The sequence below is a fragment of the Diceros bicornis genome, chromosome 29 (assembly GCF_020826845.1).
Source record: "Diceros bicornis minor isolate mBicDic1 chromosome 29, mDicBic1.mat.cur, whole genome shotgun sequence".
NCBI classification, from domain to species: domain Eukaryota; kingdom Metazoa; phylum Chordata; class Mammalia; order Perissodactyla; family Rhinocerotidae; genus Diceros; species Diceros bicornis.
In genome coordinates this window covers 1,686,146-1,830,324 of record NC_080768.1, presented here as the reverse complement: position 1 = coordinate 1,830,324, position 144,179 = coordinate 1,686,146, and the positions used below count along the sequence as shown (strand labels likewise).

Sequence of the window (144,179 nt, the reverse complement as noted above, 5' to 3'; positions counted from 1 at the left end):
CGCTTGCGCCACCGGGCTGGCCCCGCTTTAGGGATATTTTTAAATTGTTACAATTTTTGTTTTGTTTTTCTCATACCTCCTTGATGTGAGAAAAAATAAAACTCTATATTTTAAGCATAGGTAAGCTTTGTTCTCTGTTACTTGTAGGCACATATATTCCTGACTAATAAGAATTTGGTCACAAGAAGAGGTGTCCCACAAGAAACAGACCCTAAAATGTGGAATTGGCTGCAAGGAAGGGGCCGGGCAGCTGGCAGGGAGGACACAAACATTCACACCCCCGACTTTCTGGAAGGGGAGCGGTGCCTCAGGTTCCAGCTCCTCGTGACTCCTTATCTGTGATGCCAGCAGGGAATCATGGCATGAACCTACTGTACAGGCATGTCAGCTATCGTTTTTAATTCTAATAAAATTAACTTACATTCTCAAGTCAGGGCCAGAGCTCTGTTAGAGTCTCCCATTGCATTTGCTCTCAGACCTCCAGGATTTACAGAGCATCCTCACACATACGACTGCACGTGAGCCTCATCACAGCTCTGTGAGCTGCTGTCAGTTACTCACAGCACCTTCTGGAAAGGTGGGGAGAAGAACTGTCTCCCCGAGGTGGCTCTGTTAGTGAGCAGCAAGATCAGAGTCTGAACCGCGTGCTGTGACGCCCCAGTCCTCTCGTATCAGCATCGTCACAGCCTCCTCAAGCGATAGTGCGGGGAAGGATCCTCCTCACACTACTCACAGCACATCAGTATACCCCCTCACTGATCGCAGCATCCGTGTAACATGGTGGGTGCACAGGAATCCCCGGGTGTTTTTATAACATAAAAATAAATGTACCCATGAGGATGGCCGCTATGAAAAGAACAGCAGACAACAAGTGCTGGCGAGGATGTGGGGAAATGGGAACCCTTGTGCACTGCTGGTGGGAATGTAAAATGTAAAATGCAGCCACTGTGGAAAACAGTATGGAGGTTGCTCAAAAATTAAAAATAGAACTACCAATTAGTCCAGCAGTCCCACTTCTGGGTATATATCCAAAAGAATTGAAATCGGGGTCTCAAAGAGATATTTGCACACCTATGTTCGCTACAGTATTATTCACAATAGTCTAGATATGGAAACAACCCAAATGTCCATCAAAGGATAAATGGATAAAGAAAATGTGGTATATACATACAATGGAATATTACGCTGGTTTAAAAAAGGAAATCTTGTCATTTGCAACAACATGAATGAACCTGGAGAATATAACGCTGAGTGAAATAAGCCAGTCACAAAAAGACAAATACTGTATGATTCCACTCATTTGAAGCATCTAAAGTAGTCAAAATCATGGAAAAAGAAAGTAGAAAGGTGGCTGCCAAGGGCTGGGGGAAGGGAGAGGGGGAATCACAGTTTAATGGGACCACAGAGTTTCCGTTTTGCAAGATGAATAAGTTCCAGAGATCTGTTGCACAATAACGTGAATATACTTAATGCTACTGAACTGTACATTTAAAAATGGTTAACATGATAATTTTCATGTTATGTATTTTTTACCACAATAAAAATAAAATGTAGTACTGAGACTCAAAACACAGCCTCAATTATAAATTATACTAGTTTTCAATTTAGAGACATTTTATAGACACAAATAAATAAACGTGTTATAAAGCTAAGACAATTATATATGTTAAATAAAGAAATATAGTGAATCAACAAATGTGACCATGATCCAGTATTTCCTGGTATTCTCCATCCAAATCCAAGAGCTGTCAGATTTAGAAAAACCACACCACATCAAACTACAGCAATTTCTCAGTAAATTTTAAGGTCTGTGGCCATAGTAATGTGCTGGGCCTCTCTGGGCTGTTTTAATTTGGTACTAATTAAATTAAATGGTCTTTTATGTATCTTTCAATTGTTTTTACTTTTTACTTCTCCGTCAGTGAGTATTTCAGGTTGGCAAAATCATGAAAAAAAATACATATTGTTAAAAAAAAAATGGGGTCTTTATTTAGGTTAAGCCCAGAATAACAGGGCAATAATGCATCACCCCAGGGAGACATATGGAATCTGATTATAAGGTGAACGAACATGCCCTCAGACTAAATTGCTTACCTTCTAGAAGTTACTTATCATAACTCAGCCAAGGCACGAGGGTGACACTTTGTGAGTAACCTTTTCTAGTGTGACAAATGACATCTGCTGATGTAGGTTTGGTTGTCACCAACCTACAGACAGTGGTTGAAATGAGATAGTCAAAAAGGTGGCCCCAGGCCAACCCACAAAGCCAGGGGTGGACGGCACAGTGTCTCCAGGCTCTGCTCTGTGCTCAGCTCCCATTCAGGGATCTCGCAGGGTACTGCCCAGAGGTGTCCTGTTGAGGACACCCACCCCCAGCAGTCCCCTGGGCCACACTGCACACTCGTGCTCCTGCCCTCTTCACTGTCCTTCGTTCACTTCTGGTCACCTCATCGTCAGCTCCCTGGGCCCCAGGAGCCAGTTCCTGCATTTTAAGTCATGCCAGTGTGATGGGCATGCTCAGCGATATGCTCGCTGTCCCTGCAGAAGAGGATGGCACCTAGACCAGGTGTGTCTACAGTAAGAGGTAACAGGTAGATTCAGGAGTGCCCCGGGGTGGACACGGAGACTCCCCAGGGACTCTAAGAAAATGGGTACCTGGGACTGGGGCATTAAGGTATCTTCCCTTTCCTCCAGGCTCTCACCACATCCCTAGGAAAAACAGTGTGAAGAAAAAGAACTGATATTTATTGAAGCAGTCATTGCTGCTCACATCACCGAACAGAACACCAAGACTCAGAGAAATGAGGTGCCCCAGCCTGGCACGTGTCCACGTGGATTCCAGCCTCCTCCACTCTCCGGTGCCCCGGCTCGCTCCACTCCGCCGCCCTGCTCACCTGCCTAGATCAGAACACCTGCTTTCCAGCCCCTGCGCCACCTCTGTGGCATGTCTGGAAAATTAAAGGGTTGCATTAAGTGATCTCTGGGTTCCTTATGAATCTGGGGTGTTCTGAGTCCTCAGAGATACTGCTCAAAAGTCACTCTGCCATACCTGAAAAGCATGAGGAAAAACACGAAGAATAATCAGTGAAATTCCCTTTTACTCCAGAGAATTCAAGGATCTTACCTCTGCCAGGTGGGTCTGAGCCTGCAGTGAATGGCCGTACCACAAGCTGGAAGATCAAGATCAAAAACGCTCACCGTTAGCTGTTGTACATTATATGGCAGCCCTTTTGGAGCTCACCATTGGGTGTTGTGTGTTTCTGATTGTAACGACCTCTACATAGAGTAGAATTCCACAGTGAAGCTTCTTTTCCACGACTCTTCCTGCCTTCTCTGGTCTTTTTAACAGTAACAAGATATTAGACTGCGTCTACACATACGCACATAACTCAAGCTTTAATTGGAGTGAGACTAAGTATTCCCACTTAGATTGTGAAATAATGTACTATGCGTGCTGCCCTTTCTTAAAATGAAAGACTTGCAGATCGTCGTAATGGCATTTTAATCATTTCATTCTGTTTTTTAATTCAGCCTATTAATTTGCAGAGACCTCCCATCAGCATTTAAAGTCTTGGAGGTAAACATAAACAGGCTCTTCCATTATTCATTCATTCTGAACCAGAGCACGGGGAAGACGGAAGTGGACGTATGTGCATTTCACATGGAAACGCCCATCGTTTAGACCAGGGATCACCAAACAAGCAGCTTGACAAAGAGACTAATTTTTATGTATTATTATTTGTCCGCAAAAGGCAAGAGGAGGTCCAGGGGAGTGTTTCACCTTATTCACTCACCGTGCACTCTCTGGCACCCCAGGAGAGAGCTTGTGTGTCTGCTGTTTGTTTAGACTTTGCAGAAATGATGAGTCAAGTGCTGAGAAAGGCACAAGCAAAGCAAAAAATGGCCTATGAGGCACCACATCAACCCAACGGTTACTTCTGGAGGCTCTGCACCATCCCGCTGCTTTCGTGGCGAGTAGGGACAGCGTTCTGCCTGGGTGACTTCCCGGGAGGGGACGAAGGACACCACGTGGGAGAGTGACAGAACTGAAATGTCTCTCCTGCTGTCTTAGCCCTGACAATGTGGATTTCTTTAGCTGTAAAGTGCTGATTCTTCCTCACTGAGTTTTGTGAGTATGAAGAACTGAATGTCTGTGGATTTGCAGGGACAGTTCCCAGAATAACTAAAAAGAGGGGTGGGAAGGGAGTGAAGGAGGGAGGGAAATACACCTACCACTCTCCCTTCCTTCCTTCCGTGGCCTGCGGTAGAAGAGGACTCTGAGCCGGGATGTGGGGCTGTGAGCAGGGCTCAGTGGGGGATTGACTTGCCTCCTCCCCTCAGGAAGAGTCCTTGTGGGTGCCCTCCTAAATACCGGTCCAAGGGGAGATCGGAGCTCTGGTATTTCCTAGCCTAGAACAATGACTTGCACCATGCCACGTAGCAGCTATTTATCAGTTCCCAACTGCGTTTTAGAAAACAACATCCGTAATCCACATGGAGCCAAAAAATAATCTAGCATTTCCTTGTGTCTGGAGTTTGATGAAGAACACTTACTACTCATATACTATACTACTTACTACTATACTATACCACTCTGACAGGATTAGTATAGTCACCATGTTCTGAACGTATAAAATATTTTTTACAGAAATTCCCCTTTGGCTGAAGGGAAATAATTTAAATTCAAGATGAAAGTGAGTAAATAAATACTATTGGCAGTGGGGATGGGGGAGGGTGACCCTTATCAGTGAAATAAATAGACAAAATGTCTCCTTGAGACTGTAAGACTGAGCAAGGTTAAACGCAGACAAGACCATCTGTTTCACAGATCAGCTTGATAAATGAAATAAGAAAAGGTTAACTATAATGTGATCAAAAGTGCTGAATCTCCCCTAAGAGAATGTTAATTGCACAGAGCACACTACAATAAGATAATTACTTACAACCTTGGTGATTTTTGTATCTGTTGATGTGTCAACATGGATAGCCATTGCCAGTTTTTGTAAATAGAATATTTACTCTTATACAATAAAAGTAACAAGAAACCAATGACTAGATAAGGTCCTAAGTGGGTAGATTTGGCCAACATACTACATATATCCCACTTCATCCTTAAGGACAGAGTTCCCACAGCACCTGCTACTGCTACAGGAAAGAGCATCCCCAAAATCCAGCTGCCCTTATTTCCCATGTTGAATCCCAGCAGTCACCCTTCCTTTTCACTTCTAGAGCATATGTCTTCTGTTCTCCATCATCCCCAGAAGTTGAGAAGACCTCAGACCCTATTCCAGAAGGTAACATCATTGTTGTCATCATCATCAACCCCATCACCTTCATCATCATCATCATCCTCATCCGCATCCTCCTCATAATCATCATTGTTATCATCATTTTCATCATCAACATTGTCATCCTCCTTCTCATCATTGTCATCATCCTCATCCTCCTCATCATTATCATCATCATCCTCATCATCCCCACTGTCATCATCATCATCATTGTTATCATCATCATCCTCGTCATCATCATCATCATCATCATCCCCGTTATCATCACCACCATCATCATTATCATCATCAACCTCATCCTCTTCCTCATCATTATTATTATTATTGTCATCATCCTCATCCCCATCACTCTCATCATCATCCTCCTTCTTATCATCTCATCAAATCTTATGACAACACTATCATAAGCACTAGATGTTCATTTCCTTACTGACCCTTTCAACAACCCTGTGTGACAGGTACTATTGTCATCCCTGTTTTGCAGATAAGGAAAGAAACTGAAGTTAGAGAGGTGCTAAGATCCTCCAGCTTGTAACACGGAGGCCTAGGGTTCTTCATGTTCATAAAAACACAAAACCATATTCACTGTATATTTTCATTCATTTTCAATGAACAAAGGATCAACAACATAAGCAGTTCACAAAAGAGGACCTACATACAGAGAGAAAAATACTTGGAAATACTCTATCTCCATGGTAATTAAATGATTTTCCATGAAAAGGAATGAAAACAGTTTACACTTTTGCTACCACCTGGGATAGTTCTTTTGCAAATGAACTTTAGCTAGTAATTAAGTAAATTTTTCAATTGAAATAAGTGAAAATTAACAGACAATCCCTGTTACTTTGTCAATATCAAAAGTGTTCATAGCAAAAAATTTTAAAAGCTGCCTGAAAGAAATTTTCAATTACAGAAGAAAGGCCGTGTAAATTATGGTACATTGAGTAACCTGGTTAATTCTGGTATCTGCCTAGTGTTATATCTGTGGAAAGACGGAAAAGCACACATGCAATGTTATGCTGTGAAAAAATAGTGTTAATCATGGCATACGCACATGTCGCAGTTCCTGCAAAAATACAGATGACTGTAAATTAGGGACTCAACAAGAAAATGAATGGTGACGTAATTGGTGACTAAGCAGTGGAATCAGGGGTAATTCTTTTGTCATAGTAAAATTGTGATTTATTTTTAAATCACTATTATTTCAAAATTCTCGAGAATCCTGTTGCCAATAGCTGGTTGCCCTTTTATAGTCATTTTTATCAATTTGCTAAATGCCTTCTTTTAATCCCAATTCTGACTCTAGAACAGGGATCTGCCGCCTTTCTGAAGTGGATGCCAGTGTTCTGAGCTTTCTTCCTTTGATGTTTTCAAGCAAAGAAGTGTACACCAGAGGGCCAAAATCCCCCCGCCACACACACCACAACCTGGCTCAAAAATACCTTGAACACACCTTGAGAAAAGGAGCTTCAGGTTGCAAATTTTTTTCTTGGTGGAATTTAAGTACTTCTTGAGCACTTTGATCTTTAAAACTTTGCTGGCTGGCCAGATTGTTACTATCTAATTGTTATCAGCTATGCTAAATAAAAGGGAGTTTTCACTTGACTGTTTGGTGCCCAGAGGAACTTTCAGAGGTGGGGCTGGGCTATGTGGCAGGCAGGGAATTCAAGAGGAGTAAAGCCACAATGGCCCAAAAGAATGAACTCTCACTTAACCAAGATAACCACACATCCTAATATCTTTCTTCCTGTTTGTTTGTTTACTGAGGTCACATTGGTTTATAACATTGTATAAATTTCAGGTGTACATCATTATATTTAGACTTCTGTATACACTACATCGTGTTCACCACCAAATGTCCAGTTTCCCTGCTTATAATAGAAATGTGGCTTTACCAGTCTGTGACTGTTTATAGGACAGGGCAGCTAGCCACCTGCCATGGTAGCTTTGCCAATTGACATCAAGAGTCCCTGCTCACTTTAACCCCAATGACACTATAAACACCCTTGAAGCAAGACCCTGCTTCCTCAGAGCAGACTTCCCGAGGTGGCCCTGACCTCTTTATGTGTTTAGGTATTTCTTGGTTTCACTTGTCACTGTCATGTTCCAACACTCAGGAATGGCTGCATGAGAAACCAGGTGGTCACTCCCTGAATCCCGCTGAGGTGCAAGCGTATCTGCCTGGCATGATGGCTTCCGTTGTCCGCATAGGGCCCGCCCTCCTGGTGGGCAGGTACCCGCCCACCACTTCTTGAGGGGCAGGATCCTGTCTTATCTAATTTCCTATCCTTCATTCCTATTCATAGGAGATACTCAATAAAGGATTTTTAGTAAATTATTCTCTTTTTATTCATCACAAAACAATCTGTTGTTTAACAAGTTACGAATCAATTGAACAGATAGATTACTTCGATTATATTCTAGTCATCTTCTGACACCCATCATGGTCTCCTGGTGTAGACACTGGCTACAGCGTGCCATCTCATGGACAGCACAATTATAAGTGGCCTCTCAGGCCACCTCACCCTTGCTCATGCTGCATCTCATTCATAATGCTGATTTTTTCACTGCCTTCACTTCATAAGGTAAACTTGTCCCCAGATTTCAGTGTGGTCGTCTCATAAAAAATCATGGACTTACCTCTTCTCTCTGCTCTAAAAGTGCCCTCTCCTCCAGGTACATGCTCAGGCTCTGGAACCACTCCTGCCCAGGGTGGGGTGGGAAGCCAGGGGTCCCTACTCAAGGAATCTTCTTGCTTGGTTGTACTCCTGTGGACTCAGGCATATTAAATGTGTCATAGCTTTGTTCTTAGGTCCCCCACATACCATGAGTCCCACCATTTTTGCCTACACTTGAGCTCCTTCCATGAACACCTCCAGGGCCCTGAGAAGTTCTTGTGATTTCTCTCTCATCTCCCACCTGGAAATTCTGGGCCTGGGGTCCTGACTTCTCCTGGCCAATTTGTCTGTTATGGTCCACCTACCCTCACGCATCTCCCAGTAGCCTGCTCCCAGATTGCCAACCCAGAAACCCTGTTAGACATCTCTCATGTCAAATGCTTCCTGGAATCCCCCCTGACATATGCAGCCATCGTTTCTGGTTTACTTAATTTCACCTGCCTGATTTAACATGATTCCATCCTCAGCAGATGGATCTGTTCCCTGCAGTAGGTGGATGAAACCTAAATCCGAGCTCTTTTCACTTGGCCCCAAGCTCACAGGCAATTAATTCCTTCATGCCTGGCGAGATCACAAACCACACTACAGATGTATTTCGGGAAATCAATTTTGCATGGTTCAGCATATCCTCTCATAAAATTTGCAAGGTCAGAGCAGGCTTAGAAACAGAGATCCATGTATCATATCACTAAATATTTTAAAGTTAAAATCAAGCCAACTAGCGGTGAAGCAGAATGTTTTCAAAGGCCCATCCTTCACAAATATAGTTTCATAATATACAAGGAGTCTCGTTATACCTGGGAACTGTCCATATTCTTGGAGCTGTGCCCCTGAATGTGGGGGCATGCTACAAGCAGAGCTGGGCCCTGGCCTCACCCAACACCTTGGCCTTCTGACCGCTGGGTCCTCCCACACTGCAAGTGGCATCTCATAGACGTGTGTCAATACCTGCACACCTAAGCTCTATCCACCTGTCCATCCCTGCAAACAGGTGCCTCTTGGGTGCACATTGATGAAGAGCTGTGCCCCTCAACCAAGGGCCTGGGGAAGAAGCCCAAGAATCCCTGGAACCAAGGTCAACCATCAGGGAATCTGGGGTCCTGGTGAGCACATCCCCTTGGCTTTATGGTGAGGTGTAGCTTGGAAGGGTCAGAGCAGGGGTCAGGATATCTCCTGTCTGGATCCAAGGTCAGAACTGCTCTCAGAGACCCAGAGTTTGCTAGCAAGAGAGGTGCCAGGACCACTGTGGGTACCTTCTTTCTCCATCCTCCTGAAAAGAGGAGTGGCAGGCACCCTGGACCACCGACCAATTCTCTCTAAGGGTGAATCACCTCTGGGTCACCGAGCAGTAACTTCCATTCAAAGGATGGTCAAACTAACCAATGGACCCAAGAAAGAAAGCCAAGTGTAATCATACCCTTTGTGTTGGAGGGCGAAAAAGAAAGAAGAGAGGACCACTGGGCAAGGAGGGGAAAGAATGATGGTTGTGGGTCAGTCCTCATTCAGCCCCTTGGTCCTGTGGCCCCAGGGGAGGCATCTGAGCATGAAACAGGAGGAGCCACCCAATACACTGGAACCACAGGGACCCAGGGGGAAGCGTCTTTGCCAAGCTGGCCATGAGGAGTGGTCTCCTCCCTCCCTGGCAGCTCACAAGAGCCCTAGCTCAGGGAGACGCGGTTTTGCTGGAGGTCCAACAGTGGTTCTCAGATCATAAACTTCTCTGTGCACACCGAGGAACAGAGATTTGTGAATACACCTCATCCCAGGTCTCTCCTCACCTGATGTTGAGGTCAGAATGGCTTCCTTGAGTGGCATGAGTTTGTAGGAATCTTGAACAGTCCAGGGGGTGGGAGAAGCCTCGAGGAGGATATCCCGGGATGGTGGCCTAGAGAAGATACTCGTAGTGTGTAGTTTACACCTAGTTGTAAAATGTGCAGAGAAGTAGCCATTAGTGCAGAGAGATACACATTTTTCATTCTTTGGATATGATCCTAACCAAAGGCCTCAAATTATTCTCAAAGTCAGATAAATTATAACTGACCTTGAGAATGTAGTTGCTGTGTGTAGATTTTGCTGAGCTGTGCACTTTCTTTGAGAGTTTGGTTGGGTTTTTTTTTTTCCTTCTCTTTTCTTTCTTTTTTTTTTTTTAATACTCCAGCTTTCCCAAGTAGGGTAGGAAGTCCTTCCACTTGGCACATCAGGAGCATCACTAACCGTGCTGCATGGGTGAGAATCCTCCCGGTGCCACTGCTGGGACCAGCCTGTCACCTTGCACTGTAACATGCGTGTTTGCACAGAAGTCCCCAGCACCACTGTGGACGACTTACTCAGACCCAGCACCAGTCTTCCTGAAATACCTGAAAAGATGCTATACAGGCAGCTAGAAGAAATGAACACATGATTATAAACAGCTAAAGGGAACTGCTGGCACCAACAGCACATCAAGTGAGCCGAGAAAAACGGCACCTTTCCCTCTTATTTCATGTTTCTGTTGCCGACAATTCATTCAGTACATATTTTAGACATTTACAATATGTTTCAAAGGAGGTACAGTCCAGTGGTTTTATTGTTTTTTAATTTCATTAAACATAAACTACACTTGCTAAGATCAAAGCTGCTTTCCCTTTTGTTACCTTCCCCAACACATCAAAGCACTCAGCATCCGCAGAACCTCTTCAGTATTTTCTTAAGACTTGCTCAAATTTTCGTATTGTTTTTGGATGCTACTGAGCTCAGACATAAATTTATTTCCATATTTAATCATCATGTGTGTTCTCACCATGGCATCATTCTGCGTGTTACATTTTATTTATTTATTTTTTTGCTGTGGAAGATTTGCCCTGAGCTAACATCCATGCCAATCTTCCTCTATTTTTTAGTATGTGGGCCGCCACCACAGCACGGCGGCTAACAGAGCAGTGTAGGTCCACGCCCAGGATCCAAACCCAGGCTGCCAATGTAGAGCATGCCTAACTTAACCACTAGGCCACTGGGGCTGGCCCTGTGTGCTACTTTTTTTAATCTTAGTATTTCTTCTTTATTTTCTCTTTGACCTAAAGTCCCCTTACTTACCTCATTGTACCACACACATTTTTGTAAACTGTCTCTACACAGTTTTGAAACAAGGAATGGGATAGATTAACTGGCCTGCTGGTTGTATGATAGATAATGATAGATAGATAGATAGATAGATAGATAGATAGATAGATAGATAGAGTAATTTAAGATGTTATTGATCATCTACATCTATATGGAAGAAAATAAATGAGATTCTTAACATTGATGACCTGGTTTGAGGGTTGAGGTAGAGAGCACAGAGAGGAAACTGGAATAAAAATGAGCAAGAAATTATTTTCATTTTACTCTTTTCCAGTATTTTTGTTTTCCAATGACCACTTATTACTTTCAATATCTTAAAAATGCAAAACAATAGAAATATGGATACTCCATAAAAATAAATGCTACATAAATGAAATATTAGAAATGTAAATAAGGTAAATATAGGGTTGACGTGTAACATGTTCTTAAATTTTACATATAAAATACCATGAAAGCAGTACCAATTTACCTTCCCACCAACAGTGCACATCCTCGCAAACACTTGTTCTCTCTTGTCTTCTTGATAATAGACATCCTAAGAGGTGTGAGGTGATTGTGATTTTGATTTGCATTTCCCTGATGATTAGTGACGTTGAGCACCTTTTCATGCACCTGTTGGCCATCTGTATGTCTATTCTGGTCCTTTGCCCATTTATTAATTGGGTTATTTGGTTTTTTGCTATTGAGTTGTAAGAGTTCCTTATGTATTTTGGATATAACCCTTTATCATATATACGGTTTGCAGATCTTTTCTCCCATTCGGTAGGTCACCTTTTCATTCTGTTGCTGATTTCCTTGCTGAGCAGAAGCTTTGTAGTTTGATGCAGTCCCACTCATCGATTTTTGCTTTTGTGGCCTTTGCCTTTGGTGTCAAATCCAAAAAAATCATTGCTAAGACTGATGCCAAGGAGATTTTCCACTATATTTTCTTCTAGGAGTTTTACGGGTTCAGATCTTACATTTAAGTCTTTAATCTATTTTGAGGTGATTTTTGTGTATCGTGTAAAATAGGTGTCCAGCTTTATTCTTTTACATGTGGCTGTCCAGTTTTCCCAACACCGTTTATTGAAAAGACTATTCATTCCTCATGGTGTATTCTTGGCACTTTCGTTGAAAATTAGTTGACTATGTATGTGTGGGTTTATTTCCGGGCTCTCTATTCCATTCCATTGATCTGTGTGTCGTTTTTATGCCAACACCATACTGTTTTGATGACTATAGCTTGGTCATACAGCTTGAAATCAGGAAGTGGGATGCTTCCAGCTTTGCTCTTCCTGCTCAAGATTGCTTTAGTGCAGCCACTATGGAAAACAGTAGGGAGATTCCTCAAAAAATTAAAAATAAAACTACCATATGATCCAGCAATCCCACTTCTGGGAATATATTCAAAGGAAATAAAATCATTATCTCAAAGAGATATCTGCACCCCCATGCTCACTGCAGCATTAATCACCATAGTCAAGACATGGAAACAACCTAAGTGTCTATCGAAGGATGAATGGACAAAGAAGTTGTGGTATATATTCCACAGCAGTAGAAAATTATTCAGCCACAAAAACAGAAGGAAACCCTGCCATTTGCAGCAATATGGATGAATCTGGAGGGCATTATGCCAGGTGAAATAAGCCAGACAGAGGAAGACACATATTGTATGATCTCACCTCTATGTGGAATCTAAAAAAAGTTAAACTCACAGAATAGAGAGTAGAATGGTGGTTGCCTAGGGGTTGGGGAGGGAGTAGATGGGGAGATTTCTGCTAGCAATTTCAAGAATCTCCACACTGTTTTCCATAGTGGCTGCACCAACTTACGTTTCCACCAACGATGTACAAGCATTCCCTTTTCTCCCCATCCTCACCAATTCTTATTGATAACCTAATTTCTAATCCATTATCTGGTACCTCAAAAGACACCTTCATTATATACTCATTTTATGTTTGGAAGACAGAAACACAAATGGGTTATCTGGGATTGGAGGCAGAGCAGAACGAGACCTATGATGGGTTTTAACCCACTCTCCACAAAAGAATTTAAAGATATGTATTTTCCATTAAATTTTTGGCAGAATATTACTAGCATAATAATTAACTGTTTTATTAAGTTATTTTATTTTTGTTTGCTTAGAAGATATTATTTATGGTAAATTAAAAATAGTCCATGAGATTTTTAAAATAAAATATAGTAATCATTTAGAAATAGATATGTTTATGTATTTGGTGGGCACTTTGATTTATTTTTAAATAACAAAAAATAATGAAATCTATAGGAAAAATTTGATCCACACAAAACAAACCATTGAATCTAAAAATGGTACACACTTACACACATACATACACTTCTCATTTCCTTCTTATTTTCTCCTAATTTATCCACTTTCACATACTTTGACAAAAACTTCACGGGTAAATTTTGATTTTAAATAGTATTTAATTTAATAATATTAAATATTATTTTTAAAAAAATTTTTACAGCAGCTAAACAATCTGTCAAAATAATATTTTATTTAAGGAACAGGACTTATACTGGGTTGCAAAGAACAACCTAGGAGAAAAAGGCATGTGATTTTTAAAAGACATTTATCCTGAATTTCAGGGGCCAAATGCAGAGTCCTAACCCGCTAGAGTGTTAGATAAGTTTGGCTCTAACAAATGACTCCTGGCCGTAGCAGTATTTATAGACCATTGAGTTACATAAGACAGACAAATATAAATTTCATTAGGAAAGAATGCTGACTGGTGCATTCCATCAGTGGGAATTAGGCAGGACACCTGGCGTGTGCGAGGATCATTTGCTCCGTGTTGCATAAGTTCCTGCTAAAATTGTCAACCACGCCCTTCACCTCTCTTGTCGCTGGCAGAAAGTTGGCACAGATTGTCCAGGATACAGCAGTCTCTTCATTACCCTTCATAGCCCAGGACTGTGGCTGCTCTAAAAATAAAGTTATATTGCCTCAAACACTCAAAGACAACACTAGAAAACAGGAACAATCTCTCAAAATGGCCAATGTTTTCAAAAAGACAGAAATCACATTCCTTTTTTTTTCTTTTTTGAGGAAGATCAGCCCTGAGCTAACATCCATGCCAATCCTCCTCTTTTTGCTGAGGAAGACTGGCCCTAAGCTAACATCTATTGCCAATCCTCCTCCTTTTTTTCCCCCAAGCCCCAGTAGATAGTTGTATGTCATAGTTGCACATCCTTCTAGTTGCTGTATGTGGGACGCAGCATTGGGAAAGCCAGGCAAGCAGTGCATCGGTGTGCACCCAGGATCTGAACCCCAGGCTGCCAGTAGCGGAGCGCGCACTCTCAGCTGCTAAGCCATGGGGCCGGCCCCACATTCCTTTCTAAAAGGATCAATGTCTGCTCTTAGTACACCCATTTCTGCCTATGGAAAATTGAATTAAGAAGATGTCAGTTCATAGTAAGTCTCAATTTCTTAGGCATGTGTGTAGTAGAGCTCAGTGAGAGGAAGTCAAATCAAGTATCCCTTAAAACTGAAGTTGAAAAAGTGTGAAAATTCACAGGTGGTGAGGGCCATGTGATTCAAAGACTGAGGCGAGTAGTCTTCAGTTACAAGACCTCATCAGCCACGTCTCTGCTCTGTTTACTGGGCAAGTTATTTTTCATTCTCATAATAACGCTGCAAAGACTTACCATCTTGATTTTACAAATGAAGAGACTGAGCCAGAAAGAACAGAAATGGTTTACTTCAAGACCCTAGCACCTTGATGAGCAAAGAATTGTTTACAGCTTAGATCGTTTTTACTATCAGTACATAACGTGGTGAAAACAAGGAAGGGTTTAACATTTCATGCTGAACTCTCAACTTTTGGAACTTGAAACAGAAAACGGCAGATGAGAGCAGCAATCAGCCATCCCAGATGACTTTCCCTCAACCAGTCAAGAAGATGTCTGCAATGTGAAGACAGATGAAAGTGTTTTAGAAGGTTCTAGAAACAGTCCACTCTAACTGGACACAAATGGATACTTCATATCAAGTAGAACAGTTGAGGATAGCCACCTCTTTACAACATCACTTATAACCATTTTCCTATCATCTCACCAAAAATGAGATACAGGAGATGTTCCAGTAACCATTAGAGATGGTAAGGAAGCTATTCACGCTCTGATTTGGGAAAAAACCCAGAGAATTATATGGTCAGGTGGACCTTCCAAAGGGCATCAGCACGTTTGCTGAACGAGGTGTGCTGCCAACTTTGACAACAAATGAACCGAGTTCTCATTGTCATTGTGCCTACGAAAAGCCCAACTTGTATGATGTGGAGACAAATTTACCCCTTTAATAAATGTAACTGCCTTTCCCATGTTATTTTGAATGCAGATGATATAAAATCTACTAACTCTCTTTTGCTTATGCTACTTTATGTAGAGCTACATTATATTCAAGTCAATCACTTTTAAATGTATTTTTAGTTATGGAGGAAACGTTTTAGCTGATTTTAAGTTTCTAGTTTTCTTTTTTTCTAGCATCACTTCCTTTACCCATCAACCTTATGAAAGCTACACAGGGTCAAAAAACTATATAAATTCCATTCCTCTAAAAGTTTGCCAGATAAATATGATATCAAATTACTTTACCATAAAAAGTAAGTAAATAAAAGCATTTGCTGAATATTCAATGACAAAATTCTCTTTTTCCCCCATCCTTCCACCCTCTGGTGCATGCATCCCCACCCCCACCTGACAAACTTCTCATCCTTCATGGACCACATCTAGCGTGAGCGCCTTGTCAGCCCCGGAGTCACCACCTCCTCATCTGTGCTCCTGGGGTGCTGATTCTGCACCTCGCTTTGCTCACGTCCTACTTACCGCTTCCTTGGTTGTTTGCATACCTGCCTCACCTGCTAGGTAGAGAGGCTTCGTTGTCGTGAATAAATGATAAAGAACCTCAAACTGCAACAAGGTGACCATAGATAAGGTTGAATGAGGCAAAGAACTGATGCTCTAAATGCTGTAATTCGGAGTCAGACAGTGGGTTAACCTGTGACTGGAGGAGGAAGGAATAAGGGGTATGAAAGCCTGGAGGCTAGATCCCTGAGGAGGTGAGTGAGCTCACTGGCCTCGGGAGGCCAGCCAGAGCTAGTGGCAACCCTGACCTTCCCTTTTCCTCTGCCCCTGGGCCACCAGGAGGAAAGGGCAATGGGAGAGGAATGGGGAAACCCAGCTTCCAGGGAGCTCGGCAAACTTCTAATTCCTGCAATTTACAGACGGCAAATGAATCTGTGGGCTCAGGAGAGCACCTTTCCCTGGACTGCTGGAGGCTGGTGGTAGACGCTGCATGCAACGTGTTCTAGAACTGGCACTGTACGCACGCCTTGGGGGAAACTGAGTGCGTGCACTCAGAGAAACTAGGACCTTTTGGGGTGGCAGCCAGTTTGGGCACAAGCTCCCGCAGGACCTCGAAGCTGCTGTGTTTGTGGATATAATGCACTAGACCTCCCTCTGCTTGTACCGACGTTCAAATGGCCATGGCTGGTGAACATTCTAACATCTGTGAGCAGCTCCTACTTTACGGCTTAAGAATTTGTTTTTCTTCCTGAAAAGATGTTCTCCTGTTTGTACCTGCCTACCCAAATCAGCCTTTGCTAATTGGGTCTCCACAGATTTAATGTTAAAGAAATAGGATAAATCAGCTTCTTAGAAAGAATATTATAAACATGAGAGAGATCATTATAAGGCATCAATTGTTACCTGATTAGGTTAATTGTTCCTAATGGTGTGGCACAGTGTGTTAATTTAACACGCAACCTGGAGGTGTTCTGCCAGGTGGGGTGCGAAGTAACTGGGAAAGATTCCACAAGTCCCTTATAACTGGGAACAAAAACCTGGAAGACGTTTTCTTATCCCAGCGGATCTCTTAGGAATAGTGGTTTTGTCAGGATGTAATAGACGCCAAATGCTTGTGGCAAACACACGCGTTAGATGTTCAAAAGAAGAGGTGATGCATCAGTGAGGAGAGAGCTTGCTCTGGGTCGGGAAGAGGCGGATGGCTTCCTGACAGGGCAGGATCCTGACGAGGCAGCCGCGGCAATCTCTCAGAATGCCAAGAAATGCTGTCCTGCGTCTTCCCAGCTTGACCACAGTGCCCAGGGGCCAAGCTACCACATACTCACAGTTCCTCCATGGGCGTAATCACTCAGCAAATGAAGCGTTTTTTATTTACCCACGGTTCTCAATGTGAAATGGTTATTAGATCGAAATCTCACAGACTTACAAAGTCAGGTGACCAGTTCCAAGGAATTGCAAATTAAGTTGTCGTCGTAGGTGTGTAAATCCTACTGTAGCATTGACAAAGCTCCTCCATGAGTATTATTCTTATTTGAGATTCCAACGTGTTGTTAGGGAGATGAACAAGCTTGCTGAGACTTAAACATCTGTGCCATGATAGTGAGGTTTTCCTGTCTCCGAATAGAAACGGTGGTGTTGAATGTCTTCTTCCATCCTTTCTATCTCCTGAGCAGCAATAGGAACAGCAACGTCTTTGTCCTGCATTGACAACCCGGCTTACAGCCTGTTGTGTACGTAAATCACAGAAATTGAGTCTCGGTCCATCCTTGTCTTGGGAAGCTTCATTTTACTTCGATTATCCATGTTACCGTCGTCCCACATACCGGACATAGAACGCAACCACCAGGGAACTACGCAGTGGTCCCTCCCGCGGCTGACGAGACCAGGGTCCCCAACTCACAGCTGACATTGCTGTTAACAGGGGACTGAAGATTCCAGAGGCCAAAACCTCTGCCTTCTGTCCTTGCCTTTGCATCGGACAGCACCCAGCAACAAAAACATACAATGTTGCAGATGTTCACTTACACCACTCTCACAGAAACACTCTGGGGCACTTTCTTGTTCTGATGTGAAAAAAGCCGTTTCGAAACAGTTTCCTTATCTTATCCTTTTTCTCAATGACTAACGCCTCCGCTGATGATAACAAGAAAATCAGTAGGTTCCCAGGTTATCTCATTTAGTGAAAAACAATGTCTAAACAATGGGAAATACACAGGTTATGGTGTTTGGTTGAAGTAATTAATAAAAATACCTGTACAGCTGTATTTCTCAATCAGTGGAATTGGGAGAGTCTGAGCAGCTCGTGTGTGTGTGTGTGTGTGTGTGTGTGTACTTGTGTTTTCTTGTTTTGTTTTTGTTTTTTGCTTTCTTTCTGGTAAGACGGGCAATTCAACCACAGCAAAGGTTTATCAGCGACTCCCTAACCCCTCCGTCTCAGCAGTAGATTCTTTAGTTCAAGAAAAGGTGAGACTCATCTGCTCATTTTGTCCCTGATGGATGAGAAAATCTTAAGGCTTTACCTTCAGCCTAATTATAACAGGGAAGAGCATCAGCTGAAGTGTCTCTTTCCCGGGCAAAAACAGCAAAGAAAGACATGTTCCCTAACCCTTAGGCCTAACGTGTTCCCAGGTTAGTAACAGCTGCCCTACGGAGCATCCCCTCACTACAGTAGAAAGAGGGAAATGCTGTTTATTGTTTCTCTGCTAAAAACATATTTTATTCACATTAGTTTAGACAATCCATTCAAAATCAACTGAGATGTCTGCAATAATCCACTTCCGTGACACAGAGGTAGGCACTTATTACTCGGAGGGTAGACTGTGTCCGTGGAAAATGGAACCCATGAGAGCCCGGGCACATGTGCACCAGGCCTGCTCAAGGCGTGACGCTTTTCCAGAAAGAAGTAACTGGAGAGTGACGTCAGCATCATGGCGGAGTGAGCTTTCCCGTGAATTCTTCCCCCACAAAATACAACAAAAGTAACAGCCACAGACAAACAACGGAATCCCAGACAGTCAAAAGCTGGAGCGGAGGGATCCACACTGCCGCACATCTGAGAGCGGAACGTGCTGGGCCCCCGGAGGAAGTGGGGAGAGGTAAGGAGAACTCCGCTCCCTCCCCATCAGATCAGCGATCCGGTCCGCGCGGCTCCCAGAGAGGGGGGAGGGGCGGCCCTCGGCGGGAAACTGCAGCTCTTCGGGCGCTCTCAACCAGTGGGAAACTCCCGCACAGAGGGCTCAGAGGAGCCACAGGGCTACCATCAACATCTGAGCAACCCAGAGAGCGGATAAAGAGGGGCAAACGAGAAGCCTCCCACGTCAGGGACCCAGAGGGCAAAAGAGAGAGCTCCCCCCTCCCCACAACCCGGAGTCTGCAGCTCGACCAGATCTAGCGGTCCGAGGCAGACCTGAATAAATTGGACTGGACCCGTGGATCGCAGTGGGGAAAAGAAACAAAACAAAACAAAACAAAACTGCGGATCGCAGCAGAAAAACTGGGGCAGAGCGCAGGGGGCTTAGACTACACAGCCCTTCACCACCACACAGTGGCGGCAGGTGGAAAGTGCAACCAGAGACTTCCAGGATGAGGAAAACCAAAACCAACACAGGAACCACAATGCAAAAATATATGAAATCACCAGACCAGAAACAAAATGACAAGCAACCAGAAATCAACCCCGAAGACACAGAAATCCATAAACTAAACGACAGAGATTTCAAAATAGCTATCATAAAAACACTCAACGAAATACGAGACAACACAGACAAACAATTCAATGAGATTAGGAGTTTCTTCACAAAAGAGATTGAAATCATAAAGAAAAACCTATCAGGGCTGATGGAGATGAAGAACACAATGGAGGAGATAAAGGAGAATCTGGAATCTTTAAAGAACAGAGCTGACAATATGGAGGAAAGAATTAGTACTTTAGAGGATAGGAATACAGATATACTCCAGATGGAAGAAGAGAGAGAACTAAGACTAAAAAGAAATGAAGAAAGACTCCGAGAAATATCGGACTCTATTAGAAAATGTAACATAAGAATTATAGGTATTCCTGAGGGAGAGGAGAGGGAAAGAGGAACAGAGAGCCTATTCAAGGAAATAATAGCTGAAAATTTCCCAAATCTGGGGAAGGAGCAGGAAATACCAGTAAGCGAAGCCAACAGGACTCCTATATATATTAACAGACAAAGGCCTTCACCACGACACCTAGTGGTAAGGCTAGCCAGGGTCAACGACAAAGAAACAATATTAAGGGCAGCTAGACAAAAACAAAAAATAACGTACAAAGGAACTCCCATCAGGCTCTCAGCGGATTTCTCAACAGAAACTTTTCAGGCTAGAAGAGACTGGAATGATATATTCAAAATACTAAAAGACAAAAACTTTCAGCCAAGAATACTCTATCCAGCAAAAATATCCTTCAAATATGATGGAGAAATAGTAACTCTCCCAGATAAACAAAAGCTAAGGGAGTTCATGGCCACGAGACCGCCACTACAAGAAATACTCAAGAAGGCCCTCAGGCCCGAAAACAAGAAGAGAAAGGGAACACAAAGCTTGGAGTAAGGAGAAAAGTAGGCGGACAAAATCAGAGAAATAGTAGATCTTTACCGGAATAGGTTAGCAACCACTTAAATACTAAACTCAAAGATCAAAGGAAGAAATTCACCAAAAATAAATTTAACCTCATCACTGTAAACACACAGCCACAACACAAGATAGAATAAGGTATAACAAGAGCAACTTAGAAGGGGAAGAGGAAAGTGACTGAATTGACTTAGTATAAGGAAATAGGAGGCTATCAGATAATGGACTATCTCATACAGAAGATTTTTTGCCCAAACCTCAAGGTAACCACTAAACAAATAATCAAATTAAAACCACATATGATAAACAAAGAGAAAACTAGAAGAATCATAAGACAGAACAACCAAACTGAATTGGCAGTCCAAAACAAATGGGACAAGAAACAAAGGAAATGCAAAAGAACCAGAAAATAAGTGACAAAGCAGCAACATTCAACCCTCATATTTCAATAATTACCCTAAATGTAAATGGATTGAACTCTCCAATCAAAAGATACAGAGTGGCAGAATGGATTAAAAAGCAAGACCCAACAATATGCTGCCTTCAGGAAACACATCTTAGCACTAAAGACAAGCACAGGCTCAGAGTGAAAGGATGGAAGACAATACTCCAAGCTAATGGCAAACAAAAGAAAGCAGGTGTTGCCATACTCATATCAGACAAAGTAGACTTCAAGATAAAACAGGTTAAGAAAGACAAAGAAGGGAAATATATAATGATAAAAGGGACACTCCATCAAGAAGACATATCACTTATAAATATATATGCACCCAACATAGGAGCACCAATGTACATAAAACAACTATTAACAAACCTAAAAGGAGAAATCAACAACAACACAATAATAGTAGGGGATCTTAACACCCCACTTACAGCAATGGATAGATCATCCAGACAAAAAGTTAATAAAGAAATATTAGACTTAAATGAAAAACTGGACGAGATGGACCTAGTAGACATATACAGAGCACTCCACCCAAAAACAGCTGACTACACATTCTTCTCAAGCGCGCATGGAACATTCTCTAGGATAGACCATATGTTGGGAAACAAAGCAAGCCTCAATAAATTTAAGAGGATTGAAATCATAACAAGCATCTTTTCAGACCATAAGGCTATGAAACTGGAAATGAACCAGGAAAAAAAAACTGGGAAAGTGACAAAAATGTGGAGATTAAACAACATGCTACTGAACAACCAATGGATCATTGATGAAATTAAAGGAGAAATCAAAAACTATCTGGAAACAAACGAAAATGATAACATGCCATATCAAACCATATGGGATGCAGCAAAAGCGGTCCTGAGAGGGAAACTCATAGCGATACAAGCCCACCTTAACAAACAAGAAAAAGCCCTAATAGGCAACCTTAAATTACACCTAACAGAACTAGAAAAAGAAGAACAAACAAAGCCCAAAGCCAGCAGAAGGAGAGAAATAATAAAAATCAGAGCAGAAATAAATGATATTGAGACCAAAAAAACAGTAGAAAGGATTAATGAAACAAAGAGTTGGTTCTTCGAGAAGATAAACAAAATAGACAAACCCTTAGCCAGGCTAACTAAGAAAAAAAGAGAAAAGGCTCAAGTAAATAAAATTAGAAATGAAAGAGGAGAAATTACAACGGATACCATGGAAATACAGAGGATTATAAGAGAATACTATGAGAAATTATATGCCAACAAATCGGACAATCTAGAAGAAATGGATAAATTCTTAGACTTATACAACCTCCCAAAATTGAACCAAGAAGAAATGGAGAATCTGAATAGACCAATCACAAGTAAAGAGATTGAAATAGTAATCAAAAACCTCCCAAAAAATAAAAGTCCAGGACCAGATGGCTTCTCCAGTGAATTTTACCAAACATTCAAAGAAGATTTAATACCCATCCTCCTCAAACTATTCCAAAAAATAGAGGAAGATGGAACACTTCCTGAATCATTCTACGAGGCCAACATCACCCTGATACCGAAACCAGACAAAGACAATACAAAGAAAGAAAATTACAGGCCAATATCGCTGATGAACATTGATGCAAAAATCCTCAACAAAATATTGGCAAACCGAATACAACAATATATTAAAAAGATCATACACCATGATCAAGTGGGATTTATACCAGAGACGCAGGGATGGTTCAACATCCGCAAATCAATCAACGTGATACATCACATCAACAAAACAAAGAATAAAAACCACATGATCATCTCAATAGACGCAGAGAAGGCATTTGACAAGATACAACATCCATTTATGATAAAAACTCTCAATAAATTGGGAATAGAAGGAAAGTACCTCAACATAATAAAGGCCATATATGACAAACCCACAGCTAACATCATACTCAACGGGGAAAGACTGAAAGCCATTCCTCTGAGAACAGGAACGAGGCATGGCTGCCCACTCTCACCACTCCTGTTCAACATAGTACTGGAGGTTTTGGCCAGAGCAATTAGGCAAGAAAAAGGAATAAAAGGAATCCAAATAGGTAACGAAGAAGTGAAACTCTCACTATTTGCAGATGACATGATTGTATATATAGAAAACCCTAAAGAATCTGTTGGAAAACTGTTAGAAACAATCAACAACTACAGCAAAGTTGCAGGGTACAAAATCAATCTACAAAAATCAGTTGCATTTCTATATGCTAATAATGAACTAACAGAAAGAGAGCTCAAAAAGATAATACCATTTACAATTGCATCAAAAAGAATAAAATACCTAGGAATAAATCTTACCAAGGAGGTGAAGGACCTATACAATGAGAACTACAAGACATTATTGAGGGAAATCAACGATGACATAAAGAAATGGAAAGATATCCCATGCACGTGGATTGGAAGAATAAACATAGTTAAAATGTCTATATTACCTAAAGCAATCTACAGATTCAATGCAATCCCAATCAGAATCCCAATGACATTCTTCACAGAAATAGAAAAAAGAATACTAAAATTTATATGGGGCAACAAAAGACCCCGAATAGCTAAAGAAATCCTAAAGAAAAAGAACAAAGCAGGAGGCATCACAATTCCTGACTTCAAAACATACTACAAAGCAATAGTAATCAAAACAGCATGGTACTGGTACAAAAACAGACACACAGATCAATGGAACAGAATTGAAAGCCCAGAAATAAAACCACACATATACGGACAGCTAATTTTCGACAAAGGTGCTAAGGACATGCAATGGAGAAAGGAAAGTCTCTTCAATAAATGGTGTTGGGAAAACTGGACATCCACATGCAAAAGAATGAAAGTGGACCATGTGCTATCGCCATACACAAAAATTAACTCAAAATGGATCAAAGACCTGAAGGTGAGACCTGAAACTATAAAACTCATAGAAGAAAATATAGGCAACACACTATTTGACATTGGGTTTAAAGGAATCTTTTCAGATGACATGCCTACCCAGACTAGGGAAACTAAAGAAAAAATAAACAAGTGGGACTTTATCAGACTAAAGAGCTTTTATAAGACAAATGAAATCAGAATCAAGATGAACAAACAACCAACCAGCTGGGAGAGAATATTTGCAAAACATACATCTGACAAGGGGTTGATCTCCATAATATATAAAGAACTCACACAATTGAACAACAAAAAAACAAACAACCCGATCAAAAAATGGGCAGAGGAAATGAACAGACACTTCTCCAAGGAAGATATACAGATGGCCAATAGGCACATGAAAAGATGCTCAACATCACTAATCATCAGGGAAATGCAAATCAAAACAACACTAAGATACCACCTCACGCCCGTTAGAATGGCTATAATCACCAAGACAAAAAACAACAAATGTTGGAGAGGATGTGGAGAAACAGGAACCCTCATACACAGCTGGTGGGAATGCAAATTGGTGCAGCCTCTATGGAAAACGGTATGGAGATTCCTCAAAGAATTAAAAATAGAGATGCCCTATGATCCAGCCATCCCACTACTGGGAATCTATCCAACGCACCTGAAATCAACAATCCAAAGAGGCTTATGCACCCCTATGTTCATTGCAGCATTATTCACCATAGCCAAGAAGTGGAAGCAACCTAAGTGTCCCTCGACTGACGATTGGATTAAGAAAATGTGGTATATATATACAATGGAATACTACTCAGCCATAAAAAAAGACAAAATCGTCCCATTTGCAACAACATGGATGGGCCTGGAGCGTATTATGTTAAGTGAAATAAGCCAGAAAGAGAAAGACAAACACTGTATGATCTCACTCATATGTGGAATATAAACAAACACATGGACAGAGAAAACTGGACTGTGGTTACCCGGGAAGTGGGGGTGGGGGGTGGGGGATGGGCACAAGGGGTGAAGGGAGTCATATATGGGGTGAAGGACAAACAAAAATGTACAACCCAAAATCTCACAATGTTAGAAACCATTAAAATATCAATAAAAATGTAAAAAAAAAAAAAAAAAAAAAAATACAAAAAAAAAAAAAAAAAAAAAAAAAAAAAAAAGAAGTAACTGGAAAAGTGTTCCATCCACTCCCGGTTTCTCAAAAGCAGAAGGGGAAAGCGGAGCTCGCGTCATGGAGTCATGAACCCTGACCCGAGCAGGTGACACAAGTCTTCCAAGACCAGCCTCTCGGTGGCCCAGCCCCTCCCAGGCCAGGTGATTCAGGGTCCCTGAACGGAATCGTCAGGTGGATGGGCCAGCCCTTCCAGAAACATGTTCACTGGGCTTTCACTCCGTCGACGGAGGCCTTGCACTTGGCTCTATGCTTTTCCCTTCCATTCTTCCGCCTCTGTGGCCTGCTGTCATAAGGAGCAAGTTCAGCCACAGCACAGACTTCTTGGAAGCATTAACTAAAGACCTTGAGTCTGAAATAAGAGCACAGACAAGTCTAAATATTTAGGTTTTAAAGGCTCAGATCTTTCAGCAACTCGTGACTGGTTTCTTCCCATGTAGTGATTTTTCTATCAGGATGGTGAGTACAAGGCAGTGTTTACCAGATGCAGTGAGTTCAGTGTTTCACAAAGGCTGTCCCACAGATCCTCATGCTGGAGTGGTGACAGGAGCCCCCACCTACAATTAGGAACCTAGGGCCAAAGCAGCGGGTAAGCGCCCTCATCTAGCTAAGAAGCGGGGTCCAGACCAAAGCTGAGTCTTTTAACACCGACATCTGTGCTCATCCGCTGAGAACTGTTGATTTCTCAGAGGTTCCGCTTCCTTGATTTACAGTATTGGTTTGTGTTTTGTACCCAACTCAGATCCTCTTTGCCAAGGTAAGAGGGGACTTTCACTGGAAATAAACAGAAGCTGAACTGAGCACCAGGGAGCATCAGGCTAATGGAACTAGTGACCACCGTCTGCCCCTCCAGGCCCAGGAACACTGTTAGGACAGTAGGGACCTGCAGGGGCTGCTTGCTGACCAAATGACCATGTATTTATAGAAACCTGTTCAGGGAATCCATTTCAGTGTTGAATGTCTGTAGTAGAAATAGTTGAGGAAGAATATCAAAGATTTTCTGTCTTCTAAGCCTCCAGAGTAAATAATGAACCCACAAATTAAAAATGCCTATGGGAACATTTGAGTCTGAATTGAGGGCAAATAACGTGTTGCTTGAGCAGCAGAGACATAACAGTACTCAGTTCAGGGAACAGCAAAATTAATTAATCCCCAGAGGACCACGCCCTCCAGCTCTCCCACGAAGGTACAATTTAGCTCAAACTTGCCATTTTCAATTGCTTGGCAGTATCACTGAGACACATTAAGATACAGTTTCCATCGGTTACACCAAATATCATACAAGCACTTTTCTTAGTATTTCGAGAGGGTTTAAGTCATCACATCTTGTGACACCACGTTAGCACGTCTACCCAGAGAAGCTTTGGACCAGCGGACATAGTTCCTTTGTGGGATTATCATTTCATTGTTATTTCCTGTCTTCACAAACTATAAGACTTAATCCAATTTAAAATATATGTATTCATTCCAACAAGAGGTCCTATTTAACCATTATTATAAAAAAAATTATGTAAAAATAAGGAAATTGAGATAAAGGGAAAAGAGGATTGAAGAAAAGCATATGATCTCAGGGGAAAAGTTCATAGTCAATGTATCCATCTTAAAGATCATTTGTACTTCACTAGCATTGGGTGGAAACGCCAAGGCTGAGGTTCTACCACCTAATTTTTTTTCTTTCTCCAGGTACAATTGACAAAATTGTATAATTTAAAGGCATTCAACTTGATGATGTGATATACATACACATTGTGAAATAATCACCACATTCAAGCTAATTAACATATCCATCACCTCACATAGTTACCAATTTCTTTCTTTCTTAAGGTTTAAATGGCTATTTATTCATAAAGAAATCAATGTCTATGTCACCATATTGGTATGATGGAAACTTTAACTGCAATTCTGGAAAGAAATCTCATTTTCTTGACTAGGTTAAGAGACTACATCATTGTAAAAACGCTGCTGGTTGGCTTAAACACAGAAATAGAAAAGAAGTTCTCAGAAAACAAATTATGGTTAGTGTTGTGTAGAAGGACGTAAAAGTGAAGCCTCGGGAAAAATAGATCAAAAAATGGAATAAGCCGCATATCTGGAAAGAACGTTGTCTGCCACATCGCCAGCTGTGAGCAGGACAGGGTTGCTTCTGTGACCCGGGGCGTGAACGGCATGGGTAAGGGGCATGGACAGAAATGGATTTGGATTCTAAAACTGTGGAAGCGCGCTGGGTGCCTTTTAACTGGGGATCTTTTCCGGCGGGAAATCCAGCCACATTAGGCAGATGCCGTTGCAGGGAAGTGAGACTCGGTAAAAGCAAGTATGTGAGGGGCAGAAAGAGTGGGCTGAGGGGGCATCCTCTGTGGGGCCGACATCCTCTCCCAGTAGCTCATATCCTGCCAACCTGAGAGAACCACAGAGGCTCAATCAGGTCCTTGACAGCCTCTCTGGAACTGAGTTAAGGAGAACGTGGGTTGATACACAGCGTCCAGGAAAGAGAACACAACCAGCATGAAGATGGATAAGAACGTGCACTTCTTTTGAGGGATAAGGAACCCATTAACACGGGAAATAAAATATGGGATCAGCACTACCCCATCAGATTAAATAAATGTCATATAAAATCTGAGCAAAAGGTGGTTCAAGGAAGAAGTGATGGTACAAATTTGCTTCAACTTCTTAGAAGAATCGAAACCTGCTCCACGGACAAGGCATGATCTGAGCTGGGCCCTTGATGGACAGACGGAGGTAGAAGTAGAGAAGAGGAACATTTTGAGTAATAGAACAGCTCGAGCAAGTTCCAGGAGAGGAAAGGATCAGGGGTGACCTGACAAAAAGAAGACTATCTTTGCCAGAACAGAGCATGTAGGCAGAGAAGTGAGGAGGGGAACTCTGAGGGCTACATCGGGCTCTGCTGGACCAGTGTGTGTAGAATGAAATGATGGATTATATTAAATTATAAATCAGGCTTGAGGAAGTGACATTTAAATCAGTAGGTGACAGGGAGCCATGTAAAGTTTTCTGACCGGGGCTTTCTTCATTGATGCTTTGCTTTGGGGACATTAACGGGGCAGCAGGAGGTGTCAGGTGAGGGAGGTCTGAGGATGAGAAGCCCAGGGAGGAAGCTGTAGAGACAATCTCGGAGAGAGGTCGTAAGGGCTTGAACTAAAACAGAAGTAAAAAGACGTGAGAAGAGGCTACAGATTGTATATAATGAGATATCAATGTTGCTTCGCATTATCCCCCTCTTAGAGATGCCAGCCCTCCATTCGAGAATATATCACAGCTTCAAGAAGAGAGGGCCCTCTCAAGGATGGTTTCATCAATACAGAAGTCAAATATAAGAGGGAGACTAACAAGTAAAACCATTTAGTTAAATAGCATGAAGTTTGATAAATTAAAAAATAATCTCTGCGCAGAAATTGCCACTCATCTTTAAGTGTCTTAGACATGTATCGGTGTTGAAGAAAGCATGGAGCAGAAATTACTGCTAGAGATCATGCTTACAGCCTAGAAAATAACCTAAAATTAATTGGACTGCCACAAACCCCGTATCCCCATATTACAGAATCCGTGGGTATGAGCACAGATGTCCACTGCCTTACCTTTTAAGCCCACTATTTAATTAAAAATACAACTTTACATATCTCTTTTATAAAAACAATCCCTGAGGCTTCTCATTTGAGAAATATGGCAGACAAAGGTAATGTAGAAAAATTCCTCCTGGAAACACCTAGCAATGCTGTTACTACAGTGTTTTTATACGTAAAGGATTATGAAGTCCCTGGTGGCAGGAGTGGGGAGCCTGGGAGGGGCAGAGCTGTAAATGTCGGCTGGGCCCGGCTCCCCGGGCCTGGGAAGACTGCTGAGATGCACTGACGGCTGAACACGGGATCTTAGGGCACAAAGGCACAGGATCAAATCTGTAGGTCAGCACTACACACCTATGAGAACGGCCAAAATCCAGGACACTGCCCACACTGCATGCTGGCGAGGGTGCGGAGCAGCAGGAGCTCTCATTCACTGCTGGTGCGAATGTAGAATGGTGCAGCCACTTTGGAAGAGAGTTTGGTGGTTTCTTGAAAAACTAAACATCCTCTTATACAATCCAGCAATCACGCTCCTTGGTATTTACTAAAAGGAGCTGAACGCTTACGTCCACACAAAAACCTGAACACAGATATTTATAGCAGCTTTATTCATAATTGCCACAATTTAGAAGCAACCCAGATGTCCTTCAGTAAGTGGATGGATAAATAAACTGTGGTCCACCCAGACAATGGAATATTATTCAGTGATGAAAAGGAATGAGCTGTCAATCCATGAAAAGACATGAAGGAAACTTAAATGCATATGACTAAGTGAAAGAAGCCAATCTGAAAAGGCCACATACTGTGTGATTCCAACTATATGACATTCTGGGGAAGGGAATACTACAGTGACAGCAAAAAGATCAGTGGTTGCTGGGAGCTGGTGGGAGGAGGGATAATAGGTGGAGCACAGAGGATTTTTAGGGCAATGAAACTACTCTGTGTGATACCGTAATGGTGGATACATGTCATTGTACATTTGTCCAAACCCATAGAATGTACAACACCCAGAGTGAACCTAATGTAAACTATGGACTCTGGGTGATGATGACGTGTCAGAGTAGGTTCAGCAATTGTGACAAATGCACCATCTGGTGGGCGGTGTTGATAGTGGGGGAGGCTGTGCATGTGTAGGGATAGGGTATATGGGAGAGTTCTGTGCCTTCCTCTCAATTTTGCTATAAATCTAAAACTTCTCCAAAAAAACAAATTCTTTTAAAAAAAGAAAAAGCTGTAGGTCTCTAGAAAGAAGGAACTTTAACTGAGCCCCCTGCTGAAGCTGCCAGCCCAGAAAGGCTGCAGACTTGGTGACAGGGGCTGGAAGCAGCCACCGTGCTGGCCCAGGAGGTCAGCCAGGCTCCACGTGGGAAAAGAACATTCCTGAAAGTTACAGTATGGTGGGTGGAAATTTGTAGTTTTAAATGCTTGTATTAAGAAGGAAGACAGATTGAGAATTAATGAAGTGGGCATCTTCAGGAAAGTAGGGAAGAAGCAGCACAGAGGAAGGAGAAGGAAAGCAATTATAAAAAGAAGAGCAGAATTCATGACCTAGAAAACAGAGAAATCAGAGAAGGTAACCACAACAAATGCTGGTTCTTAAAAAAGTGAGTCAATAAGAAAATCAAGAAATATTTGGTAATATAATTGAAAAACAGGTGGCCCAAAATATTAACAAACATGGGAATTTAACTACAGGGAGAATATAGAATTTCTAAAGCACAATACAATACTATGGAAATTCAATTGTAGTGAGTTTGACAAACCTGTACAAGATGAACATTTTTAAAATAAAACAAAATTGTCTCAAAATAAATAAAAAGACTGAATACTCCTAAAGACTTTTATAAAAGCAAATCACAAAAGAACAGAAGCTCTAATGACATCGCAAGTCATTTCTACCAAACTTTCAGGGAAGATATAATCCATGGTTGATACTGAAACCAGAGACAGTAGCAGAACTTTAATCACAGGACTATAAATGCAAACCTTCCCGATAAATATTTGCAAATAATCCAGCAGTGTTTATTAATAAATACATCATGACCGAGAAATCCTTATTTCAAGATCCAAGAACGGCTTAAGGTTAGAATGTCCGTGAATAGAATTCAATGCACTAACTGACTAAAAGAGGAAATAAGATGAGGATTGTAGTAGACGCAGATAAAATATCAATGCACTAACTGACTAAAAGAGGAAATAAGATGAGGATTGTAGTAGATGCAGATAAAATATTGACAAAATTCAACAACCGCTTGTGATCTTTAAACACACACAAACAGCTCTTAGCAAGTAGGAGTGGAAAGGAACTTCATTAACCTGACAGGCGGTATCTATCAGACATATACCAAGAGCATCATTGTAGCAGAATATTAGAAACATGGATCCAGTGGGCTTGCTGCTGTTCCTTCCCCTCTCTACCATTGTACTTGAGGTTTTACCCTGCAAATGCATCAAGAAAAATAAAACTTGCAAGAATCATGAAGAAAGAAAGGAAATTGCTGTTATTTGCAGGCAATACAGTTTCCAACACACAAAATCAAAGGAAATCTACAGACAAATTTTTAGAACAACAGAGTGAAGCAATTATAATGACATGCCATTTTGTAGCCATCAGATACATCGTATCATATCAAATGTTTACAAGAATATGGAGCAACAGAAACTCCATGTACTGCTGATCACAGGATGAGTTTAATAACGATTTCAGAGAGCAATTTGACAATAGCTAGTAAAGTTGACGGTGCATAAGCCGTATGACCCAGCAATTCCACTTTTACTGTATATACCCTAGAAAACTCTCATAAATAGGCACAAAGATACATTATTAAAGATATTCATTTAACATAATTCACAATATCAAAAATTAGAAACAACCTAATTATTTCTCAGTAGGAAAATGTAGAACTATATAAATAAAGAATAAGAAGAAGCCAGAGAATTTTATACACCAGCTTTTTGACTGCAGTTAATTCTGGAGTGGAAGAGGGAAAAGGATGAGTCGTAAGCTTGACTACATCCAGCATTTAAGAGTGTGTGTGCACGTGCCTGTGCCTGACACACAATCTTCTGAAGTGTCCTAGGTGTTTTAAATTTCTAATTATAAAACTATAAATCTAAAGTAGATCAGCTCACAGTAAACATGAAAGGAAAGAAAAGAGGGAGGAAGAGAGAGCGAGAGGGAGGGAAGAAAAACAGAGAGGAGACCATCCCATCCAGAAATAATCGGAATTATCCTTTAAAATTTACACAGAGTACAATTGTTCTTGATTTGATTATGCAGAGACAGACACAAGCTCAACTTGGTTGATAAACTACAATGTATACAAGGAGGTTTCTTTTAAAGTGTACAAGGGCTGAATTATAAGACCTGGTTAACCAGATGTTTTCTCAACCATCTCTGGTAACGCTAAGTGGACTAATAAGGAAGTATTTCACGGAGGCCCTTATGCGGTTTGCTTCAATTTATTTATACCTGACATAATATCCATGGAGAACCTGCCATGTGCCAGGCCTGATCCTCAGAGCGGGAGGGGCAGCAGTAACACAGGGGTTCTGACCCCATGGAGTTGCGATTCATAGGTAGTAAGAGTTTCCATGTTCATTGCTGGCAAGTTCACAAAGAGTGCTTTAAGTTTACTGGGTACTGCGTAACAGATGTGGTGACTGCAAATATTTCTCCTGTGATCTTGTTCACGTTCATTATTTTGCACAGTAAATCCTTTGCTCATAGATAACTCCAAATAAAAATTATCTTGGTGCCAAACTAGGTTATCTCACATTTCAAACTAAAGGGATCCAAAAAAGTAAGAGTCTACCAGCTTTGTTATATCAGTCAATGAAGTGAATTCTTGCTGGGAAAAAGCTCAATGTTCGCTCCGTTTTATTGCTTTGTGCAAATGTCTACAGAGCAGCTATTATATGCGCTAAGCAGTAGAGGAGCATAACGCTTGGTGGTCTCAGATGCTTACTGAGTGAGTGATGGAATGCACAAATGAATGAATGATTTAATGACTGCTTGGATAGAGGCAGGACATACTATTTTTTCAAAAGATGGTAAGGCAGGTAGCAACGGTGTAGGGGTGGGAAATATTTAAAAGGATCCTTTTACTCAGGTAGCTTATTTGACAGGTAAATAGGAGCACTTGTTTTTTCTTTTTCTTTTCTTAATCTTTAGAAGGGAAAGCATGGAAATATATGCTTGTGTGTTTTCTTCCATTGGGCAAAAGAACTGGGGGCATCTAAAAATCAAAGTCACTCTATACCAGTAGATGGCAGCCTTGAGGGGGCTTGAAGGTGCCCCGCCCACCCACTGGAGGAGACTCCCCCCCCACAAGGCCCAGATCACCAGCTGTAGTAAGCACCATGGCCCCACCCACCTGCGGGAGCAGGTCCTGCCCAACCACTAGAGAAGGCCCCACTCACCTGCTGAAGCAGCCTCCGCCCACTTGTAGGAACAGGCCCCACCTACTGCTAGAGGTGAGCCCACCCACTGGTGGAGCAGGCCCCAGGGCCCCTCTGTCCCTAAGGCCCCTTCAGAGCAGCTCCCACCACCAGGACACAGTGCCTTTCCCAGCTACAAGGCCCACAGTGGGCCTCAGCTCGCCTCTGCTCATCCAGAGCTTTGAGCTGTCTGGTGCCAGAACCCTGAGCAGACAGTCTTATTTCTCTCCTGGATCCTAAACCCCACGTGTGCATGTCCTAGCCCCTTTTGCTGTTCCCACCGTCCTGACACCAACTGGCGCTTAATCAACAGGTGCTTAGGAAGCACTCTGCCTAATTAATAAACACGGCCACTGACCCTCAGGCCACTCCATCCTTTCTGAGCCTGCCTTCTGCAGGTTACAGTGAGTTCAAATGGGAGAGGCTTCTTAGTTTTTCACCTGGTGGAGCTCGAGCTCAGCCAGCCTTTACCATTATGGTGACCCGTACCTTTAAATGTTCCTAATAGTTCGATTAGGATATGGGAAGAAAGACAGAGGATGGACAGTGCTGACCACTGCTACAACCTGGGTGTCAGAGCTGGATGTGGAGCGTAGGCTCACTGAACCGAGAGGAAAGCTCTGCTGGGGTGAGGATTCCACACTGTCTTCAACAGACACTGGGGAGTGGGTGCAGAAGGCCGGGTGGTGCAGGTGTATTTACTCCCTGCCCACCTCTGGATACCTCCAAGCATCTAAAGGTTAGCAGCTGAGATCTTGAACTGACTCCCCACCAAATGAGAGACAGAAATTCTGTCATCCCAAAATCTGAGATCTGAGAAGTACTTAAGGAGACCTGTGAACCACGTGATCCTAACCAAAAATGAAAAACTCCAAGAACTTATTGAAAAGGAATCTTACTGGAAAGTCCCACATATAAGACAGAAGCGGAACCTCATTGACGGTTGGGTGTGGGGTCGGAGAGGGATGAGGGGTGGGGATGAAGCTGGTGACATCCCTTTGGCTTGTGAGTGGAGCTCAGTTGGAGAACTGCTGATCCTCCTTTTACAGTTAGGGAAACTGAGGCACAGAGGGAGAAACAGGGTTCGTCCAGGGTTGGGCAGTAGTTTCCAACAGAGCCAGGACTAAAGCTGGATTCTCTGTTCCTCCTCCTGCACTCTGTGTTAATCACTTGCTTACAGCTAATGTTACATGAAAGAAATGATGTTTGTTACTGGAGAAGCACTAACATCTTTAATAAAATAAACGCAGATAAATTAACGTGGATGATGAGTGGCAGTTGAAGTAGAATCAGACATGACGAGGAGCAGCTGAAGGGCAAATGGGATGTTTCCTTTGGTGTCATAAAGCTGAATTTGGGATTATTTTCATTTTAATTTTTAATATACTCCTTTCACAGACTCCTTTAATATGCGCCCTTTATATCCACCCTTTGTTTAAAAAATATCATCATAATTCTACAGGTAAAATGATGTTTAAATGGATTTTAATCCATTTATAAGTCAGTGAAAAATGAAACCATTATATGTAATCTTTCATTCCATTCATTATTTAACTATACCTCAATTAAAATACAAGAATAGATTCACAAAGTGAACCGTGTTTGTTCACTATAAAAGAAAGGAGTTCCTACTGCCTCCCAGCTGTGTCCTCTCCCAAATATCCATGATGAGGTCTTCTAAAAAGCTGAGGAGCAGAAAAACCATGGAGAAAACACTCAAGGACAAGCAAGGACGCCTAGGTGAGCACAGCCCCCTGAGGATCCAGAACCTCCTCCAATTCAGATCCTGCATCACCATCCGAGAGCTTTGCAGCATCATATGCTTAATGTGAAAAATTCCAATGCCGTAATTTACTGTGTTGAAAAATGAATGAGCCTGCTGCGTTTGACATGCCTCTTTGAAACATGGAATATTTAAAATTCATGCCCTAAACTTAATGTATAGATAGATCACGTATTTTTACAACTCTGCTGATGTAATAAGGGCCTTGTAATATCTCACCAGCTATGTTTTATTCCTTCTAATGTGTATCATGTGAAGATTAAGAGGCTATATTATTGTCTTCAAAATGACCTGCTATTTCCTGGAAACAGTAATTTGCTGGACCTGTCCTTGTCACCGGGGTAAGTAGAACGCCTTTAATAATCTTCCATTCACTAAGTGATGTGTTGGTATCAGGAAGACGGATCTGGTTTGGCCGCACAGGCACAAGTTCGGTCTCTGTTCTCTGAGTGCCATCTAGAGGCCTCACGAGGCCCTGAAACACGAAGAGGCCAGCTTGGAGGACTTTTCTCCATGTTCATTTAGTTTAGTCCTAAGAATTTTTTTTTTAAGGCTGAGAATTCATACCTCTAAGGGTGCGATTATCTTATAACTTCACTCCAAGCGGGAACGGAAGGAAACTCAGCTGGGAGGGGAGCATGCAGGGAAAAGGGTCCAGCCTGGGTCCGGGGCCAATTGTGCACTGAAAACACAGAAAACCATTTACAGCTCTCTAATATCCGCCAGCATTCATTTGAGCTTAAAATTCAAAGCCCCCGAGAAGCTGGTGTTGGGAAGCCTTCAATACTGAGCTCTTTTCCTAACAAACAAGGTGCACATCAAAGGTGACACAAGGGAAGCAAACGCTAAAAAAGAAACGCCCGGGGCAGCCCAGCCTTTCAGCCCCACGTTCTCAGAAAAACGTTCAGAGCCTCCGGCGTGACCTGCACCATCCTGTCCACCTGCCCACACATCAGCGGCCGCGCCGTGGGCTCCGAGCTGCGGCCAGAGAGGCAAAGGGGGCATGTGCATCCTTGTGGCCTGGCTGAAACCGACTGAAGAGATTATAGAGCGCCAGCCCAGGTATTTCAAGTTGAATCACCTCATGTGTATTTGTGGGATGTGCACAGCAAAACCAGATAAATATAAAACTGGCGTGGGTAACCGCTCTACATGGAAGTGATGTTATCTGTAGTTTTGTTTGAACATACCTGATGGAGAGGATGCTTTGACTGGTCTTATTATTTTAACTTTTTCCACTAATGCATGGAAAATTAGTTCTACTGCTAGGGGAGAAAACCACAGTGTTGAAAGAAATGAGGTACAATCCCACCTTTCCGATAGCCTTATTTTTAAAAGTGAACCTTTAGAGAGTAAGTTAAAGATAGGAAGGAAAAGATCCATCAGTAGCTCTGCAGCTACACAGGAGTGATGTGTGAAGGATGGGAAAAGAGACTGGCTCCTGGAAGATAAACTGTGAAGAGCCTAAAATTTAAAAGAAATTGCAGAAAAGATGGCTGAGAAAAAGCAACAAAGTATGGATAAGGAAAAAGAGAAAAATAACCTGGGTTAAAAATATTAATGCTAGTCACAATGGTTATTATTATAGCAAGCATTTATGTAGCACTTGCTGTCTACCCGGCTCTATTCTAGGCACGTACCTATACTCATTATAGGACCACTAATCTCACAAGTTTTAGCATGGAGCCTTGGGGGACAAGTCCTATTATTATCCCAGTTTTACAGCTGAGGACTGAGACACCCAGAGAGTCCGTGGTTGTCCCCTGCTCCCGGTGCATAAATGACAGAGCCAGCCTTTGAACCTCACAGCCCCGCTGCATCCCTGCCTTGGTGCCCAGGGCCTGGGAGACTAAATCGGACAAGGTATATCATGGGGGTGGGGTGACGGGGAAAAGGAGGGAGAAAGGGGAGAGAGAGAAGAAGAGGGATCCTTACTTGGAAGGATTGGAAGAATAAACTAACCAACGTTCAAAACCAGCCTGCGTGCACCTTGGGGGACATGGGGGCAGGTTGGTCACTGTGACTGGGCTGTGTTGGCCACTTGGTGCTTACTGAAGTTACACACTGGCCCTCCCACAGAGACTAGGTCCGTGATGGTTACACTTCAGAGGGGTGGCTCCCGGTCTTGAGAAAGACAGTCTTGGGTGATAAAACTGGCAAGAGGCTGCAAGATGGTTAGATCCATCTCAAGGGAGGTCAGGGCTAGAATCAAGAAGAGGCCTGTCTAACATTGAATCAGGCTGAGGGCAATGGTAAGGCCATCTTGGTCAGAGTCTAGAAATTTCCAAACGGCTTAAAGAGAAGGTGTTTTGGAACTGGTGGGACATCAGCTGACCTCTGCAGATAGAATCTGTCCAGGTGTGTGAGAACAAAAGTGGCCGGCGTTCTGTCTTGGTGTTGCCTGATCGTTCACTCAGGACTCACTTCCCCAACCTGTGAAAGGAAAGGTGAGCCAATGACAGGTCCTGCAAAGCCATGCCTTCCTTTCCATCCCCTTCATCATCTCCATCCTGCTTCCTCTCCATTCCCCTTCCTCTCCATTCCCCTTCATCTCCATCACCCTTCATCTCCATCACCCTTCATCTCCATCACCCTTCATCTCCATCACCTTCATCTGCATTCCCCTTCATCATCTCTACTCCCCTTCATCTCCATTCCCCTTAATCACCTGCATTCCCCTTCATCATCTCTATTCCCCTTCCCCTCCATTCCCCTTCATCTCCATCACCCTTCATCTCCATTCCCCTTCATCTCTATCACCCTTCATCTCCATTCTGCTTCATCCTCTCCATTCCCCTTCATCATCTCCATTCCCCTGCCTTACATTCCCTTTCATCATCTCCATTCCCCTTTATCCTATTTCCCTTCATCATCTCCATCACCCTTCATCTCCATTCCCCTTCATCCTCTCCATTCCCCTTCATCTCCTTTCCCCTTCCCCTCCATTCCTCTTGAGAAAAGGACAGGAGAACCACATAGGTCTGAGCAGTCACGGATGGCCCTACTCATGTGAGAACTGAGAATACAGTAACACCCACCTGCCTCTCAGCTGGGGTTGAGAGAACGGAAGGAAAACAGTCCCTTCTCACATTGTAAATGCACCACTTCAAGGGGTTTACAAAACCATCTTCATAGAAACGCTAACCTTTCTCAGGCACTACCCTGGAACCCGGAATGTAAGAGAAGACTCTCCAGGAAGCAGTGAGGAAGCTGTGGCACTGGGGTGTAGACTTTCCCCCCACTGATGGACACACAAACATCCCTTCAGTTAGTTCAAAAATAGTTTGAATCAATTTTTTTAAAAAACACTTTTATAACAAATTCTACCCACTCACTAATGAAACTCTCAGTCCTTTTTGTCACAAATCTGCATCTGTTCATTTAATGCCATCATTATTGTGAGCGCACTTTTTAAGAAATTTAATTTCTAAATCTATTTATGGTTTTTAATTTTCTAAGTCATTAACGTTCCAATGTGGATTCCCGCTGCACACTCCTGGGTTAAAACCTTTCATAGGAAAAAAAAATACATGTTTTACTGAAAGCAGCTCATTCGTCACCCACTGAACGAGGCAGACCATTAAATCTAACCTCTATCAACGGCATCTGTCCACACACTGGGCCATGGAGTAGATATCCAGAATGGGCCTCCTTTTCCCAAAACAGAATTCAGGAGTGATGCAGTATAAGGAATAGGTTGCATTTTAATGTTTGTCCTTCTGAAAGTAGTGGGTTCTTTTGTAAAGGACAGAAGTTCCCGTTCATTTATCTGCAGAGCATCTCGGTGTTCAGGGTTCAGGTGACATAAGGTGAGGTGTGCTGAATACTGCACAAATTAGTGGTCCCTCCCCAGTCCTGGGCATTTTGCCCTGAAGAAAGTTCTACTATGATCAATATGCCCTCTGATTGGGGGATAAAAGGGGGCTCCCAGAAAAGAATCTCCAGCCCCTTTTCTAATCTCACAAATTTCATTCTGGCCAGGCATGAGAGCAGAGAGGTGGAAATGAAGGAGGTGGTTTCAAAATTATTTCTTAAAAATAGGATATGGGCAGTCTTAATTTTTTACTTTTAGAAGATGCAAAATCTTTATTTCTCACGAGTTAAACACGTTAATGCATTCCCCCCCCCCGTTTTATTGGGATATAATTGACATTTGAAAGAGTGTGAGTTTAAGGTGTACAACATGATGATTTGATACATGTATATGCTGCAAAATGATTACCACAATAATGTCAGTTAACACATCCATCTCCTCATATAATTACTACTGTGTGTATGTGTACGTGTGTGTGTTGAGAACATTTAAGATCCACTCTTAGCAACCGTCAAGTATACAATCCAGTATTGTTAACTATAGTCACTATATTGTATATGAGATCCCCACAACTTACTCATCTTACTAGCTAGAAGTTTATACCCTTTGACCAACATCTCCCCATTTCCCAGACCCCTGAACCCCTGGCAACAACCATTCTACTCTCTGTGTCTATGAGTTTGGCTTTTTTTTAGGTTCCACATATAAGTGAGATCATACAGTATTCGTATTTCTCTGACATTTCACTTAGCATAATGCTTTCAAGGTCCATCCATGTTGTTGCAAATGGCAAGATTTCCTTCTTTCTCATGGCTGAATAATTTTTCATTGTGTATATATACCACATCTTCTTTATCCATTCATCCATGGAGAGACACTTAGTTTGTTTCCGTATCTTGACTATTGTGAATAATGCTGCAGTGAACATGGGGTGCAGATATCTCTTCAAGATAGCGATTTCATTTCCTTCAGATACATACCCAGAAGCATTAACACATTCTTTGAGTGATAAGCAGGCTAGCAAGAATACTTAAGCTGCAAAATAATGTTTAGGTCTGCTATACCCTTATTAGCTCTTGTCTCAGTTTTGGAAGCTGATGACTCATATTATTATTAGTTTGATGAAGCATAATTTTTATGAATACTGAGTCACATTTCAATTATTTACATTCCCACATGCTCAACCTATTTCCCTCTCACGCTCAGAGTCTCAGAGGAAGCCTCCTTCCGTGGTTGATTTATATTAATTTGTGTCTAACTATTCTCACGAGATGGCCATAGAAACTGTTGAACAGATAGACATTTTTCACAGATGGTTGATTTATTTAAAAAGCCCCACTTCCGCCTCTAACCACCACATTTCATAATCATATGAATCCAAAATTCACCCTTTGTCTAACTGAGCTGTCAGAATATGTATCACACTCCCTCATAAAAGGCATCATTTCCTCCATTTTTGTAGATAAAAGCAAACAAGGCTTAAAGAGTCCAAGTGACTTGACCGTAGTAAGAAAGCTGGCCAGTCACTGAACTGGGATTCAGTGCAGGACTCTTGGACACCACACACGGTGTTTTTACAGGGAGTTGTCATTAGCCAAGGCCCACGGTTGTGAAACAGAAGGAAGACTGTATCTTCCCACATACAGTCTGTGGAAGACTGTATCTCAGTCATGAGCTGTTCATACTGCAACAAGGAGCAAAAATGAGAGCACATAGGAACCCTGACATCAGCATTATCAGGGGACAGAGGTCACTGCGAACTTTAGATTACTAGGAAAGTACACACCCAACTCCAGTCTGCGGCTGCTGAGAGTGGGAGAGAGGAGGCTGAAGAGAGTGTGAAGGAGGAGGAGAGGTGGGAGGCAGAGGTGACGCACAGACAAGATCACACCAGAGCGTGAAATCCCACGCTAAGCACCAAATCCTGAACAAGGCATTTAAGCTGAATTTGGACTATTTGAGCATAAGAATGAATAAGGACGGTAAAATGCTACAATCCATTGAATAACATAGGAATCCATAAACCCAGTCTGATGACGATGGATAAATATATATCCTCATATAAATATCAACACAGATGAAAGAAAGGAATGAATGAATGATGGAGAGAGGAAGAGCAGAATACTGAATGAGAAATGCAGAGGGGGTGCTACTGTGAGGAACATTGTCCTTTGAACCATCAGAGTAAAGCTTCACTCAGACAAGAATTATCAATGGATGCTACACCAAGGTGGGAAGGTGATGAGAAGCAGGATATTTCCATGATCTGAAAGTGTCTCTGCACAGAAAGCATATGAGCTGCAAGGGGACACGTAGTTGTCACACAGTGTTGAATGGAGAAACCTGACATCCGTCTTCTGCCCTCGGACATCAGAGCTCCTGGTTCTCAGGCTTTTCAACTTGTATGGAGACTTATACCATCAGCTCTCCCCCAACCCCCAATTCTCAGGTCTTTGGATCCAGGCTGAATTTTACCACCAGCATTCTTGAGTCTCAAGTTTGCAGACAGCAGATGGGGGAACTTTTTGGCCTCCATAACTGTATGACAAATTCCTATAATAAATCTCCTCTTACACCTATCATCTCTCTCTCTCTCTCTCTCTCTCTCTCTCTCTCTCTCTCTCTCTCTCTACCTATCCATCTATCTATCTGTCATCTATCTACCCGTCTATATCCTATTGGTTCTGTTTCTCTAGAGAACTCTGACTAACACAAGCAGTAACACAACCAGGGATGCATTGCTTGAATTTAATCATGAGGAAACATTGCAAACCTGGATTGGGAAATACTCTACAAAGTAACTGACCTGTGTTCTTCAAAATTCACAATGTAATTAAAGACAAAGAACGAGCAAAGAACTGTCCCAGATTTGAGAAAAGTCAAGAGATGGACAAGTAAATGCAACACATGGTCCCAGCCTGGATCCTGGACTCGGGGGAGCCCCTCCAGAGGATGTTACTGGATGACTGGCAGGGTCAGGAGACAGAGTGTAGATGAAAGTGTTGTATCATAGGTCAGTTTCCTTTATTGGGTAACTACTATGGCAGTTTGAGAGAATATCTTACTCTTGGGAAACTTAAACCAAAGGGTTAATGGGCACAGAGTGATGTGTACAATGTATGAAATGGACTCTCAGGTGGTGCTGAAGTTAAATAGATTTTTTTTTTTTCACAAAATCAGTACCTCAGCCAACTGCTTTGTACCTCTCAAAGCATTTTCGCTTCCATCATCTGCATCACCCTCACAGCTCTGACGTGAACAGGCCTGCACATAGAGGAAGTAAGGCTCACAGAGACCCAGCAGCTTCCCCCAGCTGAGCAGTGAGCCCTGACCACCTCCCGCCTCCCGACCCTAAGTCAGCGCTTTCCCGCCAACACAGGGACGGATCCTAAAGAGTGGTGAAGGGTAGGCAGCACTTCCTCAGAGAGCAGAAGCCCAGGGTTCTCTAGACAGTTAACAGATGACCTAGACATCTTTCCCAGGTACTTAGTTCTTCACAGCCTGCCTTCCAGGGAGTAACTGATAATCATATTGGCATTACCTATGTCGTGAGATATTTGTAAAAATACAGCAGGGCGAAGGTGTGCAATATGTGATAAAAAAAAAAATTAAATGACCAGCGTCCAGACCTTGGTTTCGAAATCCCATTCTCCAATAAGAGGATCCAGGGGTCCTTGGAGAAACGGCTGAGTCTAGGGCTGGGGCAGGAAAAATGCAGGACGAGCCTGGAGTGTCTGGTAGTGCTGGAGGTAAGGAAGTGCTTGAAAAGCAAGTGTGGAAGGACCAGGAGCCAAGCCGAAAGAGCGCCCAGGGGCCAAAGCAGGAACCATCTGGGCAACAAAGTAAAGAGCAGAGTGTTGGATTATAACCCAAAGTTATAACCAGGATGCAACTAGAAGGGTACTGCCCCCTGCAGTCTGCCTCCCAAAAGCCCGTAGCCCCAGTCTAATCAAGGTCTTGAAAAGCAAGGGAAGACAGAGACTGTCACAGACCAGAGGGGACTGGACAGAAGGGACAACTAATGCAACGTGGTGTCCCAAGGGGATCCTGGGACAGAGAGGGCACCAAGGGCAAAACCAGTGGATTCCCAATGCTATCTGGAGTTAATAGCTAACGTACCAATGTCAGTTCCTTTGTTTTGACAAAGGTGCCATGGAAATATGAGATGTTAATAATTGAAAATTGCATGGGAGGTACATGGGGACCTCTGTACTATCTGTGCAACTTTTCTGTAAATCCAAAACTATTCAGAAATAAAAAGCATATTTAAAAAGTATTATAAGTCAAAAAAGAGATCAGTGGTTGTCAGGGTTGTGGGGAGAGAGAGATGAATAGATGGAGCACAGAGGATTTTAGGGCCCTGAAACTACTCTGTGTGATACTGTAATGGTAGATACATGTCATTACACATTTGTCCAAACCCACAGAACGTAGAACACCCAGAGTGAGCCCTAATGGAAACTATGGACTCTGGGTGATGATGACGTGTAGGTGTAGGTTCATCAATTGTAACAAATGTACCATCTGGTGGACATGTTGATAATGGGGGAGGCTGTGCACGAGTGGGGACAGGTGGTCCGTGGGAAATCTCCATACCGTCCTCTGAATTTTGCCATGAACCTAAAATTGCTCTAAAAAATAAAGTCTACTAAAAAAGAATTATATGGCTTTAAGAAATTCACAACCAGTTCATTCTTTCCCACAAACTGCAATTACTAAACAAAAATGACTATTTAAACTAGAAAATGAGTGAGTTCTGTTTAACTAAATAAAGGTCAAATATAGAAAAATCTGTCTGTGCCTTCCCTTGCCAAGGATGTTTTTGGAAATACTCTCCACTACGCAATAATAACAAACTCAGCTAAAGCTTACCTGCACCACAGAGGAGGGAAAAATAATTTTAAAATTCTTGCTGATGCTCACTTTACCTGCCATGGAAACCTGCTCAGCTGGCTGGTGTTATTAGGGACATACTTAAATTTCATGAGTTTTGTTATTACCTCAGGAAAACATAACACAATTATCATAGAGTTTGGATTGGCCTTAATGACACAGAGAGATAAAATATTCTGAATTACCAAAGCTTTTTCTGTTATATAACAATATGTTTCCTATAAACCTAAAATATTGAGATGGCATTTTTGTGCCAGAGGAATTTCAGCCTCTTTCCAAAAAAGGAAGAAAAGTTCAAAGAAAGGATACATTCACCCTATACTCTTTTTTTAACTTCACCGAGAGACTTTCTGCAGTCAGCCAAGGTTTAACTTTTCCTCCATGGCTACTACAGTGATCATCTCAAATGAGAGTTTTCTTTCTTTTGAAATCCCTTTCTAATTAATTAGCACACTAAAAAAGAACATAGCCATTTACGCATTTTGTTTTCCTCTGCTGAGATTTTTAGATTCACGATAGGATAACCACTTGGCATTTCTAAGCCTGCACAAGACGGACACTTTCTTTGGAATTAGGACCTTGTGGGTTCCTCTCCTGGCCGGGTCGGTCGCCTGTCACCCAGCACTCACACATCAGGCTGTTGGAGGGAGCTCCACAGTGACTGTGATTTACCGGCCCTGGCTCTGGGTTGTGGGCCCATTGTTTGCACGCTACTAGCTGTGAAATTGCACAATCATCCATAATTAAACAAGCCAGGAGAGTAAGCAGATGTGGGTAGGTACAATTCGGGATAGGAGAGCCACAGCAAGTTGCCTTTTCAAGTTTTATTAGTCTGAAGCAAGAGAAAACTGAGTGTAACCAGCTAACACACGCTTAAAAGGCTCTACCACCAGGATTTCAGAGCTGCCGGATCTTGCCAGCACCAAAGACTACAGCCCCCAGTGTGGACAGCGGCTTGGCACAGAACCGCCACTGCCCATAGCAACGAAAACGTGAGCTGTCATCTCCCAACCCCTCCTCTGTCAAGTATCTGCAGACGAAGTTGTATAGCCTTGTGGGAAACATCAGCCCTTCCCCTGAGATGGACGTACACTAATAATAACAGATTGCCCAAATTAAAAGCACAATGCACAACCAACAATCTGGCCACACGTGACATCACTCAGACCGTCGTCACTCCTCTGGAACGAGCACACAGCATTCCTATGACTTTCAAGCATCTTTTCCAACTCCAGCGGCTACTCCCTTTATTCGGAGGTGGACGCTGGTATGAGCTTTGGCTTGGCCTGCTGGGGCGGCAACACGTCTGGGATCTTTTCCCCGTGTTTGTACACGCTGATGGTCAAGTCGATCTTCTCGCCTCCATACTTGTTCTTGACGTTCATGCTGTACTTGCCCGAATCCTCAGAGGTCACGCCCTTGATGGTCAGGCTGACGTACTTGGCCTGCTCCACCTTGACGGAGAAGTGGTCGCTGAGCTCGATGTCCTTGTCATTCTTGAACCACACCACTTCAGGGTCAGGGTTTCCAAACACCGTGCAGGTCAGATTCAAGGTCTTCAGGGGGGAAGGGCGGGCAGAGACAGAGAGTTAGAAACAGAAAAGTCAGATCACCTCAGAGTGGGATCGGCCCTCCCTCACGCTCAGCTGTATTTATCTGTCCTTCCCATCATTCATTTAGTCAACCTGCTCTTTATATATGTAAGCACCATGCTAGACACCAGGGATCGAAAAAACTCAGGATGCAGAGAAGTTCACAGTTTCACGGGGCACCTTGTGAGAAAAATCAACACTAATTTTTTCTATTTATTCTCAACGTTAATCCTTGTCTTAAGTTAATCAAAGAATTTGAAGGTAATCAGGCTCTACCTTTCACAGTAGATATGTTTAGCCTGTTTCTAAATTTCCTTTGTATTCAGACTTATGGATCCATTTTACCAGTTCCTCTGGCATATCCAGAGGGTTTTTTGTCTTATAGTAAATCAGATGCATTGTTGACACTTTGTTAAAACATGCTTTCAGCCTATGATAAAATAACACTTGCTAATTTCTTAATTACATCTTTATTATGAGATTCATGACTCCTCCGCCTCAGACTCTAGGCTTTCTTCAGCTGCTAAAGAAAAGGTCTATAAATTTTTTTATGCTGGCCTAATAACATTCTCTCGGGTATCCACGTCCCTGTGACATGGAGATGGAATCACTGAAGCCCCCAGTTAGACATCAGTAATCCCACGGACAGGTGACAAATTAGAACCCCAATAAATGGCTTCCATTATATGTTCAAAAATGACCTTGAAAATTGGAGCAGAGGTTTTTTTTTCATTTCACACTTGAAGAGAGTGGTTCCCACCTTCGTACAAGGGGGGGTGGGTCCTGTGGGTGTGGGTGTGGCCCCCCTGCTCCCAGTCAGTTACTCCCTTGATTGACCAGATGCATCAGAAGCAGGCGGCCGTGCAGGCCCGGAAACAGGTGCCATAACACCTGCTCTGTGGTGCCTGAGTCATGCACGTGGCTGCAAGGTGTTGTATGTGGATTCAGGAGATTAAACTCTTCCGTCCCTTGATAACACTAGGGTCATCAGAGGCAGCCTAGGCCAAGCAGACTGTGGGTAGGGGGCTCCCAGTCCTCTGGAGGCTAAGCAACATGAGCCCACCACCCAGGTTCCCTGTGCTCGGCCTGATGGTCCCACAATGGGGGAAACCCCACGCCGTCCTGACTGTGTCCTGCTGTCTGTCCTTACCTTGCCCTCCATTATGGTCACCACATCAGGTAAGCCACCAACCACCTTGCCACGATCTGTAAGGTGAAAGGGACTCAGGTGAGAACATGTCAACAGGGATGCTCCCATGGAGAGGCACCGTGCCGAGCACCCTGTGGTACTAAATGAGCCAGGGAGGAGCTGCACTCTCCAGGGGAAGGCACACAAACAGGAAATATACACGGTCGGGGGATAAACCACGCGCCCAGGGCATGGGGAGGAAGTCACTGATGCTGTGCAGGGGAAGGTCGTGAAACACTCTAGGGAAATGTAGGGTGTGAGGAGGCCCCGAGATGAAGAATTCATCAAGGGCTCAACGCGGGGCACACCAAGAACTCTATATCTCAGCCAGGAGGTAGAGGAATCTGGTGCATTGGAGAGCAGGATTTTTCAAGGGTGGTGTATTGTAAGTATTTTTAATTATCACTATATTATGATGTTTGACATCTTAAAAACCCTTTCTGGCTGGGGAGAGACTGCCCCTCCCAGGTAGCCAATCCTTAGAGACAGCGCAGGGCCCAGCCTGTGATGTGCCCACCAACCACCCAGAGCCAGGGCCCCTCCATCTGCCCTGCACCCAGGAGGTGAGATTCCTCCTCCTGAATCATCCAGGGCCAGGTGCCAGGCAACTAGGACCACCCCTGTCGCCCAAAGCCCAAGGAAACTACTCAAACCAGCCAAACTGTCTCCTCCTATGGCCACAGCTGACTGACCATCTCACAGAGAACACAGAACAGGTGGGTGGAGATGCGAGGACAAAGGAGGCCAGAGGGTAAGGAGGCCAAAGCTGACCGGGCCGGCAGGGCTGGGTGGCACAGGACGGGTTGGCAGAATGAAGAGTGTCAGCGTGGAGAGTTGGGGGAGGGTTCGAATCAGGGTGAGATGGTTTGTGGTTTATTATTTAATACACAAAGTTAACACTCTAAAACATGGACCCTTTTGCCCCACCCAAAGCAATAAGTTGTGCTTGTTATAATCCAAAATGTACTTACTCTTCTCTGCAAAAGCAGCTGCCCTGAAGGGTAAAGGGGGCGGAGGGGAGAGAATAAGAGGGACGTGAGACAATGCCGTCGGGGAAAAGCACTACACGTTTCAGAGGTCTGCTAAAGAGGAGAGCAGAAGGAAGGAGGAGACACCTCTGCTTCCTCTTAGCAGAACACATTCGGTCCCAGGATCTGAGGAACCGTATCTATATATTGTTCCTGGTGTCGCCCACTGCCCACTGTGAGAGGGAAAATGCCCTGTCTTTCAGCTGCTAAGACCCACAGAAAAGCTGGCATTCGAACTCGAAGGTTGGAGAGATTTGGGTTTTTTTTACCAAATTGACCAGATTGCACTGGACATTTTTAGATATTTTTTACATCGTCAGTTTCTGATTTATCTTAGTCATCCACTCCTTCATTTAAAAAATGTTTACTGAATAACCTAGTATGCGCCAAGGACTGTTCTGTTTGGGTACTCTAAAATGCACTCATATTTAAAAATCCCAAATTATTCTTTAAAAAGTTGCTCTGGATAATGGAATATTATTAAAAAGAAATGAGCTATCAAGCTATAAAGAGACATGGAGGAACCGTAAATGCATGTGACTAAGTGAAGGAAGCCAATCTGAAAAGGCTACATACTGTATGATTCCAGCTATATGACATTCTGGAAAAGAGAAAACTATGGAGACGGTAAAAACGTTCATGGTTGCCAGGGGTTAGGGGGAGGGAGGGATGAATAGGTGGAGCACAGAGGATTTTTAGGGCAGTGAAACTGCTTTGTATGATTCTATAATGGTGGACACATGTCATTATCCATTTGTCCAAACCCATAGAACGTACACCACCACAAGAGAACCCTAAGGTAAACTACAGACTTTGGGTGATTATGATGTGTCAATGGAGATTCATCAATTATAAGAAATGTACCATCTGGTGGGGATGTTGATAATGGAGGAGGTTGGGGGTGGCAGCAGGAAGGGCACATATGAGAAATCTCTGTATCTTCCTCTCAATTTTGCTGTGAACCTAAAACTGCTCTAAAAAAAAATAAAGTCTTTTAAAAAAACCTAAAGATTTCTCTGTATAATATGTTGCCATAATTATCACTATTTCAGAAATTCGTCATTTTAGCCATTTAAAGTAACAAGGGTATTATGACTCTAGAAAGTTGATTTATAAATTCATTTATAGTTTAGAAGAATGCCTGCCCTTCTACATATTGAATTGCTTCAATTGCCATTTTTATTCATTTCCTAGGAACCTCACAGTCCTTGGGTCCCCCTAGGCCTCCATAGATGTGCCCACACTCAGCCAAAATGACTCCACATCAACTCTACCCCAGATGGTAGAACAGCAACCCAACATGCAAATCTTACTTGAGCTGCTGGAATTCTGCAAACGCTTCATCAAAAGCTGGAAGGAAACATTGCTTATATTAGTACCATTTCACTGTGTTTAGCTTGTATTCATTCACTCAGATGCTCTATCAGTGAGTTTGCTTAGTAAAAACTGACAAACACCCATGTAAATAAATTGATTACTCAGAAATAATTTTCTCTGAATGAAAATAGTAAAATCAGATTGTTTCCGTTTCAGCAACTACATGGGTCACTAAAAACAAAATTACTCGATGCTGAAGAAGAATGATCTTACCTTGACCAGATAGGTCGAGTGAGCGCTGATGGTTATTTTTGCCATCAAAAATCTCAAAAGTATATTTTCCTTTATCCTTCTCTGTAGGTTCACAGATCTGCAGCCAGGCCATGTCTTCACTCCCTCCAATCCTCATGTGCTCGCTAGACCCAACCTTAGCATCTCTGTTAAAGAAGTAACAGGAACATGTTTCAATTCAGACTCTCATATTCTATGCAAAGTACTCATGGGACAATATTACACATGTTTGGGGGGGAAGCCTTTTCTAACTTGCTAGTGCTGATGTCATAACAGATTTTCCTGGATATTATAAATCTATTAACTACATCAGTAGCTCAAATCAGAAGACCTCCTAAAATGAAATCTGATACTTAGTTTTTAAACATACATTGTCATTTAATATATGCTTGTTGCCCACAACATAATGGACTTAAAAATACTCTACACGGTATGGAATATTTTCCATAAAAAAATTAAAAATAGAATTACCATATGATCCCGTGATTGCACTTCTGGATATATATCCAAAAGAATTGAAAGCAAGGACTCAAACAAGTATCTGCACCCTCATGTTCACAGCAGCATTATTCACAATAGCTAAAAGGTGGAAGCAACCCAAGTGTCCACGGACAGACACTTGGACAGAGGAATGGATAAATAAAATGTAGTACCTCCATACGATGGAATATTATTCAGCCTTGAAAAGGGAGGAAATTCTGACACATGCTATACAACATGGATGGACCCTGAGGACATTATGCTAAGTGAAATAAGCCAGTTACAAAAAGACAAACACTATTTTATTCCACTTATATGAGGTACTTCAGAGTCGTCAAATTCACCGAGACGGAAAGTCCCATGGAGGCTGCTAGCAGCTGGGGGAGGATGGGAGGGATAGGGAGTTGTTTAATGGGTGCAGAGTTTTAGTTCTGCCAGATGAAAAAGTTCTGGAGATCAACGGTGGTGATGGTAGCACAACAATGTAAATGTACTTAATGTCATTGAAAAGTACACTTAAAAATGGTTGAAATGGTCAATTTTATGTTTTGTATATTTTACCATAATTTTTTAAAATTTGAAATAAAAATAAAGCACGGGATACCATTCTTGCAGTGTGAGCTCTGCACCACACATGCAATATGTAAAGCCAACCTGCTCATAGTGTTCAAATGCATGTCAATTATTTCCTAAAGCTACTCTGATCTTGAGGGAGATGTGAAAGATTTCTAGAAGTTATAGTTAGGAGCCGTGAAGAACAGGGCTCGGGACAGACAGAAACTAGAGGGGGGGTCTATTTCTCTCATGCACCAGCTCCAGCAAAGTGGAACCCCAGCAAATTTCGCTGTGTTGGGACTGGCAGAGAACCACCTATAGTGCTCCTGGAGTATTTCATTACCCTCACCAGTAACCACATATTCCCTGGGTTCAGCTGGGAAAAGGAATTCTCCAACCCTCCTCACCATACTAGCCATTTATTCAGTACCTCTTCCAGTGAACAAAATATCCTTAAGCCCATAATAGATGCAGAGCTCTGTGAGCCGTGAGGGCTCCGGGTGGCCAGCGCCAGGCTGTCCCCTGTGCTCAAAGCAGCATCCTATTGTTAAGGTGATGGACAGGCCATTCCAGCGCTCAGACCTACTCATTCCTATGTCCAAAAGAAAATTCAACCTTACAGAGTGATTCTTAGTCTGCAGAGAAAAACATTCTTTCAGAGAGAATATGTTGTGCCATGGATTGGCCGATCAACCCCAAACCCTGCAATGCTAAGAACAGTGAGCAGCCCATCTGTGCCAACACCCACACATAGACAGCAACACACAATCGAAAAGTCGCAGCTTGATGAAGAAAGGCTTCTTTATCCCCTGTGTGCACCAACAACTGGGTATTCTGATAGACCAATTGGCAAGTCGTCCACTGTGGACGGTGGGACCTGAGCCCGCTGTAACAGTTCATCGTGGGGACCTGAGCCCGCTGTAGCAATTTGTCGACTAACGTACTACACCCAGGAAAACAGCCGCTAACAAGAGTATGGAATAGAGTAAGAAAGACACATTCTCTCCAACACGAATGGCCCTGAGGAGTCTTCTCACACTCCCTTTGTTGGAGCTGTTGAGGAGAGGGTTAGCCATAATGCTTCCAAGTTCAGACAGAGACACACACAAGCGCTTATTACCAACAGCTTCCTAAGCAAGACTCACTGACGAGTCGAGGATTTTAGTGTGAGCCGAGACGCAGTACCAGGGCCCTCCCTCTGCGCGTCCCAGCCACTGGATCCCACCATCTCCCCTCCCTGTAAGGACCAGATATCATTTTGGGATCTGTAATGTGTTTCCTGCTCTGCTGAGAAGCGGATGGGTTCCACTAGGCCTGGGGATTTGCATTCTGCACCGAAAGCTGTGCTAGTGACCATTAGGGGGAAAAACAAGATTGCCTGAGTTTGCTGCATTCACACTAAGGCTGTCAGTGTCACTAGAGGCAGCCCCTGGTTCATTACACCACGTGTGTGCGTCTCGGCTGAAGAAGGTGTTTCCTTTGTCTCCATGAATTCAAATGTGTCTTCCTCAGAGAGCGAAATTAGGCACCGAAACTGCCGTGCTCTGGATGCACAGGTCAAGACGTTCCAGTCTCTGCTGCACGTGTGAGGGGGAGAGAGACAGAGTCGAGAATTCCTTCAGTGGGGCGTGGCTGAAAGCCTGAGATCTCAAGCTGTGAGAGCCATGAAGAAACGCTGATGGAGTTTGCACGTTATCAGCCACATTGTACGTGGCTTTTGTCCAACAGGTGGAACTCATTTGGCCCCAAAGTCACCTTACAAATGCTCCAGGCAGTAGCGATAATTTCAGCTTTAGAGACGTTTATGTTCTATTGGAATATGTCCCGTTCTGATGGTGATCTGCTCTACTGTTAGCAATTCACTTGTAGGACAAAAACAACAACATGATTTTCCTTTTTTGGACACACATGACAATGGAAAAAGCAGCCATACTTTCAAGCAAGCCTTCATCCAACAGCTGTCACTAGGCACAGGTGGCCTCCTGGCTGCGATGTGATGAACACCACTGGTTCAGCGGCAGCAAAGATGGACAGACACACTGCAAACAGTTGCTCCACTGCCTCACAGTGATGGCCCTTGGCCCCGGAAGCTGTCTGTCATTCAAGTATAACTTAAAGAAAGCAACACTCTGCTGCATCCAGAGTTTCTCTTGGTGAAGACCATTTGTGTCCCCACGGCATCAACTCAGCCATGATGGAGGGTAAAGACCACTGCAGTGGAGGAGGGTGTCCACAGAATGCCACATCACACCACAACCTGCTTGTGCACTTCCCAGGCCCCCTGCATCCATGGCGGGAACCCCAGGCTCTGCCACCAGCCCAGGCTCTGGCTGCAGGAAAGCACTGCTCCCTGAGCTCAGCAGCTGGTACTCCTGCTCATGCCGAGAAGGCACTTGCCCTTAGGACTGGGAACACACCTTCAACACTAATCCAAGACTTGAGCTCTGATCCCAGCCTCTCTCACAGCCCCTCACCTTTCTTGGACTGAGTACTGATTCTCTTTTCCAGAACCCACCTGAAGCCACTTGCAAGCAGCCATCCAGGAGCAGAGGTTGGAGCAGACCCTCTCCATCACCCCATTCCCTCTCCCTGGCTCACACCCCTCCACCCCATTCCAGGCTGCCCTCCTCTGGGAGGATTCTTGCCTCCAGCTCCTCCCCTGGGTCAACATGTCCCACCTTAACCCTACGCCCTCCATGGCTGGTTTCCACTGAAGTCAGTCAACTTATAAGAAGGCCAAACAAGTCTTAATAGTCAAAAATAGCTGCTAGCTGCTTGGATATCTTTTCCGAATTAATTATTACTGTTATCTTATGTAGACAGTGACTTTGGCTTATAGCGTTGTTTGTTTTTGTTTTGGGACTTAAATAGACCAAATCAGACAAAACTTCTTCCTTGGTTTTATTATTTGATCACAAAACATGACCAAATTCCTTCTTTCCAAACTAAATTTAAGACATCTTATATTAATGTCAGAAAGAGGAGGTTACAAGAAAGCATACCTGTGCTTGCTCATTTGTGCAAAAGACACATGGCAGATTGGTGACCTACAGTGGGTGAGTAGGAAGGGTATTAACAAGGGAAGAAAGAGATGGGCCAGGAGGCATTTCTGCACAGCTGTGACTCGCACAACCATGCTGTGCTTCACATACCCCAAAAATAAAGGACTGAAGTCCAACAGAACGGGAGGGGAACCCAAACTAGAACACAAACAGTAGCAAAGGAACTTACCTATGCTGCAAAAGAATGTAAAGACAGTAAGGAAGAAAAGAAACAACTAAGCAACTTTGGGAAACAGTATTTCACCTGGATGCTGTAAGGCCAAAAACAAAATGAATTGTGCAAAATACCACATGAATCATGCGAAATACTGTGCTCTGGTTTGTAAATTGGTTTTTCACTAGGATATGAGTTAGTGTTTCTGAAACACTGTGCATGTTTCAGAATTCAGAATTCACAACATTTCAGAATGATGTGAATATACTAAGATTGAAAAAAAATAAGTAACTATATTATAGATGAGAGCCAGGTTTCCCAGTGGGGAATGACGGTACCAATAAGGAAAGGGAAAGGCTTGAGGGAATCCTGTGGTGTGGACTGGAATCGAAGATACCAACCTGAACTCAGATTTTAACACACACACAGATAATGAGACACAGAATGACCATCAATAAGTGTGCACACAAGAGTCAGTGTGCATACCCATAGTCCCCAGCCCCGTCTGCTCAGAGGTTATAAGAGCACTGACCACACAGCGATGGCACGTCTAAGGCACAGGTCCTGGTGTCTGAAGCCACACTCCAATACCAGGGACAGGGCTTCCTGGAGAAGTCATTGAGTCCAGGCTGGTGCAGGGAAGTACAAGAGGAATCAAGAATATCCTACAGGCCCAGGAAGGAAGAAATTGCTCATAAACAGATGGGGGCATGCGGAAGGACACAGGGGACAACCTGAAGGAGCTCCAAGGGTGAAAGTTGGAACAATTTGAGCAAAATAACGACAACAACAAAGATAATATTGGATTATGTCCATAGAATAAAATAAATATCAGTGAGTCCATACTGATATTGGATAAATAAATATACAAGGGGGAAGGGGTGGCACTTCCTCAACAGAGGAACTCCATAATAAAGAGGAACTTCAAATAAATGTAGAAAGACTGAGAGAAATAGAAAATCACTAGGAGGAAAACCTCAGACACACTTGTTGCAGCAGGATCCACCATCGCATGCTCAAATCTGTGGGTGAACGTTTGAGGAAGACCAAGAGATTTGCCAAGTCCCAAAATGTGTCCCCAAGATATTTATTAGTTACAAAAGGAAAATACTGACTTTGCAGGAGGGAAACCTGGCAACCACCTTCACCAAGCGATAAGATATATCAACATTGCTTTTGTTGTATTTTGGCTAAAAATGAATAACTTCAATCTAACCATGGGAAAGAATGAGATACACCCAAATTGAACGGCATGCTATAAAATACCTGACCAGAACTCTTGAAGAACATCCAGGTCATGAAAGACAAGGAAAGACTGAGGAGCTGTCGCAGATTCAAGGAGATTAAGGAGACACGACAACCAAATGCAAGGTGGCATCACTGAAAATGGGTACAACTTGAACTAGGTCCGTTGTCTGGAGAACAGTATCACATCACTGTTAATTTTCTGGGTTTGACGATGTTAACATCCGGGGGAGCTGGGCAAAGCCCATACAGGAAGTCTCTGTACTGTCTTTGCAACTTTTCTATAAGCCTAAAATTATTTAAAAATCAAATATTTTAAAGTATTATATATTAAAACAGGCAGTTGGAAGTGACATAGTTCAAAAGTCTAAAAACTAAGTCTAAGATAAATCATGGTTCAATAGAAGGCTGATAATGACACGCACAAGGAAACAGATCCTCAACTCCTTATGGATGGTGGCTGAACTTGAGTCAAATGAAGGCTGCTATGAAAACAGGTCTGAGGCGTAAATAGCCCTGTGGTTTCCCAACTGGAGACAGACTTCTGCTCTTCTCAGAGTGCTCAGACATTCGAGTGAACTCCACTCAGAGGCTGCCTCCCCATTTTAAGAAAAAAGTAGATAAAATGGAACAATTCCCAAAAGCTAGTAAATATTTGTATCTGGCTGGAGGAGACGATATTGAGGAATGCCAATATCCTGCAAAAAGAGCCCCACAAAACGCCCCAGCCTGAAAGGAGCTTACAATATCCAGCCACTTTTCTCCACTGCCTTCACGGTGACCAGAATCATGCACACAGGCAGAGAAGGTGAGACGTCAGGGCTTTCTGATAGGCGATGGGACAATTGGAACCTCTCACCTTTGGTAGCTGCTTCAGGCCAGGAACCCATCAAGGATGCCTCACTGTAGGTTGAAAGCCACTCCACGGGGTCATGGAGACTGTCCCACCACCCCCCTCAGCAATTCCCATGGGAGCCCTCCCACTCCCCTCTTGTGAAAACCAGCGTGCTGGAGGTACGCAGGAAGGGTGCCTCAGGCATCCAGGCAGAACGGCATCACCCTTCCCCTTGGTTAGTTCAAGGGTTCATGGAGATTTCAGGGGACCTCTGTGATGACGTTTCCCGAGCTGAATTAAAATATGCATTTTGAGATTAAAGCTGGCCATTATTTTTTTCTTCTATAAAGACACCATGAAATTTCTTAGGCAGCTGGGACATTTCTAAGTCTTAAGTGGTCAATACTTTCACAATTTGAGGTCTGGTCCTTTCTAGACTACATATTAATTTCTTCTCTTTGAGCAAGAGAACAAAATCCTTTCTCAGGAGAACATTTTTGCTGAGTTTCTCTTTGTATGCTTCTAAGTCATTTTGAATAGGTTTCCAGCCTTTCCTTTAAAGTGATACTTTCCCATTCCTTGATATATTACTCATCATTTTTAACCAAAGAACAATTGTCCTTGCTTACGTCCACACTTCACAAAATTCTCATCATACTCTGTGGATTTCATGTCGCCCATTAACACAAAATATTCACACGTCCACAGTGCAAGTCCTCAGCAGTCACTTCCTCTCCATCCCTGATTCTGTCAAGTGGGCCATTTGGCCTCAAAAGACAGATATATTCCATATGATGCACTACTTTTCCAGCTGTTATCTAGTAAGAACTTATTTAATAGTCAAATAGTGAAATACAACCGAATGTTATATTTCAGTGATAGACTATAACTACAAAATATAGTTTAATATATAGTTTAAAATATAGTGGAATACTGTTTAACAGTAAAGTAGTGAAATATGACTAAAAGTCATATTTTTGTTACTAAATTGCTAAAGAAATACATGTTGTATAAATCTGTTCAAAGGAAACACAGAAACAATGCCACTTTTATGAGTGCCTGGAGCTTTACAATCTGCCACCTTCTCTGTTGGTCTCTGGTGATCTTTTCATCTGATACAACTTTACTGATGAGTGAGATACATGATCTGTGTCCTTATCCCTCAGTCTGTCTGTCTGTCTGTAATCAATCCCCTCCCCCAGGCTAGATGCCCCTCAGTCTAGTAGTGGTTAGAAGCAGACTAACTAGTACTTAAGTCCTGGCTCTTTCATTTAGCGGTGGTGTGACTTTGAACAAAATGATTTATGTCCCTCTGGCTAAACCTTAGTGTCCACATCTACAAAATGTGGATATTAATACCTAACTCATAGGCTTTTGTGAGTGTTACACGAAATCTTGTGTGTTAAGAGTTAACACAAAGTACCTGCTTGCTACTGCTAACGTAACATCCCTGTACCCCTCGCATGGGCATGTGTCCAGGCCGGGGTGTAGGGGTGTTAATCTCTGCACCCCAGCCCCCAGCACAGAGCCAGCCGCTCACCCAGGGACGAAACTGAAAAAAGAGTCGCCTCTCCTAGAGGATGGACATGTCTACAAGGGGATACTGGACACTTATCCCAATGGTGTCTGTGATGGCTTACTCACTACAGGAGTGTGCAGTGTGCCCTAGACATCAAAGAAGCCTGGAAAAGGGACTGATTAATTCTCCCTTTCCAGGGGAAGGTTTGACTCAGCCAGAAATATAGATTTACTCTTTTATGGTAAGAAATAAATCCTTATAAACAATTCTATCACAAAAATACTCGAGTTTCAGTCTTTGAAGCTCCTCTTACTGGAATCCTTTATGAAAAGACCCTGCCTCTGAGAACTACCATAAGGACCCCTTCGTGTGGGACCTGTAATGACTCCCCTGATACTGAGTTCCACACACTGAAAAATACTGAAATGTAAGATTCCAAAGACAGATGCAGTAAGACTCCAATATATCTAATGATTTTATGTTTCAAAGCATAACATCTATGACAAAAGCACAGCATGTCAACATTTAAATAGGAAAAAAAAAAATCCCAAGAACATTTATCTTTCAGCACTTCAATTACTCACCAATAGATTCACCTAAACAAAATCATGCTTTTTAAAGTGAAATAGTCACAACCATAGAGTTTATCTTTTGAAATGTTAACTACAGAAACATAATATCTAAAGGCCTGATGTGGACGCTCAGTTTATTGAGGAGAATAAAACTTTAGTATATTGACATCATGGAAAAATCGGCCTAAAAATGTTGCCCACGTCCTCAGCTTAGTGGAGAGACAGACAAAAAGACAGGACCCTCTCCATCCGCCCATCTGAAGTTCTCTCGCTGTGGCTACGCCTAGGGAGATGCAGACCCTGACATCAGCCCTGTTTCCTCAGAGACCTGCTGCTTTGACTGATTGTTTTAGAGACGAGCTTGGGGTTGGATACGAAAGAGCCAGAGCCCAAGGGCTGGGGTGATGAGGACTCCTCTGTGTGTTGTGACGGTTATGAAAGTGTCAAGGGTTTTAACAGTGAACATGCCCACCTGGAGACGCAGCAGAGCAGCGAACATGAAATACAGAAAAAGCTGCTGTTGATAAAGGGCTTGATCTTGTTTTCTTTCCCCTTTTAAGTATTGGGCTTGTTTCGGTCCTTTTCTTTTTAATCAATCTAGTGGGAAACCAACAGACTGGAAATTTGAAGCGTGGTTTCTAAATATTATTTTTCCATTAGTGCTCTGTTAGATTCCAGATACAATGTGTTACCAGTGGAGCCACCTTTGGCAAAACCGAGACATTGAAGAAATTTATCTCCAGCAGCTTCAGGCATTTGTTAACTATCTCCTTCTCCCTGGTCCTCTCACCCCCACGATGGCTCCCTGCCCCAAGCCAAAGGCTGTCATCATTTCTCAGAACAACAAAGTCTCGAGAGGATGGGCAGTGCCGTGACATGTCGTCACGGAGCCCCGCATCCCGGCTGTAACCCTGGGCACGGCCCTCATCCACGGCCATCCATTCTTTTAAAAAAAGAATCCACATCTGGCCCTTCGCAGCTTAGCTTAAGAAGAGGTGGAAAAATCATGCAAATAGTACTGTAACACAGTAAATGCTGCATTAATTGATCCAGAACTTAAGCATTATTGAAAATCAGCAAACGGAAGATGTCGAGCCATCAGAAACGATCCAGGACAGGGTCAGGGAGACGTAGGACGAGGGTCCGTCCTTTGAGATGAGCTCTTATACTTACTTGTGATACCAGTTCACTTTCATTTCCTCAGTGAAATATTTCAAGAAACACTGAAGTCTGATTCCGTCTGCGGTGCAGAGTATCTTGAGCGGAGAAGCAGATGCTCCTGCAGAAAATAACACACACTCAGATCTCAGAAAAGCAGCATGTGCTCTGTTAGAATGGAAAGCGCTATTGCCAGAAATCTCTGCTCCCTCCTCCATCTCAACTGTAAACATATTCCCACGTTCATGTATTCTAATGTCTGTCAACCACGAATTCTTATCATTTACCCGTGTCATGTTTGTTCATTAAATAAGCACTTTCCACACCAGAATTATTTGAAAAGCTCTTTGCTGAATATTGTAAAGGACACATAATTTAAAAAAAAAAATCCACATCTGCCCCTTTGCAACTTAGCTTAAGAAGAGGTGGAAAAATCACGCAAATAGTACTGTAACACAGTAAATGCTGCATTAATTGATCCAGAACTTAAGCATTATTGAAAATCAGCAAATGGAAGATGACGAGCCATCAGAAACGATCCAGGACAGGGTCAGGGAGACGTAGGATGAGGGTCCGTCCTTTGAGATGAGTAAAAACTGGATGTAGGGGAAACAAGGCAGAAGAAACCACAGGCAATCAGAAAAACCTACGAAGGAGAACATCCTTGGCGAGTCTGGAGTAGGAATTTAGGGTGATTTGATTGGGGTAGATGGTTTGGGGGAGGTGGGAGGTCAGGAGACGAGAAGATTCGGAGGTCACCTGTTACTATGGCAAAAGCTCTGAACTGGAAGCAGACTGTTATTAGATATGTAACTAGAGGATTCATATGAACTCATGGTGTTCCCTCACATAGAAAATAATATTTATATAATTAGCAGAGACAAAATAAAATACTATGATTACAAACTGTTGAGGAGATGTCATAGAGAAGAGGCTCTTTAAAATATTTCTTAACAATGGTAAACAACTTGAAAATTTATCCAATGAATCTTACAATACTCATAGTAATCTACATAGTCACATACTTCTGGGAATTCACTCAAAGGGAATATTCCTAAATATTGAAAAAAGCCTCTTTTTGCCCAAAGATGTGCATTGTGTCCTTATTTACAATAATGAAAAATTGTTAGTATTCCTAAAGGGAAGACTTTAGACCACAGTACAGTGACTCCATGAAAATATAAAATCTATAGAAAAGACAGACAATTAACACAAAATAAGTGAAAAAAAACAAGAAACAAATTATATTTATGATTCCAACCATGTAAAGAAATAGAAACTGAAATAATGGTCATGACTAAGACGTTCTTTATTTTCCATTTATTCTTAAATGAACATGTGTAAATAAAGAACATCAAACAAGAACATAAATAAAAACCCTTTTCCCTGGCAGTCATTGTAAGAATTAAAGGAGACAACGTCTGTGAACCCTCCCCACGGTGTCATGCCGTCGTCAATGCCTGCCGTGACCTCTAGTCCTTCCTCACCCCATGTGGCTGGGTCTCACCACAGGGAACCAAGGACGCAGAACCCAACAGACAAGAGGAGAGCTGATGACAGATCCCGGTCCCTCCTCAGGGTTGGGAAGGCGGAGAGAAGGGGGTGAGTGTAAGGGACTGCGAGAGCAGAGAGAGCTAGAAGATGCCTGCCGAGGAGCCACCCAGAGAACCAAGTGAAGCCAGCACCCACTCATGAGGGTCCCTGATCTGGGGGCATAGCACGGCCACATGGCCACATGCAGAGAGAGGGCTGCACACAGGAGGGTCGTGTGAAAATCCACACAGGAAACAGAGACACCCCATCGCCTCCACCTCCCCCTGGGCAGCTGAGACCCTACTCCCTCTATCAGGAGACCGGGGGCTCACCCTTTAGAGAGTCAAAACTACAAAAGCTCAGTGGTGGAGGCAGGGGGTCAGTAAGCAAGGCCACGGCGCTAAGCCGTGGACTCGGGTGAGTCTGTCTGCCAAATGGCAAGGCCATCTCATCTTCCCCTCCTTGGTCCCTGCCCTCCTCCACTGCCTCTGCTCACCTCCTAGAATGCTGACCATTCCACCACCCTCCCCCAGGGAAAACCCTGGAGGATCGGAGCAGCTGACAGAAGAGGCCAGCCACACAACCAGCAAGCCAAGGAGTGCCTTGCCCCCCACTCTCCAGACACATGGCGCCCACAGCTCCGCCAGCCCTGCTCATTGCTTTAATCTCCAATACACAGCACACCCAAGAATCAGCAGACCTGTGTGAAAAGTCACTAACATGGACGAGGTAGAAAAATACGAATAAAAACTGAAGAAGATGCCGTCTGAGAGGAAGAGACCGGAAGCTCTGCAGAAAGAAAGGACTGGGTGGTCAGAAGGTCCCTGAGACACAGGGAAGGCATGAGATCCAGGGCCCAGGAAGAGAGGCTGGGGAGGAGAAGAGGGAGGCAGGAGAGAAGGGCAGGGACCAAGGAGGGGAAGATGAGATGGCCTGCAGGGGGTTAGGATGAGGAAGCCTGTCCGGAAGGAGAGTAGACTGGGTTGAAGGAAGGATGCCTGGTGAGTGGAACCAGGTCAGAAGCGGACAGAAAGAGGACTCCAGAGGCCATGGTGGGGGGCATTCAGCTAGGTGGGCTCCAGCCATGGAGTCCAGTAAGGGGATTCCAATCCGTACATCATTTACCCTGATTTTCCAGAAAGCACTCTTAGGGCTTGAGTGCCTGGCGGTTCCATTCCATTCAGGGGGAAGTGTTTCAGTAAGTGCCAGGAAGAAGGAGAGGGGAGCTGCAGGAAGGCTGGTGTGACCTTGTAGACCCAGAAGCTCTGTGGGAATCTCATGGTGTGAGAAGCTCACATGTGGTCTTATTTATATGTTGATATGTGTAGTAATGACTCAATGGAAAGGGTCAGTGACATGAGAAGTCCCCTTAAGGAACATCCTCTTGGTGCCATTTGAGGTCCTCAATGGCATCATCAACGGGTGGAATATTCTCAAGGACTCGTAATTGACATAATAGTAATCAGGAACACTTTTTAACCAACAAAATACGTCCTTCATTTTTCCAAATGATAAGAAAAAGTTAAGGGCAGGCTCAACAAAACCAAAGACTCAGCATCAAGAGGAAATCCCCTTTGACACCCAAATACGTGAGTGAAAGTTCAGCTCGTCAAATGGAACAGAAACAAGATGCTGGCTTAATGGGTGGTCTCCCCAAAGCACTCTCCAGAAAACAAGACGAAATGAAAGGGGAGAACTATCTTGTCAATACTTTTAGGGTTTTTACTTTGTTTCTAATAAAGCCAACTTGTCCTGGGTATTAATAAACCAGAGGCATGGAAATGGGTTGTGGTTTGCCTGCGTCTGAAAGAAACACCCCAGAGGTCATGAGTCAACACTCTAGGACGGTTTGGTCACTGGGAAATGGAAAGAGGCCTCTCACCATTTTTTGTTTCAGTTGTGGTGAGAACACTTAACATGAGATCTACCCCCTTAACAAATTTTCAGTGCACAATACCGTGTTGTTAACTCTAGGCACAATGTTGTACAGCAGGTCTCTAGAACTTACTCATCGTAACTGAAACTTCATGCCCTTCAACAGCAACTCCTTGTTCCCCCTCCCTCCAGCCCCTGGCCACCACCATCCTACTCTCTGTTGCCATGAGTTTGACTATTTTAGAGACCTCATGTAAGTGGGATCATGCAGTATTTGTCCTTCTGTGTCTGGCTTATTTCACTTAGCATAATGCCCTCCAGGTTCATCCACGCTGTCACAAATGGAAGGATTTCCTTGTTTTTTAAGTCTGAATAATATCTCACTTTATGTATAGATATATAGATATATAGATATATATATACACACCACATTTTCTTTAAGTCACATCATGTATAAGGACCCATTTTAATTCAAGTCCACGATGAAAGGCACACACATTCTCACAAACACAGGCACACTCAAGAAAACACAAAATCAGTAAGGCCACTCTGGAGCCATCAGCAGGCATCTCCCTGAGCATCTGCCCAGCCTTGCAGCCAGACATACCAGGAGGCCCAACAGAGGTCTGGGGCCTCAGGTAGCAGAGGCCCCCTTGGTTCAAAAACAAACAAACAAAAACTCTCTGGTAAAGGCAAAGGAGTGTCGGGGTGCAGGAGTCAGAAGCTGGGCAAGACGACAAAGGGTGGAAGGAAGGAGGGTTGAGACAGGGGAGAAGGAGGGAGGAGCTCATGTTCGGTGGGAGGCTACAGGTTAAGTGAAGGGGAAACATCTGACAGGAACAGCTCCACCAAACACCACTTCTTTCTGTCCGACTATGCCATGCTCTTAACGGGTATTGAGGAAAATAGAGAAGGAAAATAAGAGATGGGAAAAGGAGAAATGTGGAAACTGAGAACACAGGGTGCTTAGCACACTGTGGATTTGATAGAGACTGGGAACGTAATTGAAGCACAAAGAGAAAGAACAGAAGATGATTCTTCCGAGCCCCTTCCTCAACTTTGCTTCTCCCCGTAGTTTCATCACGTGCATTAAAAGGGGGGGGTAAGGAAGTGGACTGGGACCTGTGCTCCCTCCCAGCACAAAACCTGCATAAAGGGAGCAAACTACACACCCTTGAACCCAAAAACACAGAAACTTTGTAGCCTTAGAAAAGGCAAAACACTTTAAAGTTCAGTCATTTTTCAGACTGTAATTGGAGTCAATAAATGACCATGAGCCCAGAAGGTTTTCCAATCAAGCAGAGGAAGGAAAAGTACCACCGATGAAACATGCACAGAGGAAGAGCAATTCTAGGGAATTTCTCCACTCAAATGCAAGGATCATGCCTGGCAGTTTCCCTAAATACTGATAATCAAGCCCTGCACACTGAGTTAAAATATACCCTACAGAAGCAGATGGGTCTCATTTTTGCTAGCCAATCAATGCATAATTAACTTTGCCAACCACAGAGAGGAAAAGACCACAGGATGCATGTTCCAAGTAATGAGATTACAAGAGCCTGATTTCCAAGAATGATACTGACCAGGGCAAACATTAGCTAGGAGGTTGTATCTTATTTTCTGATTTTATGTCAACTGCGTCATTATTAAGCCTTGATTTCAAAGGCTTAAGGAGCATTTATATTTTATTATACAAAGTTTAAACAGATAGATACTTAAATCCATGCAATACTCCACACCAAAAGTACATTCTGCCATTGATGTTTCTATTTCACCAACTGATTTTTTAAGTCATTAAAAAATAGACATTTCAGAGTTCTATAAATATTAAAAATCAAGGTATATATTTTATTTGACCCCTTTTAGGTAATAACACACTTTAGATATTTTCATAAAATTGAATGATTACCAATGTTAAAGAATTCTGTGGGAAATGTCTTAGAAATACACACCGCGTAATGAAGAGATAATTCTGAAGTATATTAGAAGGAACACTGGACTGCTCATCTAGGAAAACTAGAAGATTTAGGTGCTCCCCCCTCTATTCTGCTAGCAGTTAACTGAGTGACCTAGAACAAATTACACACCTTCTCAGTGACACAAAGTTCTCATCTAAACATTTTGTGTGGTCTCTTCTAAGATTCTGCAAAAATAAATGGACTCCCTTGGAACATTTTGTTAGTGATGGTTAATGGTGATGCCTAAAACTTATCTTAGGAGTTTGGTTCTAACATTCTGCTTTCTCCATCTCAAAAGTCAGCATGGAAAGGTATAAAAATGTTAAATGTATATGCACATCTATATGGAAACATATGATGTAAAAGCAAGACATGCATACAGCATCCTCCATGCAGATGACTGTATGTGCACACAGCATCCTCCAGGCAGATGACTGCATGTGCACACAGCATCCTCCATGTAGATGCCTATATGTGCATAGAGCATCCTCCATGCAGATGCTCATATGTGCATACAGCATCCTCCAGGCAGATGCGCATATGTGCCTACAGCATCCCCCAGGCAGATGCCTGTATGTGCATACAGCATCATCTATGAAGACGCATGTATGTGTGTACAGCATCCTCCAGGCAGAAGACTGCACGTGCATACAACATCCTCCAAGAAGATGCCCATATGTGCATAGAGCATCCTCCAGGCAGATGTTCATATGTGCGTACAGTATCCTCCATGCAGATGCCCGTACATGCATGCAGCATCCTCCATGCAGATGCCCGTACATGCATGCAGCATCCTCCATGCAGATGACTATAACTTAGGCATGTATTTTTATAGTGGGTTTATTTGCATCCACAGGATTATAGAGCGTTAAATCTGGATGAGAACTTGGATATCATCTTGTCCAAATTCTTTCTTATATGGATGGGGAGACTGGGGGACTCACACTACATCTGTATCTATATTTATGCACAACAAATGTGCTTGATAGCTGAGCACATCCTTTAACTTTCAGAACACAAAGAACAAATACTTTTGTTCTGTGGGCCCATTAGCTGAGTGGGCAGGAGAGCATCCTTTGCCCTGTGGTCACACAACAACGCTGCAGGATTCTCTGTGTGGGATCGCGGATCTGGGCGGCTGAGCCTGGAAGCTCGTGTGGCTGAAGTGAAGATCCCATTTTTATCTAAAGCCTCTATTTGGCCCTGAAATCAAAACAAAATTCAGGGGCCCCAGAAGGAGAGCAACTGATGGCTCCCAAAGATGCAACGCCCAACTGGCCGTTTGGTCTTAGAAGCTACGGGAACGCTGTCTCCCCTCCCCCGCCAACCTGTGAAGGAGAATTTGGTTTAAAAGCCAAGAAAACTCATAAGGAAATGTTTTTGCACTCCAGAAAATATAGATTACTGTTCTGACAGCTCTCTATTTGCACTTTCAGAGGTGGCACTCCTTTACATAAACCTGGTGTCACCACCCAATGCTGCTACATATAGCTATAGAATTTGACCCAAAACACCTCTCCTGGGTGTACCTAGATCCTTCTTCCATAAGGCAGAGGTCATACAGTCATCTCAATATACCCGCCACGACTTCTCTACCCCAGCGATTCCATAACTGTCAGACAGCACCAAGGACTGTGTGCATCATCTGTGTGCTGGGCTATTTCAGGAAATAATGCAGCTCAGTTATGTCTGCCACCAGCCAGACTGAAAGGAGGCTCCAGTTAATTCTATAAAGCCACTGACGAGACAACAAGAGCCCCTGTGAAATCTAAACAGAACAAATTGCAAGACTTAAGGCTTAAAAATACTACCTGGCAGACTCTGTACGCTACACTGAAGAGGCACGTGAAGATGACAACCAGGTGCCCTAGGGTGGGTGGGGATCTGCGAGTCTTCTGTGAACTGGACAGTGGGCCGCCTCCATGGAAGAGACTCAAAGAAGCAAATGGGCGGGTGAGTGAGTGAGTGTGTGTAACAGTGAGTGTGAACGTGTGAGTGTGTGGGAGTGAGTGTGTGGAAATGTGCGTGTGAGTGTATAAGTGTGAGTGTGTGGGGAGTGAGTGTGAATAAGTGCGACTTGCGTGAGTGTGGGAGGAGTGTATGTGAGTGTGAGGGAATGTGTGTGAGCCAGCACGTCCCTGTGTGTTGGCACCACCGACGCTCTCAGGAGAAACTGAAGCAGGCAGAGGCACACAGTTTCCCCGAGGATGAAGGACGGAGGTGACCACACAGACAGAGGTCAGAGAATCAAGGCCCCACTTTTCTGAGAGGAGGACGACGCCAGGAACCGACAGCACATGAGGAGAGTGGTCGCTGATGGGTGAGGCACGTGACGTGGGACCCACAGGTGTCACCTGAGACTGATACAAAACCAACAGCCAAGGTGGCCAAGATACCCAGGGTCACCCAGAAATTTCACTGCAGCAAATGGGGCTCTGAGAAGACAGCACCAAGGGCAGGGGGCAGGGCCTCTGGGCGAGGGGGTCAGGCTGCGGAGCCAGGGAACAGGACAGGCACGTGAGCTGCCGTGAGCCCTGGCTCGTCAGCACATAGACATACCGCAGATCAAATAATACTCACTCCTACTCCTCTCATGCTGAAATAATACGGTGCGCAAAGTCTTTCAGGACCCGGAAGGCCCGGGTTCTCCAGAGAATAAAGGCTTAAAACCAGTGATGCTGAAGCCATGTGTCGGTTCCCTCCGCCCCCATCTACCTCTCAATAAAATGCACGTGGGCCTTCCAGGTGAGCGCACGTCTAACCCGGGACTCTGAGAACACAGTGAGGGAAACTACCTTTTGCATCAGTCCGGTCCCCTCACATGTACGTGCACTCTTTCAGGATACCAAGATCAGCTGCGTTACCAGCGTGCTGCCCACTAGCACGTTACCTAATATTTTAAACAAAGTAATTCCACTGAGTTTGAGAGTGAAGCCACCTTTCAAATGGCTTAACGTGCCTTCACAAAGTGGTCTGCACATCCATGAAGTATATCCATTTGGCCCATTAATAATCATCAAGAGTAAAACTCATTTAAAATGCGGTTATTTATTTGACCAAGCAAAAGCAGAAAGGAATAAAATATACGTTGCAGAGCTGTTTTGAGCAAGCAATGAAAATAAACATAAGAAAGTTTTCAGAAGAACGCCAGGAAAACTGTGAACTTGGGATTGAGAGAGATGTTAGCTTCTAGTTAGGGTCCTGGTTTCTGCTGGCAGAACACCTCCAGGTAAGCCACTCAACTGACATAGGCCCAAGTGACTTGATCAGAAGATATAAATTAGGTAATCGCTACAAAGTCCACAGTAGTAAAATTGTATAATTCTAGCATAAAGCACTATACAAATAGAAGCTATTATTATCCAATTAATAACCAGTATCTTCATTCTCACAGCTTCCATGCAAGGGCAGATGGAGAGGAAGAATTTATTGGCAAAGCTAAAAAAATGGTTTGATGCATATGACACAAAGCCAGAGGCTTGCGATTCATTATTGCTATTCTACATCTGTAATAAAGACGCTGATAGCAGTTATGTGCAGAGCAATCATCCAAACCAACCCAAGGCAAATTGGAAGAAGTGGCTAATTAGGAAGTCCAAACTGGGTGGTTTTTTTCCTTCAGTAAAACATCAGTTCTAACCATGATGCTGAAATCCCTTTAAAAACCATCACCACAGCCGTCAGACAACCGCTCTGCCATTTAAGCAGGGCCTGCTGCAGCACCTGCACTGCTGCCCCACAGCTCCCCCTTGCAGAGGTCAACACGCATCTCAGGAAGTACTGGGTTTAGCACCAAAACGACTTGAAAATTAGAAGGCATTTACTTACCACAGACTCTGCTCATTGCCAAAATCATATCATCGTACACTGAAAGGGAGAAGGGAAATGTACCATTATGAAGTGTAATTTCATCAGAAAGCAGCATTTTCATGTTTAATTAAATTGATACAGGAAATTGTGATGTTCATTTGAAAAATGAAACATTAAAATGGTAATATTTATCCATAAAGTCTTACATGTGTCATAAATCCTTCTAACCTACTCACTTTTTAAACAAGGAACAAGAACATTTTACTCAACATAAATCCAACTATACATTTAATTGAATCACTTCATCACTGTTTCAATCATTTTAACTACATTAGTAATGGGATAAAACTTGGCTTATGATAATGGACTAAAATGCCATTTCATATAAACCCCAAGTAATATCACACACTTTTCTGAAACATTGAAACAGCTTTGAACGCAACTAAAGTACAAATCTATTTTCTTCTACGGTGTTACTGCTAAAGAAACAATGTGTACGATAGCTAAGGATACGGATGAATGTGCCTTCATGACACATCTCATCCTGTTGGTGAAATGGATTTCTTTTTCGTAGAACAAAGAAGGTTTTATTTTACCTTTGCCAGCTATCTCAAGGGTAGACACATCTTGACCTCTGTCGTCTTTCAAGGTTGCCTTATATTCACCATGGTCCTTCTTTGACAACTGCAAATAGAACACATCCCATATTTATGTAAAATCAATACCACGATATAAAATGCAATAAATGCTAACACATTTTCTTCGCAAACCATGGAAATTCAGGATACAAACTGGGAGATAATGCAGGATATACAAGTTATTTGAAAGACCTGTTTTTGTTTCATTTCTGTCTTGTTTTAGTTCATACAGAATACCTTAGGTATGAGTAGCTCACAGACTCCCTTCTCTAGATCAGGCAACTTTTCAGTTTCATACAGAACATCATCCTTTAGCCATTTGAAAACTGTTTCTTTCTTGGTGTTTGCAACCTACAAGACAGAAATCTTACATTTAGTAAATCGTTAGTATGATTTAGAATCACTCAGGCTTATAAGAAAAAAGTCTATTCAGATTTTAAATCACAGACCTTTAAAAAAAATAACATCAGTTTTTATTATAGACCATCTCAGAGGCTCACGGAAAAGCTGTCACTCCTAATAATGGCAAGGACATTTCTAAATCCCAGCTTCTGAAATAATGAAGCCCTCACAGTTGTACACGAAAGGACAAATGATTCTTCAGTGTTCTAGCCCATGAAATTAGATGGTGTAAGGATCTTTTGGTTTATGTGAAATACCAGTAGTAAAGACAAGTTGTAAGCAATGTACTTCAAATTTATAAATAATATAAAATATGCTTAGCAGTCTATAAAACCGTTCAGTGGCTGCTTTTTTGGCAGTAGGACATTTCAGATGCATCTATATAGAGGGAATGAAATCTTAACACAAAATAAGCCCAATGGGGATGGGAACTTTCCTTCTACTAAAATTCCCCACAATTCAATCTCTGACATGATCTTGTACTCGAAACTAAGCTTCGCAGAATCCCAAAGATGAGTAAGCACTTTGATTCACGTGCTCTGATGTACATGTCATACTGATGAGAGAGAATTCCAGCTCCCTGTGAACGGAATGTACTGACCATACTGGATTATATGAGACTGAGGATTCTGCAATTACATCCCATATGGATGCAACAAAAGTGATGTCAATGACTACAAAAATAAATCACAAATATTTAGAGTGTGATCGGTTCTGATGGTGTAGTAGCGCAACATACTTTAGGATTTCCGCAGCGGCTATGTCAACTGGTGTAATTAGTAACAACACTAGAAAGTAATCCCCAGACAGCAGGGATTCTGAATGTTTTACTCACACTTGTGCCCCAGGGCATGGCGTGGGATTACAGAGAAGTAATTCCACGAATGTTTGGTGAATAAATGGAGGGAGTGCCTCCCACTGGACTGGGAAGGAAGATCTTCTTTCCCAAGTCAGAACCACCGTTTGACGATAAATGGCAGGATGGACTGTAGCTAAACAATTCTAGCCAACAATCTCCTTTACCCTGACATGATGCCCCTTTTCAGTGCCAATCCTTAGTGTCCCTTCCCATTATTCAGTACTGCTTCCTCTTACTCTCATTTTCCAAGACATTTTAAATTGTGGGTCCTCGTGCGCTAAATAAAAACCTTTCCAATGACCTTCAGCCTCTGTTCTCTAAAACAAATATCCTCTATTTATTTATTTCTCCCATAGCTGGGGAGGTTCTTATGCCCCTGCATAGCTCACCTGTCTCTTGTCTGAATTCTCTGCAATTTCTCTCTACCACTCCTTAAATACGAGCTCCTAACATGTACATAAATAGCTAGAATAGAAAATGACAAGATCGCTCCTGAGACATCGTGTAGCCCAGGGCTGACACATTCCAAGAGTAGGCGCTCCCTAATTCTCCACTTGTGCTGTATGGGAACTTTCTATCAGATTTTGTTCTGTTTCTGATTGAAGTTTCTCTTATCTTAAACTTTTCTTTTAAAAGATAGTTTTCTGTGAAGTTCCAACATGCATGTACCCTCGCATAAATTTTCTCCATGTGTTTTGTTATGTAAGTAAATTAAAAAATAACCATCCACCAAAGTATTATTAAGTGAAACACTATGCAGAAGAAGGGTTTACAGAATCAAAAGATTGATAGGGACGCAAGTAGGCATGACAGCCCCAGGACTTATTCACCTTATAACTCGATGTTTGTGCCCTTTGACAACTTCTCCCATTTCTGCCACACCCCAGCCCTTGGTAACCGCCATTCTACTCTGTTTCTATAAATTCAGCTTTTTTAGATTCCACATATAAGTGAGATCATACAATATTTGTCTTTCTCTGTCTGACTTATTTCAGTTAACGTAATGCCCTCAAGGTCCATCCATGTCGTAGCATGCATCAGAATTTTCTTCCTTGTTAAGGCTGAGTAATATTCCATTATTTGGATAGATCATATTTTATTTATCCATTCCTTCACTGATGGACCTTGAGTTGCTTCCACCTTTTGGCTCCTGTGAGTAATGCTACTATCAACATGGGGGTATACACATCTAGTTGAGTCCCTGCTTTCAGTTCCTTCCTATGGTGGATCATATGGTGAGTCTATGCTTAACTTTCGAGGAACTGCCATACTGTCCTCCACGGCAATCAGCCTCGTAATTTACACCCGAATAACAGCTCTTTCACGGTTCAGCTCTCTTGCTGGTGCTGTTGGACAGCCCTGCAGCAGTCCCTCCGCCCCTATTGACCTGCCTCGTCCTTGGTCATCCTCCAGCACTCAGCTCAGGAACCTCCCCCTTGTTGAAATGATCTGTCTACTCTTCCCTCTTACCCACTAGACTGTGAGCAGCTTGAGGACAAAACACTGCATTGTTGACCGTTCCCCAGCCTCTTCTATAGTAACAGTCATGTAGCAGGTGCTCACTAAGTTTGTTCTCCAAAACCCAGATTTTTATATTTAGTAGTAATTAAGGTTTAATTTGCTACCAAAATATTAAAGTAAAACTTAAGAAACATCTTATTCTGAAAAGATACCTTTTATTTCCTAAGGAAATCGTGTCAGCAGCATGGAAATTACCAGGTAAAGTTCATCATAGTGTATTTTCTCATAAATTCACGTACTAAAATCTTAAATAAATATCTTTATAAACTACCTCCTTGAATCTTCTTTTGCTTGTCACAACACTGTAGTCTTTTCGTGGAGAACACAGACAAGCAATGAAAGTTAAAGTGCCACGACATCCACGAGACCCGAAAGTCGCTCCGTCCACCTACCCGCGGCTCACCCAGCACACGCATTTCACCGTCATCCTATGACTGACCCATGCTGCTTCCCTGAGGGCGCTCTCTAACGGACACAAGAACGAGACTCTTACTGCCTTCCTGTTAGAACCGACTTCTTACCTTACAAGCAAGTCGAACTTCACATTCTTCTGTGACATCCCAGTGCAGATACTCAGCAAAATGAGGGCCTGACGGGGAGAAAAGAGGGGAAACAGTTTAAAAAAGAAAAAAAGAAGTAAAATATGTATATACACACACACAATACGTATGTGTATGTACATATATATATTTATATCTATGAATGCATTTTGGCAGAAGAACATAGTTGTTCAGTATGAAACCAAGGTAACTAATTTTCAGGGCCCTGAAGTCAACGTGTGTGTAATAGCGACTCCCCACTGGAATCTATACTTCTGAGTAGGAATATACTGTCTGGTCTCTCCTTCTTGCTGACGTTTAATATCTATTGCTCTTTAGAAAGCAGAATATGAAATCATTATATTTTTTTTTCTCGAAGCATATGTCTAACGGAACATCCAATGGCATAGTATATAAAACTTTAAAATAGGAGAATTAATAAAGATAAGATGAAGAAGAAGCAGCTTGAGTAGCAATTTTGGAAACACACATTTTATTTACATAGCATTCGAAGTCAAAGATGGATTTATACATGTCTTTCATAAGTCATTTTATTTAAGATGAATGTAGAAGTAAGCCATCTACCAATAATGACATCACTAGCCCATTCAACACAAAAATATAAAGCAGATTTAGAAAGTATTTATTGATTTCTTTTACATAAATACTTTCTACAAAGTTAGTAAAAAAAAATTTATAATGTACAAATGAGCAAAATAAAATATTTTTGACTATTAAAAATAAAAATCATGTGTTGATTTTATATTTTATAACCCATATTCTCATGTTTTCCAAAAGGCATAGAAATCCCATATAAAAATAATTCTTTAAATAAACCTTTGGGTTATGTTTCAGATTCTATAATTTATCCATTTTCCTTTGTATCTAGTTAATATGCATTTTAAAAAACAATACATTTAAAATATATTGTTTGCAGTTAAATAGTGAAAATGTTTAAAAGTTAAACAGATAAAAAGTGCACGCAATTTTCAGTAAAAAGCACGTTCCTGGCATTCGGAACGGCTCTACTTCCCTCTCTACGTTTTAAAGCCTAATAATGGCCCCAACTCACCCGCCCCATTCTTTTTTCTTTTTGTCCAAATGGCTGGACTCCATCTGGACACTTAAGATGGAGATGCCCTGTCCCCATCACCACCCGGCTGTAAGATCAGCTCCTTTACCTCTCATTTGGTAAGTTCTGAGCGCCCCTGCCCCGTAAGAAACGTTACAGATGCTGCAAAAGATACAGAACAGGCAACCCCCGCCCTCAGGATTTCAAGGTCATATTAACCTCCAAATGAATAGCTCAGATAAAGCGTGCTAGAGGAACCCCGAGGGGGGCATGCGGGCAGAGAAAGCTGCAGGGAGACCTGAAGATCTGCTTCAGGCTTTGGCGCCTCAGTTTGAGAGGTGACCACGGAAGAGCGTGCTGGGAAGACAAGACGGGAATCATCTGCAGAGAGGTGGGAATGTGCATGGGGAAGAGGCAGACCTTAAGGACATCAGTGGGCTCATCCAGAAGTTGCATTGGGCATGGAGGGAAATGAATTCGGTTCAGCAGGGTGGGCAGATTCTGGAGAGCCGCCTAAATTTATCCAGTAAGCTACACAGTTATTCAAGCGTTTTAAGCACAGGAGTACCTAAAAGAAATGATTGTTTGGGAAAATTTATCTCCTAGCAGTGTATAGAGGAGACTAGATAGTTAGCAAGTCGGCCACAGAGCTGGTTCAGCTGGCCACTTCCTGGCCTCAGATAGTAACAGGAAATGTAAACAGTAAGCAATAGATTCCCTGGATTTTTAAGGTAGAAGCAAGGAAAAACACAGACGAAATAAGTGAAAAGGGCAAAGAACAGGAAAGGACCCAAATTTCTACAGTTAACCACTGGTCTAACTTCCTGATCCTTTAAAATAGCATTTAGAGTCATCTGGCATTATGTGGGACCTGCTTTAGACAAATACTGAAATCCTGTGTCTGCCGTATGCTGGAGGTGGGGGCAGGTCAACTACCTACCTTGTTTCCTGAGAAATTCTTTCCTTTGAAATTCAGCCTCGTCTAGCACAGCTCTGAATGCTAAATTCAATAGAAGAGAAAAAAAGACATGAAATACGTTTGCTTCTGTCTAGTCACAAGAATTCTCTTTGATGGACAGATGAACATATTCAGCACAGCCTACCATCTCCAATAAGAACCAGGGAAGACTGATTTTTGGCATTTCCGTCTTGAAGCTGCACAGTGTAGGTCCCTTCGTTCTCAACAGTAAATCGATCCATTACCATCTCAATAATGCCAGTGGACTTATCACATTTAATTCTGTGTTTCTGGCAGCAATAAAGGAAACAGAAGTCCACAGTGAAATTCCTTTCATCTCTGACATTTAATAGTTGCAGCAAGTGACTATTATATCTTAAGGCATTGTGACACATACAAAAACACAAAATGCAATTTTACCCACTAAAGCTCTTGGTGAACCAGACATCGGATAAGGGACACAGATGTTCACTGGGCGAGGAAGCCCTAGTTCTGTGTGGAGCGACCACAGCCTAAAGTGTCCAGTGGACACTCTGCACACTCCCCGGGAACAAGCACCTAATGGAAGATACTTAAATACAATGGTGTGCACTTGAACACATCTCAGGCTGATTATGAAATCGCATGTCACTAGCAACAATAACATGATCGTCACAACCACACTGTCCTCAGCTCCCGAGGACTCTGGGAACCACGGGCTTCATGACTGCTGCCGTTGATCAGGGCTGCAGAAGGCTTATGCAAGGGAGCGTAGACTTTTTGGAAGAGCACCGAGGAGCACTTTATGCTTTTGAATTCCAGCACCTAATGCTTCCCCGTCCTTTCTGAGCCCTGGGACATGTTTCCCTAGAGCCTGGCACAGCCTCCGCACTCTCACCGTGGTCGCTATAACTGAATACTAGCCTCATTCCCCCAGATTAGCTCAAGGAGGACTGTCCTGAAATTGCCCTTGGAATAGTTGGGTGCCCTTCCCATGGGCTCCCCGCAGTCCCTGTCTCCACTTCGGGAGCACCCCTCACGTTGGTTCCATTGTCCTCTTGCTATCTTCCTACCCTGCTAGACAGTGAGTCCTTGAGAACTGGGACTGTGCCGCTCACCTCTGCAACCTCACCCAGTGCCTAGCACAGTGCCTGGCAGGCAATAAATACCAAAGAATGTGGAAAGATTCATGAGAAAGTCAGCCTGTGGCTTATCAGCTGCCACCTATGGTGTTGAGATGGCTGTGGTCTCCTGACGCTGTTGAGTGACCGAAGAGCAAAGTTTTCTTTAGGGACATTCTTATTCCTTGCATCTCCCCACTGTTACTCTCCAGGAACAAACTCTGTGCTGGCCTTCATTCATTTAAAGTGCATTATCCAGCTGCTTCTCCTATGTTCAAGGCTGGGGCAATGGGGGTCGCAAAGATGAACTGGGCGTGATCTCTGACCTCAGGGTTTACAGAGCAGCGGGAGACACACAGGTGCCCGGGTCACTACAACACAGGCAGAAAGGGTCTAAGAACTACCCGAGGGGCACCTGATGGGTAAGGCTGGCGGGGGAACCAGCACTTCCTTCCACCTCCAGATGCTGGAAGCCTTCTCCATCAGCTCAGCCCCTTTTTTCCAATGAAGCCCCAGTGAAACCATGCAGTTGTCCAAATGTGCGCCTCAACCCCTCATTGCTTTGGTCACCCCCTTCCTCAGCACCCCCCACCCCCACTCCCACCCCCACTATGGTTGAATATGGCCCTGCAGTCTCCTATCTGGGCAGATCCGAGCAGCGACACTTTCCCATTGCCACCCGCCCATGCAAGACTCCCCTCTCCTTCAGATTCTCTTGTTAGCTCTCATCTTGTGTGATGAGCTAACAGATACTGAAATGTTTTACAGCCGCTAATGGACCATGTTTTATTCCACCCTTGGACAATACGATATCTGAAATTAAGCAGGGGTCTTGGAGGTGGAAGGACCACATCCAAAGAATGACTCATCCTAAATGCAGCAGTAACGCAGAGAAAGGATGCGTGGAGGGCGCCAGGACGTGGGAGTCTCCTCAGAGACCCCAGCCCTGAAGTCACAGAGGGCCTGGTCCTCTGGCCTTGACCTCCATGCCCAGAATGAACAATAGGACCATAATGTCTGCTGTTGACACTTCCTGCCGGCATTCATTCTTCCTCTCAGTTGAGCCCAGCTGGGATTTAAGCAATGACTTCCCAACTTGAATAATGATCTTAACCCAGGAAGGTGGGAGGCCCTGGGAGCAAGATGAGCAGGATGAACACAATAATTTGTGGTCAGCAGCAAATAAGGCAGGGTCACCACAAGGAAACTCCACTCCTTCCCGTTAGAAACCACACTCCTCCTAGAATCCTTACCTTAATCAGAATATTAAAAAGAATTTCTATCCATAGGTAACTAATAAAATATTTGTAAGTTTAGCCAGAAAAACGGTATTCCTTTTCTGACCAATCATGTGTATTTATTTTCACAATGCTCTTCTTTGTCTTTCAGGTTGCATCTATATTTTGGTATTCCAAAAGCCAGAATCACAAAAGAGAGTTTAGAATATAAACATTGGCAACATAGCGACTTTGTTCGGTTTCTCTCTGAGCTCATTTCCCTCTGCATGGGGCACCATCTAAACTCCCCTGCCTGGTGTTCAGGGCCTCTGTCTTCGGACCCCTTTCCTTTTATCCAACTGTATGTCCCAGATCAAAGCAACTGTTCTCCTCCAGCCAGCCCACCCTCTCCACCCCCTGCAGCCATTACACTGCCTGCTCTCGGTATGTGCAACCAGCAGGGTGCGCTGTCCTCTCGTCCCATCCCGAATTCCTCCCCCTTCTGACTCCTGCATAATCCACTACTCTCGAAATCTCTCCTGGCTGCATCAGCCTCTCCAAACCCCTGCTTTCCCTGAATTCAGTGTTTACTGTACTGTTTTTAACAAACCCTTAACTCTGTACTTTTTCTATATCACTCTCTCACGGAAGCTGTATTTCTTCAATTCTGGGATAACCCCAGGAGGGCAAGTTCATGTCTCACTTTCTGTCCTTGCTTTGTGGTTAGCTATCGCAGATAATCAACAACAATGGCAGAACATGGACGGCCATCCACCAGGAAAGGAAGCTGACTGTCCAAGTTCCTAAGGGTAACCGTGCTGCTTCAGGATCTGTTAGATCAAATAGGACCATCAGGTTTTAAGTGCATAAAGCCCACCACCAATCTCCAGGCCCTGACTTCCAGGAAACATAAAAATAATCACCTTCACAATTAGAAATTCCAGTATTATTTCAAATGTGTAAAGCACACAATATCTACTTGTATAAGATCATGTAGTTTTTTCTAAAGGGGAAACTGCAGCAGGAGATTGGTATATGTAAAATGATAGAGATAGAAATGAATGAGAAAGAACGACCTCAGACACTTCTTGAAAGAGATCATTTTAAGAAACGGTATTGATTACAGGAAGTGGAGACACTCGGTCTCCACTGCTGGCGCCTGAAGTAGTTCTCGGAGGGACTAGAGGCAGGAACAGGAGTCTGACAGCTGCAGTGTGTGGACCTGGTCGTGGACCCTGAGTATGTTTGTAGTTCTGAGTATTTACCCTTGAATAGAGAGAGCCAATTTCAAGTTGATTGGGTAAATGCACTGTTCTTATTTGCGTGGCATTACACTCACTTCCAGCGTCTGTAAGTAGAGAACTATAGGAACCTGCTCCAATTAGGTCTGAGAGATAAAAAGGTACAGCTCTCACCAACCAGATTCCTGACAATACCGTAGCTTTTTCAGTTTTCTCAACTACTGCACTGCAGTATCTGGGCAGGTTTTAGAACATAATTAGGCTTCTTGCTAGTGCCATTATGCAGCAAGATGGAGTTCAGTGATTTTATGGGTGCCATAAATACAGGCTTTTATGTGACTTTCACAAAATAGCATCAATCTTCACATGGAAAAGTCACCTGTGGATTACTAATTAAAGAAGTGAAATAGTACAGCCATATTCCAAAAGATTAGCCATGTAGCAAAGACATCAGTTTTTAAAGCAGGCTCCATACAGCAGGTAGGAAATGTTAATCAAAAGATGTTCCTCAAATAAAGCACAATTATACTAAATTTCATTTCATTTCCTAGCATGATCTCTGCTCAAAGAAGATTTCTCCAATTACCTTGATCATGCAGAATATCCCATAGACAATATTTGTTGGCTGTTTTGCAGCCAGGAAGAAACCATATGCTTTCTATTTATTAGCCAATTCTCCTATTTGTATAATTCTTAAAGTATGTCATTATTCTCATGGGAAAGATTGACTGGATAAGAAAAATCACATGACCTCTGTCCATGCAAGATTTCTGCCTGACAGACTTTCATTTAACCAACTAAGCTTTACAAAATACCCATCAGACACAAGGTTGGATTAGGAATGAGGAGGCCAGCTCAGAGAAATAGTAAGTGGGCTGCCCACATGGCTTGAGCGATTGCTACATCTCAAGCCTTCCATTAATATTTGTGTAGTGGACAAATGAATGAGGCATTTAGGACTTAGTACGATAGCTAAATACACCAGTGACACTACGTATTGGGTATCAAGGGAAAAGAGACCAGAAGAGGTAAAGATGGTGGAATTTGAGAGACCCTAAGCTCACCACTGAACAATAAAGAAAGGCCCCATCAAACACGTTGTCTTTTAACTGGGTCTCCAGGTGTGCTATAATTATTAGACAAGAGGAAATATACAGTCGGCCCTCCGATTCAACCAACCATGGATCATGTAAGTACTATGTTTACAATCCTCGGTTGGGTGAATCTCCAAAGGCAGAACTCACTGATATAGAATGCTGACTAAGGGACTTGACTCCCCTGCAGGGGTCCTGAAAACAACCCTTCGTGGATACTGAGGGACAACTGTATGGAAGCATAATGTTCCTTCCACAGCCAAAAAAGGAACACCTGTAATAACTGTAAGATTCATTCTACACAATTAAAAGTAGAACAGGGCTAAAGCATTCATGTCATAGCTTGTTATGCATTCTTGACAGTTCTGCTCTCTTTGCCCAGATTTGCACGCCAAGAGAGTAGACAAAAAGTTAGAGAAGTTAGAGAAACTAACTTCCCAGCAAAGCCTTCCATGGGAAGCTCTCGGTGAGGAGGGGAAGGACCACAGAGCAAAAACACATGCCTTCAAAACCATTATCAAGAATAAATAAACTGATCCATCAAGGATATCCTCCCCCCCATGTAATCCAGACTTTCTAATAAAACCACGCTTGACATCTCTAGAACATAGTTTGTCATTTTTTAATTCCATCAGGCTTGGATTTAAAGGACTCCTGATCTCTTATCTAACCCAGACCATATCTCGGAACATTGCAAGAATCAACCATCTCTCATTCATCTTGTCAATCTTCTACACCCAATTTCAACAGCTCAAAAGGGGATGAAAACAAACACAGAATATTGACTCGAGGTAAGTGACCCACCAGAGTAAACCTGGGCCCTCTCCAGAGCCAGAGGCCACTCCCCCAGGACTCACCTCGCTGTCAGGGACTTCTCTGTCATTAATAACAAATCGATAGCTGGCGTCTGGTGATAAGTGCTCAGCCTGGAGCCAGAAGCGAACCTGGCCCTTATCAAAAATCTCATAAGCTAATTCTGATTTCAGAGGAATTGCTACAGGAAGGGAAGAAACCACAAGTCAATAATGCATGAATCCTTGTGAGAAAGATAGTTGCATATTGTAGGAAAACATCAATCCTCGTTATTAAATTTTTTTAGAATGCGAAACCCCAGAGTATTGAATTGGATTATGAAAACCAAAAAGAAAAAAGAAATCTCTAGCTAGCGTGTTGTTGCATTTACAGCCCCCTGCTGCGTGATTTCCGTGTGCATGCACAGTCTAGCTTCCTCAATGGATCCAATGACTGTGTGTGGGTGTATTCTCTCTGCAGTCAATGAAATTCAATAACTGAAGATCCATTTCATAGACATTCCACTCAGATTAGGAACAGCTATACTAAACCCAAAATTCAAAAGACTCTCTATGCAATGAAAATTTCTACAAGTTACAATATAAGCTAATATTTGTTTTAAATGAGTAGGTAACAAGCCTCTAAGCTGGGAGCATAGAACATGGCCATCCTCTCCCCAGAGTGTTCCCTCAAGAGCTCCACACACCAATGACCATGGCCCTGCCCAGTTGGCAACTGTGCCCTCCGGGTTCCAGGCTTACTTACTGGGATTTTTGATTTCATTGCTCAGCGCCATCAAATGTTCAAGCTCTAAAATTAAGAAAAATACATTCATTGATTTTGACCTGTACATTCAGAAGTTTATAAACAATGCAAGGCTAAACAATAGTAAGATTTTACATCACCAAGATTTAAGTTGAGGATGTAAAAGAAATTTGAACTAGAAGTGAAAAAGGACATGGGGATAACTTTAACCTGTGAAGACTCTTCAATAAATTAGTGAGTCGTCTGCAACTAAGATCCTCACCACTTACATAACCGGCTTATTAAAGGCACAGTTGAGGACACGTTAGGGCAGAGGTCTTGAGGAGCTTGGTCTTGGGGGCAGGGCAGGTGTATTCCTGGAATAGAGGAAGTCTTTGCGGAGGGGAGATTTAAAGGGATCCATTTCCTGATCCTCCAATTCCCCGTGAACTTTTCCTAAAATTGATCTGGCTGGCTGAGAATGTGCCAGTGGTCTGTGACTTTCCTTCTCCTTTCAAAACGTCCTTCTAACACATCTCTCACCCACTCAGAATTTCACTGTGGTATATTCCCACAAGAAAAAAAAAAGAAAGAAAGAAATCAGAATACATTGCTCCTGAGAGAGTTCCAAGAGCAAGTTATGAAAAATGGAATGTTCTAAGCCATTTCTTCCTTTTTTTCCTTTCATTCCTTCCTTCCTTTTTTTTTCTCCTTCTTTCCTTCTTAAAATTAGAATTTAGAAATGAGATCGTGGTCACAAGGGTATGTATGAACATGTTTAATTGAACTGAAAAATGAAATCAGACTTTTCCTGACTGAAAGTAAACTCAACCTGGGTGGGTAGTTTGACAGGAGGGCTGACGCTCCAATTAGGTCTTATAGGAATTTCCGTAAATCGAATGAGGTAAATCTGCAGCTCCAAGGCTTTGCCTAAAATATATTTAAAGTCTGTATACAATGTAAAATATGCCAGAAATTTTCATCCTCTGCAACTATTTTAAATTAAGTTGAAAATGTCATCTGTAAACTTAAAAATGGTGCAGAGGAGTACATCACTTTTCAGAATTCTTTAAAGATGTTTGGTGGATAAAAAACTGTTTGAAGATCCCCACATTCGGGTCAGAAAAGGCAGCTTTAAAAGCATGAGAGCAGATTCCGGTCCGTCCCTGCTCTGTCTGAGAGTAGTGAGCACACCGAGGACCCCAGGGAGCAGACAGTGCAGAACCCCCCACTGCCCTCCTGCTGCGTCTTGTTAAATTTGCATAAACTTATCCAATTTTACCCAACATGTGAGCCAGACCAGCAGACGCCTGAAGCCATCACAATGCTGTCTCCCACCTGGGATCTGTGCCTCTCCTCCCCACCCCACCCCACCCCACCCATCCTGTGTCAAGTTTCCTCGGGACCACACCCTTAGCATGCTGCCAACCACGATGCCAACTGATAAAGGATTTGCTTATCAAGTTGATGGCATCCCAGAGGACTCATATTTTAATAGAGACTCAAGAGCTTTTAAAGACCCAAAGAAACTCGGAGATCTCAGGATTCTGTCCCGTGCTACACACCTCACACCACATCACTGACTGATCACTTTAAGAACTTGTAAGGTTGACCCTGACCTGTAGGTGGGGTAGATTGGGGTTGGACAGAAACAAACGCAAACCCAGGCAGTGAAGGAATCCACCTCACGAGGTACATCCGTTTGCCTGCTGAACTCAGCTCTGTGAGCCCACCTGAGAGAAACTATTGCTTTTCTTCGGGTCTTTTTTGTGTGTGTGTCTGTGTGAGGAAGATCAGCTCTGAGCTAACATCCGTACCAATCCTCCTCTTTTTGCTGAGGAAGACTGGCCCTGAGCTAACATCTATTGCCAATCCTCCTTGTGTTTTTTTCCCCCTTTGTCTCCCCCAAGCCCCAGTAGATAGTTGTATGTCATAGTTGCACATCCTTCTAGTTGCTGCATGTGGGATGCGGCCTCAGCATGGCAGGACAAGTGGTGCATCGGTGGGCGCCTGGGATCCGAACCCGGGCCACCAGTAGCGGAGCTTGCGCACTTAACTGCTAAGCCACGGGGCCAGCCCACCCCGGGTCTTAATAAACAGACTTTTGCACTTCTTACTACTGTCTTCTATTTGTAAGAGAGCAAGAGATTTTGAATATGGCAATTAAATATTATTTCACACACATAAATATATATATATTTGTTTTCTTTTATCATCTTGATTATTCAGGGTTGGGAGGATGTCTGTCTCGCATCAATTTTATGGACTTACTCACTAATATGCTACTGCCTACCTGCCAAACTCTGGAAATGTAACTAAGACTCAACTTTAGAAGTACAAGTGGAAGCTATATAAGTGATTTGTTTGGCGGATAAAGTACTAACTCTAGAGTTTGTTTAATTTCTAAAGTTATTTTTGGCTTATATAAGTATTCCCCACCCCCAGCCTCCCACAAACACATGCCCTTTTTCTAAGCAAACAAATCTTTTCTACATTAGTGTCAATCTTTGAAAGTGTTATAAAACCCAAAAAGACAAGCCTGTGCCCTATAGATACTACCTTCTTGATCCAAGACAAAGCTGGAGGACACTCCATCCGTGTCACTTACAGACACAGAGTAGGTCCCTAAATCTTCTTTATCGGGATTCTTAAAGTACAGCTTCGAGCTGAAAGAGAAGAGCGGGGACATGAATTGTGGGTGTTGGTGGGAGTCTCTGAGAGGCCACGATGGCCAGCTTCAAAGCGTGACTTACTGGTCCCCGACGGTTTCCACCTTAAACCTCTTATCGTCTGCGATGTCCTCATAGGATTTACACCAGGTGAAGTGAGAGGCGTCCGTCATCTCCGGGCAGTCAAAGCTCAGGTAGATGTTGCCTTCTTTGTCTACTCCAGCAGTGATTTCCTTGGTGCCTGAAAAGCAGGAAGAGGAGCGGACATCGTAGGAACACGCTGTGCTTTGAATTCTTTTTTTGGAGATCTGGAGAGAGGGGTGGCACAGGCAGACAGCTGACTTTACGTCAAATCATCAGTTTTGACTTACCGTCCATCTAGGACATTAAGTAGGAGAACCATGGAAGGGTAAACCACTCCAGGCAGATGGCAGAGTGGTTGGGGTTTGTTTTAAGTCCTCATATTTCTGTCCATTTCCTTTTCTGCATCCAGGACCGCTGGAGAAAGCCTTTGGGGGCTGCTGATCCCAGCTATCAAGACCCGTTTTCTCTCTGAGATCTCAGCCCCTCCCCGCTCCCGGGCCCCAGGCAGCCAAGGTTATATGACCTGATTTCACCTTCACACAGGCTCCTCTTTCACCACCTCTTCCTCTTCTACTGTTTGTTTGTTTGTTTGTTGCTTTTTGAGCAAGTGGACACATGGCCCAACCCAGGCCAGCGAGAATCTACCCTTGGGAGCTAGGAACTAGAGGTGACACCTCAGCCTCGGCAGTGCGTGGAGCTGAGGCCGGGTACCTACAGAGGCTCTCGGTTACCAAGAAGATGGAGAAGCACCGAAAGCCAGGTGCCAGAATAACATGAAGTCATATCCAGAGAGAGGAGAAGTGAGAGAGAAAACATGGTTCCATCACTTTCTGGGACTCAGGTACCCTCCTTCCCCACGGATCCTGTGCACTAACCTCCTGCCCTCAAAAGTACTTTCCTGTTAAGGTCACCTCAACGGGGCTTTTAGAACTTGCAACCAAGAAAATTACCAACGGCTTTATAATTTGCTGATCAAAATTCAGCAGTAATATGAAAAACCGTTGTCATTGCTGCCTGTTGTTTTACTGCTCCAAGCGAAGACCCCTGCTGACCCCGCAAACCGACCTGAGGTGCCCGTCTCCTATCCACGGGTGTTAGAGCATATAGGGCTTGTGTACATACTCTATCTCAGCTGCCAACCCAACTCTTTTAAAAACATGACAGGGTACCATCCATCCATCCACCCATCCACTCACTCATCCATCCATCCATCCACCCATCCATCCATCCACCCATCCACCCATCCATCCATCCATTCATTCATCCATCCATCCACACATTCTTTCATCCATCCATCCATCCATCCATCCATCCATCCATCCATCCATCCATCCACTCATTCATCCAGCCACCCATTCATTCATCCATCCATCCATCTATCCATCCACTCATCCTTCCATCCATCCATCCATCCATCCATCCATCTATCCATCCATCCACCCATTCATTCATCCATCCATCCACTCATTCATCCAGCCAGCCACTCATTCATTCATCCATCCATCCCTCTATCCATCCACCCATCCATCCATCCATCCACTCATGTAGACATACGTAATACATGCACACCCTCCTTCCAAATCACTGCTCTTCTAAATGTTCTGCTATTTTGAGCAGCTAAGCAGTCAAACCTCACCTGGCCTGGCCTCCACGAGCACCGGCTCAGACGTGTCTGACGGCTTTCCCACTCCGCTCGCATTCACAGCCCGGACTCTGAAGACATAAGTTTTGCCTTGGTGTAGGTCACAGACCTTGAAAGGACAGAGCAAATGTCACATGTGAGTAAATGAAGATTATTTTATTTTTCACATTTTATTATGAACACTCTTTCTTTTTAAAAATAACTTATTCTTCTAGTTGGAAGAGCTATGCACAGTAAGCTAGAAAAGCAGGAGAGAAAGAGACTGAAAATCATTCATAATCTTACAATCTTTGCACGAATCAACAGACTTGCTACAATTTTGATATATTCTCTTTTCTTTTTTTGCATATTTTAAACAGAATTAAAATATCATCATCTAGCTTGTAATCTGGTATTCATATTTAACATAATTCTATGGAACTAAATATGATTTTAAATGTGATTTTAAACTGTGCAAAATATCCTATCACTCTGACACATCAGAATTAAATCAATCTCTTCTCATATGTATATAGAGTATGTGTATTATAATCTGCATTGATAACCATAAATAAAATATATATTAACTAATTTATGCAGTTGTATTCTTAGAAGTCAATGTGTTCATTCAAAGGAAACTGATCTTGTTGCATGTTGTCAGATTGTTTTCCAGAGATCGCTGCCATTTACGCCTCTATCAATGTGCAGCCGTGCGCCTAACTCAGATAGGGCCTTTCTCTAAGCACAGGTGTGTGTCACCTCTCTGTGTAGACGATGCCACAGAGCCCAAGACCACAGGAAGAAAGTCTCAGGACAAGGGCAGCTGGGACACATAGCCAGGGCAGACGGGCCTGTGGGTCTAAGGAGGGTTGTCACAACCGACTCCATGACTGGTAAACTGTGGGTGCTAAAAACAGAAATATTTGGAGAAAGAGAGGATAGAGAAATTTACACATTATAACTCTGTCAAACGTATTAAAACTGTGTGTGTGTGTGTGTGTGTGTGTTTATCAGACAGACTTCTATTAGAATCACATGCATTAAGTAAATTAACTATGGGGCTTGAAGTGGAAGGACATAATAGTAATCATTTCTGTGGAGAGCACATAAATCCAGCCTATAAACACACAAGTCTGAGTACTCTCAATACTGTTGACAGCTGTTAGACGGCAGTGTGGGAAGAAGAGTAGGCAGGTGTAAACGGTCCCCACAAGGCACACGGCACCTTGTGGAGTGAGAGCCAGCTGTCTCCTTTAGCACCACCTGCCGGACCTCGTCGTCATCACAGAGGGGAGGGTGCCCACTCTCTACCAGCCCCTCTGCTGCCACCGTGATGCCCCCATCATTGGACAGGCTCATCTGGGGGCTTCAAGCTAGTCTGCTATGGGGTCAAAGAGGCTTCCCCGGAAGGCAATGAGTAGATGGAGGAGGGGTCTCACCTTTAAGTAACGGTTTGCAGTTGCCACCTCATTCACAGTGATCCATTCTCCGGAATCCTCCTCCTTATAGTCCACAAAATACCCAGAAACGGGACTGCTGCCTGAATACACGGGGGGTTTCCACAGCATGACCAGCGACGTATCCCTGACCTCGCAGAACGTCAAATCATAGGCAGGACCTGAAACGTCCAGTTTAGTCTGTGCCCGAGCACTCATGTGCCAATACCTCGAATCTGCACCCCGGACACGCTGCTTCTTCCAGAGACACCTCACGCCACGGACGTCACCTTACTCCTCACTAAAGGTAGAGACCGCCTTTCTCGGGAGCGTGCATGAGGAGCGGGGCCGAGCGTGGAGTTGGGAGTTGGGGAGAGTCTGGCTTAATGTTCCTGCAGCCTCATCTATTAGGCATCTAGGTGACTGCGGATAACTTGGAATAATTCATGAGTCCACATCACTCACTCGGGACCAGCAGGTACTTCTCATAGAGAGAAAAGGTGCGCAGAGAAAGAAGGGCACTCATGTGACCCACACACCACGCTGGTAACCTGGCCGTCACACGACTTCCATTCAGAAAGCCTGACTACCTGCCAGCTAACCAGCACACCTGCCGGCTGACTGATGCACCTGGTCCACCAACACATGACCCTCAGCTCTGCCTTCCACAGACACCCAGAGCAATTCTGTAGGGGTGCGGGGCTGACTCCCCAGGTCCAGAGGAGCTCTGGGCATCAGAGAGAAGAGCTGCAGTGGCTCCATCGTGACTAACCCACACTGCATCCTCTGAGTGCCACTAAGTCATTTCCTCTGAAGCCCCCAAAAAAGGCTTTGGAACCTTGAACAGCTTTTTCTTCCATTGGCTTTTCTAAGGGGCAAAAATTAATTTCATTGAAACAAGAACCCAGAAAAAGAAAAGAAGAAAAAGCAATATAATCTGGCCACAAAATTGAAAAACAGTCTGAATTTTTGAGTTTTGAGCTTTTCAGCTTCAACGGTATGTTGGTTGTTTTCAGGTTGTTTTGTTTAAAATATGAGCATATTACCAGTGGTCCTTGGGTTCCTGATGGATTGAATACAAAGAAATTAAGGCCTGATACTTGCGAGTCTGTGAAAACAGCTTGACAACGTAGAGTCCTAAATAAGTGCAGATTTGCAACAATTCCACATTTGGGAACAGAGGCCCCAGGATCCCCAAATGGTCCGGGGAGAGGAGAACTGTAGCTAATACACAAATGGGAATCCTAACGTCATGCTCTGCCTTGGCTCCTGCCTGGGAGCTGTCTTCCTGGGTCTCCCCGCCCCTTTGGGAGGAGTTGGCCTGGACCAAGTCAGCCCAGACCATGCTCTGTCTGCAGTGTCACTGACTTTGGGACACCGGGCTTTACTCTGCAGCCTGGGAGAGGCGTCCCTTCTGTGTGCTTCCCTCTTGCCTCAGCCTTCAGTGCTTCTCACCTGCTTACCTGTCTGCACACTGCCCACACTCCAAGGCCTGGGTCAGTCTAACTCACAGCCTTGCCCCCAGGCCTGCACAACAGTGGAGATGCTGTATATAAAGTGACTGGACGCCTGCTGGCTGCAGAGGCTACCAACGGCAGGCTGCAGACTCGGGCCAGCGCATGGGAAGCCGCCTCCCTGGCTGTCCCCCTGTGCACTCGGCAGGGGCTCCGGGAGACACGCCTCTTACCAGGTTCAGGCATGGTCCAGGCCTCGCACTTGAAGAGCTCGCTGGGATCCGACGGCTGCCCAATGCCCGCCAGGTTGGTGGCAGCAATTTTGAATTCATATAATGAGCCTTCTGTCAAGCCCCCAACCTGTTTAGATTTTATTTAAATTAATATGTGAAATAAAAGCTGCGTTACAATTTATTGGGGAAAAGGAGTATTTATGGTCAATCTATAGAGGGCAATACGAGGGTGAGGGAAGTTGTCAGTAAACTAGACTCTGTGATCTGAAGAAGACTGTTTATACGCCTGCCGAGTTGCAGTCACTAGGTTAAACCTAACATATTTTGCCTCAATCAATCCATAAACGCTCCTGGGGGATGACCTGAGGATGCTCTTACGGCAGACAGGGAAACTGAGGCTCAGAGCGACGAAAGCCACAGAAAGCGAGTGAAAGAGCAGAGGTGAGGGGACCTGCTCTCGAGCCCACGTGCCCCCAGCAGACATCTGCCCCCGGATATCATGGGCTGGAGGACAGGAGCATCCTCAAGGGCCATGGCTTAGCTGTGTGATGCCACGCAACCCGTGACCGTCTCCCGGCACACTGGCTAGAGGTCCCCTAGGTCTCGACGTCTGTGCCCTGCAGCCACGTTAGGGTCTGCTCTGCCTGGTCTGTCCACAAAAGACAACGGGAAGCCCTTGGCCCAGAACTCGCAGCCCTGCCTCGTAGCCGGGCCAGTGGGAACAAACACAATATCTAGATAACGATGTCTCTGGAGAAAACAGACGCCTCCAAAGCAAGTGTGGTGAAGTTAAACCGCTGTATCCTTGCAAAACGGAGTCCATCCTCACGGAAGAAGCCGGCATTTGGACAATAAGAGGGCATTTTCTCAGGAGTATGGGGCCTGAGACAGAACGGTTAGGCAGCAAAGTGTCAGAGGCTGAACGTGGACAGACCATCAGTAATATCACACCAAGCTGGGATTTTGGCAATACATGTCATAATATGTACGTATAAAATATACGATAAATATATTATAAAGCAGAATCTTCTACAAGGCAGAGATTAGACCGTCTAAGAATCTCCCCCCACCCAAAAAAAAAAATCCCTCATTTTACATCTTGAGTGACTCCTATGAAACAGAGTCACCTTATCATAGAGGTAGGGATGTGGGCTGCCATTACCAACCACCTACAGCAGCCCAGGTGCTGCATCAACACTTCCCTCGTTCGCTTCTATCACAAAAACCAACCGTGTGAGGTAAGCATCACTCCTCACACTGTTCAGGTGAGGGAGGGAAGGCTCAGAGAGGGAGAGAGAAAGCCTGCTGGCTGCTAAGGGCTTGCATCTGGATTTGATTCCGGATCTTTCTTACTCCAAATACATGTTCTTTCTACTCTCTCCACCTGAGCACAATGTGTATTTGGGCAAGTGACTTAGAGGCTGAACTACAAGCCTTTTAGGAAAATGGTGATAAACAAGCAGAGGGGCAACATTGTTCTTTTGCTAAGCACTTGCTGAGCACAGACTCTGCCCCCATGCTGCACTCTGCACAAGGATGAAAACATCCCGCCTTCACAGGGCTCACACTTCACAAAAACCACGTTGCAATGGGGCCTCGGGGGCCTGGGTGCTGTCACAGCAGCGTCACCGTCAAACCACCCCCTCACGGACTCTCTGTCTCTTCACTGCTTCTCAGAAATAAACGCTTCCTCAGATCCTTCCCGTTCTAGAGCTCAGTGAGCTCACGGTGCTGTGAATTTTTTTAAACCCATTTTTGTTTCTGTATCAAATTATCTAATGTCATTGAACTCTGAAACACCGAATGAAGGACTCTGTCCCAAATGTGAAATCACCCAGCAAAAACAAAGAATCCATAAAAACCAACCGTTAAGATCCTCTCCTGGATGGGCGCAGAATTGACCTCATGCCAGTTTTTATGATGGGCCTCCCGCTTGTCTATATAGTAGCCAAGGATGGGGGCGCCACCGCTGAATTTAGGCACCTTCCAGCCCAGGGTCATGGAATGGCCATCACAGTTCAGGAGCGTAATCCCGTAGGGATGGGATGGGACCGCTGCAAGGAAACACAGAGGGAGGGGACGCGGATCTCAGCTCAGCATTCCTTCTCGTTGCCCCACCACACGGGGCCAACGTGGAGGAAGAGTCCCCGAGTACCCTGTCTCCCTTCCTTGGCCTACCTTCTAACCATCTTTGTTTTTATCTCTTCTTTCAAAGAGTAAGTAAAAAAGAAAAAGTTTCTCTCCTATATATCTACTGCTATTTCTAAATACATCTTCCAATATTTCAATAATACAAGGGCAATGAATTATTTGAATCTGGCCTGGATGTCTGAAATAGATTCTACCTCCTCCTCTAAGGAAGACCTTGAGAAGGAGCTTTCTCATTGCACCCATGAAGAAGACACCCTGCCCCCCACGGCCGGTGATAACAAACATTGTTTAGGCCAAGAAGTCTTAATTCCCTACATAGTTATAAAACTTCACATTAATTCAAGTGAGTATGAATTCATAGTTCCCATTTTAACATCATATTTGGAAACGGACTGTCTTTTCCTAACTGGTTGGAAAAGGGTGTGTCTCTGCTCACCGCCCCCCCCCTCCCCAGGGAACATATGCACATCCTCTGTGACCTGAGATGGAAGGGAGCTGGGAATGAGCTGTCCTTACTGTAGAATAAAAATGGACATGAATGGTCTTCATGTAGTAGGAATGACTTAAAAGGGCAAATGGGAATGTTTGGAAGTCCCTCGTGGGAAAAATCGATGGATTAGAATAATGACCTTAACACAAAAGAATGATTGATTTCTTGTTAGATTGCTCACCTAAGTGTTATCGGATTTGACATTCCTTGGAAATTCCAGTAACATGATTTTACTATTGTTAGAAGAGAAACTTAATTTCTGAAAATGTTTTTAAATTTAGTTGGAGACAAAAATAAAGAGCAAAACGCTTCTCTTAGAAGTGAAAAGACAGTACTATGTCGTATGTGACATTCCTGTCTCAAAATGTTCCTGAATATGTTGAGCCGCATGGTACCTTTAATACGAAATAACCAGGGCGGCAATTATAAAATCCAGAGCTATATAGATCAAGTTTTCTAGGGCCATCACTGCAATTTAGGACCTGAATTGCTCAGTTTGATCAAAATAATAATTTTTAAAGATCACTATTTAAGAACAAAGCCATAAAGTTACACAACATTTGAAATTCTCTGGAATGATTTATTAAAGTTCCTTGAACTAAAAATAGCTAAAAAGGCCATTGATGTTTTTCTATTTCAGCATCTATTTTGAAAAGAGACATTCATACCCTATAGCCTATATTTTAATGTGAGTCCATGCGCTTGGAAACAAATGTGACCTCTAATAATATTTTCTATTTTTAATTTGCATTTTATTAGCATATTCTCCATTCTCCCTCTCACACTGGCATTTCCAAGACAAGTAGCCAATTGATGACAGGTTTCCACAGAATTGCATGTTCTCTGCTCAACAATTTACGTCCACTTTTTTCCTCTGGTAATATTCCAAATGGCATCATAAATGTTTATTCATGCAGAAATTAAAATGTACCAGAGAACCAAAAATTGGAGCAGAACAACGCATGAATTTTACTTACTAAGGGCGGCCTGGACCTTTATGACGTCCGACTCCTGAGAATTTTCACTCATCCCAACAGGATTAACGGCTTTAACACGGAAGATGTATTGCTCGCCAGTCGTTAAGCCGTGCACAACGAACCTGAGAAAAACAAGAATCGGGGCATGACCAAGAGGGTCAGCTCTTTTTTCTCCCACAGCAGAAGTAAAAATCATTTGGAACACTCCGTAACAGTTTTTCACTGGGACTAAAAGGAGGTTTACGCTTTGAGTGCTCTATATGTGTATAACATGCATCCATTTTCATTTTCAATGGTAGTTAATTAATTCAGATCAATATGCAGACCAAAAAGTAAGGCAGCAACACCCAGTTCCCCCGGGGACTGAAGCGAGTTCAGCTCCTAGCAGTGGACTGCCGGCCGAAGACACCCCCTGAGGGAGCAGGAAGGCACCCCTCGCCAACCCTAAGTGGCCTCACTCAGTGTCAAAGTCGCTCACTCTGTGGCTTCCCCTTCATTTCCGAGTTTTCCAGGTTTTGTCTGAATCAAAGCTCTGTTATAAAATAGAATTGAGCTCCGTACCTACAAGAACCCCACCTGTGTCAAACTTAGTGGGAAGTAGTGGGAAGGGCCAACGGCTAAAACACTGAAGTCAGAGGAGGCTCGACTACCAGCACTACCTAACACTCAGATTCTGCATCCTTAGTCACGTTCCTTCACCGCTGACAGACTTTGTTTTCCCACCTGTGAAGTGGGGTAACAGCACCCACCTTGCAGCATCGTTACAAACATCAGACAGGGGCTATGTGTCAGGACGCAGCACAGCCACCCTGCTCAGGGCGAGGGGCCGGTACACAGAAGCAATCACTATTTATCACGCAGAGTCCGCAGACACTTACTGATCACGTGCAAAACTCCTGCACTAGAACAATACTTTATGTTTCTTCTGAGAGACCTTTCTGTGTTTGCTGGCCGTGGACTGGGAACAACATCTGACAGCTATTCTCCTCAAATACATCACTTCTTTTCTAGCCACAGCTCTTTCCAATTTATTTTTTTAAAAAAAGATTGAAAAAGGGAAGCTGGCTGAGCCATAATTGATAACCATGCACACAAGAGAGTCTGACAGCTTCCTCTCTTTTCCTAAGTGCACCCTGGAGAACACCTAACGAACCCAGACAACCTCTGCACACTCGGCACAAAACGGGAGGAAATGCCAGGAGTAAGGACGCTCGCTTCCCACGGCAGAAGAAGCCAAGGCCTCCCCTGAGCTGGGGAAACCAGGTCCCAGCTTTGTCTCGACTGGAGGCTAGAGAAGAGGACCGTCAATTATGTGAACCAAGCAATTCCAAAGGTTCAAAAAATCAATACAGAAAAATAAAACGCCTTTCACGTCAGGGTTGCTATTTTAACTCTCCGTTCAAAGTAAAGTCAGAAATGCTAATTAGGTCAGAAGAGCCAAGGGTCTGAACTCCCCTTTCATCAACAGACAAATCATTTCAGCCAATTACGTAGGAACTAACTCATCAACTTTAAAATCCTATACCCTTGTGGGTGGATAAGAAAACAGACTCATTTGATCAGAAACTTCGCAGGTGTGTCTCTCCGCAGCACACACTCCTCTGCGTGCTGTGTGGCTCCTAGCTGGTTTTGTTTCCTGGTGGTGATTTTGGGTCCTGGGGAGGCAAGGGGGCGGCTCCGGGCAGGGCAGCACCTGTTGTAACCGATGGGCTTGTGGTTGCATGGCTCCCAGACGTTGGATCCTGCCACGCGGCAGTCTACATAGTAGCCCAGCAGGTCCTCTTGGTGCTTCGGAGGGTCCCACTGCACCACCACCGACGTCTTGGTGTTCCGAGACGCGAGCACCCGGCCAGGAGCGGAAGGAGTGACTACAGAGGATACAGAGACACGCGGTAAATGGGGTCGAGTGGAGGAAGACGCACCAGAGACTGTCAAGGGCTTTTGTCCACGGGGAAGGGAAACCCGGGCTTGGGGCTTGAGAGGAAATTTGGACAAGCAGGAAGTCATGGGGAAATGAAGGGTGGGCTGACAGCCAGAGGGGACCCGGGAGGGGCTGCACAGTCCCCTGTCCCCACCTGACTCCCAAAGGCGGGAATTACAATCACAAAATCTCCTGCACCACCACCAGAACCATTGAAAAAGGCCTTTGGTGACATAAATGCTTTGGCTAAGGAACTATTTTTGGAATGTAAAATTACCAATTTTAAGAAAACAAGACACATTTCTATCAGATTCATCAGAATCTGTAAAGGGATTCAAAATAAAATCATGATTTGACTCCGGGTTTTCTCACCTAGCACAATTCAGAATTTCTATAACCTATGCTTGATGTCTTCAGAGAGGGAACTTCCAGCCATATGGGCAAGACACTGTAGTGCGTTTAGGGCTGAATTTTTTAAAAAGTGACCATTGCCTAACAATATTTCTAACCCATTTATCAGTTTCACAAAAAGATGGAACTTGAGAGAAATGTTGAGAACCAACCAAACCATGGCAGAGAGATGATCATCTCTTGTCAAATGAAATTTTAAGGCAACTTGAATTTTAACTCATATGCACCATTAATGTCTTTATCAATGCAAGGTAACATTATCCACTGTCATCTTATTGGGGGCCTGTCCTAAATTTTGGTCACTCACTGTGACAACTCACCGATTGTATCCTGTGCCTGAATGGGGGGCGTGATCTCCGAAGGGTCACTCAGCCCATGCTTATTTGCTGACAAAACTCGGAACACATATGGTTTCCCTTCAGCAAGGTCAAAGACGGCGTACCGAGGGGACCTCACAGCCGTCTGGGCGTTGACCCGCTGCCAGGTCCCACTGCCAACCACGGACTGCAAGGACAAACAGGACTCAGGACAGAAAGCCAAGAGTTCCCCAAAAGCATCTTAAAGGAAATATTCCATTTTAGCTAACCAACTTACACTTGAGGAATGTGGTAGTATGCTGCACATACTAGGCCATCAATAAATCTTTTCTGGATTTTATTATAAAGGAAGCCAGACTAGATAAGAAATCACCCAAAGTTGGAAATGCTTACCAATAAAAATTTTTTCATGAAAGCAAAAAAACTATAGAAAACTTTAGGGAACCAATACATAGATTGTAGTTTCAGTAAAATGGAATGAACCATAAGTAATTAAAGATAATTTAGGAATATTTTCATACAATTCCAACATAATTGATCACATTTCAGTTAAAATTTTCACTATTTTGCAGGTACCATGGTAGTAATAAAATGACAGCAATCTAAATAAGTAGCAATAGGGTAAGCTACATTATGATACATTCACAAACTTAAAGTAGCCATTTTAGTTATTGTGTAAAGGTCTTTAATCAGATGAGAGGAATTGTATCATTTTGTTAAATGTGATAGAGGATGCACACTGTATCTATGATATATCAAGTATATAAAAACCTGTACAGAAAAAGCCTCTAAGTGTATGTACCTCATGTTAATAATGACTATTTTATAGGATGGAATTACGGTGATTTTCATTTTATTCTACACAACGTCTCTGTATTTTCCAAATTTTCTATATTGCATGTTTAATTTTGATCATTGATAATTACTTTTAAAACCTCGATTATGTGTTTAACATTTTTCCTGTAGAGATAAAACCCCCTTTTTGAAAGGACTCCTAAGGTAGTAACAGTTGGTGCACACTGACCCTGCTAAAAAGAACCATGAAAACATTTCAAATAACGACCCAGGCTTCTAGATATTAGATTCACGTTTGAAGGACAGGTTTTCTCTCATTTCAGCAAAAGTGAAGTCACTTTCTCGGACCTGACATGGGTGTCCTGGTAGGAGGCCCCCACGGGCCTGCGTGTGTTCTCATCTGGGCGGCTGGGGGAAGGAGAGCAGAGGAGAAGGAGACACTGGCCAGGGCTGACCAGAGGAAGGACAGGGAGGGAGTAGGGAAAAACTGCAAGCTTCTAGAAGCCCAAGAAAAGCCTGGGAGCCAAACTAAGTCAGGAGCTGCTCATCCTTTAAGCCGGGACTGGAGGAGAGTGTGCCCGTCCCGGCACCTTCACGGGCCTGCAGGGCACAGCCCTGGACCACAGGAACACGCGCCAGGCACCACTGCCTCCACCACACAGAACTCTCCATGGAAACGATGAGCCGCTGGGCACTGAGCCTGTGGGAGAACGGGCCATGGCCACCCAGGAGTCCACCTAGAACAGAGAGCATTCCTCCACGTTGCGTGCGGAACCATCCTGCAGAGCTCACTGAGAGGGTGATGGCGCTTACAGCTACGCGATCAAGGGAGAGGGAAGCGGCTGGTGAGAATCAATGGTATTGATCACAGGTGCAGTTCATTTCACGCCTGGTCTTAACATATAATGGAAATATAGGAATAAACAGAGAAAAATAAATCACAACTAATCTTGTGGTTCTTTTAATGCTTCATAGGAACTAAGTCACCAAAAGACCATCTTAGAAGGATTGGGGATGGACTGTCCACCCTGGGCTGATTGCAACAGAGGGGGATGCAACCCGTCCATCTGAGCTGTGTCCCCCTGCTCCACCGGGGTGTAGCTGAGTCCTGCCTGCGGTCTCCGTGCTTCCTGGGTCCTTGAACACCGTTCCTCACCTCAGGCTGTGCCGGCAGCTTCCTCTCCTACATCTACATGTGGTCTCCGTGGCTCACCTGCCACAGCTGATTGCCACTGTTGGCTGTAGTAGCGAAGCAAATGAAGTCCTCCATAATGGAGTCCTCTTTTTAAAAATGTGTTTGCCAATACTGGATGTTTCCAGCATTGGTAGTAGATGACTAGGGAAATGCTTCCGAGAAGGGAACACCTCTCGTGGGAGAGCACCACAACTGGGGCTGACCACTTGGATTTTCATGATGCAAATAACTATTTTATCACCCAGAGTTAACAAGCTAACCCTTTACCCTGCATACTTCTGGTTACAGCCCTCCAGGCAACTAAGCACCGCAGACAAGTGGTGAAGGCCACAGGGTCGTTATACACTCTGGAGTCTGAAATACTGTCCATTTCCATTTCCATTTCTTCGTCTAGTTGTACTATCCATTATTCTGTATTATGTATTATATGCTCATATTAAGTGTTATGTTCTATATGCGTATACTGTGTATATTGTATTATGTGTTATATTGTAATATAAATTTAGTATCACGAACCCATAATCACAGGATTTGCAGGACTTCAAAGGGTTTTCCAATCATGGCCCACAACCCAATAGCAGGTCACCAAATCTAATGAGTGGGTCACAGCCTGCATTTTTTAATGCAATAGGGCAGACTAGATTAATGTAGGAGAGAATGCACAGCATGAGATAAGGACATTGTATTTGGAATTATGTTGGTTATACACATTATCCCTGTGTGTGTGCGCGCGCGTGCACGCAGAGCTGCAACACACAAGCTCTTTATATGTATGCAGATCTAAAAAGTCTTCAAACCAGTGATTCTGTCTAACTCTGTGCCGTCTGAAGTGTGAACTCCTCTACAAGATCGCCACCAAGTGGCCACATGGCTCAAGAGCAGACTGAGAGCAAAGGGGAAATATCCTCCTGCCCGCTTCCCACAGCATCCTCAGCACTTGGGAGCCAAGAACGTTCCAGCAGGGAGAAAACGTACAGATCCCTGGGTTCAATGCCTCAGGTACAGTAGGGGACTCTGAAGCCTAGAGACGTGCAGTAACTGACTTGCTCACATGATGTTGGCATAGCCAAAACGGGGACACGATCCCCTGATGCCGACCTCCATCCCAGGACTCTTCTCACGTATTCACAGTGCAGCCCGTGCCTTTAGCTTCATATTAAATAACAGTCACGAAGCTCGGCGATGACTGACAACTGCTCCTCTTTAAAACCCGTGAAATAGCGCAACGTGAAACCCTACAGGGATTCGCTTTTTCAGGAAACGTGACCACAGAGTACCTTCTCGATGAAATACATCAGCGGTTCCTTGCCACGGGGAACAGGCGGGTCCCAGCTGAGGACAACATATGTTCTGCTGATCTCCGAGGCGTGTACGTTGGTGGGAGGTCCTGGAACCTGAACTTCGCCTGGAGGAGTGGCAGACGCAGGGAGGACTGGTGAACCCGGGGCAGCCCGTGTGCTCCAGCACATCTGGAAGCACTGTCTCTTGGGGACATGACCCAGCTTTACAGAACTGCCATACCAGTGCTGTCCTGTGCTTCACTTCTATTTTGGGACAGTAAGCAAACCGCAAAGACTATTTTTCCAGTATAATGCACTGGTAAAGATCATACCATTATTCTTGTCTCTAATATAAGCCAGTTCACAAGAAAAGAATCTAATGCAAACGTCTCCCAGAGTTTCAGCTGGAAAGAGGGGGAAGAATTTACCAAGAAGAAATAGGGCATTTAACCAGAAACGGAGCTCTGACTGCACTGGGAATTTGTGCAGAGCAAGTATTAGGAATCTGTGTTCTGCAATATGGATGCCTTGCAGAATGTGTCTGTACTTTCCCTCATGGCCTATGGCCCTCTCTGGTTATTTTCCTCATACTGTATGTCCTCAAAGCATTGAAACTATGTATCAACTTCTAAAGCACATTGTTTTTCCCTCCTGGGTAGATCTCTACCACATTAACAGGCACTGTAGTCTATGCCTATATATTTGAATTGCAGAGTGATATCGATAAGCCTTTTGCAAATAACCGTGATAGAACATTTGCAATCAGAGACGTCTCCTATACCTCTCTTCTGACACGTGTCTTTTTTTAATACCATGTTAGGTGTCGGGGGCATTATGTTTGGATATGAGAGCTTTTCATGAGGGGTGGAGGTTTTCCAGACCCACAGTCCCTGTAATTGCGATACAAAATATCATGAGCTTCCAATTAGATTAGCACATGATTAAAATGGTTCGAAATGTCCCCAGGACCTCTCTGAGCCCTTCCTGATATCCAATTGCACCCTCAGGACTCTGCTGCTGGCGAGAAATTGAACAGCCACATGGAAACAGCACAAACAAGACTGGGTTTCATTTCATAAGAGTCCTGTTTCGGAGAGCATCACATTTTACAGGCAACGCCGGCAGAGAAGCATGGCCGGGACCTAATCTAGAAGCGCTCCGGCAAGTGGGTCAGATTTCAAACAAGGAGTCAGTGTGTCTCCAGGGAAGTGCCCCAGAGCACTGGGTACAGCGGGGCCTCAGGACACCCTGTGGGCCTGCTCTGGATCCACACGCTGTGCCCACACCTAAAGAGATCCAGAAAGAGGCACTAAAGAGAGAAGATACAGAAGACCCATCCTAGGTAGTCTGCTGAACTTCCAAGACTGAATCATGGTTTATTTCAGAGGCGCCAGATGACCCAGGAAGCAAACCGAGAGGACCGAGGAGGCAAGGCAGATAACAACAGCAGAATGATCATGTAGACACATGAACGCAGAATTACCTCTCACACACTTTTAGATCTGAATGTCTCGCTGTTTTCAGACCTGGCACGTAGCTTCCAGGCCCAGAGAAAATGGAATAAGAAGCATTTTATTTGATGCCAAAGCAAGAAGAAGGAATCCAGTTTTTGTCAGCAGGGAATCCCCAATCAGGGTAAGATGCTTGAGTTATTAAGACTTTTAGCATCACCTGGCCATGCATGAGGCCATCCATGAGCCTTGGAGATCTGCAGATGACCCAAAAATGGACAGAGGAGGAGAGGATTCAAAATGGCCCTGGGGAGCCAAGGAGAGGGCCAAGAAAATAAACCGATGTCCATAACCAACACTCCTACAGCTGAGAGGAGAACTCTGAGAGAGGAAAAGCCAATGAAAGCAAAACAAGATGAGAGGAAATGACCAAATGCTCAACCCCGGGAGACTTCCACCACTCAGCCGCTGCTGCTCATTATGGGTACTGCCCGATGCCTCTGCTGTGTCATCTTAGTGCTTCTCTGGGGCCCTGCTCTAATGAGTCACATCAACACTGGGTGAAAATGGAAATATGAAATGGAAATGGAACTCAGAAATGGAGCTCAGAAAAATACCGGGCTTTCCTAAGATCACACCACTATTGAGTGGCTGAATCAGAGTCCAAGCCCAGGTCTTCGATTCTAAATCCTGCATTTTGTTCTGTCAACCCAAAGAAATCACAACCTCCACAACCTCCTCAAGGAAATTTTTCTCTAAGTCAGTGAAACATGAAGTTTATTTGGAATTTTTAGAATCCTCAAGATGACGGAATTCAAGAGAATATACAACTGGAACTGAGCACTGCATCATTCAGAGCAAATGACTAATTCAACGTGTTAGCCACAAATGACCTCGTCCAAGACGGCGCATTGAATGTTTGGAAACATGATTTTCCATGGAAAATAACACGGAACATACTAATCATGTTACATGATTAGTAGAATAAAAACAATCTCATTATATTCTGCAAGGACCTATTCTGGCCTTTCCAAGACTAGAGTATGCATTTTCTAATGGAGCAACTCAAGAAAGATTGGAAAAGTTGAATGATATTAAGAGAAGAGCATTGATATTAATTAAAATGTTTGCGGGAAGACACTAATAAAGATTAAAGTGACTAGAAAAACTTAGCAAAAAAACAAAAATAGCAGAGGAGCAATTTTTTAGCCTACAGAAGTAATGTTGCTTTTTCACTAAAACAAACGGCTTTTACCAGTTCTTTTCTAGCTAAAACAATGATAAAACAAAAAGATCGGCTTAGATGAAGAAAGGAGATATGAGTAGAAAGGAAAAGAACTTCCTAATAGCACATTTTTGAACCCAGAAAGGGTTTGCTTAAAAACATTATGGAATTTCTTTCTGTCTCTAAAGGTTTTTTTTAAATTAGCAGAGGTATTCATTGTTTAGCATGAGTAAGGTAAACAGATGAGCCTTCCAAACCCCCATATCAGTGCACATGAGCTTTTATTCATACCTAGTTTGTTTGGGAAATTGCCCATTCGCTGCACGCAAAGCCTGCCACCAGAGAACTGAAGCCCTCTGTGGCTGAACTCCTGGCCAAGTCAAACAACCCTCCATCCGAGTGTCTTAGCCTCTGCCTTTCATGACCAGCTACACAAACTGCGCCTCAGGAATGCTTCCCAGAGGAAGATAAAACACAGCCACGTTCAAGAATGCATCACAAGAAATGAAGGGAACGGCCCAGGGAGCCAGAAAACCTGCCTTCTTATAAGAAAGGAACCATGAGAAGAAACATGAAAAATGTTCTCTGTGACTTTCTTCCAGCTGGAAATAAGATCTATTGTGTCTGTAAACCAAACTTCCATTTTAGCACCTGAAAAACCAAGTCTTTGAAAATGTGTTATTTCTTTATTTGGCACTTAATGAATAGCTGCCTATTTATATGGCAACACCTTTAAATGTATGTATAAAAAGATAGGTGTTCTCTCTGAAAGGGCATAGCTCCTGCCTTGGAAAGGTTCATTAGATTGTACTAGTTCATATCCCCAGTGCTTTCCACCATGACCTTTACATAATCCAAATTTCGTCATAGATATACGACATTTAAGTAGCTACTTATGTCTTCTCATTTTAGGTAATTTTTACCGAATTTGAATTTCTGCGTGCCCACGCAGGGTAATTCAGACCGCTTCTCTCCTCACTAATCCCATCTGCCTATTATGGGTGAAAAAGAGAACTTCCTTTTCCTCTCTCACATGAAAAACAGGTATTTCGTACAGTTTGGTCAACTACAAGAACGTCTCTTTCAATACAATTTTGAATTATTTTTTATTCATTCGAATATCTATGTTTTAGTCAGTTATTTAGGAAGTCAAAATAAGTAATCTTTCCCAAATAATTTTCTTTTGTTATTTATTGGGCATCTTTCCTGGTTTCTGAGTTCTTCTGGAAGCAGGATTTTAACTAAGACTTTAAATGTTACCATGCAATTAACCGGAACTCAACGGGTATTCTTCTGGGAATTATGGGTTCTTTTTGAGATACTACAGAAAAATATTTATAGGAGCAGAAGATACAAAGTTTCGATACCATTTAGGGGCAAATATGAAAATTAACTAATGAACTTCTGAATCTGCAACAAGAGCCCAAAAGTCCATCTCCTCAGGCAGTGGCTCCCAATTAATTTGAAATCTACTTTTTAAGTACCTATGAACTCTAATTATAAGTCCAATGAAAATCTTTGGATTTCTGATTAATAATGCTAGATTCTCCTTCTTAATAAATCGATCTTTTCAGCTATCTCTGGAAGGAATAGTAAGGAGAGGAAGTATTCATAAAATCCAACACAAATAAGGGAAATGGAAACTTTCAAACCAAGAACACTATTAGACAGGAAAGACTCAGTCCATTTCAGTTAAAAGGCGAGGAATAAAATTTTTACTTAAAAAAATAAAACAAACTACTCTTCCACTGATGGAGCCTGTGATCAAATCTTAGATTCAGTTGGGCTTTTTCTCGATAAGTCCCCGAGAGAATGCATTATGTGAACCCAAATGAAAACAGCGAGTCCACACTGACTATACCCGGATTCTGATTCTCACTATCTTGTTCTGCCTTGTTTACTTTTTTTAACTTCCATAGACGCTAAGCTTGCAGGGGTTACCTACACTTTTCAGTTTTACATGTAAAGAGTGTACCCCACGTGGGTGTTTTTTCTCCATCTCTCTTGTCTCTAGTTACAATCCTAAATTCTGCGGGTATGAGCAGCAGAAATGAAGTAGTGACGTACTACTTACCTTCAGATTCATCCTCATACATTACAATTTCTTTATCTCCCTCCAAGTGGACTCCTGCAGAGAGAAAGGCTGATGTTAAATTTGACATTCAAAGGGTTCCTAAAGAAAACACTGGTTTCCCGAGTTGAGTACAAGGTCTGGATCGCCTTCGCATTACAATTACAACATACTCACTACTCTGAAATAACCAGATTTGATATTTTGGAAGCGGTCTCAACAATATTTAGTGCTTCTCAGCTCTTTGTATCGGATTCAAAACACCATGCGCATAAGGAAAATATAGTGGCTCACTTAAAACCATGATTTAGGGCCCAATCCCACTAAGGAATCTGTGTCGTGTGAGATTAAAATTCAGAAATAGAGCAGCTTGGTTTCAACGCCTTCTGAGTCTCATTGTGTGTTGAAATTCTACCATCGATGGACTAAGAGCCAACCTAATGGGGTTTCAGTGAAGAGCATTAGGTCAGTTTTAAAGTATAAACGCCAGCCTGGCTACATCCACTCTAAAGTGACATTGACGGAGCCATCAGAGACCACGCAGTATCGCCGCCCTAGCTCAGCCCCTGAAGATGTTCTTAAAGCTCGTGTACACTGGGGGTAAAAGAGAAAGAACAAGTCACACAAAACGGCCCCAAGTCTCCCAGTCCTCGTTGGAACTTGAAATTTTATCGACCTACCTTTTAACCTTTTCAGGTCAATGGGGTCAAGGGCAGCCACAGCTTCAGAGACTCTAGAAGGCCTGCTGATCCCCGCATTATTGACCGCCCTCACTCGGAATATGTAAGACCTTCCTTCAAAAAGTCCAGTCACAGGGTATTTGCAGATTTTCACAGGGGCATCATTGCACTGAACCCAATTGTCAGTTCCCACTTCACATCTTCAAATTAAAAGAAAAAGGTAGAAAATAACAAATATGTGAGTCTAATACATATATACAGGTATACACATACATTACACATATATATTATATAAGCAAAACAATTATAACAGGAAAATATCTTACATTGGTAAAATCAATGCTGTCAAAACAATTATTTATACAAATAGTAGTATAAATGTGTGTGTGTGTGTATATATATATATATATATATATATTGCCCTGAGCCGTTATAATTTATAGCTGAAAATCAATTCCTGCCTTCAGTTACATTTAGGCAAAGTCTCCTCCAAAAGTCATTTCAGATCCATCCTTGATAATTCTTTTTCCAATTTACGTGGCAAAATCACAGGGCTCCACCCTAAGCCCCCGGCACGCCTGATGCCAAGCCAAGGAAATGGAATGGCCCCTCCCTCCATGTGCCACACACGCATCTTACTCTACGGAGCCACTGGAGGGAGTTCTCATTGGAATGTTGGCTCACAGTCTATTCCAATGATGGTAAGATGTTCCTTTCTAGAACGCTTCTCATGTGGAATTTGGAAGTCTTTTCAAAATATTAATTAAGTCCTGACCAGAAACCTGAAAATGTAGAAAAGAGTAACCTCCATTTTTCACGGGTTGAGAAATTTCAGGACCAAAACTTCATGTCAAATTCCCAGGAGAAAATAACAAGCTCAGGAAATTGATCTTTCAGAGCTGCTCAGCGTCGGGGTTGTACATTCGCTTTAGAAAGAATCGAGTCTCTCTCCTCCTGACTACTGAGAATTTTTAATGAAAGTTCTCCGACCCACGTGTGCTGACCTGTTTCAGCCAGAGTATGACAAGGTCAAAACTGAGAGTCTGGCAGGGAAAACCTCAGCCTAAATCAACAACTGGCAAGGGTGGGAGGGAGCTCAGGAAAGGACTGCCTTCCGGATCCAGAATGTTCCACTGCCTTTATCTTCTTTAACCAGGGAGAGAGGAGAGTGGATTATTAACTTATTAATCATTTTTGCCAAATGGTTGGAAAAATTAAGTGTTGCAGAATAGAAAATGGCTTTTGTTTTTTGTTTTTTAATTCAAAGTAAAGCCTGAACAACACCCTCTGCAAATCTGACGCCAGCATATCAAAATATTACCCCAACAGTGAATATTTTACCTAAACAAGTAGCTTCGTTAGGTTGGAGAAGAGAATTTAATCAACCTAATGCCAAAAAAAGCAAGCTGATTGATTTTATTCCTGAAATAACCATCTTGTTTTATTATGTTTTATGCATATAAAATTTTAAATTCCTACCAGGAATGATTCTCTTATAACCCAATAGTGTAGACCCTACTGTCTTACATCTAAATTCATTTCCTTTGACTGTAATTTCTTTCAGTGATCAAAATGCATATTTGAGGCATAAATTGCATATCCAATAAATTCACTGGCTCTGCTGAGTTTCATTCCCAGGCTATAAGTGCTCTATCAAGGAAAGGAGCAGGAAAGAGTTAAAACTCTATTGGGTTTAGTGATGACCTACATTTAAGTTACTGACTCAAAGATAAATTCCAACAATTTTTACTTTGAAACTTCAATATTTTTAACTTGGAAACAAGAAGAAAACTTTATTATTTAATAGAGAAGAGGAATAGGACTTTGGGTGTGAATGAGCTGGCACTCTCCTTAGCTACGTCTCTCATCCTGGTCCTCGGGAGGAGGAACAGGGCAGAACCTCCTCAGCCGGAGCCTCATTCCCAGCCCCAGGCTGAACCCTCCGCAGAACAGGGAAACCCAGCTCACGCCTGGAGAGGTAAGATGTGATTTGATGCTGGGCATTGAACAGACAGACAGAGCTCCAATTACAACACAAAGAAATCTAATGTGGTTACACTAGGTCCCGCCTATTTGGCAATATTTACCAATTCTCTCATCAGGAGCGTTAAATGACCAAAATAGTGAAGGACCTAGATCCCATCAAGAATGGTGTCACAAACTTGAGTTTAGACACCCCCAAATATGCTGTCCATGACAATATTCATTTCAGGAACATTTCCGTGCCTGGAAGAACGCAATGGACGCTCACCGATCAATGAAGTAGCCGATGACGGGGCTCTCGGCGGTGGTGTTGGGTGGCTTCCACGTTACAATGACATAATCTCGGTTGGCATCGTGACACTGCAAGTCCATAGGCGCGCCAGGAGCCCCTGTGACCAGTGGGTCAGCGTCTGGGTGGGGGAGGAGAGAAAAGATGTGTGTCCAGGGTCATGTAGAGGGGGCTCATTTTGAAGCCTGTTGACAGCTTCTTCCAACTCAGAACTCCACCTGCTCCCTTTGGCCCACCGTTAAACCCTCACGTCCAAACGACTTGAGTATTTTTTTACTGTGATGGATTGGTGACAAGAAATATAAACATACTCATGAGTTTTTTTAAGAATTCAAAACATTCTGTCCTTCTACAAAATGCTCCAATCTATTATTTTTCGTAATTGGATCCAAACTTAAAGTCCACCTTCTCTTGATGGCATGCTATTAGGTAATGTCGTGTCATCAAAAATTTGCTGATGAAACCATAATGATAATGTGGCCTTTTGAACACCTGAGAAATATTACCTTAGACACTTTCATATTTCAAAATCCTTAGAAGATCTGAAGACTTAAAAATGTTTTTCCTGCAAGTTGTGAGCGAATGTTTGGGTCCATACTCGATTCGTTCATTTCTCGGCCTGTTTGTGATCACAATGCAATTAGGTTTGGTTTTCACACTTTAATTACACCAGCACTGAAGGCCAACAGGGCTATTCAGGAAGGTAACACACTGAACGTTTAACTCCCTTACCTAAAATGCGTGTTTACTCAGTAGCCACGGCTGTTCTGCCCCCTTGGCAGTGTGAGCATTATACAGTTTCTCGTCCCAGTCTCCTCAGCATAGTAAAAGCTGAGAATTTCTTGACATGGAGCCAGATATTTTCTCTCACATTCAAAATCCTCAGAAAGTAATCAGAACAGTTGAACCCCGCCAAATGTGTTGGTGGAGCGGAATAAGCAAGGCAACTTCAGCTATGTTGTATTTATTGCACTTTTATGGGGCGAAACGTCTTGCCAGGAGGCATACACAGAGAATGGAAGGTACGTTTTAATGCCAACCTAATAAAAGCGGTAAAACTTTGTGGAAGGGTCTAAAACCCCAGCCTCGTAAGCTTATGTCATCATGTGGGGGAGGGGAGGGTGAACGCCCTTATTTGTTCAGCATTTGTTCTTTTTTTTTTAAGTATTCCCAATGACACGGCCCTTCCTTCATGCTCTGATCTAACTGATCTGGTTTGGGAAGGACGATACACTGACAGGGTTGTTCCAGGCACATGTGCCCTGGAGTCAGGCAGGCACAGAGGTGTGGGAAGCACTTCAGGCCAGTTGGTCAGAACGGAGGGCATAGCAGCCAGTGGATGGCGCAGACTGGGGAGATGGGGCCCCGGGATCAGGACAGCAACCGCCAGCCAACTAGAGTAGAGTGTGTCCATTCTTCACAGCGGTTCAGCTGTGCCTGGTGAGGAGGGGCCTCTAAGACAGAGGCTACAGGGTGTCTGGGGCAGGTGCTGAGAAAAGCCTGAGGGAGCCCATTCAGAGGTGCTGCCTCCCCAAAACAGGGGGCTGCCACTCTGCAGGGGGGCACTCCAGCTCCCAGCTCCCAGCTCCCAGAGAACCGAAACCCCAGCTCTTGCACTCGGAAGAGGTTCCCCTGCCTCTGAGCCTCCACATCGTCACTGACAATGTGAGAATTTTAGGTTACATATACATATGTGTGAGAACAATAAGAATTTTAGGTTACATATACATATGTGTGTACATATGTATGTACATATGCATAAACATATATGTACCTGTATGTATATGTATATATATACATACAGGTTGATGTATACATATATACATAATTTTATCCAATTCATAGATCCATTTATCCATTTTATATATAATATATATAGAATAGGTATATAAATGAAATGTACATATAAATACACACATATACATATGTACACCTATATGCCTATATATGATAGGCATTTATCTATAACATATATATAAAATACATATATCTAACACTGTGCTGGCGTGTGGTGAATTTGCTGTGCTTTTCACATGATGGGATCAGTAAAGCCTTCCCCTGGGGCTGCTGTGAGATTCACACGACCCTACATGGACCGCTGAGACAGAGCACTCAGCAGGTACAGGCAGCGTGACTGTCTTCAGCACACAGTTAATTGAAGTCAGTGGTAATAATAACAGCAGAGTTGCCGCCATCGTAGACTTGGAAGCAAGCCTGGAGGGAGGGAGAGGAACCGGAGACACAGGCGGCCCCTGCTCCGGTCCCCTCTCCAATCTTATGCGAAATTCCCTCGAGCATTAGTAATTCAGGTGTGCTCTCTCTTTGGAGTCGTTTTATAAATTCTAGCAATTTTATCAGTGATCAGACAGACAGAAAGCTCTGATTCTGACCTATTCCCAATTATATCTCACTGATTTCATGGACTTATTGTCAGGATGCAATCCGACGTGTAGCTAGGAAATATCTACTTCACCATCTGGAAGTTTCCACGGAGCAAAGTCACCCTGCTCCCCCTTCTGCTTAGTCCTCCATCTGCCCGAGGTCTGCCCTCCCCGTGAGGCTCAGGCCCTCCCTGGGACCACATTCACACCCGGGCCGACGCACCTCTCACGAACAGGAAGGCGCTGTGCTCTCTGATGCCTCCTCGCGACACGATCCTCAGAGTGTACAGACCTTCGTCATCCTTGTTCAGGTGGCTGAAGGACAGCGAGGCCTGGCCCTCCCCGAAGAACATCTTTGTCCACTTGGACTCTTTCAGCAGCACATCTGGAAGAGCACCCAAATGCAGAATTTGCTTCAGAAACCACCAAAGAAATCCAAGACAACATACGTGGACAGACGTGCAGGCGTGGTGGGGCAGGACCTCCCAGTGCGACACCAAGGAACGAAGCTTCACTTCATAAACACCTGAAAGCCGTTTACACAGAGGACACACGCACAAATGAAGGATCAGGAGGGAAGGAGAATTCGCAGCACAGGACAAAGGGTGGATGGCGAGAGGATAAAGATGGAGCGCATCGTGAAGGGACCGCTGGCTTTGCCTTCAGAGCACTTGCTGCTTCCCAGCTGGAGGGCTCCTGTCTGGGTCCATGTCCTCGTCCATCACACAGTGACCCTCATCACATCTACCACGCTCCGTTTCATTAGAAGTAGGTGCTCCACCCGGCAGAAAGCAAGCAACCTGGATGCTGGCATAGAGAAAGGCTTCCGTGAGGTTCCTGAGCTATAATAAAGTACCAACAAACCACAGGTCACAAGGCAACGGAACTGAAGAGGCAAATTGTGAAAGAAGAAACGCCGATGACGAGGAAGCTTATGAGAAAATATTCAACCGGAAATCAAGGAAACTCAGAGTAAAATAACAAGAAACTGTTTTCCAACTAATTTTGGCAAATACGAAACAAGGCAACAACCACGATTGGGAAGGGCGGGAAGATATGTCATCCTTCTCCTTCTGGTCGGTATGCGGGTACACAGGGCAAGTAGAGAGTGTTTGTCAAAAGTCTTAAAAGATGCAGGCAATTTTGGACACCAAAATACAAATCTAAGAATTGTCCCACGGTAACAAATAGTGGCACGTGATGAGGATTTAATTCCAGAATTGTTTATACCAGAAAAAATACAAACCAACTCAAACAGTGAAATACAAGGCAAGCATGGACTATCCACATAAGGAGATACAGTGGCCTCTGGCTAACGCTGTCGAAGAAAAATCATTGCCACAAAAACGTGTGTATGATAGCTTATTAAATGAAAAAAAGAGATTTCAAATTGAATACATCTTCCCTGCTTTAATATATTTGTATAGATACGGAGATATACCAACCACAAAGGGATAATAGTTATTTTTGTTAGAGAAATTATAGTTTTCAGAGGGTATTTTTTGCAATAAACATACACTTTGTTACAAGAAAAAGGAGTTATTCTTACATTTTTAATTTTAAAAATTGGCATGTATCAAACTTGACCACGAACCCCGGAGTCCTCTGGCCCACAGCACACAGACGCAGGACGACTTTTGCTCCATGGGGCTTAAGAGGCAAAGCCCCACTTGGCAGCACCGTGAATAAAAATGGCAAATATGTCATAAAATAAAAATTCTAAGTTGTTTTATCCATTTTTATCTCTTTTCTTGAGGAAGTAGTGCAGTACCTGATACACGGTTAGTACAATAAAAACACAATACAATGCAATGTAATTCAAAATACAATAAAAATGTAATATTCAAAATAAGAATTAGTGAGAAGGGATGACAAAGTAAATAACTTAGACTGGAGAGAGAAGGCTCCCTTGTCCGAAAGCCAGGAAGAGGACGCCCACCCGGAACCAACCCTGCAGCACCTTCATCTGGGACTTCCAGCCTCCAGAACTGGAGACATAGGGCTGTTGTTGAAGCCGCCCAGCCTGCAGTATTTTGTCATCGCAGCTCGAACAGACTAAGACACCAGATTACTCAGGGCAGGATACTATCCTGGCACTTGGTCCAAGAACCTGTTTCTCTCACACACTAAAGGGAAAACCGTTGCTGGTGATTAAATATGCAGCCTGTTTACATGTATGTAACCTGAACAGGACCCTCAGGCCCATGTCGTGCTCTCCTTGAGCAACACATGTAGTTGGGAGCCAGTTCCTTGAACCAACGTCCATCCCATCATTGGCTTCATGACCTTATCATAACTTACTAAATCGGCCTCAAGTGCAAATCTCACCCAAAAGTGGTCTTTGGTTTATTATAAGTAAGCAAGGCTCTCCCGTCTGTGATGAGATTAGAGCTCTAATCCTTCATTTGTCCCCAATTTCACTTTCCCTGCTGCACACATCGCCTCGGGCTTCACTGCCACCCGGTAGCTCACAGCTCATTAATTTTAAGCAGTGAAAAGTATCTCCCTGCATTTTAATGTCTAAAAATAAGCCACAGAGAATGGTCTCCACTGGTCTCCACTGGAATAAGACAGCCTGCGAAGATGTGATCATGGCTGTCGTCATGCAGCTACTTTTACAGGAAATCCCAGAACTGTAGCAAGCCCCTGACTGGATGTGCAGGAAGGCTTGTCAGCTACGGTTCTTGAACGTGTATATTCCTTTCACGTTCGTCAAGGCAGGGAAACTGCCATGAGCCCAGAATTCCAGGCACTTCCTAGACACGAGAAGTTCTAAAATTGATGTCACCACCCTTTGGGGATATTAGGAGAACTCTCCTCAAATCAATTTCATTTCCCTCCAGAAAGAGTAAATTAGATTCTTAGAACTTAAATTAGATGTTAAATCTTAAACTAGAATTACAAAGGATAGATTAAGTCTCCTTTGCCACCACAGAGCGTCTCTTCCTCTCTCTTTCCCTCTCCCTCGTGGAACATAAAAAGCAGCCATGGTCGTACTATTCTATTCCAACAGAAGATCGTGGGTCTCATGCCCCTACAAACCCACGTTCACTCCCAGCTGCTATGTGCAAGGTCACCAGTATACTCTCTGTGCCCGGGACACGTTTCCATGTCTTCCTGCCTCTGTCCTTCAGCACACAGAGTCCCACCCCCCCACCACCAGTCGAAAGCCTCGTCTTTCAACAACCTTGTTTTTCTTTCCATCAAGCTCTCCTTCATCACTCCAAACCTGTTTTCTTGGCTCAACTCTGACAGTCCCCACGGCCAGCACCACGTATTCGGCAGATTATCATAACGTGTTCTGGTGCATTTCTTATACTTTAAAGGCATTGCTGTACCATTTTGTGCATTTTCCCCAACTAGACCATAAATATCTTATGGGCAGAAATGATGTATTTTTCTTTGTAGCATTTTACATCGTGTTAGGACCTGAACAAATATCAACAGAATATTTTGTAATTGAATCCATAGAAAACAAGTTCCCTGAGAAGCAACAGCCCAGGGAAGATGAAGACGTTTCCTTCTACGGGTGGGTACACATGGCAGCACAGGATAAGCTGTGCCCACTGAAGAAATGGCACACAGAGGCAAGGAACAAGGACCCTGGAACCAGAGTGCCGGGTTCAGATCCCTCTCTGCCCCTTTCCAGGGGAAGCCTTGAGCAAGTCCCTTATCCCAGCTCCCATCTGTAACAGGGACCTAACCCCACCATCCCTCTCACAGGGTCCTTATGAAATTAAGTGAGTCATCACAGTCAGAACAGAGCCCAGCACATGATAAGCTCTAATAAATGCTGGCTATTGTTGTAGCCAAGGGAAAACATAAAGATATAGACACCTCACTCATTCTGTTTAATCACATGGAGACCCTCTTTATGGAGCTATAAAAATCTCTGATGACTCCTCCAAACCCAGACCCTCCCTGTCTACCTTTCCACATCCCCTGGGTGAAGTTCATGGTCGATGGCAGGCTCCAGGTTCCGCTTTGCTGCCTGCAGCTATCACGGTGGTAGAGACCAATGCTAAATTAACTGGAAAGTTTAAAATTCCTTTTCACCCCAAAGTGGCCAAGACCCGAAGCAGGTGGGCGGAACGCTTCCCCCGGGTGTGGGTGGCTGTCCCTGCACTCACCGTCCCGGTACCACTCGGCTCGAGGCTGCACCCTTTTCAGCTCCGGTGTCACCAGCAGCGTGCACTTAAGAGTGAGAGTCTCGCCTTCTCTTCTGAAGGTGACCCCGAATTTCTCCAAAAACTGGATGTCAAAGTGCATGTATGGAACCACGGACGATAAGGGCACTGCACAGAGAGAAGGGACACAGTTAGAGCACAGGGGGCGAGCGGACTTCAGGCACAGCCCACATGTCAGGCCATTTCTGGAAAAGTGTATTTCCCACCACCATGTAATGTTCACTTCCTCAAATGAGCCGCATTTTGGAATGAATGATTCTTCTCCCCAAATTCACAGCTTGAAGCCTTTACCCCCAAAGGCGTGGGACTGGAGGTGGGGCCTTGGGGAGGAGATTAGGTTTAGATGAGGCCATGGGAGCAGGCCCCATGATGGGATTAGTGTCCTTATAAGGAGGAGACCAGAGCCCTTTCTCTCTCCCCCCTGTGGGGACACAGTGAGAAGGAGGCATCCACCAGCCAGGAAGACTGCCTCACCCACGTGGCCGGCACCTTGATCTTGGACCTCCAGCCTCCGGAACCATGAGCAGTCAATGTCTGTTGGTTAAGCCCCCCGGTCTGTGGCATTTGTTATGACAGCAGAGCTAACTAAGACAAGCCACTTCTGTAGAATCAGAAAACCAGTCTTGGGGTTGTACCTTGCCATTTGTGCCAAAGGGGACGGAGAGGCACGGATGTGCAGGGAGGCAACCTGGACCCCAAACCACGTGTTAAGAGTAGAGTTTAAATTCTGCATCGGCCCCAGGTGTGGCTTCAGGTCACGCAGACTCCGAGTCCACAGCTTTCTCATCTTCAGAATGAACCGTGTTGTGCTCACCAATAGAACACCACTTACAGTACAGACAAAGTGAATTAACTAGATCCCATGGTATCAGCCTGATTAAATCTCAAAAATATAATGTTTGTGGGGGAGAAAGTACACTTCTGAAAAAAATCTACAGTAACATTTTTAAACAACAAAAAAAAATCTATGATTTACAAATATACACGTGCAGTGAAATTTTCGAAAATAGCTGCAGACTTTAAGATGATGGTTTCCGCTTAGGAGGAAGGCCTCGAACGGGGAAGGGGCAGGGAAAGATCGTGGAGCTTCATTGTCTCTGTGACAGCTTTAGTCCTCCAAAGATAACTGAGTGCCACCACACTGCACACTTGAACATGCTTCATTTTGTGCGATGCCAATTTGACTTCAATTTTAAAAAGTAACTGAAGCAAAATGGCAGCGTATTTACATTTGTTAAAATGGGGGGTGAATACAGGAGCATCTACTGTGTCTGATCCATAATTTCGGAGGTTGTAAATACTTTGAAGTTTTTACTTAGAAAGATAAAATTTTAACAAATAGAAGAAACCCATCGGACGGGACTGGGCAGCTTCTGAGGCCCCTTCCAGCTTGGTCAGTGCGTCAGGGCCGGCCTCCAAGTGGAAACTGCGCTGTCCTTGGAATCCAGGGCACCCGTCACACCAGGCTCAGGTCTCCCTGACTCTCCACTGCGCTGGCCTTGAACTTGTGCCCCTTGCCTGTGAGTGGTCCTGGATGCCCCCAAGTGTTGGACATAAGACCATCAATAAAATTCACGCAGAAATGACCCAAAGGAGGTTACACACAAAGTGTTCAGTGGCCGCCGGAAAGGCTTCCCCTCCGTCACTGTTCTGGTCAGTGCTTCTCTCACAGACACTGGATTTGCAACGTCTGGACCTCAGATTATGATCAAATCAAAGCTGCCACGGGAAGACGCAAGTAGTCTTTTGGAGGGTCAGGTCGATCCGAAATCTCATTCCCAAACCATAACATTTTGAAAGTAGTCTACCAAGTCATAGTCCTCAAGATGCCATCCCACGGCTGCCTTCTCCACCCTCCCCTGACTCTGGTCAACCAGCTTCTTGGGCCGTCTAGTTGAAAACTAGCCCTGGATCTCAGAAAGAGACCCCACTTGCCTCCTACAGGACCACTGCAGGTCACCGTGGAAACAGGAGACCACGTGGTGGCATAGGGTTCATCAGCATCACGGAAGAGCTGGTGGCTCTCACAAAGTGCACAGGGAAACCTCAAGGATGCGACAGTAAGTGGAAGACCAGGATGCCAAGTCACACATGCCACAGCACGTATCACGTGTATCCAGGAAAAGGAATTTAAACCACATAAAGGCAGGCCTGGGGCTGCTGCATATCCTCCTGTTGATCCACCTCAGCTGTTTGCTAAAAATGAGCACAGCGAATTTTGGGGTAAAAAAGGAAAACTGTGGCAACTGTACGCATTCATGTCAAGGAGTTGGATTCCTTTTTTTTCCCCAATTCAAAAATGTAAAGTCTCTCAAGGCAACAATTTCACCAGTGTCTAAAAATTCCCCCTAGCCACAAAATTACAGGGGAGCAGATCGTCAGCAGACTAACCCTGGCCAGGAAAAACTTGGAAGAGTCTTTTGAAATATGATTTAAAAATATATATATTTCACCATTAGACAATAATTTTTAAAATTATACACTATGTCACCACACATTGTTCTGCCTGAATAGGAAAAAGAATCCACTTACATCCAATTGGGAGTCCCACGGAATGGAACGGCTCCTCGTCTCCTCGGAACCCTGCAAGACAGCTGGTGAGCAAGACGAAGAAAGAGAAAGAAGGCGCGAAGGCAGCAACCGCCCCCCACCCCCCCAGGAACGTGCAAACTCACTTCTCACCACGACCGCCGCGTTGGTCGACACCTGTCCATGCACGTTCGTCGCCACCGCGGAGTAGGTTGCAGTATCGTCAAAGTGTGCCCTTGGAGAGAAAAAGCCAGACGCCGTCCTGAACGCACTGCGGGACTGTTTTGACAAGTCGGTGACCCGAATGTGACCACAGACATTCCTCGAGAGCAGCTCGGGTGACCTGGATCCGTTGTTCATGGTGATGCTTAAGAACAATGCCAGCTCTATCCTTGGAACGAGGTATTAATTATAGACCCGGGTGAGTCTGATTCTGGACTACGGCTTGGCTTTGGCTTTGAGGAAAAAAATGCACTAGCATTTCTGATAATCCTTAACTTCATTCTGGAGGAGAAGTCTATAATCCATTCCGGTCTTATTTTTCTACCTCTATAGAATTCGTGGTTTTATCTTGTCAATGGGCAGGCTCCAATGACCCCACCCTCCAGGAGAATTAACCTCACCTCACTCCCCACCAGGGATTCTCATGCTGATGGGAGATTATGTCCAGAACTCCAAAGTAATATGATCACTCAGATAAGTCTCACTCACTCGAGGGTGTGTTGAAGATGTCTGAGCTGGACCCCACCTGACACATCTGTCTTAGAAGAGTTATGAGGGAGGCATGTTCCCCCCTGGAAAGAACAATGGCTCAAGAACCTCCAGACTCCAGTTTCTCGAGGGTGGAGCTCCTCCGTCTCCCCACATCCATCTCGCCAAAGTTGAAGCTTGTTTTCTTGGCTATGAGCTATCTTACCACCAGCTCCTGCAGAAAACATCACTGAGACAAGAGGGATGTAGGAGGAGGGGCTGATGCTCGTTGAGATTTTACTAAACGCCAGGCAGTCTGCTAGTGACTTGACGTTGGCTATTTTGTATAATAGTCTCCAGTGCCCTAAAAAATAGATACGGTTAGCCCATTAACACGGGAGAAAGTTGACACTTAAAGAAGCTGGGTACACAAGGTTCACCTAACTCCAAAATTTGCCCTCTTTGTGCTAGCTTCTGCAGCCTATCCAGAAGCGGGCCTCTTGAGCATTACGTCAATATGGGAAGGGAACTAACAAAAACCCCACTCACCAGAAAGAAAGAAAAAGTTTACTCAAGCCTTACTTATAAAGTGCTTTAAGCCACCACTGCTCCCAGAGACAAATCCGTTCTTGGGAGGTCATTAGTAATTTTATTTTCTTCTCTATTCCACTGGAGCTGAAAATATGTTCTTTGACCAAAGAATACACCATGTCTACCATAAAGGGGAGACAGAGAGTTTCAGAGACTTATGCTGTCTGCTAAGGAGCCCGCCCCTTCCTCCATGAGGTTCAAATCCGGTTGCAATGTGTCAGGCCTCCTTGAATGCCGCTGCGCAAGGGAGATATCACACAGACGGAGCCCACTCCTGTAGATGTTCAAACTAAGTGCCTTCTTTTGGGTTCACCTTGGAGGAATGCAAGCCAAACCACAGAGCCCATCACCAAAGCTGCAATTCCAGCCTGAACTCATTAGAGCTACTGCGCCATGCAATTCCCAAATACACTTCGGGGACCTCTTATCCTCAGGGGCAGAGTCAGAGTGAGCGTGAAACATAAAAATCTCGCAATGCGAATGCTTTCTCCACTGCTAAACACTAACGCTCTGTGCTAATCTGCTCACACAATGCATGCACGCACACGCCCACAGCCAGCACAGCGGCTGCCTCGCAGGAACACAGCGGGGGGCTGGGGGCTGGGGTGGGAGGAAGAATTCCTTCTCTCCCATACCCTTAGGCATTGCTTGAATTTTTTTTCATCTGTGCCTGTGTTATTTCTTCTAAACAACGAAACCGCTGTATTTTCATAAATGCATTCTCCAAACATGAGGGTATTCTTCTTCTGGGACTAGCCCTAATCTTTCTCTACCAGGATCCCGCCCCCAACAGCAATATCCCGACAGATGAGAGAAACAAGAGCCGTACACCCACAGGCACCGCTGGCAGTAGTGGAAGGCCAGGGCACACTGGAGAGAAGCAAGGCGTTCTATCAAATCTGCTTGATCAAGGTCTCCCGACCTAGACCTGTTCTGGAACCCACAGTGACTGAGATTTAGAAGGAGGAGCGAGAAGGCAACACAGACACTCGCACCGAGCAGAGTGGATGGGGCAGGTCCAGCACAGGGAGTGACCCCTGGACACCTGGACAGGATGGACTGTCCCTTGCGCCCAACTGGTCAACGTGGCTACCAGTTCCTGAGTGAGGAGGTTATAGAGCCTGAGCCCAAAGTGAGTGCTCAGAGAAGAGGGTGTGGACTTCACTTAGAGCATGTCCATCATGTCAAAAACCCTGCTGGATGTCACTATCAGTGGTTTTCAAACTGTGCCCCATAGTTTTCAAACTGACTCTCCCAAATCTGCTACCAATTTCTTCTCCAATATGCATTTTATCAGTTTTTTAAACCATGGTAAAAATATGTCCTCAACGTACCATAGGCTAGTCGCATACTGAAGCCCAACAACACAAGCTTTGGGCTGCAGCCAATTTGTTGGTGCACAGCCAGCCTCAGGCAAAGCTGCTCCTGACTTCTCAGCTTAATTGAAAAATATTCTGAGATTTCAAGGTAAAACAATGTTTCCATTTGCAACTGCTCATCTTTGTGAATCAGGAATTTTGCAATATTGTGCAATCAGAATAAAATCCAGGGGGAAATGGTTGCTGAGCGTATTATACGACTGCAGTCACCAGGCACAAGTCCTCACGTCAGATCTGTGCCTGCCTCAGCTCAGCCTGAGAGGGCTCATCTACTGGCTCTATAATAAATACACAGTATGGATTTTAAATGTCTCAGAGACATTTATTGAGTACCTACGCTTTACTCGGGTGACTTTGATGATTAAATAAAACAACGTATTTGAAAACACTTTGTAATTTTAGAGTACTATATTAACCTTGTATATTATTAGTTATTTTAATTAGTATATTGGTTGTTAGCTGAATTCCTGGACCAAAGTTCAAAGAAGATTCCCTTTCCCTCCTAGTCGAAGGCCATGTCCTTCACCTTTACATTCCAACATATTAATTGTTCTGTCATTGTTCCTTAGCTGGGACTAGCTGGGAGGGATACGGGAAAGGAATTGGCTGCAATGGAATTGGTGAAAACAACTGCTTGCACCAGAGAAGAGAAGGAAAGAGCAGAGGAGTCCCACGTGCCAAGGCCACCCAGGGAACAGCTTCTCCCACAGGATTTTGAGCCTGTTTTTCAGTTGACTTAGGACATTAAGATCCGAGGGAGAGCCACCTAACACATTAGCACTGACGGGCTCGTCAAGGAACCAATTAGCACTTCATACTTAGCGGGAGGGACCAGGCTGGGAACCCTGTACTTAGGAGATTAAACCTTCTGCGATGATATGCAAAATATAAGCGCATGTGCTCACAGGCATTTATCCAGGAGAGAGGATCCACAGTGTTCCTCTGGTTTGCGAAGTCCACAACCCGAAAATATTCAGACCCACCGATTTACTAGAATTGTCCCCGATGTAGGGTGCGCCCAGTGAGGCAGTACAAGATAACGCACTGGGTGTGCAGGGAAGTTAGAACCTCTGGCTCTGTTTACTGTTATCTCACTCTTTTTGCATTTCTCTTTTGTAAATGTTTTCCATTATATCAAATATACTGGGACATATGTAGATTATAAATACGCATGCACGTCTGTGTTGGGGTGTGGACTCCTGGTGCCGTGGGTGGGCTGTAGGAAGTAGGGCATCTGTGGCATGGACAGAGTGGATAGCAGGGGGCGGGGCGGGGGGGGGGGGACAGGCAGGGCTTGGCAGCTACTGAGGATACTGAGCCCAGCTTGAAATTTTGTCCCTGGGTGATTTGGAGACCCCCATGCCTGAGCACAACCCAGTGGGACTCCATCCCTTCTCTCCTTCCCAAGACAGCTCCAGAGAAGCATTTAGCTTGCCCACGGAGTCTAATTCAAGCCTTGACTTCATGCTGAGAAATTGCAAGCAAGTGATTAAGGGGCAAGGGTTTTATTTTCTGTTTGGACTGGCTCCCAGTGTTGACAGAGATAGTTTCCTTTGGTCTCCATTTTTATAAACTTCCGTGGGGCACTTTTGCATCCCAAAGTCTCCATTTGAAGTGCCCCCAAGACAACCCCACTGAGAGACTAATAATATTTTATCCATTTTAACCATGGGCAGACAAATGTTTAAGTGGCACATGAATTTCTCCTGGGTCATCAGGTCCCACGTCCTCAAACTCCAAGTGGTGTTGACACTGGATTTAAAATTTAGCTCAAATTAGAATTTGAATATCAAAGTCTAAAAATAAAGTGCAAGAAGTTAGTCCTAAAGCCGTTCTACAGTGGCGAGTGGGGAGTAGAGATGTTACAAATAAAATACAAGATAGATTGTTCTAAACACTTATAGAAAAATGTGAGAATAACATTCAAATTCTTTGAAGAAACAGAACTCAAATTATGAGTCCCAAGAGAAAATCCTACGAGCACATAAAATAGTGTCAACTACACTTTAATTTCAAACAGTTCTGAAGGGCAGTGAGCTTCCTTTTCGGCACTTCAAGAATCTGGCGACAGGGGCCAAGGAATAGTCATAGGAATAAATGTCACTCCTGTAACAGAAAGAAAAGCTCATTCCTGAGCCGGTCTCGAGAGGGGAGCCAGCACATTCCACACCACTTAAATCGGCCACAGATCAGATGATGATAACTCAGCAGTTCGGTATGAACAGCTGAGATGAGCTGTAATTTGTGGGCTTCCCCACTGGTCTTTTTCTGAAGAATACTCACATTTCATCTGTTAAAAACATCCCAGTGCAGATAAGAATATTGAGAGAAAAATTAGCCTCCGGAATTTCCTTTTCCTGAATTCCTCGAATATTTGCATACTTGTACAAAATCCAAGTATATCTAAGGAGACCTGGATTCGTGAATCGAGTAGTCATGGCGTCCTGGGGCCTCTACTGATTTATTATTCACTTGGTGCAAAGCCTCTATCGTTTCCAATACAAATTTAAAAGTTGCCAACACTAGTGTGACTAGGACGTTTTTCATACTTGAGAAAAGGGAATGGCTTTTCTTTTTAAAACGATAATTAAAATACAGCTGGGAAACGAGCCAGTTGCTAACTCAGACTGACCCACCTCACCCTCAGCAGTCACAGGGCACCTGTATGACAGAGCAGACCTCCCGGACAACAAAGGAGGGTGAATGTTCTCCTTCTAGAGAGTATGGTTTACTGCCTGTGAGAATTTCCACACATTTTGGAAATCAAAGGAGAGAAAACTACTCTCTCAAAAAAGGCAGCAAGGGGCCTGGGAATTCCAGCTCGAGGCACGAGGAGACCCCAGCCCTCCACATGAGCTTGTGCCTAGACCCCCACCCCTCAGCCTTCCTCATCCCAGCTGATGCATGGACCCCAACCTTTGGAACTGCTTTTGACGCTCTTTTTCACTAACACCCCACATCCAATCCATCAGCAAATCCTATTGTGTCCCCCTTCAAAATCTGTGCAGAGTCCACACCCTTCTCACCAGCTCCACTGCACCCACTGCTCCAAGACCCCACCATCTTTCCTGAATTTCAGCAGAGCTTCCCAACAGTGTGCCCTGCCTTCTATTCACAGCAGGCTGACCCTTTGGAAATGTAAGTCAGCTCTTTCTCTCCTCTGAAGTCTGCCCTTTGCCCCCAAGGAAACGCCAAGTTCCCTGCGACAGCCTGCGTGTGATCTGATGTGATCTGCTCAGCCCTGGCTACATCTCCGACGGCCTGTCCTGAGACTCCCACCCACCACTCCAGCCCAGAGGCCCAGAGGTGCTTCCTGGAGCCTCTGCCCCACATCTCTCTGTCCCACTCCTTCATCTACTGTGAGCCTTGCTCCTAAGACATCTTCTCCATGCAGGTCTACCCAACCACGCTATTCGACACCACAAGCCCCCTGCAGGCCATAGGTTCCCCATCTACCCAGCACTCTGACCTGCTATATAATCCACTTTTTTACTATGCGTGTGGTCCACCTCCTCATGCTAGGAGTAAGACCTCCAAGTCAGGGACCTGGGTTTGGTCTTTGTATCCCAAGTATGTAGAACAGCGTCTGGCATATGGCAGGTTCTCAATAAACAGTGCTTTAGGGCCAGGAGGCCAGGGCCTCTAGCTTTCCTAAAGAGCCTCAAACTTACCTAGAGAAACAAGGTAATGACTGGTCACAAATACTAATCTCAACTGTAACATTTAACACCTATGCTAATTAATCTGCAGGTGGAATCACGGTTCTGGTGGTGGGAAAACTTCCAGGCCTCACGGAGGCTCCTAGAAGGCTGCACGAGGAGGAGGGACAAGGTGGAGCCCGAGCAGACAGCAGCGTCCAGCTCCACCAGGCTGAGGGATGGGCACCTCTATGCCATGCCGCCCTGGGAGTGCAGGCGAGGGGCGCCAGGAGGGGTAGCCAAGCCTGGGCCCTTCCGAGAAAGTTTAAACTGAGCCTAATGATGATGCAGTCATGCTTCACAGTTCAGTAATAAATAAAATCACATATTTGAATGGTTTCCTGATTTTTTACATTATTTATACCAGCACCCCTCATCTTTTCCCAGAAAGAATTTGATACAACTTACTACACACACATAATTACCATATATTTATATCATACATATAAACAGAGCCTGTATGTTCTTATTTGATTCTCACAATAACTCTATTAAGGCAAACAGAGAAGATGACATTTTTATTATCTGTCTGTTGATAATTATTTTCAGACAAGAATAGTACAATTCAGGAAGAGCTGATGACTTACCTGAAGTCACAGCATAGATGGTAGATTGGGGATCCAAACCCAGGTCTCAGGTTCCTGGACAAGTGTGCATGTTCTTAATTATAGTCCATTATGTAGTCACATTTACCAGAAAAATTAACAGTTGAGCCCTGGGAAAGTGTCATGATATACTATTCACGAAAAAAGGTGGATTGCAAAATGTTATGATCCTTTTGTAAAAAATAAAAACTGTGTATACAAGAGAAACAGAGAGAAAATGAACAGCAAAATCTCACTTTTATAAAAAAAAATCAAAGTATGCATGTATGTTTAGAGGAGTGTGTGTGTTGCGTAAGGAAAAAAGTACAGTTGTCTTATACACCAAAATACTGACACTGGTGTTGGAAATATGGCTGGTTTTTATTTTCTTTTACTTATCTGTATTTTCTACATTTTTTCAATTTGCTATGAAAAAAATAATGAAGGTGATATTTCTTTGAAGAGTCTGAGTTTAAGGATTGTTACTCAAACCTGGTACAAGACGCAGCCCACTGCAAACAGAGGTGACCTCCATCTGTGTGTCGCTGTAGCCCTGACCCCTGGACCCCATCCCCTTTCCTTGAACCATTTATTCTCTTGGTTCCCAGAACGGGAGCCTGGACCAGCGACTGGATTTGCACCCTCTGGCCTGACACCAAAGACAAGGAAGGGAAGCTTCTACCACCAATTAAATTAACTCAGAAACACCCTTCAAGTCACACAGAATGCACCAGCAGATGTGGTGTGATCCACCCTCCGTTTTTACATTTGATGTCTCTTTCGTGTGTGAAACGTGGGTTATCTGAGGCCGGTGTCGGGGCACATGGCCCGCCCGCCGAGACCTCACCTGTTGATCTCCAGCGTGTGCACGCCGTACTTGCTGTCGATCCGGTACTTCCCCGGCTCTTCTGCTTGGCAGATCAAAACACCATCTTTATACCTAAACGACGGGAACACTATTTCAGTGTCAGGTCGACTGGGCTTTTTGCATTGTGTCCCGGCCGTCTTGGTTGCCTTCTAGTAGGCTATTGTTCTGCTTCTGCAAACTTCACTTCACAGCATCACAGGCGGGGAGGAGTGGGAGCAGCTACGGCCCCCGTTTGTCTGTTTGAGGGGACAGCAGCTCTTGCAGAATTCAGACTATCTGGGCAATCCTCAACCTACGACAGAGCGTGTGCCAAAAGTCTCCTGGAACTGTGTTAGGAATTGAGGATATGTCTGTCCATAAGGAAAAAAATGTAAAAGTAATGTTGGTTACCTCTCCGGGCAGCCTCTCTAGGCCGTGGTGTAGCTGGGACGTGCCGGGAGAGACCTATCTGATCAACCGCACTGGATCCCGGCTGGAGGAAGCTGGCATCAAGGTCCCACCCAGGGCGGCAGGACCACATCCCCCCTGGTGGGGGGGGGTGGGGCTCAGCCTCCCCAGCAGCCTCATGAACAGACACAGAACCTGACGCTGTTTTCTGACCTGCTGCCCCAATCAGGATACAAGTAAATGTTTATGGTTTTTGTAGCAGCTACGAACTTTGGGGTCTCTACTATCATTTCCAGAAAGTGGGGAAACAAATGAGCATATATACGCAACAGGTATCAAAACAAAAAGCGTCCATGGGCTTAGAGAGTGAACTCTTGGACATCACGAGGGGCATTAACTATGCACGGTATGTGGCTCGAGCTTTGGGGCTCAGAGCCTCCTCTTAGGAGTCTCCGCATAATTAAGAGCAGAGCCGCACGGGTAACCACGGGTCATTTCAGGGAACCCACTTTCAGAATATATTTCTATGTAAAAATAAAATATATTTTTAAAATTTTTAAAAATCCTCTGGAAAACCACTTGAGTCAACTTCACTAAAACGAAATGGCTGTGTCGCATTTGCAGCGACCTTGCGTGCGGTTTACAAGCGGGTTTCCCGGGCAGCTTCACGCACGCGGTCGGCGGAACGTGCGGTGTGGCACGCGTTTCCTCCACAAGGATCCTCTTCATCCGACCCCATGCGCCAGGCCTTGCAGGTCCTTAAAGGAAACGCGGCAGCACGGCCCGCCCCGCCCCGGGAGGGAGCCCCACTCACCACTGCACCACGGGGGTGGGAAAGCCCTGCACGGTGAAGCAGAGCTTCACGTTCATCCTCTCCCACACGGTGTGCGAGCGCAGGCGCACCAGGATCTCGGGGGCTCTCCGCATCCGCTCCTCCAACGCGGGCCTCTCCCAGGCCAGCTTGTCCTCCACCTGTCCCGGGAGGCAAGGACGGGTCAGCGCGTGGCAGGGGGGCAGGCCAGGCTCTCTGCCATCCGGCCGTGCCAACATCGTGCCGACAAACCGCCACCGGCCCCGCGCCCCCCAGGGAGACCCCGAGTGCGCCTACCATCTGCTGGATGGCGTATCGGTCCAGCTTGGACTGAGCGTGGGAGCGCGCCAGGTGCACGTTTTCCTCCAGCTCGGCCAGTTCCCTGAGGAAACGCTCCCGCTTGGCCTCCCCGTAGGCGGCCTCCAGAGACTGGTACCTGCGGGCCAAGAAGGACGTTCTTCTCTGACACCCGGGAAAGGGCGCCTGGTCACCGAGGGCTGGAAGGACCAGACGTGCTCCCTCCCAGGATTTTCTTAAGTGGGGAGCAAGGAAATAGGAGAAATGCTATTTCTGTTTATTTTTTTTAATAGAATGTCCAAGTGGGACTCTTTTATGCTACAGCCTCATCTGACTTTTTTTTAATTTTTTTTTTTTTTTTGAGAAAGATTGGCCCTGAGCTCACATCTTTTGCCAGTCTGCCTCCTTTCTTTCTTTTTTTCCCCAAAGCCCCAGTAGACAGTTGTATGTCTTAGTTGCACATCCTTCTTGGTGCTCTATGTGGGCCGCCGCCTCAGCGTGGCTTCATGAGTGGTGAGTAAGTCCTCACCCAGGATCTGAACGGGTGCCCCCCCAGGCCCCCAAAGCAGAGTGTGTGAACTTAACTGTTTTGCCACCAGGCCAGCCTCTCTGTTTATTTTTATCTCTTTCTTTCAAGAGCGCATTTTGGTGACTGTGTTAATACCATACATAGAGAAGTTGTAAAGAAGGGCAGGTATACCCTTTCTAAATAAAACCCATACAGGAGCTCTACACTCCAGTTTCCCCTTTACCAAGAGGAGTGCACAGTCACAATCATTAGGAGGCCGGGAAGCTACAGAGAATCGCTCTGAGAGGCCGCTGTAAACGCTTGACTCATTTCTGGCCAGGTTAACTGTCAGAGTGGCCCTGCGGGTGGTGGGTCATGATGGCAAACAGCAGGCGCTGGACACAGTCAGGAAATGAGTCTGCAATTCCTCAAAAACAAGACTTGTTTACTCATCTTATACTCACGGCAGCTCACATACAGAAGGTGCTCAATAGACGTGCAACAGTGAGCAAGTGTCTTCACCTTTTCAGGACTCGGTCTCCCCACTTATAAAGTCAGGAGTCTGGCTGCACTCAAGGGTCTGAGGCTCAGTGGTTAGACCACAGGGCTAGAGGGTGTTTCCAGCCAGTTCCGATATGACGTGACAATCTAGGAAAGGCTGAGCACCTCGTGCCAGGCAGCACATGAAAACCATTTGTTTTCCTGGGGATGCTGCCATTTATGAGTGAATTTAAGACTGAATGAAAGCCTTCTGAATTAACAGATACAGATAAACTTGTATTCTAGAAAAATAAAAAGGATGAAATGAACAATTCAGCTTCTTCAGTCTGTAGGGGCAGAGAAATGGGCGCACATGTCTTCTGGCCTGAGTGCCATCTTTGTGAGTCCCCAAAATCACACCGCCCAACATTGCCGGGCCCAGTGGTGCTTCCAAGCTCCGAGCCGGCTCTCCCAGCCCCATGTCATCCCTTCCCACCCTCATCTCCCCTCTTCACCCTGGCACTCCCAAGGTCCCAGCAAACCAGGCTGCTTGCTGTTCCGTGGTGCTGCCTGGGAAGGGATAGCACCACGAAGGAGAACAGCTGAGCAAGACGTCACCTGCAGCACGAAGTGTGCAGATGAAGAGGTGGCGGGTCCAGGTGGACCTCATATCGTAAGGCAGGGTATCAGATCAGAGGGACCTTAGGCATCATGTCTGCCCCAGATGTGGAGAGAACCATCTGAGCTCATATACTTCAGGTGGGTGATGGAGCCTGACCTGGAACCCACGTTGCAGGCTCCCCACCCAGGACCCTTTCTGTCACCCCACAATGCCCCTGATGATGGGTCAGCACTGCTCCAAACAGTGTACATAACGCAGACCTGGGGTTGGGCGTTTGGGAAGTCTGAGATGCAATACAGAATTTCGGAAAATTCCGCAGCTTCTTCGTACAGAAATGTGGAGTGAGGAACCATAAAAACTAAACGAAACAAATGAACAACAAAAATCAAACAACCCGATCAAGAAACGGGCAGAGGAAATGAACAGACACTTCTCCAAAGACGATATACAGATGGCCAACAGGCACATGAAAAGATATTCAACATCACTAATCATCAGGGAAATGCAAATCAAAACAACACTAAGATACCACCTCACGCCCGTTAGAATGGCTATAATCACCAAGACAAAAAACAACAAATGTTGGAGAGGATGTGGAGAAACAGGAACCTTCATACACAGCTAGTGGGACTGCAAACTGGTGCAGCCTCTATGGAAAACGGTATGGAGATTCCTCAAATAATTAAAAATAGAAATACCCTATGATCCAGCTATCCCACTACTGGGAATCTATCCAATGAACCTGAAATCAGCAATTCAAAGAGGCTTATGCACCCTTATGTTCATTGCAGCATTATTCACTATAGCCAAGAAGTGGAAGCAACCTAAGTGTCCCTCGACTGAAGATTGGATCAAGAAGATGTGGTGTATATATATATATATATATACACACACACACACAATGGAATACTACTCAGCCATAAAAAAAAGACAAAATTGTCCCATTTGCAACAACATGGATGGGCCTGGAGGGTATTATGTTAAGTGAAATAAGCCAGAAAGAGAAAGACAAACACTGTATTATCTCACTCATATCTGAAATATAAACCATCCCATGGACAGAGAAAACTGTATTGTGGTTACCAGGGGCAATGGGGGTGGGGGGTGGGCACAAGGGGTGAAGGGAGACATGTATATGGTGATGGACAAACAAAAATGTACAACCCAAAATTTCACAATGTTATAAACTATGAAAACATCAATTAAAAAAAAAAAAAAAAACTAAACCAAGACTGGAGTATTGGGTCACTGCCCTCTTCATTCTGACTCACATGCAGCCCCACCTCTCACTCCCCGTGTCCCCTCCCAGGACCTGCCCCACTGGCTGTCCCGCAGCTGTTTCCAGAGACAGTCTCTTCAAGCCACAGCCTCTCCGCACACCCTCTGCTCGTGGGGCATTTCTCCCGACTCTTAAGGCGGCCAACTCCTGCTTGTCCTGTGGTCTGCAGCCGAGATCCCACTCTGAGAAACCCTCCTTGGGCCAATGCCCAGATGATAGCCCTAGCATTCTCTTTCACAGCACCTTGTTCTCCTCCCTCCTGGTGGAGCGTGGAGGAGGACAGCAGGTCTTTAAGTTTTGAAGCACACGTATGTGTGTGTCGGATGACACCTGTCATGCCACTGTAAATCTCAATTGCTCAGGTCCACTCACGTCCAGGTGCCAGGTGCACAGGAGTCCTACAGGAGTGAGTGAGCGCATTGTCCGAGAAGGCATGCAGGAAATGAGCCTTCTTGTTTGTCATGAATCCCTCTAAATTACAGCGACAGAAGAGACAAGTCTCTATGCATGCCACGAATTGTCCCGATAAGCTTAAAGAACCAGAAGGCCCACCTTGAAGCTGTTTAAAATGACTATGTGCGCTGGACTTACTAAAGGCTTCGACTTACTCTTAAGTCAATAGCACCACCTTCCCCTAACATTTTGTAGTTTGTAATAAATATTTGAACTGAAATTTCTTCCCCCACCCAACCCCAAACACTGTAATTCAGGACACTGAGAACATATTTCTGCTGCTCTGTGATGAGGCAGCTGTGACTCCGGCCTCTCGTGCAGAATTACATCATCCGTCATGCGTTTACGCTAAGGACAAGCCCCTGGGACAGCCTGCAAGATCAGGGAGGCCCATTTCTCCCGAGGACAGAAGTAAAGGCCTCAAAAGGACGTTTCTAACCCGCTGTGTCTTCAGAAGGACATGCCGAGCTCCTTCAGAGCACGCCGAGGCCTCTTTGGCATTTATTTTACATGAAGACATAGGCACTAACTCAAACTGATGATCCCACACCTTCATCTTTCACAAAGGACCAATCTGTCCGGTATGTTAAACTAATATCTTCCACAAGAGGTAAGGAATATACAAGAGCGCTCAGTAACACTTAAGGCTAGCAAGAGTAGTGACTTAAAACAATAAGGACTAGAATTCATTTAGCTCCTCAAATCACCCTACATAACAGTGCTCATTCGTTCCTCCCCAGCGGCCCGCGTGGCAGGAAGGGAGCAGGAATCATAATAAAATCTCAATTAACGCTGGCCCAACTCACCAAAATCTCCAATTATTTAGATTTACTTTTAAAGGAGGAAAGAACTAATTTCAAGAAGATCTTTCACATGGAAGATATGCACATGGGTTTTGAGAATAAAATATTATGAGGTTACTAAAAAATGCATAATCCCAAAACATGAGTACTGGGCTCAGCACAGAGTCGGCACAACCGCTTACTTATATCTACTAAAAAACGAGCTTGAGAGACAGGGTAAGATTATAGTCAGTCATCGATAATCAACACACGTTCTGTGAGTCAGATTTACGATTGCAAGAGAGTAGCCTTGTGTGTTTTAGGAAGATTTCCAACAGCCAGCACTGTCACAGAAGTCATTTTTGCTGAAACTGTATGAATTACGGTAACCCACTCCCTGACTGCTCACATTAATAGAAGTTTACACTCCCCCATTTCATCCCTGGGGAAATTGAGGAATAGGAAGTTTATGCAATATGTTCAAGGTCACACCAAGGTATAACTGATAAAATAAATGATAAAGCCCAAGTCCTCCCACCCCCGTGCCAAAAACTTAAATATAAGTAGAACCCTTTTTTAAATAATCCAATACATAAAAATCCAGATTTTTAAATGTACGCATTTTGAAGTGATCCTATTACAAAAGGATCTTTTGTTGTAAAGTCTTCATTTTATAATAAAATTAATTTACGTGGCAAAATTCCCATAAGGCATCTAAAAGATAACTCAAATTTTAAAAAATAAGGGTTCATCTTTTCAGCTACTCATTATTTTTATTAAACAGATTCCTTAGTCATGGTGCAACTGTAAGTGTTTAGAGATATAGAGAGAACTGTCTAGAAATAAATAGCAGGGGGAGGTGAGGGAAAAAATAGACCAGGTATAAAATGAAGTATTTACGAGACATTTTAACTATTTTGTCCTGAAAAGATCAAAGTAAGATCACACCTGTTCTCTGTGATCTGGAAATAATTTCAAGACCAACGTTCCTATTAATCCACCTCATTCCTATGACATGAGCTGAGTCCACTGCAATGTGGAGTATGACGGTTCACAGAGCCCCTCACAAGGCACTCTACACACGGACAGCTGGTGGAAAGCCCGGCCCCGCTTGGGAAGATCACCTTGCTTGAGTCTACAGCCCTCACCGCTGTTCTTCAACAGCTAAAGAGGTTGTTGATGGAAATTCAAAATCAGCTTCAAACTGCTCTGTCTCGAATGGGACGATCCTGCGCTGTGCGGACAGGGAGGGAGCTTGGTGTGGGAGCGGGGTAGAGACCTGAGGGCACATTCCAGATGCCACGTGAAGGAGGCGTGGGGCCCCGGACAAGGGACGTGAGTTCTCTGGACCGCAGTGTTCTCTTCTGCAGGATGAAGGGGAAAATTCATCCCAGTTTTCTTGTCGGGATTAATTGAGATGACGATGGTGAAGAATAAGCAAGCGATCGGAAAACGTAGCTTCTCGCTTTTATTACAAGTCACACCTTCCATGTTCCCTCAAGTTCCCTTCCAGCTACCGCCCCTCACCCCTCTTTCCCTGACCTGCAGGGCCCCCTCCCCGGGTGCCTGGCCCGGGATGTGTGGTAGTTCTGTGACCCTAGGCAGCTCCCTCTGACTCACGGGTGGTCTGAGAGAGGCCGCAGGGTTACCTCCTTTTCCGTTCATGCTCCTCCTCTGACTCGGCGCTCAGCCTCTTTGCGCAGAGCCTACAGGTTGTCCTTCCCAAGGCTGTCTGGCTGGACGCTCTGTGGGAAGATGACTCCTGAGTGACAGCCGTCTGAGAAGAGGACTGGGTCGAAGCGCGCCTTGAGGAACATTGAAACAAATCAGGGGCGTTAGACAAGTATAACAATGTGTCATGACACACAGCATCACTTTCTTTCCCTACACCACAAACCATCCCTGAAACATACACGCACATACACACGCACACACATGCACAAGCATATACACGTGCACATGTGTTCATGTACAAGCTTACCTGCACACAAAAGCACACAAACACATATGTGCACACACGTACACATATGCACGTGCCCGTGCCATTATACATGCATGTGTGTGCACACGTGCACTCCTGCACGCGTGTGTGCGCACATGTGCACCTACATGCGTGTGCGCATATATACACATGCAAGCACAAGTGCACACGCAGGCATGCGTGCACACACACAAACCTACATCTCTGTGTGTTCCCTACGTCCCGTCTGCGCATGCCCCTCCTCAGAGGGGAGCTTTCACAGCCTGAGCTCCACCTCCGCCCTTGCTGTCTCCCTTCAGTGCCGGCCAGTGCCTTCTGAGCCCTCGGCCCAAGGCCAGGATTATATATATCTTGAGGGATCTGACGCTCCCCGAGGCTGTTGGGAGGGGCTGCAACTGTTTGGCTTTGTTTGTTACAGGGATGGGGCTACATCAAGGGCCATAGGCATTTCTAAATATAGGGTGCTGGTGACGTGTGCGCAGGCCCCTCGGGCGGAGCCTGCCCTGCCGGCAGTCTCTCCTCCTTCAGCACAGCCTTCTCATCGGCCCATTAGAATTGCAGATGCGCTGTCACCTGGGGCACGTGCTGCCGGTCCCTCAGGACACTGTACTTGAGAATTCGCAGAAGAACTTGCGGCTGGACACCAGCCTACCAGGCAGTGAATAAATACACTTTCGCTATATTTATTATTAATGTAGCAAAGTTATTATTGATATCAACTTTGTCTGATCTTTACTTTGCCACCCAGTAATTTCTCTCCCTCCGACTTTCTTCTCCACTGCTGTCCTTCTCACTGCCCTTCCTTGCTGTGACGTTTTAGATTCCAGTTCTGGGTGATATGCAAAAAGGAGTAAAGTCAACAAGCACTTACTAAGAGGTTCCTGCCATCGATCTAACCGAGGGGCTCAGAGCCAGTCTACCAGGACCTCTCGGGACCCACAGAGATAGCAGCACGCTGTGCAGAGCTCCACACAGAGTTTGCTGCACAGCCGGGTCAGCCGTGTCCCCCCTCTGGCGTTGGACACGAGCATCAGGGAGCACTGCCATCCCTGGCCCTCCCCAAACCAACTCATCTCCAGGTTTCAGGGGTCTGGATAGAGTTTCCCACCTTTAAACATTGGACACCAATAATCAAAGCTCTACCATCTAATCACTGAATTCCAACTTACTTCTTCGCTGCATATTCATCCAGAAGGTACCTTGTTTGAACGTTACGATAAGACTGGTCAAAGTGCTTGTGTCTCTTCTGGTAGAAGGGCACGGCAACGAGCGACATCTTTGTGTGCGTCTACGAATAAAGAGCGATGAGCAGTGCTGAGGTCCTTCTCAAGTGCAGTCAGGCTTCTGCACTCCCTACACTAGTTTCTACACTGCACTGCCTTGTTCCAAGGGGAAAATCAACTCCAGTTGACAAAACCCATTCGGGGGGAAAGGGGGAATGAAAGAAGGATTATATAAGTGGAGATAATCTTGGACTAGGAGTCTGGATGCCTATTAATTTACCTGGGACCCGACTTCATTTGTTTGCTTCCATGAAAATTAGAAGATTGGGCTATAGGTTTCCTTTAATTGTAAACTCAACAAATATTTATAGAATATCTAGTTTGTTCAAAGCAATGTGACTGACGAGGATAAAAATAATTAAAACACAGATTAGAGAAGTAAACAAATACCTAGATACAAGAGAAGAGACGATAAGAGCAGAGAGCAGTACAGAATGCTCTGGGAAGTGAGAAGGGAGCACAGGGAGCAGGGGAGAGGACAGCCAGAGGGGCCCCCTGAAGTAGGTGACATTTGAGAAGATACTTGATGGATGGGTGAGCTGACAGGCAGAGAGGGGGTGGGAAGAAGGGCATCCACGAGCAAGGTAGGAGGCCAGAAAAGGCAGGGGGTCAGGACATGATGAGGCGCACAGAGAAATGGCTCTGGAAAGGCTGCGACCACATATGGAGGCCTTCAGTGTTGGCCTCAGAGCTAGGGGTCTTCACTACTCAAAAGCGGTGCTTGAAAAAAGGGAGCAGTCTCCAGGATGCCTTCCAGATCCTTTCCTCTAAAATCACATCTCATCTGTAGACTTGCTTGGCTGAGATGGGCAGGGAGTGGGGACTGAGCCCAGCATGAAAGCCTAGGGGATGTGGGATAGTGAGCACTTTTTGGTTAAATTCTCCCCAAAACAAGAAATGGTTGAGATCCATCCTGCGGCATGGGATCTGGGAATCTGAAGTAGTGCGGGTATTAGATATGGCCATTGGTTGCATGTGTTCGCCCAAAATAAATAAAATGCCAACTTCCTGGGTCATTTGGCTATCTCTAAAAATCATGTAGACAGTATTCCTAAATCTCTGTGATTGTTAATTTCACAAATAAAGAGGCAAAAGAACTCCTTCAAATCTGAGCTCCGTTTTTGTCATTTGTGTTTAAATTAGAATAATCTGCTCCGATTTAAAGAACGAACCCTTAGGCAAGACCCCGAGGCACAGCCCCAGGAGATGCCACTCGCACAGAGGACCACAGGGATGGAGGACAGGAGTGGAAAATGCCCAGGTCCACCTCTGAGATGGAATAGTCTTCACCTTCACTCTGCACACTGTTCAGATCTTTGGGTATATGGTAGAAAACCTACCGAAGCACACAGTTTGCTCCAAGCATACTCCTCATGATCAATTCTCTTTAGACTGTGATTTCCTAGAATCACAGAATTATAGAGCTTAGAAAGATACTTAGGATGATCCAAACCCCTATTCTGTGGGGAAAGGTCAGGGGATACGATGGCCAGAGAGGAGAGATATTTCCCCAAAAAGGTATTGAAAGGGCTAGCCCATCCAGAGTCATCAGACTTGTGTTTCTGGGCCATTTGTACTTTGTCACACCAACTTACCTCCATATTTCCTCTTAAAAATCAACTAATTCACCAACCACCACATATCCATTGAGGGTCCAGCATGTATTTTGCATAAATTTGGTTATAAATGTATAATAGAATGTTGCATCCAATGGAACACAATAAAAACACACCCCCTCCATCCCGCCCTGGTTTTGAAAGAGGTATTGAAATGTCCAGGTCAAGGGCACAGACACCTGATAGACCTGGGATCGAATGCTGACTCCAGCCCTTTGCTGTGACCTTGGGCTAATTTCCCCTTTCTCTAACTCTGACATTCCAGACTGACTTGGCACAGTGCTCTGCATAGAGGCACAAACAACCAAATTCATAGCTATTGTTGTTTGTTGTTGTTAAGGTGAATTCTGTAGTTAGGAAAAGGTATCTAAAAAATGCATTTATCACTTTAATATCTGAAATGTCCTCAGCCACCTCTCCATGGGATTTTCCAACGCCTTCGTCAAGGTGGATCTTCAAGAAAATCTGCCTGCCCATGATCACATACATTCAATTTACTGCCTCTGGAGTCCATCGTGTGCTGGGGAAAGCTCACTAATTTGAAGGCAGACCGGTGTTGGAGGACATGTTTCACCACTTTGAGCCAGTTTCCTGTCCAAGACTTCTTCTCCGATCCCACCTGCACTAATGGAGGAAAATCCTGCTCCAGCAGAAATCAAGAAGATTCCTTGTCGGTGCTATTACACCAGGTGGTCATGTCTCTTCAGGATATTTATTTACATTTATGTTGAGTTAACCTTCAAATTTGTTTGTATTTCTTGGCAAAAGAAAGAGTCCAACACTGGCCCAGGTGATAAGAGAAGATAAGCTATCTTGAAATGTTTAAACTGTGGCAGCTAGCACCCCCTAAAGACAGTAATCCACACTCGGTGGGACCCATGCTCTTGTTTTGAATGTGAAATGACTGGGAAAGGTCAGCGTCGCTCATAGCCAATGACTCACTCTCCTTTCACTAGTTTGCAGTGTCCTGCCCACTGCTCCGTGCACAGTCAGCACTCAATATATCACTGGCTTAACTTGGCGTGTGGCGGTGTGGCCTGGATGTCCTCAACACTCCCGTGGGAGGAGCATACACTTTGTAGTGATTAGTGACGTGAAGATGGAGTCAAGTGTGGGCGGTTCCTGTGTTCTTTGCTCTGATTTGTAGACTTAATGTAGCTGTTTCCCCCCCCCAAGACAACTGTAGACCAGGTAGTAAGAGAACACTTACTGCATGTAGTCCCATATTCATTCTCTGCTCACTTAATGAAGCATCGTGCTGACGGCCATCAAAATCAGGCGGCTTCAAAGGCTCTGCAAATGCAATTATCTGCAGGTCTACCCATTCTTCATTCCACAAACGTTTGTGCCAGCCAAGACTAAATCATGGAATCACTGATTCTCAAGGATGGGAACATCTCAGAGTTGCTTTGCCCCGGGGACAGTAACAAGCTCACATCTGTGCATCTGACTCCTGTACCAATGTGCCCTCAACTCCACCTGCCTATGCTGACTTCTGTCAGTTCATGCCCAACCCGGACATACCAGCAGGACCACCACACATCCTCAGGCTCCCAGCCACTTAATTTGTGCTCTGCTCCAATCTCTCCACTCCCCAGTGGACCTCATATTTCAGAACTTCCCAGTGTCCTTGACCGCCTCCAGACCGGGAGTGACGAGATCTCTTGGAAGCTCGTTCCTTGCAGGCTCAGCACGTTTTCCATAGCCACAGCCTTGGAGTCGCAAGGCGTTTATGAGGAACCACAGAGAGAACTCAACCAAACCCACTGTACTCAGAGGACACGATAAAGTAGAGGGAAGTAAGGGGGCCGACCGGTAGCCAGATTTCCCTTCACTTTCTCCATAGAAAGCCATTCTCCTTTCTAAGAAAACTGCCTCTGGTGCATGTTAAATGTCCTCCCCCAACTCACACATCTCAAAACACAATGAAAATTGCCTTTCCTCAAGCACAGTTGGTTTGTGTGTGTGTGTGTGTGAGGAAGATCAGCCCTGAGCTAACATCATGCCAATCCTCCTCTTTTTGCTGAGGAAGACTGGCCCTGGGCTAACATCTGTGCCCATCTTCCTCCACCTTATGCGGGACGCCGCCACAGCATGGCCTGACAAGCGGTGCGTCGGTGCGCGCCCAGGATCCGAACCCGGGCCGCCAGTGACAGAGCACCTGCAGTTAACTGCTACGCCACGGGGCTGGCCCCTCCTCAAGCACAGTTTTTGATGAGAGTCCCCTGGGGTAAAGAGGCTTTGGGAGGACCGGATTCCAGCAGTGATCGGGGACCCATCCAGCTCTTGGGGCTTCAGTCTGTTTCACTGAGAAACGAGGAGGCTGAAGTAGGTGGCAGCTAATATTCCTTCAAATTCTAGCCGTGCGTGAATCTATGGCCAGGTTTAAAAAATATTGGAGGCAACACACCACTGTTAGCACTGACCATCCTCAATACTGAAGATGGAGAGTAATGGAAGATGCAGAGGTGAAGGTATTCTAAACACACCGATTTGGGTTTTTACAGCAAGCTGTGACTGAATTTACACAACTGGACATGTGTGAGCTCATTCTGTCCTGGTTTGAATCTCAACCTTGCCCATGAGAAAGCTGAGGTTCAGATGGTGAAAATAACTTGCCCAGGTCACTGGTTCGTCTGTGGCAGAGCCAACGTTCCATCCTGGACTTCTGACTCTGCTCCCCGCCCACTTTCCACCATCACCCCCCGCCACTCGCAGAATGCTCCTGACACGTTTGGGAATTATGACACCAGAATGAAACGTGAGCCCGTCCTCAAGTTCAGAGGACTGTGCGTCTGTGACACGCTTGGTCCTAATCCCTTCCTGCGAAGAATATTTGGAACTCATCTTTCATGTCACCAAGAGGGGTTTTAATTTGTGAAAATGTTTCCACTATAATGCATTTACTTTCATTTAATAAAAGAAATGGTCGTTTGCGAAGCTAAAAATGTCAGTTAATGAACATACCAAATGAAATCTTTTCTAAAGGCACAAAAAGGATAGTTGGCACCTACAGTTGGCTTATCCACCCCAGTAACTAAGCCCTGGGTTCCCAAGGCAAGTTTTATGTGAGCCCATTCACATTGGGAACTTCTTCCCTCAAAGGTTTCTCCAAACTGCTGGGCACCAAAAGTAAAGATAATTGTGCACAAAATAATTCTCAAAATCATCACCAATGATAAATCCAATATGGTTTGATGGTTTGATGTCTAATTTCTGGCAGCTACATTCTCAAGTGTTTCCCTAAATAACCTTTTAGGACCATGACATGAATGACTTAGAAGTTTCTTCAACTGGTTTGCTCTCCTTCAAGATTCTTTGGCTTCCAAGGAGCCTGATTCATTCCGCCCTAATGCCTAAGCAGGATCAAATTCAATCGAGAAATGAGATAATGTGCAGCTTCCCGGACAGGAGAATTTTCCAGCAACCCAGGTAGTTGCCATGTTTTTCACAAACTGAGAGAATTAAAAACAAATCAACAGTTATAAAAGTTAAAGTTACCCACAGATCCTCCTTGTTTTTGTAAAGACCTGGCACGCAGATGAAGGGCTTAATTCAATGTCAGTTTCATGCAAATTCACTACAAATATAAGCCAGACTCAGTTAATTACACAGCCCTTGAAATTGTCTTTGTTCCACTTGCTCTTCGATGCCTGTTTTGCTTCTGCTCAATAAGAAAGGACTGTGAAACCAGGAGGGAGGGGTGGTGGAGCATTTCCAACCATGGCGACCCCCACTCTCCTGACCCCCACTCTCCTTCCTCGCTGCCTCCCCCCGCTGGCCTTCTGAGGGCAGGGATCCCACTTCACTATCTTTTTTGGCAGGCAGAGCTCCAAGAACATGACTGGAGAAAGCATAGGCTCTATCACTGGAACTGAGCTGAAAAATCCTGCAGGATCCTAACATCACAAAGCAGAAAACAACCACAAGAAACTGTCGTTTTGAGGTGAAAACTTGGAAATACTAGCAAGAAGTATTGTTTTCTTTCCCATTCCCTGGATAACATAGTCTAGGTCCAAGTTAAACGATTTTCTTTTTTTTCTTAAGAAAGTATCCCATTTTATTTCACACCTTTTCAAATCTGCACTCTCCTCACATTTCTGAAATGCTCATGAAAATTGCAGATAGCAATCAATGACTCAGGGGCCTTAAGGGAAACATTGCCAAAATCTTAAGGTTTTTTTAAGATGCAAAGTAGTCTGAAGGGATGTTAGAATATTATAACAGTAAAGACCGTGACTATGGGAAATAAAGAAAATAATAAAATCTAGCCAAAGAAATACAGACCTCAGACCTAATTATCTGCTATTTTTTTCTGTATAGAATGGAGTCAACTGGTTCATATTTCTTTACCCTGAAATAGGTCCACTTAGGAAGTCTGATTGCAAACAGCTTTTGCACAAGTTATACTTCCTTCCTCCAATGCCTCAAATCAGAAAAGCTAAGAAGAAAAAGAAACTTACCCAGAGAGAAGGAAAAATGGCAAAGAGGAGAGGACTCTGCCTTGCACAGCTCACTGAGCCTCCAGGCTCTGGCTGAAGAAAGCAAAGCTGATTTCTCCCTCCAAAGCCCCGTCCCTCCTCCCATTTATGGACTGAGGAGATGCTATATATAGACACAGGGGACTGCCTCGCCCCAAATTGGTACCTGCATCATAAATCATCAGTCTGATCTCAGCAGAAAGAAAAGTCATATTCAAGTTGGGAAAATCTAAATTGAAGAGGGAAAAATATCCATCCTGAGTCACAAAGTGCACTTTTCTTTCCCCAGGAAACTGTGCAACAATTCAGCGACCAAGGCAGGAAAAGAGGGCAGGGCATTGACAGTCTCTGCTTGGCTCTCCTCCCACTCATTTTAACTCTTAAACAGAAAGTCTCAGACTTATTTTCAATCCTTTTGAGCTGCAGCTTCCCTGGCACATAAATTGATACTTCCAGAGAGTCTTTAGTAACTACTTGAATTTCAATAAGCATTGTTACCATTTGTCAGCCAGGGCACTGAACTTCAAGAGGGCTGTTAGCCCTGCATGAAGGGAAGGTGGCCTCTGTGAGTTTTTTGTGTGATTTGTGTTTGTTTTTTTTTTTTAATTTCAGAGATGACTCAAGCTTTCACTTAGTCTCATCCCGGGGTTAATTTAGCAAGAACTGCCGACCTAAAGGAGGAGCCGTGCCTAGTCGGCAAGTTACATCTTATTTATAGTGATTACCACAGATGTCCGCGGCCTCTAGACAGCCCAGATAATTCAGGGTGTTCGTCTTTTTGCACAGCGTGTGTCCAAATATAAATAACACAACTGGCACAACCATGGGCTGTAACTTGGCACATATCACCAAGAGGAGGGGCCGCATGGGGAAGGCTCCATCTCAGAGTCCAGGAAGAGGCTGGTGAACTTCAGCCAGCTGGTCAACCTCTCTGGGGCTCTGTTTTCCCCATATTTAAAATGTGTATAATAATAACTATATTTTTAAGTTTGCAGAAATTAGAGAAAATACTATATGGGAAGGGCCTGGGAGCCTTGAAAAACTCCATGTTCCCACATCTGGTTTATAAGGAACATAGCCAAGGACCAGCAAAGCAAGTCAATGATTGCACAAATTAAATATTAGAAAGACACAGAGTCAAAGTCATTTACTTTACTCATATGACAGTCCTTTGTATACTTAATCAGGACTATAAATTTTTATTTTGTGTCTTATTCCTTTTGAGTACTCCAATGGCCCAGCACTTATTGTTTGTTGAGTGGGTAAGAAATAAACACAGGGAGCTGATGTGTCATTTCTGGTTATCAGAGTCCCTCCCTTGGGGAAACCAATCTTGCCCTCTTCCACAAGGTCCTATCAGACTTCTCATCCTGGTACTCTGCTCCCCGGCCCACAGTGTGGCCCCATAATGAGACAGGATGATTATAATTCTGTCTCCTATCAAATGGCATCTCAATTGTTCGGGTCCCAGTCCTAGCCTCTGATGAGACAATCTCACTCCCAGGGAGGGACAGTCTCCTGAAGGGACCCAGAGATCTACCAGCTCCTCATCCTCGTTTTAAATTCCAGAATTGCTTTGTCCCCCCTCCTGTAATAGAGGAAACTCATTTCCTAGCACGCTACCTCTGAGAAATCCTGAATGTCTCAGCCAGGTCTTACTCAGAGAAGCAGACTTGGGACAGAGCGGGTCTCCAACAGGAAGAGAGTGTCACCTTCCATTGGGGAGTAAGACCCTCCCCCTCGCTCCCTGTAAGACCCCATCTCTCTCATCCAGCCCTTCACCATTCTCCCTAAGATGATGGCATTGATATTCCATATGTGAGGTGAGCCTGCACACAGACTGCAACCAAGCAGAGGTGAAACCCAGACAACGTGATCAGAGACACGAGATGCACCACGCTCCACTAGGCCTCCCAATATGGACCCAAAAATTCCTTCTTTGCTGAAGCTGCTTGGAGTTGGGTTTCCATCATGTGTGACTGAAAGAATTCTAACTGATATAAAGAAAAAGATCAGTGATTTCACGTCCAAATCCACAGCTGGAATTTGTAACGTATTAACCAAAAAAAAAAAATCAACATCAATGAGAATTGTCAGATGACACAAAAAAGGAGACCAAGTGCTAAAAAGTGGCATCAGAAATGTTTTTAATCATGGAAACTTCTGAGTTTATATAGCTTATGGGGCAAAGTTAAGGACTAAGGATTTCACTAAATTGTAGCACAGGGCCAAAATCAACGTTCAATTCAGAAAAACGTATTTGAAAAAAGCAAAATTATTCTTAAGATATTTTGATCACTTCCATATATTCTGTCTCAGAAAGCAACAAAAGAAATGGTCTAATGTATTTTAGAAAATTTCTACCCAACTGGCCAGATATTCATAGCCATTTTATGTTAGAAAGGATGAAGGCTCCCCACAAAGGAGCTTCTGATTTTCAGCGAGAGCACAGACCTGAGGCCGCACATCATGGCGGCCAGAAGCACATCATGGTGGAATTAGTGGCTGACGTTGCAGGTCAATGTTCCAAAACTTTAACTCAAGCTCTGCCACCTGTTAGCTGCGTGGCCTTGGGAACGTTGGTCTCCTTTCCCCATCTCTGAAGTGGGTGCCCCAGTGTTGCCTACTGTAGAAGGATGAGATGAGACAGTGTGCAGTAAACGTTTATCAGACTCTGATAAACAGCTGCCTTGAGAAGGCCTTGAGTGCCGGCCTGCTGAGCCTTGCCCCAAAGTACCCCAAGTCCTTCTCTAGACTGTTTATCTCTCTGTGGCTGAGGGTTTTCACTTCTCCCAAAGAAATTGATCTTAACCTTTTTGCCGGAGTTTGACAGAGCCAGCCCCCTAGACTACCCGATCCCAAGCCTATAGGCTGGAACGTGGGCCCTACCCAACTCAGCTCATTGGCTTTGTTCAGCAGTGTTCCAGGTGATGCTGTCTAAACAGGCCTCACAGGGGCACCCCTCCCTGAGGATCTCACTCCCTTCAGCTGCCTGGACTGCATGCACGTAGGGCCTAAGCCTGCCTACCTGGAGCCTGCCCACCCACAGTCAGCTTCACAGATCAGATCTGCAGTGGTAAAACTCTAATAGAAATTCTCCAAAGTGCCGTATGGCTGTCTCTGCTTCAATCTCATTTTAATCTGCTTAAAATATTGAAGTTCTGCTTTAAGTTTCTTAAATAAAAAGTTCTACCACCAAAAACAAATAATTCCATTGAAAAATGGGCAGAGAACTTGAATGGACATTTCTCTGAAGAAGACATACAGACAGCCAACAGGTACATGAAAAGATGCTCAACATCACTAACCATCAGGGAAATGCAAATCAAAACCACACTCAGATATCACTTCATACCTGTTAGGATGGCTACTATCAAAAAGACAACAACAACAAAAGAAAAAAAACAGATAATAAGTGTTGGGGAGGATGTTGAGAAAAGGGAACCCTAGTGCGCTGTTGGTGGAACGTAAATTGGTGCAGCCACTATGAAAAACAGTATGGAGATTCCTCAAAAAATTAAAAATAGAACTACTGGATGATCCAGAACCCCCCAGTTTTGGATATTTATGCAAAAGAACTGAAAGCAGGATCTTGAAGAGATCTCTGCACTCCTATGTTCGCTGCAGTATTATACCCAATAGCCAAGATGTGGAAAAACCGAAAGGTCCATCAATGGGGGAATCAATAAAGAAAATGTGGCATGTATACTATTCAGCCTTAAAAAAGAAGGAAATCCCATCATATGCTACATGACTGAACCTTAAGGACATCATGCTAAGTGAACCAAGCCAGTCACAGAGGGACAAATACTGTGTGATCCCACTTATAGGAGAACTCTCAAGTAGTCAAATTCATAGGAGCAGGAAGTGGATGGGTGGTTTCCAGGCTCTGGGGGAGTAGAGGGAAATGGGGAGCTGCTGGACAGTAGGAATTGAGTTTCAGTTGTGCAAGATGAAAACGTTCTAGAGATTTGCTGTACAACAATGAGCATACAATTAACAATATTGTACTGTACACTTAAAAATTTAAGAGGATAGATTACATGTTATATGTTTTTTTACCACAATAAAAAAAAAAAGTTCTACTATCTGTAGTAGTGTAATAATCCATGGCTTCCCCAGCCATGAATACATCGATAGGTCTACAGGGTGTTTACAAGATGCAGCTTTATTAACTATACTCCCCCAGGGCTTACCATATACCAAACACCATGCTCCGCATTTACAGCAGCGCAGGTCATCATCGTAACAATCCTGTGAAGAAATTGAGCCTCCTGGGAGTTAAATGACTGAACTAAGGTCAGGCAGTTAGCAAAAGTCTTGGTTACACAGCATGTGGTATCTTCTTGATTTTGCATATCTTGGTATTGTTCGATTGTAGTCATTTTTTTTTAATTTTATTTATTTATTTTTCCCCCAAAGCCCCAGTAGATAGTTGTATGTCATAGCTGCACATCCTTCTAGTTGCTGTATGTGGGACGCGGCCTCAGCATGGCCAGAGAAGCGGTGCCTCGGTGCGCGCCCGGGATCCGAACCCGGGCCGCCAGTAGTGGAGCGCGTGCACTTAACCGCTAAGCCACGGGGTCGGCCCAATTGTAGTCATTTTTGACATTTTATTGTCCTTACACCAAGAGGGAGAGTCAGGTTTAAACACGTGGTGAAAATCTGACAGAGAAGGATTTCCACATCTTTTCCCTGGACGTCTGGATCTCAGGTGAACTCAGCCCAAAGGCATTTCCCACGGAACACCTGAGTTACCAGCTCTATCCTAATTTCTCTTCCTTTACTCCGCTGCTCCACTGCCACCTTCCTCCTCTTCACTCAGCCCTAGTTCTTATCACCTGTTGTGTCTGCATCTCCTAACATTTATTTGCATAAATGGTAAAACAGTAGCAGCAGATCCGGCGATAGATGCTGTGTACTGAGGTTTTCTCAGCTGGCACTGTGCTAGCGCATGGCACCCATTATTCTCACAACCATCCCTCGAGGCTCGTGCCATGAGGAAATCAAGTCCCAATGGAGTTCAATAAATAATATGCCCAAGACAACACCACTGTCAATAATAGAGCCCAGGGTTTAAACACAGCTCACACATCCGACTTCTTGTCCGTATTCTTAGCTGCTCCAAATGACTATCAGAATTTTCTCAGCTCTGTCAATATCCAGAGTTGACAAAGCTAGGCCGTATTTAGTAATTCTTTGCCTCGACTTAATAGATATAGATAGATAGATAATATATATACTTTAAAAATATTTAAATTAATATTTATTGAGCATGTACTATGTCTCATTATATCTGTATGTTTTAATACTCTCACTAACTCTATGATAGTGGGCAATATATAAGATATAAGATGTCTGGAGTAGACTTACACTTCTCTCCTGATGAAGTAGCTCTATTCTACTTCTACCCAAAATAAAATTGCTTCCGGTAGGATAAGACTCTTACCCAGAACAACTAAAAGTCCAGATAAAAAGCAAATAGAGATAGAGATGAGAGAAAGAGAGAATAGATAGATATAGATAGATGATAGGTAGGTACATAGATAGGTGATAGATAGAAGGAAGGATAGGTGATAGATAGATAGATGATAGATAGATGATAGATAGATAGATAGATAGATAGATAGATAGATAGATAGATGATAGATAGATAGATAGATAGATAGATAGATAGATAGATAGATAATAGATAGATTGATCAGCCAGCACTTGAGGGGCAAAGGTCCCAGAAAGGACACTCTTTCTGCACACCACTTCACATCTTTGGCACTTTCTACTCTTGGCTGAGTTGAGAGACAGGGAAGATAGAGAGCCACTGCTGAGAAGCAGAGAGAACAGTACAGCTTTCAGCAATATCACGGGGCTAGGGAGATAAAAATTGGAGTCAAAGTCGGAGTCTGACAATGCATCCAGGATTTGAGAGGCCAGGGTCCAGGAGAGAGGAGAGGCCCAAAGACTTGAGCCCAATTCTCAGCACTGGGTGTCACCTCAAAGCATTGCAAGAGCAGAAAGCAAAAAGAAGCAGTGAGCAAGCAAAGCAGAGTTTCTGGTGGGCTCATGGTGCTAGTGAGACAAATAGTGGAGTTTAGGACCCACCAAAGAGTTAGGACCATATTAAACAACCCAGAGTCTCCATTGGGACTCCTAAAGGAACCACCCTCAGGGCAGGAGGAGGGAGCAAACTGATGCAGATGGGGCCTTCCTAATCCTCAACCAGCTCTGAAGATACCCAGGCCCTCGTGGACGGAAGTCCCTGCTGCCTCTCAGAGGACAGGTGAGTCCATTCTGTGAGACACATTCAAGCACAACTTTACTAAGCAATTAGACTGTATTCGTTTCCTGGGCTGCTGTAACATCACAGATTTGGTGTCTTAAAACAGCAGGAATTTAGTCCCTCTCAGTTCTGGAGGCCGGAAGCCAGAAATCAAGGTGCCCATGGGCCTGTGCTGCCTCTGAGAGCTCCAGGAAGGAATTCTTTCTCACCCCTTCCAGCTTCTTGTGGCTCCTGTCATTCACTGGCTGTGGACACAGTACTCCAGTGTTGGCCGCCATCTTCACACCACCTTCTTCTCTGTTTCTGTGTGTCCTTTTCTGCCCGTTTAGGGTCCACCATCATCCAGTGTGATCTCAGCACAATTCTTAACTAATTACATCTGCAAAGACTCTATTTCCAAATAAGGTCACATTGTGAGGTTCTAATGGACATGAATAGGGGAGGGGGGCACTATTCAACCTAGTACAAAGACCAACAGAAAAAACAATATGAAAAGATCTCAGGTTTCCAAGTCATTGGAGTTATCATATACATTTTACAATATCTGTGATTAATATATTCAAGAAAAAAGACTACAGGATGGAGAATTTCATCAGAGACCTGAAACTTTTTTTGAAGAATAATGTAGACATTTTTTGTAATTTATGCCTTATTCTTTTTTTTAAATAGACTTTATTTTTTATATCAGTTTTGGGTTCACAGGAAAACTGAGTGGAAAGTACAGAGAGTCCCCATTTGCCCATAGTCCCCACATATGCACAACCTCCCCCGCTATCAACATTCCACACCAGAGTGGGACCTTTGTTACAATGGATGAACCCACACTGACACGTCATCATCACCCAGAGTCCATAGTTTACATTAGGGTTCACTCTGGGTCTTGTACATTCTGTGGGTTTGGACAAATGTACAATGACATGTATCCACGATTATGATATCATACAGAGTAGTTTCACTGCCCTAGAAATCCTCTGTGCTCCGTCTGTTCATCCCTCCCTCCCCCCAACCCCTGGCAACCAATGATCTTTTTCTGTCTCCATAGTTTTGCCTTTTCCAGAATGTCATATAGTTGGAATCATATAGTATGTAGCTTTTCAGATTGGCTTCTTTCACTGAGTAATATGCATTTAAGTTTCCTCCACTTTTTTTCGCGGCTTAATAGCTCATTTCTTTTAAGTGCTGAATAATCTTCCATTGTCTCCTTGTACCACAGTTTATTTATCCTTTCACCTACTGAAGGACATCTTGGTTGCTTCCAGCTTTTGACAATTATGAATAAAGCTGCTATAAACATCCATGTGCAAGTTTTTGTGTGGACATAAATTTTCAACTCATGAAACTTATTTTCATGAGTTTTTCAACTCATCCAGCACTGTTGCTGGATTATATGGTAAGAGTAGGTTTAGTTTTGTAAGAAACTGCTGAAGTGTCTTCCAAAGTGGCTGCACCATTTTGGATTCCC

At 44.1% G+C, this 144,179-nt stretch overlaps 1 protein-coding gene across 1 annotated transcript; it reads right to left on the bottom strand.

The window, feature by feature from the left end:
• Positions 1-44,717: 44,717 nt before the first annotated feature.
• On the bottom strand, positions 44,718-130,350 carry MYOM2 (myomesin 2). Its single transcript, XM_058525373.1, has 36 exons — positions 130,230-130,350; positions 128,729-128,884; positions 122,956-123,094; positions 122,662-122,819; positions 121,440-121,532; positions 113,797-113,885; positions 113,654-113,704; positions 111,065-111,229; positions 107,158-107,319; positions 104,533-104,674; positions 102,282-102,481; positions 101,605-101,658; positions 96,852-96,979; positions 93,588-93,771; positions 92,629-92,803; positions 90,936-91,057; positions 89,184-89,371; positions 87,318-87,444; positions 85,634-85,812; positions 84,210-84,324; positions 82,574-82,730; positions 82,380-82,486; positions 79,842-79,886; positions 79,142-79,278; positions 73,778-73,922; positions 73,615-73,674; positions 71,585-71,652; positions 68,519-68,632; positions 68,240-68,327; positions 67,662-67,700; positions 58,483-58,588; positions 48,870-49,033; positions 48,593-48,629; positions 47,223-47,245; positions 46,213-46,268; positions 44,718-45,026 (listed from the first exon to the last, which is right to left on the bottom strand). Exons 1-36 carry the CDS (start codon positions 130,334-130,336, stop codon positions 44,718-44,720), a joined length of 4,389 nt encoding a protein of 1,462 aa, XP_058381356.1. The 5' UTR covers positions 130,337-130,350.
• Between the last annotated feature and the right edge of the window lie 13,829 nt (positions 130,351-144,179).

What these genes read in the sequence shown, in the direction of transcription:
- MYOM2 (XM_058525373.1), bottom strand. Translation starts at nt 130,336, where the DNA reads ATGTCGCTCGTTGCCGTGCCCTTCTACCAGAAGAGACACAAGCACTTT. An exon ending in CGTGGGACTCCCAATTGGAT is followed by an intron (nt 111,230 to 113,653) that starts GTAAGTGGATTC and finishes CTCTCTGTGCAG; the next exon opens with TGCCCTTATCGTCCGTGGTT. An exon ending in CAATGAAATCAAAAATCCCA is followed by an intron (nt 79,279 to 79,841) that starts GTAAGTAAGCCT and finishes CCCTTCCTGTAG; the next exon opens with CAATTCCTCTGAAATCAGAA.